At 39.7% G+C, this 126,672-nt stretch overlaps 1 protein-coding gene across 10 annotated transcripts; it reads right to left on the bottom strand.

The window, feature by feature from the left end:
- Nucleotides 1-7,695: 7,695 nt before the first annotated feature.
- On the bottom strand, nt 7,696-110,042 carry hecw1a (HECT, C2 and WW domain containing E3 ubiquitin protein ligase 1a). Of its 10 annotated transcripts, none has more exons than XM_005460461.4 (30): nt 108,352-110,041; nt 97,646-97,703; nt 93,705-94,026; nt 92,399-92,506; nt 81,987-82,081; nt 76,473-76,548; nt 73,927-74,096; nt 45,987-46,129; nt 45,562-45,662; nt 43,481-44,442; nt 41,925-42,495; nt 31,945-32,043; nt 27,582-27,735; nt 26,538-26,641; nt 25,856-25,962; nt 25,455-25,640; nt 24,270-24,404; nt 21,895-22,009; nt 21,692-21,788; nt 21,221-21,304; nt 21,024-21,130; nt 17,232-17,346; nt 16,524-16,637; nt 15,770-15,922; nt 14,375-14,473; nt 14,069-14,198; nt 13,662-13,808; nt 13,435-13,549; nt 12,706-12,904; nt 7,696-9,155 (listed from the first exon to the last, which is right to left on the bottom strand). In XM_005460461.4, exons 2-30 carry the CDS (start codon nt 97,670-97,672, stop codon nt 9,044-9,046), a joined length of 4,947 nt encoding a protein of 1,648 aa, XP_005460518.1. In that variant the 5' UTR covers nt 97,673-97,703; nt 108,352-110,041; the 3' UTR covers nt 7,696-9,043. The 10 variants fall into 10 exon arrangements, with proteins under 10 accessions (XP_005460518.1, XP_025766153.1, XP_025766154.1 ...); XM_025910368.1 differs by lacking the exon at nt 108,352-110,041 and adding an exon at nt 100,416-100,496; XM_025910369.1 differs by lacking the exon at nt 108,352-110,041 and adding an exon at nt 100,432-100,495.
- Nucleotides 110,043-126,672: the final 16,630 nt, after the last annotated feature.

Genomic DNA, 126,672 nt, shown 5'->3' with positions numbered 1-126,672 from the left:
CACAACGATATGTAAACTACAAAGAACAAAAGCAACAGAAAAGCTAACGTAACAAAAGAGAAATAAAGCGGCCGCAACGGCATGCAATTAACGACACAGAGAAACAAAACAAGTAGAAAGAGACGAAGATTAGAAAGAGAAACAAGGCCTCTACAGAGGCAGGCTCAGGAGGCAGAGCGGATGGTTGGCGGTTTGATCCTTGACTGATCCCTGAGTGTCCTTGGCTAAGATACTTAATGATACACTCATCAGAGTGTGAATGTGTGTGAAGGTTATAAAGAAAGCACTTAGATATAGAAAACTGTTTATGTTGTATAAAATGCTTTGAGTATTCAAGTAGAAAAGTACTTTATAACAACCAGTCCAGTTTTTATGTAGAGTGGGGAACTTCCAGGTGGGTTTTAGGCCTGTCTCATATCCAATACCTTCTTACCTGTATTCAGGGCACACATGAATTTGAGGACTAGCTGTACTTAATATTTAATATAAGACTTATAAAAAAGAAAAAAACTTTTATCGAAGATCAACAATGAACCTTTTCACTTTTCACCCCTTTGTCTGTACAATGAATATACACAGCAGTAACAAAGTGACCATTTTATTAAGATCCATATGGTAAGGTGGGGCAATAGAACAGCCTGAGTATTTAGAAACCTGTTCTCAGTCAAATATGAACTGTACCCTTTAACATTATGTACATACATGTATAGTACACACACATGAAACTGGAAACAAAAGAAAATATCTATGTTTTAGTGTCACCACCTGGTCTTCTCCTGTCTACTTTTGACTAATTCAAACACACACACACACACACACACACACACACACACACACACACAAACAAACAAAACAGCAGCAACAATTTTCCACCACCTTCCCTTTCAGTAGACAGTCCATCATCATTTACTTTTCCTGTTCTGTTTAAACTTGTATAGCTTCTATCAGCACATTTACAGATAAGTGTTACTGGAACATTTGTAATCACTCCTTTCCCACAATAAATATCAGTGTTATGATGTATGCATTCATCATATCAACCCAACAAAAACAACAAATCGGTAAGATCTCTTTACATGTTCACCAAAGCACATACAAAAATCTCTTAACTGTCATTAACTGCCCAAAGAATAGAGTACTTCCTGGATACATGTGGCTCTGACATTTCTAAAAGAGTGAGCCACAGCTTGCCCCTTGGGGATAAATAAAGTCTTCTGATTCTGACATTAACCTCAATAATGCCACCAGCAAAAGTGGTGAACAGAAAAGGAGGAGCCAAATGGGAACAGACATCACAGTTTCCCCGCAGAAAACCAAAAAATCAGCCAGCTTATTGTAGAATAGAAAAGACACACATAAGAACACAAAGGCTTCAAAATCGAAGGCAAAATCTTCCACTGATCCTCCTAATTACATGATTACAAAATAAAATAGAAAGAAAACATTCAAGGAAAGTTTCAGGACTTCCCCTTGCTTATAAATACAATACGGTATAAATAAGAGTACAAACGATTGTAGAAAAAGGATGAGGAGAGCAACAAAATCACAGCCTTGTCCTTGTGTGTGTTGGGGTGTGTGGACAAGATGTCGCAACACCAAACAATAACTGGAGTAATAATCGATCTGACTCACAGAAGCGTGGGTAATCTCCAAAAATCTCAAATTTGTTCTACCGGCTAAGTGTCAAGCAAAAGTTCTGTGGATTCCTCTTTAGTGGAACCTATCACTGCACTTTTTTTCCCTCTATAGGCAAGCGAATTCATGACAGTGCTGTATTTTAAATGAAAATAAAAAAAAGTGAAATTCTGGAGATATAGTCAGCTTTTCAAACATCACACCATGTTGGGAATAAAGAAGCCTAAAATTTGATAGGCTGCTGACGTAAGGGATCTTTGCTATGTGTCAAACTTTGACATGTAGTTGATTTGTGAGTAACCACAGAGTGTTGACCCTAGGGTGAGTTTGGGTACAAGTTCAGCATTCTGTGATATCTGGGCCGTATCTGGTTCACACAACATTTGCCGGCACCACAGCTGAACCTTAAACTCTTCCACCAAGTCACTGGTGACACTTCCGGGGTTAGGGTTAGGCTTGGGTTTTGTTTGAGCTGCATGCTAAATAGGCAAAACGTCAGACACTTGCAGATGACACGTTTTCAATGAAGTCACATATTTTTGGCATTACAATCATTCTGGGTGTTCTAAGCAAGCACAAACTGTACAAAAAGGGGCACGTGTTAACCAAACCCTAACTCTAACCCTAGATAGGCTGTCAGTGACCCGATAGCCCAAATTAGCCCCAGATGTGCTGCCTGGCAAGTGATTTCAGCCAACTCATCTCACACACCTCTACTTGAGTTGCTGATGGTTCATGACGGTGAAAAGTTCCGCTGTGGTGAAAATCTTTCACACTATAAGATGTGGACAATTGACACACACATCAATCCTACTCTGGACCAGAAGGTGGATTTTATCCCAGCATGCTTTGGGTGGAAGATAGAGAAGCACAGCATGACAATGTAGAGTGGCAACAATGAAAGAAAAAAAAAAGTCTTGCTTTAAATACCTACATCTGCACACGGCAGAACACAGACCAGTGCGGGCCAGGTTAGGGAAAGATTGTCATTGGGTTAGGGTAGGGATTAGGCAATTAAGTAACGAAAGATTGCATTTTATTAACCCTAAACACAAACATTAAACAGAAATTCTTATTTCCTATGTCAAAGTTTGATGCTCTGTACCTCTACCCATAAACCCAGTCTAGACATAAACCAACTTCTGCTGCTTACACTGCAAATCTGACTAAACTGACAATGTGATTGAATATATTTTTATGTATGCTTTACCACCACCCTCTGGTGGCTATCCACCTAAAGCTTTTTGGAAACCGGCTGGACTGAGTTGGACCAACTCTTCATTTAGTTAGGTAAACTGGTTTTGAACAATGACAGATTTAGGTCAAAAAAATTCCAGTGGATAATGACAGAAATATTTTCTTGGTTAAGAAAAACTTAAAGTCAAGTCAAGAACACTCTCACGGAGGTAGCCGTACCATTGTCAAAAGCTGCAAGTAAGTGATGACTTAATGTCTTTACACGGACACTGTGTACAATTTAAAAAAATATTCTGAGAAGTGAAGATAGGCAGAGGTTCACCAATCTGCAAACAAAAAGCACATTTACAAACTGTGGAACAGTTTAAGACCAGCGTTCCTCAGCGTAAAATTATGAAGACACTCAATATCTCCTCATCAACAGTACACAATATCATCAAAAGATTCTGAGCACCTAGAGAAATCTCTGTTTGCAAGGGACAAGGTCAAAATCAATATTGGATGCCTGTGTTCATGAGTTAAAAACAATCCTTATGTTTGAAATTATTTTAGTTTGTCCAGTTATTTGGGGAATTCATATAAGGCGTTCAGGTGGACTAATAGGGACTGTATTCCTAAACAGTCTGTTGCTCCATTTTCTCTGTATCCATGCAATTTAAGTATGTGCTGCCTTCTCATTTATTTATTTTTGCATATTTGTCACACAACAGGTTCCAGATCATCAAGCAAATGTTAGACAAAGATAGCCTGAGTAAATACAAGTTGCACTCTTTAAATGATGATTTGATTTGTTAAGGTAAGAAAGCTATCCAAACCTACCTGCTCACATAGGAACAGGCATTACTTTTTAGCTAACATTTATCGACATGCTCACACGGATGCATCAGGGACAACTTGGGGTTCAGTATCTTCACTTCCACATGCAGACCGGAGGAGCACAGGATCGAACTTCTAACTGCTAGATGACCCGCTCTACTTCTTGAGCCATAGCCAGCCCTAAATCTGCCAAGTATTAGTATTATGTTTGTGCTTTGAAAACTGTTGCGTACCTTCTATGCTTAAAATAAAAATAATGGCTTTTAAACCTTATTTTGGGGCAAGGTTGTCAGGTTGACTTTTTAAACTTTTTTTGCATTCACAGCTCTTTACCCAATCATTTTAAACGGTGCCTAGCCTTGGATGATTCCAAATAACTCCCAGGAGAATTCCCAAAATGCCTGCCAGGTAGTAGGAAGTGAATTTAAACACTTTCATATTAGCTTTTTTTTTTATGCTGTTGGTTTTGTTGCTTTGTTCAAATAGCTGTATGCCAGTTACACATGGTGGTTAGTGGTATAAATATCTCTGTGCACAAACTGTCATTGTGGTGCAACCAGTTGTAGTTTCATCTTGCATAAAGTGCCACTTAGCAAACACGGGGCTAAGTCTGAATTTGTGAACAGCTGGTGCAACTGGCTTCAGTAGATTATCAACTATAGATTCACAAAAACCTGAACAATTAATCCCAACACTTAGAAGCAGAACAAGAGATCTCATCCTTCTCATTGCACACAGTTGTCTTCCCTGCAAACACCTAGCATTTATTATGTATGTAACAATTCTTTAAAAGCACAGTTTGGTTCAAAACTTGAATTGTCCTTAGAGGGGAGCAATAATAAAAATCAGTGACACACATTCCTTTTACCACAGGCAGGGCTCTAGAGTGCAACCAATTTTTCAATGGTGCGACTAAAAAAAATCGTGTTCGGGTAACAGAAAAAAAGAAATCTCTGCAACTCTCCGTGTGGTCAACAACAGACACACATTACGCCCCTATCGTGGACTAAACCAATCAGAGATAGTCAGGGCAGGGCCTCTCTGATTGGCCGTGGTCCAGTTGAAAGTGCAGTTGGAAGAGGGAGGTGAGTAGCTTGAATAAAGCAACATCGATTCATTAAATCTTGAATCGAGTTTTAAATATAACTGTGTTTTGCCAGAATTGCCAGATTCTCATATTAAAGCTCACAAAACTATTTCAACAACCACCAAACAGCAAATGAGAGCAGGTACACGGATTCCACACAAAGACGTAAACACAGACCCGACACAACAGAATCAGCCTTGTCTTTCTCGTCTTTCTCATCTGACGGCCCGAACACGGACACGCCGTCGGAGCTCACCGATTCTGATGCGTCGGGTCCGCGCTGTGTTTCCGTCTTTTTTGCGCTGATTCTGAGCTGCAGGTTTTGTCTCTCCAACCAAAATTCACCGAGCCAGCAGCAAAAGAAGCAGCAAACTGCGCTTCACATTTGATCGATGTCGTCATGAATTCCCTCTGTTTTGCTGTTTTGCTTCCACCACAATAGAAATCACACTTCATGCACAGCTCTCTCTCCCTCTCTCTCTCTCTGTACTTCAAGATCAGTTTCCCGTCTCAAATCTCTGTTTTCTGCATTATTCATTCGCTTATTACCCACCAGTCTACCGTTGTTTACAGCGCTGTCGGCCGCTGTCTTTTTCTTTTTTTCACTTAAATGACCTCGGACAAGAAAGCCTAATTTCTGCTGTTCAATATTGAAGAAATTTAAACTCCTTAAAATTATGCAAAATTGCAGAATATTTTTAAGGTTATCTGCTATAAAAATCCAGGCCAGGAAAATCTCCTTCATGTTTTTCTGTGTTTTATTCTCAGTTACTTTGACACAAAGGCATTTGCTGTGATGTTCACAATTCTGATGAAGTCTCACATGTATCAGTGCTAATAAATGATCAGAATGATAAAATTTCTGACTGTCTGAGTCAAAATTGAATCGAATCAGGACTTTAAGAACTGAAATCGAATGGATTATAGAAATCAGTGATGATACCCAGCCCTAGTGAGCAGCCTAGGCCTGACAGAAGTGGATGTAGCTGTGGGTAATAAGAAAAGATGAAAAGAACTATTGATAACTTTTTTGTTAAGTTAAGGCCTGATCCGTCTGAAATTCATAGCCAGCTCTGACACGGTGCCATCAATCTTTGAATGCTGAAAAAGCAGCAGTGTATCCAGAAAACACATTATATGCTGCAATAAATGCACTGCCCACGTGTCCCCTCTCCCCACTGCCTTTCAGCAGCAGGCAGCAGCAAACAGGTCGTCAGAGGAGGCCGATGTGATGATTAAGTTTAACATTTTCTACAATATTGACAAAGCACTTTAAGCACAAGATTGTTAGTTAATAATTTAGAAATGAATATTGTCTGTATGGACTTCCCCCCCAAAGAAAGTGCACATGTAAAACTGCGGTGTTAAGTGACGCGGTTGAAAAATTTGAGTGCGCCTAACTTTTGTGCCGGTGCACCTAAGTTAGGCGCACTCAAATTTTTCAACCGCATCGCCACCGGTGCAACTGTGGCAAAAAGTTAGTCTAGAGCCCTGACAGGCCTAGTCACTTAATCAGAACTGGATCATGAACAAAAACTACACTCCATTATTCAGAAGTGTTTCCAGTTCATTCGTTATCTGAACTCTTCTGTTATTGGAGTAGTCTGCCTTAACTGGGTATTAATAAAGTTTTAAAAAAGTTAGGGTGAGATGTAAATGGACTACAATATTGTGTATGTCATGATTTCAGTCATGGGTTTCAGAAACATTCAGAAACCTGGTGCCTTGACCGCTGACAGCAAGGTTGGAGACTTGTGCCTAGCCTGCGACAAAGATACGCAACTCCACAAGAAAGCATTTTTGCCAACTTTTGTCAAGTTTTATGAACATTGCAGCTGTACTTGAAATGGTGAAACACACTTTGATGTGTAAGCCATTAGTTCTCTGTTAGCCTTACAGCTTATTCAACAGTTAGGCTGACAAAAGCCTACAGCTTGGGGAGGGTAGCTACAAGTGTATCTGTCAAATCCGGCTAAAATGTGTCAGATTTCCAGCCAGCTTTAATGCCTCCTGGTTCCGTTAATATTTGGCATTGCTTATATCAGGCTAGTTATCTGCCCGCAAAGCTACATCCATTGTGAATACAATAATCAGTGACTATTATCAATTAACCTGACTTAAAATAAAACAAGGCAAATGACTTTCCTTTTGTCAGTACTACCCCCACAGGGCATGTATGAGGCAGCAAGTAACTGAGGCACAGCTTTATCACTCAGCTAGAGACGCAGGCAAGGGGCTGGAGATGTCAAGGGTGCACTGCAGTCAGTCAGTGTCTAAAACAATATGGCAGACTGTGGAACAGATTGGAGTAAAGGTCTCAACTATTGCATATGTTACACTGGTTTGTCCCTTTACACATCGCACCTTTGTACCAGTAGGGCCACATCAGTTCAGGGATCTGTTACATTGGTCTGAGGCCATTGGAGATTCCACACGCTGCTCTTGCACTGGTCACTGTGTTTGAGACAGTAAAGAGTTACATACTGGAGTACCGGCTCCATACAAAGAGCAACACCAATGGTGCATGGTCAGAAATGACAAGTTCGTTTGTGGAAGACTCGAACAAGAGTGTGAGAACCTCCCATTCAAACAGCCAGACCACAGGCTGAAAGCAGAATCCCACTTTAAGTCCTCCTTACCCATCTGGAGAGCGTCCAAGTATAAATTCTGTCATGAAGTGTCACGAGTCATGGCGCTCACGTTTGCTAGGTTTGACATAATCGCCCTTAGTCTCCACAAAAGGAATCCCAGAAGCCCTTGTGCTGGAATTGATGGCTACTTTTGCATTCGCAATACTTGACATCATTGCCTCATCACTGAGCTGTATGCAACATCAGTGTCCAGTCAGACAGGACTGAGGAATCTCTGTGTCCAGTTGTTGTCATCACTTTAAAGGGAGGCACAGTACCGGAAGCTGTGGGCCCAGATGCAACCCTTCCAGGATGAGTATCAGAAGCATGTTAGTACTGCGGAGTCTTTAATTGCAGAGAGGGCCCTGTCTTTTTATGTGAGTACAACCTTTACCTGGATGCTGTGAATGTATATTTCCTCATTTCCAGTGTACCAGACTACACGTCACATTGCTTGAAACAGAAACTTCACTGCTTTGTGGCTTGCCCATTATTGACATTAATGTATCATTTCATTTCCAGATGTTCAGTAGTTTCTGAGCATGTGTTATTCACCTTGTCTTCAGTGCAGTTTTCTTTACCTGTTGGGAGTTTTTTGAGTTCAGTGATAGTCAGTCTTTCTCTCTTAATTGTCTGCAGCTCTTCATATATTTGCCTTAATTTCTTATTTTCCATTGTGTTGCAGTTCTGTTCTTAAGTCCTCAGGCAAGTTCCTTTTGGGCTGCTGCAGTCCAGACAGATACATATTGGTATTTGTAGTATCTCCACTTTAAAAAAAACAACAACAACAAAAAACCCAGACAATTGTTCCTTTGGCTTCAGGGCTACTAAACTTTGTATTAAACTGATTGAGGTTTTTTTTTCTTTTTAATTTAAACTTGCATTAGACATTCTACAGTCTACAGCAGGAAACCACCTGAGGATTTGTGTAACAATCTTTGCATACATCTTTTGATTTAAAAAAAAGATTTCTGAATCAAAGTTTGCAATGACTGTAACATTTTTTAGAGTAACTAATAGTATTTAATTCTATTAATGGTTTTAACCCATTACTTTCATTTCTCTTTCCGATTTTCTTTCTAAACTAGGTTTTGATGGTTATTAAATTATTTTAATATTTTCTGTCTATTAAAGATAAATTCCAGCATGTCCCCAAGCACATTACTGTTGTTGTCATATGGAAAATTACTGTTTTCAGTGTTATTGTCTTACTAATATTGTTCTTATTTGTGTACATTACTTTTCACTTGTTGCTGTACTGAGTATAAATACTTTGCTTTTGCTTCTATTAGCCAAAGCATTTTCATTGTCGGATGAATTGTGGTACATGCAACAAAAGGTCTTGATTCGATTTGACATACTCATTCTTCAGGTACACATAAACTAATCAATATTAATTATAAAAAAGCCTTTGTAATTGTTTCTTATTTTCTAATGATTTATAGAAAAATAAGTGCTGTGACGCCGTGAGTGTTGCGTGCAATCGTAAAGATCCTCATAGCTAAGTGACAGACTCTGACGCACAGAACCATAACAGTGACAAACATACTGTATATCCAAAATGATCAGAAATATTTCCAGTACAATTCCGGGATCTTTAAGGTTAGGCTGCGCTCCTTTCACATTTTGGCGCAGCCAGTGTTGGACACAGAGGCGTGCAGTGTTTGATTTGTCCGTCTCACTCCAGACCAAATGTGCTGGTTTCTTCCACAGCGATGAGCAGTTTCTCATACAGCATGGTGTATGAAGGGTAGGGAGGCAGGTCGAGGCGGTTAAAGCAGGTGTGAGCCCTGAGAAATGAGAGCGAGAAAGAGACGGACATTTTAAACAGAATGGAGCTTGTCTTTTATCCACTTTAAAAATTACATTCCATAAATAGAACTGAGAGCCAGACTATATAAGAGGTAGACAAGTAGACGAGCATGCTCATTAGCCTCCTTTTCAGCTGGGCTGGTCCCAACAGCCTCTAAATTAAACTCACTTTATTAGACAAGATGATGAACAAATATTATGTGTGAATAAAGGAGTTATTTGAAACTGTTCAGATTAAATATTGGTGTGGCACTTTGCATTGTGCATAACACTGCACTCACATACAGGTGTTAGCTAGCAGACTAGCTTTGTTAGCGATGCTAGCAGCAGCCCGTTTTCCTTGCAGGTTAAAATCCATAAACCCATGCAGAATGTGGTTACTGCAGTCAAGAGCTTACATGTCAGGTTCACCTGACATGGCTGACACATTTTTTCTACATCAAAGTCCCACAGAGATGTGGCGCTATCTGCATAGTAAAAATCTCTGGCTAGCCGGGATTGGCCATGTAAAATTACAGAACAAACAGTTAATGTTAAAATATTTAAATGTCTGAATCTGAAATCTGAATGTGTCAGCTTCATGTCTGATCAGTTTTCTATAAAAGATGGATGAGGCAGTCCTAAAAGATCAGCCCTAGTAATACTTATATATATAAAGTGCCTTGAGGCAACTCTTCTTGTGTTTTGATGCCATATAAATTCAGTAGAACTGAACTGAATTATCAGCACAGTGCAGGCAGTACCATGAACATTGATAGCAACATACAAGATATGAGTCTTTTAGAGTTACACAGCTGATTTAAAAACAGGACTGTTTTGAAGAATATCTTCTACATTACTGCCACCTACTGGATTACTCAAAGTTGGAATGCCCAGATTAATGTAACAATAAGCCAATGACGGCCCTGTTGACTGATATATTAACTCGTCTGGAGCAGTGAGATGTGTAGCTGCACACAAAAATAACACGTAAAAACACTTTTTTACATGACAAGATTGACTGTCTAATAGTTAAAGCTACTTAGATGTAGTAGAAAGACTGACAACTAATGGTGCAGAGGAATCTTTTAGTTCCTTGAAAGAAAGTTCCTGTGTCCTTTCAGTGCAAATACTACTAAGGTGACCTATGTCGGAAGTGATTTTGAAAAAATGAGGAGGCTGTCAATTTGAAGTATCCCACGTCTGAAAAAGGCTGGACACAGTCCCATACACGCCATTTCCACACTTCCTATTATTAGCTGAACAACAAAATGGTGAGAGCGCTCCAGGCAAGTGTCAAACACTGGCACCTTTTCCCTCCTTTGGAGTAAAACCTGACTCTTGCATACTTTCTGCTGAGCACTGCTTGTTTATCAAATTAACATCTGACTCCAAGGTCGGAGAACAATTTCTCATCTAGCTGCACTGCAGAAGTGGGATAGCCAAACAGCCTCTCTGCTGATCAATGTCAACACATTTGAACTGTATATCCTGTATACAGTGCTTCAATAAAATAATACGCTGCTGCAGCCAATCAAAGTCCAGGTACTTTGAGATGGCAGACAGTTTTAGTGTTGCAGTTTTGATGTCAAGGGAACAACCTTCATGATCTCAGGTGTCGTTATTACTCCCAAAATCATGAAAGGCAATCAGTATTTACAGATACTGACATCAATTAAAAACATGTCATTTACATGTGTTCCCGGCCAATATTGGATCAGCAATATGTTCATAATGAAAAAACAAGACACTGGACAAATGTTACGGTAATATAAAAGATGCACACTGTGTTGAGATGTAACCACCTCTTTGTAATTCGCACCATCTAGCTCATCCCCCACTCACAGATCTGCATTGAAACGTAGTAAACCTCAGAGATGGTCAGGCTCTGGCATGATAATTACATGAAGGAGTTAAATGACTGTTTTCCATCTACAGACTGGGATGTCTTTCAACAAGATGATGACATGGTAGAGGCGTTTACAGGGTATATTCACTTGTGTGCTGACACTGTGTGTCAAAAATATCCATTACTATCCAACTATATCCAAACAACAACCAGCACAACTCCCGAATTAAAACAATACATTAGAATAAGCTTTCCAAAAGAATGGGAAATGGAGCTGAGAGCAGTTTAAAAAGACGTCAAAGGAAAATTACAAAAAAGCACGAGCAAAGCAAAAAAGCACTGACGAATCAGAAAAGACTTCTCAAGAAAAAAAGTCAGAAATACTGCATGTCATAAATGAACTGTAAAAAGCTGATTTTCTTAACAGTTTTAAAAATTGTTTTGATTTTGGAGATTGCGCTGATGCTTTGAATATAGTTTTTAAAAAGCTGAATACCAAGAAGGCCTGCGTGCCTGATGGTATTTCAGCTTTTCTCCTAAAACCTATGACTGAGCTGATTCCAGCTTCAACTTCAGTATTACAACTCTCAGTTGATATGAAAGAAAACAAACAAACCCTGTCCGCAAGGAAAGTATGATTACAGCTCTGTAGTGAAAAGATCAGTAGTAATGAAATCATTTTACTGTAGAGAACCTATGGAGTGAAGTACAACATACTTTATTTTCATGCATAAATGTGTTCATAAGTGCGCATGGCACCAGGACAGCTTAGATCACAGGCCTTATGAGATCTGTGGCCGCATGTCTCTAAAGAGGTGCTGAACTGTAAACTGATCCCTGCCTGGTGGTGACTTGGATCAGGTGGCGGGGGAAGATGCTGGACAGACCTGGTGTACCTAAATGTATAGTGAGGGTGTGCTGAGATCTGCAGTTCTCACCTCTGAAAGAGCTGTGATTGTATTTAGAAGGGGACTGGCTGCAAGGAGCTGTGGCTGCAAAGTTGTTGCTACCTGTGGCGGTGTTCTTCCCACAACCACATGGTGGACACTGAAGGTGAGGGAGCCTGGTGGGGCTGCTGCCTCTGGATTGGCACACTGGAGGTTGTGCTCTAACTATAGGAGGAATCACAGTCCTCTGCCTCCCACGGGGTCTATGCCAGCGTATTGGAGAAATGTGTCTGTCTGTTAGTAGAACCTCAGATTCAAGAGGAACAACGCCGTTCCTTATCCTGGTCGTGGAACAACAGATCAGCTTTTAATCCTCTTGAGGACAATTGAGAGTACGTGGGGGTTCGTACAATCTGTCTACGTGTGTTTTTTGGACTTTTGTGGATTTCTGGTGGGTGTTGGACTCTGCCAGGATTCCCCTTTGTCACTGATTCTGTTCATGGTAGAACAGGTATAGTCAGGTGGATTGTCATAAAGGTTCAGATTTAAAGCTAAATAGGTTTTTAGTAATTTTCTTACAGAGCTACGAGTTCCATCATTTGGGAACTATTTCTACCAGCTGATAAATCTACATTCTGGTGCTGAAGTGCCATCCTCCTGATTGCTTGTTTTAAAAATACACACAAAATACTGCAGGCTATGTAGAAAACTGTGCTGTGTTGTTCCTGGTGGCCAGGATGAGCTCACTCTACTTGAATTATGTTCCTTACTGATTGCAAAGAACAGTTAGGAGTGCAGAAGAGGACTAGATACCTGGGTAGCGATGTCACTTTGCCCCACTTCTCAATGCAGAAGCGCCGGAGGCCATTCGAACCTCGCAAGGCAGCAAAGCCTTCGTAGGGAACGCTGGATGTCCCTGTGACGAACTGCAGCAGACGGAGGCGTTGCTCATTGTTGAAGCGCTCCACTGCAGCCCAAAACCAGCGCATCACTATGTGGCCGTCATGGTAACCTAGCGTGTGCGACATCACATGTAACTAAGGTTACACACATTGACCAACACAAAACACACAATGCATTTTACTATGCCATTTTCTTTTATTCATTTGCAGTTAAATTAGTGGCAACCCACATTTAACTTAGTCCAAGTTTCAACTGAGTATATGACAAAATGTCAGGCTTCAAACTGCTCTAAAAATTCGGTTTCACACAGGATTTTCTACAGTTGTACAGCTAATATACTCATTTGTGTGCTCACTGTGAAAGCACAGAAATCCTACACACCTGCTGTTCAAGTATTTTGTTTACGAGGAGCATCCATTCTGCAGAAAGTTGGCTTAATGTGACCTAATCTAATGTGAAGACTGGAGCTAAACCATCTCGATTCAGACAGAAGACAAACTCATAATAATCCTTAAAAGGGATTATTTTGGGAAGAGCACCAGCGTAAAGGTAGTAGTGCTAAAAAACAAAAATAAAGAGCTGCAAATATGCAAATATCAAAGAGTCAATATTTCTTTCTAATTTCTTTGTCTAACACACCTCCTCTATACTCGGTGTTGTTTCTCCAGTCACCGAGGTCAATCTCCACTGTCCCAGCAATGACCAGCTCCAGCTCCCGCGCATCGAATACCGACACGAGCCTGGAGTCCACCACCTGGAAAGGAAGAAACAAAAGGTTCAGTTCTTTGTGCTAACATTTATATCCATGTGTGTATTATGATGCTTTGAGGTTGCAGGCACTAGGAAGTAAACTGTGTGTTGTTTACCTCGTAGAAGCCTCTGACCAGCGCCTCCGTCTGTTGCACCACTCCTCTCTCCACCCTCCACTTGGCCATTCGCTCTATATAATCCTTCTTGTTCTTCTCGGTTACTTGGAGGTTGGCGCCACCGGACTTTAGCTCACGCTCCGTTACCTGGCATCACAGTTATTAGAGTAAAGAGGTAAATAACAGCAGTGTGGAACGTCAGTGACATTATAGCCTCGACAGGTGAAAAACAAAAAGGAAGTGAGCGGGTGTTAAGCTTCACTGCTCAAAAAAATGTAAAACAAATCACATTTCAATGGGAAAGTTTAATTGACTTGATGCTCTGATTAAAAAGTGTTCATCCATCTGCCACGACTGGTGGTGGGTCAGTGACACACTCAGATGGACACACACACACACACACTGACCTGGCCAAACACCTCCTCGTTGACAGTGAAGGTTAGGTCGAGGATGTCGGTGATGTCGTTGTCTTTCATCCACTGTAGAGACTGATGAAACTCCTCATCCAGATACTCCAGATCAGACAGGTCCGTCGCCCTGAGACAGACGCAAAAGTCAAAGGTACAGATATATCCTGACACACGACTGCCACGCTTCACTTGTTCCTCAAATGTTCCTCACTAACAGACATTAGCTGTAACTGTTTCAACTGAATATAAACCTGTGAAAACACATGAACAATGCTGCAGGTGTGTACGTGTGTGTGTACTGACAGTCTGAGCAGGGCCTTGTAGAAGGGTCTGGTAAAGAAAGCGTCCAGCAGATACTGATGGATCAGAGCCAGGCCCAGAATGCGACCACTGAAACGGAACCTGGAGACACACAAACCCAACATTTGCTTCAGAATCACACAAACAAACCTGGGTGGCCCACTGGTTTAGTGGTGTACTGTCACATTATGGAAAGAAGGGTCTAGATTGTAATCTCATGATCACAAGGGACCTTTCTATATGGAGTCTGCAGGTTCTCCCTTTGCCTGATGGGTTTTCACCAACAGTGCAGAGCTTAGCTTAATTAGTGATTTTAAGTTGGCTGACACCAACTTTCTTTCACTGTTGTACTTAACTGATCACAATTTCAAGGAAGCTGAAGTCTCTTAGGAGCACAAAGACAACCTTTGCTAATTGGACAGTACCTAATTATTTGGGAACAAAGTGATTTCTGCAACCCTCACCAGATTTAGAGTAATGTCCAAAACACCAGGCCTTGAATATATTTGTATGGTTCCTCCTACTTTTATTCCCATGTGCATGACGCTTATTTTTTGTCTCAGCATCCTGATTATCATGCACGACGCTCAGAGCAAGGATAAGCAAATAGAAAGATGCTGATGATGCCTGTGTTTTCATAAAAAAGTGCACGTTAAACAAGACAACTATGGAAGGCGTTCACTATTGAACGACCACAGGGAACGACAGGAACACAAAAGAATGAATGCTTCTCCTAAAGTTTATGTTAGGAGAAATCCTGCATCACATGTGAGGGAAATACTGAAAAATAGTGTCCTTAGGTAACATATAGCAGTGAGCCGAGGGTAGTCATGTCTTGGACTGAGACTTTCTTATTCTCTTCATTATGACAGAGGACAGCCCACTTGCCACTGCACTTTTAAATGCTTCTGTTGTGGACAGACAACTGTTTCTGAAGCATGCTTTAGGAACTTTCTGTCTCATGTCAGTGACAGCTTTCCACATATTTCATTTCATGCTTGTTTATTCACATTGTAAAATGTGTAAGGAACTGAAAGGTTATGGCATTAATTGTGTGTTCCAAGTCACAACACTCATCTGTAGTCTGAATATATTTATAAAGGAGGCTTTTTATTATTTTTCTATTCAATTCAGTTTTATTTATACAGCACCAAATAACAACAACAGTCGCCTCAAGGTGCTTTATATTATAAGGTAGACCCTAAAATAATACATACAGAGAAAAACCAACCAATCATATGACTGCCTATGAGCAAGCACTTTGGTGACAGTGGGAAGGAAAAACTCCCTTTTAACAAGCAGAAACCTCCGGCAGAACCAGGCTCAGGGAGGGGCGGGGCCATCTGCCACGACTGGTTAGGGTGAGAGAAGCACGTGAGTATGCATCACACAGCTTACCATTCCAGATGGTTCTCAACAAACGCTGACATGGGGCTGATCTGCACGGTGTAGGTGTCATTGGCTGAGTATTCAAACAGTCCGTAGTATGGATTGAATAGCTCCTGAGACAAGAGGAAGAAGAACTCTCTGGAAGGACCGCTGTAATCTAACCTGAAGAGAGAAGATGCAACTTCAACTGACAATACAGGCTAATTCTGGACTACTAAACGGTGTTTAAGTAGTCGACTGTGAACTAAATGGTAATACGAGTATTGATCGGATTTGTGCTGCACCTGAGTACAGGAGTGAATGTAAGCATTTCCGAAGACCCCAGTGCTGCCAGAGCTAAGCTGCCAGAAACTGAGAGGTCACTGAGCATGTACCGCTGGCTCTTAATACCGCCATCACACAGGGCCTCTACCTTCATGCATGAAAACTCATTTTCTGCACTGAGGAAGATTCTAACTGTGGTGCGTGCAGTCACAGTGTGAGCTTGTGGAGCATGTGCTTGGTACACTTTGTGGTCATGTTTCTGGATGACAGCACATATAGTATGGCCGCATTATGCATTCTAGTGTTCAGTGGATTCATCTAGTGGTGCATTGTAGTTGTATGTGTGTAGTTGGCATGGGTGAGCACACGTCCGCTGTTCAGTTAGTATTTACACCACTCAGCTTCTTTCTCACACAGTTTGAGGCTTCTAAAGCGTGTGACAGCAGTATTGTAGGCACTGCAGTGTGGTACATCCACAGTCACCTGTTATTTGTCTTACCCCTCCTCCCCAAGGAACGTGACATAGAGTTTATTCCTCTGCAGCTCTTTGCGTGAATATGCCATCACTTGGTTGAAGGTTCCTTCCAGTAGATGTTCTCTCCTGATGAGCAACCTACAACAAGCAGAACAACTGAAACGCACCGATATACCCCAATCCACCCTATCTACACAACAAAACAATAAAAAATATGACTTCAGGTGGTCTTGAAAAAGTAATTATGTTTAAACTGACTATTTGATTACTGAACACATAAAAAACCCTCACCACTGTTTAAGCAATGCTGACACATTCATACAACATGAGTATCATTTCTAAAGGGGCGCTCTGTTTGATTACTGAAAAACACATTTAAAAAAAGAGGACTTCACCACTCTCCTTTATAGCTAAGACCATGTCTCCACGGAGTAGACACAGTGAACAAACATGTCTTTGGACATATGTTAAAGTTGCATCAGGACCTATGCTGACACATGTGCAGTGTAAATAAATACATATTATGTCTAATGGGCATCACACTCTGCCATGATAAAATGAGTTGCTCCATTTGGGTCTTACTTCGATTCAGTTTTATTCATATAATGCCAAAAGTTGCCTCAAGGGTCTCAAACCTCGAGGTAAAGAACCCCAATAATAGATAGAAAACCCCAACAATCAAAGGGCCCCCTATGAGCAAGCACTTGGCAACAGTGGGAAGGAAAAACTCACTTGATCTTTCCTGGCCCCTGGGCGTATCCTTTGGCTTCTAATTTCCTGTAGAAGTTTCGCAGTTTGGCTTCAAAGTCTCTGCGGTAAGGAGCTGGAGCCCTGGCCCTCTGCAAGCCTGCACACAGAACACAAGTTGCAATACTCTGCCAGTCAGTAAAACTGCAGTTACATGTACACTCAGCCAGTTATGTGAAGGGAATCACCATCTAGTCCACCAGTCTAACAACAGATTATGAAACCCTCTGAGGCAAAACCTTTTTCAAAGGAATCCCAAATAAAATTGACTTGAATGAAATGAACTGGTTTCTGCATACAAACACTTTTTCTATGTAAGTGTTTTCTATGTAACACTCACTCACATTCATACTCCAGTGGATGTAGGTCTCCCAGATGGACAGCAACTTGGGGTTAATATCTTGCCCGAGGATATCTGGCACACAGACTGGAGCAGACCGAAATCTAAACCATCAGCCATTCAATTAGTAGATTACCAGCTCTTCCTCCTGAGCTACAGCCACCACTGTTCTGCCACCCAGTTCTTCTGCATTTGTCACACTGAAAATATGTGCTTCTTGCATAAGTTGGGAAGTTATTCTACCAAGTTTGTTTTGTTCAAAGTGGGAGGCAGGGTACAACCTAGGCAGGTGGCCAGGCTGTCACGGGCCTATTGACTTTATTTCATATCTCACTGCTAAGAAAAAGCAGTCACTAGTCTTATCAAGCTGTCAATCACTAGAATCTACTTTACAGTAATAACTGCAGCCCAGTAAATAGTCAGCTCTATTAGATATCATCCAGCCTGAGATTTGCAAAAAAAAACCAACCCACACTTGTTCCTGATCTTGTACACACTGTGTGATAACATATGCTATTCACCTGGTCTTACTTGTAACACAGAAAAATTAAGCACACGTTTTTCTTGCTGAGGTTTTGGGTATTACTCTCCTGGTGGCCACTGGCTAACACCTGGCATTTATGGTGATATAGTGTTTCCCAGATTTTTCACTCTTCTTCTCTTTGCCTGTGTGAGTTTATTCCTAATCGGTTCTCGTTTTACTTCCTGTCTTGTTCTGAAGGATCGTTTCTGTGCTCACCTCCTTTTGTTCTTTTCATGCCTGCATTAGTATCTGACTGAATTTACCTGTTCTCTTTGTTCTTTATTATTTAGTCCATATATGACTCTCCCTCATTTTCTTCTGCTGACTCACATTTTTTAAAAATAATTTAGTGTAAGTAAGTTCATTGGCTCTTCCTGTCACAGTGTGACGTGGTGTTTAATTAACTGTGAGGCTAATTATAGTTCCTTGTTTTTCTACCCATCTGCCGGCTCCTGTTGTCTGCACATTAGTTGCTCTCATCTGTGACAGTCGAGGCCTTTTCCTTCATGTCACTCCACATTAATTTCCCTCCTACTCCAATCTTGGTGCTAAAGTTATCAAATGATAGCAAAAAAATCCTTTACAGCATGCAAAACGATCCTAATCAACAGAGCAGACACAGTTCTTCAACAGTGTCATGACTTTACAGTAGCAATGATCTCCATTAAAGGATCAAACATGTTTCAAGGGTCAGTAAGAAGTAAGAGTAGGCAGCGACGGATAGTTCTAACAGTGAATGAGTGATATGAAACGGTTCAGCATTATATTACTGGCTTTCCAGGTCGTGTTTCAACAAAGACAATAGCACAACTAATGAATGAAACACATTTACAGACCAGGCTTCCCTGCTGTGACCTAGTTTCCTTTTATAGAATCTCCCATCAAGAACATGCACACCCCAAAAGACACTCACAAAAACACTGTTGAGGCCTGTTAGAAGTCTGCTGGAGCTCATTAAGATAAGATTAGAGCAGCATCGCATAGCACAGCAGGTTCTGTCATACAGCGTGTCTATTATGAGTTATCACTGTGTGTGAGTGTCTATTGTGTGCACTGTGATGGGCTCCAGATTTCATCACCTGCATATGTGACCAGCTTTTTTGTGTTTTTTGCACACATGGTTGCTTCAAACAGCAGGTACACACAAGCACACATCCATTAAAATATCCAACAGCAAACACCTCCTGCTGTGTGATACAGTCCAAGAATTCAGTTTTGTTGAATGAAATTCTACTCTTTAATTAGAATTTTTACTTAACACCACTTAGCGTGCATGCATGTCTGCTAGCATTAGCTAACAACTTAGCACTCCTACTTCTTATCCCAAAAAAAGTGAAAGAAAGAAAAAGAAAAAGTTCTGATAAACAAAGATTAATGTCGAGGCTTCAAATGAGTCTAAAAGCAATAACGTCACAGTGGTTATGTCCATCTTTTATATACAGTCTACTGTATTATGGTCACCTGTTATTGGTGAATGCCACATTCATCCTGTTTCTCCATTTCTAGGCTGGAATGCTTAACCAGTAGCATATCACAGATCATACCAATGTAGGGAAATAAATAGGTAGTTTCATGGTTACATGTTATATGTCACAGTGACTATAATGTCAAGTGCTTCTTTTTCTTTCAGCTGCTTCCTTTAGGGGGCGCCATCTCACCATATCCCCAGCACCCTTCTCTGTTACACTAACCACTGCATTCATGAATCTTATCTGTGTTCTTCCTCTTTTCCTCCTGCCTCACAGCTCCACATTGAACAACATTCAATGTTTTGTACTATATATATCTACTATCCCTCCTCTGCACATGTCTAAAGCATCCCAGGCTTGCTTCTTTGATGTTGTCTCCAAACCGCACAACTTGTGCAGTCACCTCCAGCTTAGTGTCACTAAACCACACCATATAACACAGCAGCTCTCACTATCATCTTGGAAATCTTGCTTTTCAACTTTGCTGCTATCCTTCTGTCACAAATCACCCCAGACACCTCTGCCCTTTGCACCTTCACCTTTTCACCTGTCCCTCTCATATACACACATATTCAGTCCTCTGCTGACTTGCAACTTGTCTTCGGTGCATACCTCCACCTGTGCCCTACTCTCACTCCAGATCACAGTCTCATCTGCAAACATCATAGTCCATAGAGATTTACACCTAGCCTCATTTGTTAACCTTTTCTATCACCACTGCAAACAAAAAGAAGCTCAGAGTCGCTCCCTGATATAATACTACCCCCACCTTGAACCCATCTGTCCCTCCTACCTCACATGTCATTGTTGTCCTCATGTTACATACTTCTCTGTCACTCCTTACTTCTTCATGCAGCACCTCAGTTTCTCTCTTTATCTCAATTCAGTTTTATTTATACAGCGCCAAATCACAACAACAGTTGCCCTAAGGAGCTCTCTTGACATCCGTAAGTATATTTCATCATCAACACTGTCAAAGCAAACTTTAAATCTGTGGAGCTCTTTCTCAGCATGAAGCCATACTGCTGCTCACTCATCATCACCCCTCTTCTTAACTTAGCTTCAACAACTCTTTCCCACAGCTTCATGGTATGGCTGATCAGCTTTATCCCTCTCTAGTTAGTACAGAGGGAAAGAACAGCTGTCTTAATTCTTGTTTCCTCTTCTTCCACCCTCCACCCTCTTTCAAATTTCACCTTCTGTGTAAGTAAAAGCCCATCACCTGTACTTCTTTTTCTCACTTTTTTGGGGGTTATAAATTAGAAATGAAATAAATTTCAAAAAAATATATTAAAACAAAACAAAACAACGACAATAGCGCATGCTAGCATAATTGTGACAGAACCACTGTAAAAGTTGCAGCTAGGAATTAATTAGTGAGAATTTGAAAGAGGAACTCATTATAAAGAATGGAGCATCGTTAAAGGAACGGTAACAAGTCCTACCGGGAGAGTTCTGTGGCGACGAGGCGGGGGAACAGCGAGGAGAGAAGCTGAGGTTGTGATGGATGGGGTGAGTTGGAACACAAGACATGATTTCCTCTTCAAATAAACTGCGAGAAACAGAGCACAGAAGCAAAACTTTGATTAGTGGTGGGAAAGTAGACACTGGGTTTGAAGCTGAATCCACCAAAGTTCTTCACCTTAACAGGATGACCAGGTCAGCATCACACGACAGCTTCTCCACTCCCTGATTTCCTTCAGTCCTGACGTAGTGGATCTTCTCCCTGAACAATCAAGAGGGAAACTAATTGGTTTGTAATTTGTCTCTTTAAAGACATCTCATCCCTCCCTTAGGTACAACCAGTCTTTCTGCTCCTCCTGCTGAGAGACAGCGTGATGCTTCCTACGCCTTACTTTGCAGAGGCCTGCCACCTCCAACATCTCAGCAGCAGTCATCAGTCAGGCAGAGGGACTTATGAAGCATCGTTAGAAACACCAAAACAGAGAGACCAATACAGTGTGCTGGTTATCTACTAATTTTAAGCTTTCTCTGGTTCAAAGTTATCACTGCCTCTACTTGTCTTTTAATCGTATAAAACAAACCCTAACATGATTGTGAACGACGTTGGCATCAGGTGGGTGTTTTACATGAGAAGTGGGAAAAAGCGTACCTCAGTGCATGGTTCCTAGTCAGGCTGGGCTGTCGCTCCTGTAACAAGTCAAATATGTTTGGCTGTCGAAGAAATGCCACTATCTTGTCATTGTAAGCTGGTGAGAGAAGCAGTCAGACAATAAAACGACTCATCCGTAAAAATACAAACAACGTACCGGTGATGGGCTTAAAACAACATGAAATTAAGGTGACAGGGCTTACATGGAGCACTCAGCTGCTGTGAGTCAGCATAATGCTGACTTCGTATAGCAGCTACCAAGCTGTTTCCTGGTCTGCCCATCAGAGAAGCCCCTCGACTCCTGGACACATCAGAGGCCTGAAACAAAAACAACACAAGACTGCTGTCCAAAAATAATGAAAACTTTAGTCATGGACATTTTTTATCTCCTGATTAGACTAGACAAGGGGAGAAGGGAGGATATATATCCTACACTGAACTTGAGCAGTGTGGCTAACCATGAGAAAAAAAACCTTAATTGACCTTTTTTGCTGCAGTGGTTTGTCATCCATGTTTCTGCTCCTGCACTCTTGACAGGGGTACCCACGCGGTTGTTATACTGATATATTAAGTGTACCAAAATATGTTTTTCCCAGTTTTATATGTGAAAAAGTTTCTGGTTTTTAAGTTAAATATGCACATATGTTAATTACCATTTTATTACAGTCCAAATTTAAATTTGTCACAGACAAATTGAAAATAAACTGTATTAAAGTATTTTGAGGTGAATGTGCATCCAAATCTCAATAATACTGTATCAATGAATTCTGAACCTTTGACTTCAAAGATTAAATTCCTGTTTAGGAATGTGTCACGGTCCTGAGTCTTTGACTTAGTATTTCATGTTTTTGGCTGCATTTAAAGTCTCAGTTTGTCTCAGTACTCTGCTGCGACATGCTGCTGTTCTGCCCTGATTTCCCTGAGAAACAGTGCCTTGGCCAAACACTTCAGCACTAATCCATGGATGGAGACCCCACTTAAAATTTGGTTTGATGTGGTCAGAGAAAACCAAAACAAGGAACACTAATAGTTATAAGCAGAGCATTGATACAGTGCACTACTTAATGATTTCTTATTCAAACTTTATTCCCAACAAAACAGATTGCTAGTCCTTCAGTAAAAACTAAAGGACTTTGGTATGGTAAAATATCGTGATGTCCTTAACAGACTGACTTTAAGAAGCTTTGAAGACTTAAAAGAACGTGCCGTAAAAAATGAAGACTTTAATAGGTTTTTATAAATTAGATAAGGTCAAGTCAGGTGTTCTGAAGGTCATAGCTGATAAAACAGTCCCAGGGGTTAATGACAAAACTTACATGGGGAAAAAAGATATATAAAGGAAAAACTGGAAAAGGACGTGAATTTCTTCTTATGACTGGAAACATGAGGAAAATTCACTAAACGGTGGAAAAGCCCACCCACTCTGTCATGGAGGCAGTTTGGATGGAGGAGCTTCACGGGGATTCTTCAGAACACAGTTATTAACACAAGTTATTTAAATAACCATAGCGTTGGACGTCTTTTTGTGGAATAAAATGTTTCAGTACATGCCCACTACTCCAGCAATTCTTTTTTAATTTAAAAACAGACATGAAAAATATTTAAGATAATCCCTTTGTCTTTTCAGACGCTTGTGGCGGGGCAAGGTCTGCGGTGACGCTGCAGGGAAGGCGGACGCACCTGAGCGGCATCCGCAATCACACCTCGCCAGGTTAAAAGTCTGTGTCTGTTCAATCTGGTTGTTGTTGATGTGTTCGGCAGCTGAGCTGAAAACCTGATTGTGGACTGCAACCGTGTGCAGAATGACTAAATAAAGATGCTAAAAAGCGAAAAGTGTGGTCCGTCATCTGCGCCACATGGTGCCGAACCCCAGGAGGCGACCAGGCTAGCCAGGTGAGGAGCTGGCCCAAATGGTGGATGAGCTGGCCGCCTGTGAGCCCTGTCTCACGACCATGCTCCGCCACAACTCTATCTTTTGGTTTGATACCAGACTTATTCAATGACGGCAAGTAAGTGAGCTCCCACAAGAAAATGGTGGTTAAGAGTTTTCTTCAGTTGAGGAATGGATCAACATCGTTCATAATATTCATGAGATGGAGAAGCTGACATTTACTTTAACAACAGGAAAAGGACACGTTTAGAAACTGTTGGGAATTTTGGACTGACTGTATCACCACTGAGGGCAAATTTAAAGTAAGCCAATAAACATTAGTGATATTTCCACTCCTTAAATGATAAGCTGCTCAGGTTTCTGTTAGCATTACTTTGTTAACTCTAATTCCCGTACAGTTGTACCATTTCGTATTATGTACATTTCTAGATCCTAATAAAAGTTTTAATTAAAAAAAAAATGTCTAGTCTTACTTCACTTTCTCCAACCATTTATTACATGAAACAGTAAAAGTGCAGAAGGTCCTCTCTACACTGTCTTAGCTCTAGTGACTTTAGAAGGGTGTAACCTTTACAAACTTCTCACACACCACGTGTGCAGAGTTGTTTTCAAGAAGGCAACTGCATGTGATTTAAAAGTAACTTTCTGAGTATTTCTAAACCGACAGATGCAGATGGGTTAGAGTACCTCCCCAGCGCTGTAGCTGCGTAGTCTCTGCAGGTGCTGTTTGTGGGCGAGGTGGCCAGGCAGCCGGCCATTCTGCAGAGGTATCCGAGGGTCGATGAAGGTCGTGGCTCGGCTGTTGTGATCTACAAAGAAAGACTAAGAGACAGACAAAAAAGGACTGAAGCAAACATGTTGATTGATTTGCAGGTCACAGTCCCAAAAACAGAAAACACACTCATATTCTTTTCCTGAACTCTGCTTAGTTACAGCCTAACGTGCTGCTAGCATGCCTCACTCAAATTTATCACAGACCGTTAGATGCAAAGTGTCACAACCTCCAAATACATTTCACAGTAACATTTTCATAGAAGAGCAGACGCTTGCTTGCTAAAGAACATTTTGTTAATCATTCAAAATTAGAGGTTCCAACTCTGGATGGCAGCAGTAGCAAAAAATAAATAAATAAAACTTGATAATTTGCATTAAATTCACAAAGGTAATCTGGAGAGCACTGAGCTGGTTCAGTGTAATCACATAAGGGAATGTGTGCAATGGACATGTGATCTTGTCTTATCAAATAGTTGTATCAAAGAAGAGGACCAGGTCGGCGATCACTCAATCAGCTGATGTCTTCAAAGCTATATATACTATATTGAATTTATATGGGATCATGCTGGCAGTTATATGCAGTCTGAAAACTGCAAACCAGTTTCTGTCCAAATACACAGAAATTCCCATTAGCCCTTACATACTGTTCAGACTTCATGCCTGCGGTCCAGGTCAACTTTGACCAGGACCAAGAGTTTTCTCAAATTAAGTGTCTACATCGAATTTTCAACTATTGAAATATTTAGAAAGTGTACATTTCTTATTTGGCAATAATAAATGGATCAATAATAATCATTGATTATCATAAAAACAGCCATAATGTGTTTAATATATTTACTGAAAGTGAAAAGAACACCCTAGAACTGTTGGGATTCATTATATAACCATGTAAGTATAACAGCTGTTAAATTTCATCCTCTGTGCTATATCGTAAAAAAATTCACAGAAATACCATGTGGTGGAAACAGACAGTACTTATGAAGGTCCTTCTCAGCTCCATGACATATCGCTTCACTAACATTTCAGTGCACAAGGACTTGCTGACTATCAGGCACTGACATTTGCTGAAAGGGCACTTATGTGTGCGAGTTGTCCTACCTTGCCCTGGGGGTCTGTTTTGATTTCCCAACCCCTTGGCAGCTCCAGCTGACTATCTGCAAACTTGTTGAGGAAGACCACAAGGTCCCTGTTATGTTGGTAGCGCTCAAAGTTTCTGGCATCACGGCGCACCTTCAGGATCATGTGCTTTACACAGCTGCTGCTGGTGAACATCCGGTACGCTGCCTATGGTCACAAATGATGGTCACAAAAAAGTATGAACCCATTATATTACTTAATAAATACAACAGTATTTCAACCTGAAAAATAACAGTATTATGATAAACTGCAGGAACACGTGATACAGCAAGATGTCCGTATCAGCCCAACAAAGGGCTCCTGGTTCAATAAACATATAGTATGTGCTTGTATGTATCTTTGTGTGTGTGTTTTATACTCACATAGTTGCTGTGCAACACAGTAAAAAATTCTGGGTGTGTGATGAACTTGACAGCAGGAGACTGGAGGAGATGGCTGATCTTCTGTTGATTGACAGGGGAGGCGGGGCCTGCAAACAGGCAACAGGCCAATTAGAAAGCTTATATAATGAAATTATAAGAAATTTTTACTATTTATAACCGTTTATTTATAATTGTTTCAATCCATGCCGTTTAATGTACATTTAAGTGCAACTGCTACAGAATTTTCTTTTCATCATTTAAGACAATCAGGTAACTTCAGCATCCCAACTATACAGGAGCAAATTATAAACCATGTCAATGTTCATGTAAAATATTAGTGGGTTTACAGCAATTTAACATTATATTTAATGTTAAATTGCTAGTGTGTCAGATGGAGATGGAGGACAAGCTGAATAGGTAGTATTTTCAAACTGTTGCTAACACAACATGATTTTTGACTGTGATGTCATGTGCTCTGTGCCAATGCATACAGATAGCATCACTCCACAACATTTAAAGCATTGCTTTAAACAGAACCTGAAATAACACTTTGGCAGGACCTTCAAAATTACACAACATAATCCAGCACACATTAGGACACTTTCCTTTGATCTGTACTGAAGCTTGTATGAAAAGGCGCAGGTCGTGTGAGTGTAAAGTATGAGGGGGCTCAGTGCTGTACCTGTCTGAGTGGAGTCAGGATCAGTTTCAGTACTGCTGCTCCGCTCAGTCCTCTGACTCCCTCCACTCTCTTCTGTGGCCATAGTCCTCTGTATGTTCTGGTACCTGCATAACAAACGGCAGCCAGGAATCTGAGAACCTTTCAAAAGTACATATTTCTGTCTCATGTCACATCATATTTACTACTTCATGTTTTCAGTCCCTTTTCCAGACACCAGATGTCACCCTGACTCCACATTAGTTTATCTTACTGTCTCAGCCTATACTCGACTACTGACTGCTACCTCACCTTTCTGTTCAAACTGGTGGTTTGGTTGCAATTTGTACTTTACATAGATAGTTTCAGCTACACTATATTTCCACTTCAAATTTGTACATTACTATATCTTTATTACAAATAGTTTAGACACATCTGACTAATTTAGTTACGAAACAAAGATCTGACACAGAAAAACACATTTACTTCTGTCAAAAATTTTATAAACTATGTTTATGAACGATGACATGGATAAAGACTAAAAATCCAATTGATTAAGGAATGTATTAATCTAATTGCTAAACTATATAGTACATTTCATTCAGAAGATACAAAGTCTCCTTTCTCTTCCATATTTCAATCATAATCCTTCCATGTTTTATGGAAGAAAAGCAAACATAGTTACTGGCAGGACGAAGGTCCATTATAAACTGAAACCCAGATTCACTGATCTCTATGCTAGCCCACACCAGCTGATGACTCAACTTATCCACTTCCCTCCCTTTTCTCTTCATACACTAAATGTGCATCTGCAAGCCTCTTTGCAAGCTGCCTGGACTCCAGATCCCCCATCCATGCTAACTTAATAAATAAGATGTACACTGTCATTAATGCCATTTCAGTTCCATGAGGTATTCTTACTGCTTACTGCAAAGCAGGTGGAGGTACTAGAGCAATACCACCAAATATAAATCACTGCAGTTAAGAAATTTCTCTTATTTTGACTGGTCTTGAGATGACTGCTGCAGTCTTACACTTGGAGTTTTCTCTGTGTGTTCCTATTCTGACCTTCTGTTGAGCTGCTCCATCTGATGTGTGGACCCTGAGCGAGGTATGCCGTGGTTACATTTGGTAGCTTGACTCGGCCTCTGCCAGGTTGTGGTCCGGTTGACATGGTCCACGTAGAAAACTCTGCCATGGCTGTCAATCCGAGCTTCCCAGTCTGTGGTGACAGAGGGCAGATTATTACATAAAGTTATTGGTGACAGTACAGCTCTAACGGAGTGTCCACACATGAAGCAATTCACAGTGACGTGGCGACCAGGCACCATAGAAAGCCAATGACATTCTGTGACTTCAAGCAACGACAGGCAAAATAACTGCTGGCAACACAAAGAGGGCAGATCTCGGGCTGAATTTCAACACAAGCGATTGAAGTGATTGCCAGAGAGAGCAAAGGATACTGTTGATTGACATATGATATGGTGATAAATATGTCAGAGTGTTACCTAGGCAACCAGATTGGAAATGTCTTCTAGAGACAAAAAAAACAAAGAAGTAACAGAAATCCAGCTGGCATGTTTACTTATCTTTGCAGGTTTAGTTTAATAAACTACAGTCACAGTTTAAAATTTACATTCATTCATGGATGCCAAACTTTGGCTGCTAATTGGGCTTTTAATTGTTAGTGTGACCTGCTCTTGTTTCAAAGCTCAATAATTGTACAAAGCAAATTCTTTAGAATTTGTTACACAAAGACAAATTTATTGTTGATATTTTGAGATAAACACTGGGTCAAAATGAAGGTTCCAGAATGGCATTATCAAAGCCAAGGTCATAAAACGTAATCATTAGTTAGCAACAATTACCATGTTTGTGACCATAATTGACAGCAGCTGGTACCTTCTACTCTATAACAGCTAAAAGGTGTGTTTGAGGGCCCTCGTAGAACTGACAAGTACACAGTAAAATAAAACACACCAGAAGCTCTGTGCAGTTCTGAGATTGAGTGCTGGAGATTTAAACAAGCCAGCAGTGTCCCTCAAAGAAATTTTAAGAACTGCATATTCCAAAATCATCCGAGTTAACAGGTATACAAGTTACTGGGAGGTGCAGCAACTTCGGAGAACCAAATTGTCTCACATATGATGAGGTTGGTTCAAACGGTCAGAAACAACCAGGAAACTGCCATGACACAGGAACGAAAGCTGCCTGAACAATCAGTGTCATGTAAACAAAGTTTTACATCATTATTGACGAAGATAATGCCGTCCAACAAAGAAACCTTACATCCAAATACAGCACACCGACAATTGGAATAAAACCTCCAGCTGGCCACATAGACAAAGGAAAATCATAGAAATTTTTAATCTATGATGAGATTCAAAGTATCTCAGGGTCTTGTTCCCGAGTGACTGGAGAAGGGAGCGGGAGATCGACAGACGGATTGGTGCTGCGGCTGCAGTGATGCGGACGCTGCACCGGTCTGTTGTGGTGAAGAGACAGCTGAGTGTAAAAGCGAAGCTCTCAATTTACTGGTCAATCTACATCCCTACCCTCACCTATGGTCACGAGCTGTGAGTAATGAGTGAAAGAACGAGATTGCAGATTCGGCAGAAATGAGCTTCCTCCAAAGGGTGGCTCGCAGCTCCCTTGTGAGAAGTTCAGCCATACAGGAGGGGCTCAGAGTAGAGCCGCCTCTCCATTACATCGAATGGAGCCAGTTGAGGTGGTTCGGGCATCTGACAAGGATGCCTCCTGGGTGCGTGTTCCGGGCATGTCTCACCAGGAGGAGGCCCCTGGGCAGACCCAGGACACGCTGGAGAGATTATATCTCTCGGCTGGCCTGGGAACACCTTGGTGTTTGACCCGACACGCTGGAGGAGGTGGCTAGGGAAAGGGAGGTCCGGGCTTCTCTCCTTAGGCTGCTGCCCCCGCAACCCGGCCCCATATAAGCGGAAGAAGATGGATGGATGGATGGATGAGGCAAATGTTGAGTCGTTTATCCATAGTTGCCAGAGGTTTGTTTGGAGGAGGAAAGGTAAGGCTTTCAATCCCAAGAAAACTACCTGCTGGTACCATAAATATAAAATAATCAAACAAAAGAACCATTCAAAGTAATAAGTCAAACCCTGTTACTGCCTTGACAGTCATGCCCAAGATGAGTAAGGTGTGATGGTGTGAGGTCCTTTCTGACATGACGAATGACAGATGATGAGATGGCAAATTTCTTCAGTTTGTTAAATATAAATATTAAATGCTATTTCCCCATAGTTCTTACTAAATCGAAAGCATACTTTATTAAGCACTCAGTAGCACTTTTAGGACTACAAGAAACTACTACTTGGACTACGCGACTTCTAGTCCATATTACTTGAAAGATGATTCCATTAAAACTGAACACATGTAGAGAAGATGTTCAGTTCTGAGTGAGGCTCAGCAGTAAACACCAGCTATTCGAATCAACCTGTCAATCAAAGCCGCCAGAAAGTCTTAACAACATTCAAATGAATGAGAAAAAAACACAGCTTTTAGGAAGAGGAACACTCGAAATATAGATTTTCATATTTTGTAAGAACCATGTTTATTTTTCCTTTAAAAGTGGGCATTTTAACATGGAGGTTTATGTGGACTCACTTGCCTTTGAAGCCAACATTAAGTGGCAATTACAGGAACTGCATCTTTGGGCAGTTCTAGGTTTGCTTCATTTTTCTGGCCTGGAGGTTGCTGCTTGTTGTTAAATGTAGCTATAGACAGCAGTATCAGAGTCTTGTAGTGCCACATCCGGGATTCGTTTAGCCCTTTAATAGCGATAATGTGAACGTGTCGGACTAGTACCACTGCAGCTTTCCTCAGCTCTGTCTAACTGCTTTGGGAGTAGGAGGAAGATGAAGACTGCTCCCAAAGGACAAAAAACCCCCGTGTTGTTTTTCATGACTGCTCTGCCTGATCACGAGCACAAACACTCTTGAGCAGCCTTTATTAGCTGTCCTGACTGTGTTTAGGGAGTTAGTATCTCTAATCTAGTTTAACAGTCCTGTTCTATTCTGGGCTCTAGGTGGTCTGGATCAGATTTTAGTGATCTAATAAGGTCACTCACCTGTTCTCTTCAAAAGAAAAGATGTATTATAAACATAGTACTTGACTATATGTGTTGTAAGACCACTACATCCAGCCTGTCTGCAGAAAGCTTCTTGACTCTACATACTAAACATCAAGAAGGAATTACTTTTGAGACTAGAGTGCGGCTTATGAATTACAAAATAAAATACTTTTAACTCACTGTCATGTCTGATTTTCAAAGATAAAAGATTCTGTGAGCTCTGTGCACAGATGAGCAGGACTTTATGACAACTGATTAGAAGTCGACTGTGGTCCAAAACCAACATATGAAAGGAAAAGAGTCTACAGCACTGGACGTTTCTATGTGTCTGGGAAGAACAGTGTTACTGATATAATACTGAATGAAAAAAACAAAAAAAAAAACAACAACCAGTGGCGCAAATTGCAAATTTGGCATTATTATAGTCCTCAGGAAAACCAAAACATCCTTATTACTAATTACTCCTCACATCTTTATGTAGACTTTCAGTTCACTCCTTATTTACATACTGCTTTTCTCTGGTTTTAGGGATATTTATCAGACCAAGCAGAATGGATGGATGAATGAAACAAAAAAGTTTTGTGATGCTGCAAGCACAAAAACATTACAAGTGGAAAAAACTCAGCAGCAGTTTCTCTTTTACAAATACAGTACTTTTACAGTACTGTGTGAGAAAAATGGGTTAATAATAATGGATTGCATTTATATAGTGCTTTTCTAGGGACCCAAAGCGCTTTACAATTCCACTAGTCATTCACACAGTGGTGGAGGCAAGCTACAGTTGTAGCCACAGCTGCCCTGGGGCAGACTGACAGAAACGAGGCTGCCATATCGCGCCATCGGCCCCTCTGGCCAACACCAGTAGGCGGTAGGGTAAAGTGTCTTGCCCAAGGACACAACAACCAGGACAGAGAGAGCAGGGGGATCGAACCAGCAACCTTCCAGTTACAGATGAGCTTCCCAATCCCCTGAGCCACGGGTTAACAAAGTGCATGCAGGGGAAACAGTGATTGGGGACTCTCAGTGATGATGTAATGGCTCGGTTGAGTTTAGGCTTTCTGACAGCCTATCAGTATAAGACCAGTGAGCCATCCAACAATAATACTCAGAGTAAATCTCCAACCATGTACCATGAAGCAGAGAGCAGTATGAAGCTGTACGTTCAAAGCTCGATGAGTACGTAAGGAGAGACGAGACAATGATAAGAAACACAGAGGAGAAGGAATGTATTTGGAAAGCAAATAAATGTGGCGGCATGCACACACAGCACAAACACTCAGAGTGTTAGCATGAGACTCCAGAGTAAGACTGGGAGCTGTTGGTTCTTACTTGGAGGTAAGGCTTGGTCAGTGGCAGCAGGAAAATGGTTTAGGTCATGGCTGGGTCGCAGGACTGGAAGATAGCCAACAGGAGGGGAGAAGCCTGAGCCTACAGGACATTAGAGAAACAGCACGGGGTGAATTACCATAGTGCCAAGGATATTCTGTACCAACTATAAGACTAGGAATAAACTGGACTTTGCACACATAGATGTGGAATCCCCATGCGTTGTTAGTTAGATATGTGAACACTGAGGCTGTAGACAGACATGCCCAATGTTTCATATAGCAGAGGTCATAGAGTTAATGACACGTAATGTTAGCATATATTTGGCTAATGTTACTGTAACTGTTTATCAAATCAATAAGGTTAAAGAAAAATCAGTGAGAGCTGAAATACCAATGTGTCAATTTACCAATGAAAGGTTAAAAAAGAATATTTATTCTCAACAATTTTAATAACAAATTAATTTTGTTTTCGAATCAGAACATTTCCTGTTGTTAAATTTGAGAACCTGATACTTGTCTTTATCTTGCAAGTTTTACATTAGCTTAATATACAGTTGGGGTCATAAAGGTGCTTATACCGATGAGCATGAATGTCATGCTAATTTTGGGTTTTAATAATAGGAAGGTGGAATGATTGTACAGCATAGGTCTTTAGCAACGCAAGAATTGGGTGTAAATAAATCTGTAAAAGTTGCATCTCAAAACAAGCTCCTGGCATAACTCTCACTGGATATTTGACCATTCGTCTTGGCAGAATTGGTACTGTTTATTTAAATTGGTTTCTTGGCTGGCATGAACTGAGCACAAATTTTCAAATGTTATGAGTATTGGTCAGTAAATGCTGTCAAATAAATCCATTTGCTGGCAAAGAGAGACTACCAACTGTAGTCTGTCACTAAGGAGATCTAGGAGGTCTAGTTAAAAGACATTTTAGAACCTTCAGCCACACTTATTAAAAGATTTGAGTGTGTCTACATATTTGAGCCTTTGTGTTAACCATTGGCCTTGTGTGGACTGAAGAAAATCCTAAATAAATGTAAACTTTCATACCCAATTTTTCTTTTTTAAAGTTATTAAAGGTGTATGCTGTACAGTCATTACACCCTAGAAAAAGTTCCAAGACATCAGTGTCCCAAATTACCATTCATGTTGCGTTTATGCCAACTTCTGAGATTATAATCTAAATAATTTTTATTTATAATGAAATTGGTAGACAAGAGTATCTAAAAAATGAAAATATTTCTTGGAACATTTTTCATGCCCTGCAGACACATAAACAAATCATGCCCATCTGCCAACCACATTCCTTTAATCTCTTTTTGAACTACTCTACCACCAGCACCAATAACAAGAGCTAGAAGTTAGTCTTTCTGCTAATTGCCCCAACAACAATAAACGCTGTCTCCGTTTGCATGTATATACAGTTACTGTTACTTGCAGACTATTTTGAAATAGTCTCTAACAGCTTTTCCATCAGCTAGTAAAATGGTAAAATGGTGACTGAGTATGTGGTCCGGATGAAGGAAAATGTGTGTTAATGCAAAGTGCAAACAGACATAGCATGCTTTGAGATGGGATTGTGATAGGATTAGCTGGAGTCAGCCTGAGTGAAATGTAATCCATAAAATGATATCACATTAATGAGGAAGCTTTCCTTCCACTAAAAAAGAAACATTTATCACCTAGGCAGAAGCACTGATGCAGCAGGCATCAAATGTCTTTAACATGAGTACACACAGGCTGTACATACATTGCAAAAGACAGAAACATCACTGTTGTGGTAGGACTGTGATGAAGGCCATAATATGTAGAACTGCATCACTGTGATTAAAAAACATTTAAAAGAACTAGTAAAGTTAAAAAAAAAGAAAATATTGTTAATATTTATATATGCTCACCAGCCAAAGTAACAACATTGCATGATAATAAGTATGTAGTACTGATTATGTTATTGGAAATTAGAAGCATTTTTGTTACAAATGGAATACCAAACTAGCAGAGCTGGGCGATATATCGAGTTTTTTAAAAATATCGATATATTTTTATACGAGATACAAGATGTGACAATATCCTTTATATCGATACAGTCTATGTTACGTTATAATTATAGTTGCGGAGCCGCAAGTTTGCCTCTCTTTCGTCCACTTTTGTCTTTACGCAACGTTACTTGACCTCGCCTCTCCTTCACTGAACACAACTCCCCCTCCTCCCCCATCGCTTCACCTGCAGGCAACGACAAGATGGACACGGCAAATCTCCGTTAATGAGTTACTGCGCATCGCCCCGTGCGTGGGGCTGGACGGCGTCAACGTGTTAACGAGCTAACCACGCTAACGAGCTAGCCACGCTAACGCCATGCACGGCCTGAAATCCTTTCATTTTCTCAAAAGTTGACTGCGCGCCTTTTGTATGAATTCTGGTTGTGCTTGATGACTGCGAACCGATTTTATGTGATACACAGCGCTCAGCAATCTGTCAAAAACTGTTTTAGTTTGACTTTGGTAAGCTACGGAGCTGCACCGCTTGATGGATTGTCGGAGCATTACGGCTACCGAGGAGCCTCGCGGAGTAATACGTACTGTGCTTCAACGTAATATTACCGTATTGTGTGTGTATAAGGACCATAAATGGCACCTGTTCAGAGACATGGTTACGAAGCGGATTTCAAACTCCAGGCCGTCAGTCACGCAGTAGAAGTTGGGAACAGAGCAGCTGTGAAATCTGTCAATGTTATTATGCTCAGCGTCTTTTAGTTTACATTTTGACTGCACAATTGTGAGCTCTTTGTTATGCACAAAACAACATAGTTTTATTTTATTTGCATGTTAATCTGTTATTAGACTCAATTGGCTTCTCTCAAAATGTAAAAGAACCCACCCACCACTTTAATCACACTCTAGATCTTGTTTTAACATATGGCATAGAAACTGAACATTTAACAGTGTTTCCTGAAAACCCTCTGCTGTCTGATCGTTTCCTGATAACATTTACATTTACAATAATTGATTACACGGCAGTGGAGAGTAGACTTTATCAAAGTAGATGTCTTTCTGAAAGTGCTGTAACTAAGTTTAAGAATATAATCCACCCACTGTTATCATCTTCAATGCCCTGTACCAACATAGAGCAGAGCAGCTATCTGAACGCTACTCCAACAGAGGTCGATTATCTTGTTAATAATGTTACCTCCTCACTACGTACGACTCTGGATACTGTAGCTCCTGTGAAAACTAAGGTCTCAAACCAGAAGTACCTGACTCCGTGGTATAATTCTCAAACACGTAGCCTAAAGCAGATAACTCGTAAGCTAGAGAGGAAATGGCGTGTCACAAATTTAGAGGATCATCATTTAGCCTGGAGAAATAGTTTGCTGCTTTATAAGAAAGCCCTCCGCAAAGCCAGAACATCTTACTATTCGTCACTGATTGAAGAAAATAAGAACAACCCCAGGTTTCTCTTCAGCACTGTAGCCAGGCTGACAAAAAGTCAGAGCTCTACTGAGCCAACAATCCCTTTAACGTTAACTAGTAATGACTTCATGAACTTCTTCACTAATAAAATTCTTATCATTAGAGAAAAAATTACCAATAATCATCCCACAGATGTAATATTATCCACAGCTACTTTTAGTACCATTGATGTTAAGTTAGACTCTTTTTCTCCAATTGATCTTTCTGAGTTAACTTCAATAATTATTTCCTCCAAACCATCAACGTGTCTTTTAGACCCCATTCCTACAAAACTGCTCAAAGAAGTCCTGCCATTAATTAATTCTTCAATCTTAAATATGATCAACCTATCTCTAATAATCGGCTATGTACCACAGGCCTTCAAGGTGGCTGTAGTTAAACCCTTACTTAAAAAGCCATCGCTAGACCCAGCTGTCTTAGCTAATTATAGGCCAATCTCCAACCTTCCTTTCATATCAAAAATCCTTGAAAGAGTAGTTGTCAAACAGCTAACAGATCATCTGCAGAAGAATGGCTTATTTGAAGAGTTTCAGTCAGGTTTCAGAGCTCATCACAGCACAGAAACAACTTTAGTGAAGGTTACAAATGATCTTCTTATGGCCTCTGACAGTGGACTCATCTCTGTGCTTGTCCTGCTAGACCTCAGTGCTGCGTTCGATATTGTTGACCATAATATCCTATTAGAGCGATTAGAACATGCTGTAGGTATTACAGGTACTGCACTGCAGTGGTTTGTATCATATCTATCTAATAGACTCCAATTTGTTCATATAAATGGAGAGTCCTCTTCACACACTAAGGTCAATTATGGTGTTCCACAGGGTTCAGTGCTAGGACCAATTCTATTTACATTATACATGCTTCCCTTAGGCAGCATCATTAGAAGACATAGCATAAATTTTCACTGCTATGCAGATGACACGCAGCTCTATCTATCCATGAAGCCAGGTATCACAGACCAATTAGTTAAACTGCAGGAATGTCTTAAAGACATAAAGACCTGGATGGCCGTTAACTTTCTGCTTCTTAATTCAGATAAAACTGAGGTTATTGTACTCAGCCCTGAAAATCTTAGAAATATGGTATCTAAGCAGATTCTTACTCTGGATGGCATTACCTTGGCCTCCAGTAATGCTGTGAGGAACCTTGGAGTCATTTTTGACCAGGACATGTCCTTCAATGCACATATTAAACAAATATGTAAGACTGCTTTCTTCCATTTGCGCAACATCTCTAAAATTAGAAATATCCTGTCTCAGAGTGACGCTGAAAAACTAGTTCATGCATTTATTACTTCCAGGCTGGACTACTGTAATTCTTTATTATCAGGATGTCCTAAAAACTCCCTGAAAAGCCTTCAGCTGATCCAAAATGCTGCAGCAAGAGTCCTGACAGGGACTAGAAAGAGAGAGCAGATTTCTCCTGTTTTGGCTTCCCTTCATTGGCTTCCTGTTAAATCCAGAATTGAATTCAAAATCCTGCTCCTCACATACAAGGTCTTAAATAATCAGACCCCATCTTATCTTAATGACCTTGTAGTACCATATCACCCTATTAGAGCACTTCGCTCTTGCACTGCAGGCTTACTTGTTGTTCCTAGAGTATTTAAAAGTAGAATGGGAGGCAGAGCCTTCAGTTTTCAGGCCCCTCTTCTGTGGAACCAGCTTCCAGTTTGGATTCGGGAGACAGACACTATCTCTACTTTCAAGATTAGGCTTAAAACTTTCCTTTTTGCTAAAGCATATAGTTAGGGCTGTACCAGGTGACCCTGAATCCTCCCTTAGTTATGCTGCAATAGACGTAGGCTGCCGGGGATTCCCATGATGCATTGAGTTTTTCCTTTCCAGTCACCTTTCTCACTCACTATGTGTTAATAGACCTCTCTGCATCGAATCATATCTGTTATTAACCTCTGTCTCTCTTCCACAGCATGTCTTTATCCTGTTTTCCTTCTCTCACCCCAACCGGTCGCAGCAGATGGCCCCGCCCCTCCCTGAGCCTGGTTCTGCCGGAGGTTTCTTCCTGTTAAAAGGGAGTTTTTCCTTCCCACTGTCGCCAAAGTGCTTGCTCATAGGGGGTCATATGATTGTTGGGTTTTTCTCTGTATTTATTATTGTGCGATCTATTGTACAATATAAAGCGCCTTGAGGCGACATTTGTTGTGATTTGGCGCTATATAAATAAAATTGAATTGAATTGAATATTTATAGAGCATCATTATTTAATAAATGCTCATAATTTATTTTTGAGTAGTTTTTTTTCATGTACATCTATGCTGTATGTTAATAAAAGTGCCTGTGTGACATCTGGGACACAGCTTTGACTAAGAACTCTCTTTTTGTTCTTACTTTATGGCTTTAAAAAAATATCGAGATATATATCTTATATCGCCATCCAGCTAAAAAATATCGAGATATGAATTTTGGGTCATATCGCCCAGCTCTACAAACTAGGTACCATCGAGCCATAATTCTCAACCCGCCATCCCAATCCTGTTCATACCATTTCATAGCCCTAACACCATAACTGCACGGCGTCAACGCGTTAGCGCGGTTAGCTCGTCCAGCCCCACGCAGAGGGAGATCTGCGGTAACTCGTTAAGTGAGATTTGCTGCGTTAATGCAGTTATAGCGTCAACGTCACTTTAACGAGATTAACGCTGACAGCACTAATATATATACATAAAAAAAGAGAGGTGAGATGATTTAAGGCTTAAGTCCTTGGGCTTTAGGGTGGAGATGGCCAATGTCTATCATTACCTCTTGTAAAATATAGTTGGAAGGCAAAGCTGGACCAATCACCTTTGCCATAAAGGTTCTCATAGGCTGAGATTATAGAAAGCTCCAGTTATAGGCTATAAGGTTTCTATAGTGGAAAAGCAGATTTTAATAGTGAAGCTAGTCTAAAGTTCCAAAAGCACACGAGTTAAAGTAACCCAGAACAATCCGAAACAACATTCTGGCACCTTCAATTAATGAGTAATCAAATCGAGCAGTTCAATAAAGACAGAGGTCTGGCATTTCTTCCTGCTGATGTTCATGCTGGTAGACGCCAGCAAAGTTTTAATCATGGAAATTCACCACAGAGGTGAGTAGCATTACAGAAGTGAGTGAGCACATATGAAGTAATGTTTATAATTGCTTCAAAAATCTCAACAAATACCACAAAACACAAACTTTTTGTGCAGTTTGGAACACAATATGCTTGGGAGTTAAAGGTACAGAGGCTGTATATCCCAGAAGTTAAAGTGTGCCAAGGATAGGGGCTCAAATTGTGGTCATAAATATTTTGTACTTGTAAATCAGGATTTGTATGTGTAAAAAGAATTTGTGTGTGCGTAAAAAAGATTTGTGTGTGGACTTAGCCAAAAAATATGTGTGAAACTCTGCACTCAAGCTTCAAGTTACAAGTACAAATTTTGACCCTATTTTTCTTCCTTTCATCTGATTGGTCAATGTCATGTCAATCACAAATTTAAGTATCCAATCAGAGAACAGATGGGTTTGGCTGTCGGAGGGGTGCTTTTTTTGAACTGCAGGTCCTTGAAGGGTAATACGGTTTGAAGCTGGAGGATCTCTATATAAATATCAGATAGAAGCTAGGTCCCCTAACTTTAAGTAGCTGTTGAAAGGATAAAATTGTGGTATGTCAGTGGTTAGAAATACCATTATTACTTTAGGATTAGTTTAACACCAAGTCAGGGCTGACCCGGGACCATTGCTGTGAGTCACAGTGCGCAGCATAAAGGTACTTTCACATCGGACGCAACATGTGCTGCTAATGCTAACTGCTAACTAAAAACCAAGGATCCAGAATTTGTTGCGCTGGCTGCTGAGCTCTGTGGCTTTTTGCGGCAGCTCTACCTGTACTAGATGCACCTGCTCCTTGTCGTTTCTATCTCTGACTTTATGTCCTCTACAAGAGTTTCTGTTTTTTTTATCTTCAAATGTTCAATAAAACCATGTATCGCTAATTCAGAACGAAGAAGGCTTTGTAACTATCCCCACTAGTGAAGACTGTGTCATTTCCACAACACTCTACAAATCCACAAAGACCAGTAAACCTAAGAGCAGCAGCAGCACAGTTCAGCTTATCCCCATATGTAAGGAAAATAAACTTGCTGGAGCTTACAATGCAGGGTTTTTTTGTCTTATTTCAAAGTTGTTGTTTTTCCCCCATTCTGTACTGCTACACTGGATATTAGTGTTCCCCCCACCTGCCACATTCCATTTTAACCCCTGTATAGGCTTGCAGTGTTCCTCTCCATCACATCCAGTTTCAAAATATCAACATGGCCTTACAATAACATGGCATCACAAACTACCAGGGGATACTACAGTGGCTACTTCAATCTTTTATATGGTCCTATGGTTCAATGACCCAACAATCCATGATGGGGAGCTTGCAGGTAAAACTACCATTGGCCATGCATGGGCTAAACCACAGAGGATTCCCTCGCAGGAATCCAAAAGGGTAAAACTGCTGTGGGAGCCACATGGGATAGCTTACAAGGGGTCCACGTGGTTTTTGAAGCTGCACTGCCTCCAACTGGGGCCAAAACGGGATGCCCGTGGGTTTGCTTTGCCCACACAGCCCCACAGTTCACCCACAGATAGCTGCTGTGTATGCGCAGGGGCATGTTTGTTGTGGATGTGGTTATTCTAAAAGTGTGATAGAAAGTAAGAGCCTGTGAATGACACATGGTTCATTTACTCACCTGCCTGTCCTTTTCCAAAGAGTTACCAAGGACAACTGTCCAGATGGTTCGGGGTAACAAACCATCTGTTATAACAGGTAAGCAGTCCAACATCCACAAGGCCAACGCAAACTCCACAACTTGGTCCAAGAATAAATGGCAAATGCACTTATGTTTAAATATTGCTTGTCTGCTCAAATTAAGCACTCAAATCACAAATACCACATGCCTCATTCATCCAGTCACACACTCACACACATTCATACCAATGAATGCTCTATCCTAAGCTGCCCGAGGACATTTTGGCATGCAGACCGAAGGAGCTAGGGATCAAACCTTATGATTAGCTAGTTACACTCACTCTAATAGAGGCAACCGAGGAAACTCCACTCTCGTCACAGCACTACTCATTCACTTTCTTGTTTATTTGGTCTTCTGCTAAGTTTCCGTCATGCTAGCAGAGGCTGAACACCCCCACACAAATCTTTCCATTTATGTTTTTGTAGATCACTCACACACGCCCGACACAGCACCCACAGTTCAAAGAAATTATTTGGATTTGTGTTCAGTATCAGATCTGGATGGAGAAACTCATGGTTTCATCAAGCTCTCAAAATTGAATAAATAACCAATTACTGGCCCAAACACGCTTAAAGGTTTCCCATAATCACACAACCAAATTTAATATCAGAGAAGTGATAAAAGCAGATTCAAGCCGAGAGCATTAAAATCCAAAATGGGGGAGAAAAAAAACAATTTTTGTGTGCAAGAATATAATCGTGACAGCAGAAAGAAGAAAACTATACAGCTACCAAACCCTGCAGAGGGTTTGAAAACATTCTACATTTTAGTAAAAGGAAGTCTTACAGGGTTCTGCAAAACTGTGTGTGTATCCACCTTTCACTGTCTATAGGCAACTTCATGAAAAAAATACAATTATACAAAAATTACAAACATAGTAAAAAAAATCCAGTCAAACAAGGTCAGTCAGTTTATACTTAAATATATAAGTTTACCAGCTTATACTTAAATAATTTGTCAATTCAGCTGTTTTTTTAAAGAATTTTCTTTTCATCCGAGAAAGTAAAGTGAGGGCCATTAACAAGCAGAACCTGAATCTTCCAGAAGGTAAAGAGGAACATTCTGTGAAAACCTGGTAGGTAAAAGTTACATTAAATTGGCTAAAACGAATATTGAACAGGAACGTGTATTCATTTGGGCTTCACTTGAACACTGAGGCACCCCTCCAATAAAACAACTCCCCCCAATGAGAGCCATGACCCCCAGAAGAACAATGCTTCATGGACATGACACCGCTAACTCTAAGCTGCTGAGCTGATTGAACCTCTGCACACAAGCCTGAGCAAGCACAATCCACAGAGACCCATCTCAACACTCACAGATCTCAAATGATTCTCTCCATCATTCCACACACTCAACAGGACATCCCCTGGAGTTCCACTTCCCCATATGTCAGAGCTGTTTTGGAGCCCTGGGAGGGACTCACATACCAGTGTTGGAACAGCTAAAAGTCATCGTGCTGATTAAAGAAGGAGAAGAAAAAAACATCTAGTTGAGTGTCTCGGAAATTAATCATTGTGGGTTCAATTTCATTCTAGAAATGGCCAAAAAACAAAAAAGAAAGTTAATTTGCCCCTAATGCCCTCAGGCCAACATAGTAGGCTATGGGGGAAAAGCTTCACTTTATATATGGTAGGTAAGGTAACTTCCTGCAAAGCTGAATATGTTGCTTGCTTAGTGTTCTAGTCTAATTTGAAAGCTGGCAGTGATAGAATTATTCTGAGACAATCTCACCGATGCTGTTCTGATCACTGGGCCCCGCCACAGCTGGATCCCCCTGCTCTCCGCTCCTGGTCTCCTTCCATCTCCCCGTCCTCCTCTCTGCCCCGCCTTGCTCCTGTCTGTCAGGGCCATGATTGCCCTCAGGTACTGACTCAAAGGCGCTCTCCTCATCTTCCTCTTCTTGGGAGGAGAACACGGTGCTGCTGGAGAGCCGGTTACTCTCCACTGAAGACAGGCGGGTGTGGCTGCAAAAGCGCCCCCTCCCCTCATAGCCTGAGTTGCTGTAGCATGATGTGCTGTAACAGGAGGTGCTGTAGCACGAGGTGCTATAGCAGGAGGTGTCACAAAACTCGCACTCGCTTTCACCTGGAGCTCTGTGGGCGCTGCCGCCAGCCCTCCTTCCTCCTCCATTGCTGGAATCCCCCTCCTCGCTTTCTGGACAGGAGGGAGAGATCCTCCTGACTGCTGGGTGGCCTCCTCCAAACCCTTCACCTTCCAGAAGTTGATTCAGCTCAGAGAGGCGCTCAATGGAGAGGCTGCGGGGCAGGGAGCGCCGACAGCAGGGGCCCGGACACCCCAGAACCTGCAGGAGTTTAAAGACACATTACATATTAGTGTTCAGCAGAGGTGAATCAGAGTGAATGAGTGGGTTAGCCCTTCAGTATGTTAAAGTGCAGAATGAGAACAGGATTTATGTTGCCACAGCTTTCTAAAATAGATCTACTCATGCATCGTGTGAGCAATCCCAGCACATCAGCTGATCTCAATGCCAACAGGCAATTCACTGTCTCATAAACGGCACACTATTCAAATTCAGTTTGAACAATTCAATTCAATTTTATTTATACAGCGCCAAATCACAACAACAGTCGCCTCAAGGCGCTTTATATTTTAAGATAGACCCTACAATAATACATACAGAGAAAAACCTAACAATCACATGACCCCCTATGAGCAAGCACTTTGGCAACAGTGGAAAGGAAAAACTCCCTTTTAACAGGAAGAAACCTCCGGCAGAACCAGAAGAGAGACGTCCTATCAAAACAAAATGACCGCAGATGGAAATATTAATCTTCTTTTGACAAAACTAAAATTATACAGACATTTTTTTGAGTCATTGTAATTGTTTTAAGAAAATTACAGCTGTTGATAAAAACAGTACATGAACAATCTGACTATTAATTAAGCAGTTCTAGACATCTACATCAAAAACAATATAATTATCACATTGTTAAACAGTTTTATTTTTAATTTTTTAAACTTTCCTATATTCTTTGTTGATTACACGTAATGTAAAATAATTCAAGAATTTTTTTATTTTAATTTGGATTATTTTGGTTTATAGCTAACACACCTCGAAAACTAAACTAAACAGACAGTATGAGCACAGAAGATGAAGAAAAGCTAGCTTACATGCTATATATGCTAAACAGGTATATTGCCAAAACTTCTTGGGTGAACTGCAGCATCAGAAGCTCTATTGCATACACCACATAGTAAGAATGACTCCACAACATCTTCTGTTTGTTAGCTAGTGTCTATTCTAACCAGCCCATTACTGGCCCTACCTGAGAGGGTGACTGTGATGTATCCTCTTCTTCATCATCCTCCTGCCCCTCCTGCTCTTTGGAGGTTTTAAGTGTTGGTGATGTGGCATTTGTCTCCAGAGTGCTGTCTGTATTCTCTCCTTCCCCGCTTTGCTCTTCCTCCTGGCTTGGTGGTCTGTGCTGGGCTGAGGGTAGGCTGTGAAGGAGGTGGTGAATCCGGATGTAGTGGGATCGTGGCGTCTCAGGCTCGCCACAGGCCGAGGCAATCACCGTCTCCAGCTCTGACACCGGGAGGGAGCAGGGGCGGGTTTTACGGCGTGAATGAGCATTGGAGTTGTAGTTCGACAAGAGAGACTGGCAGGAGCAGGGGGCACAGCTTCTTTCCCCTCCCTCGCCAGCCTCCTGTGGGGCCTCTTCAGCTGGGTCTACAGGAGCCTCCTGGGATGCAGTGTTTTCCTCGGGGGGAGCCTCCACAGCAGTGGCCTCATCGTGAGTCATTTCTGCTACGGCACAGTCAGAGTGTGGCTCTGACTGTGCTTCATCCACAGCTTCTTTTCCTTCTGCTGTAACCTCCTCCTCAGCTTGTGCTGCAGTCCCCTCTCCCTGCTCCACCTCTCCTTTCTCCTGCTGCCCCTCCACTCCTCCCTCCTGCTGCTGCTCAGCAGATTCTCCCTCCGCCTGCTCCACCTGAGGCTCAGGAGCCAAGGGTTCTTCTCTCACTGTGGTCTCCTCTTCCACACTTCCTTGCTCCTCCTGTGATGTTGCCTCAGCCTGCTCCTTCTCAGCAGGCTGTACCTCTTTGGGTGCGGAGGCTGCATCAGGTAAGGTCTCAGGGTCAGGAGGAGCATCCAAGGGAAGATCGGGCATGTCGGGGCCCACACTCAGTGTGTCATCATCGGGAGCATCAGCAGCATGGTTGACATCTGCTGCGTGTCCACCCTCAGGACAGGCCGCCTCTATGACTAAGGAAACCTCCTCATCATCTAAGAACGAAAGAAAGGTACACGCTTTCATCATTGTTTCATAAGTTTCGTTTTCAAGTTGCTGCCTTCAAACTGGGCTTTGTCTTCAGTTCCGGTGTGCAGTGACTTAAGTGAAATCACTAATTTTTCAGAGAAATATTAGATGTGTGGCCTCTGATACAGAGCAAAGATTTACCTGCTAATTAGAGACTGAACTTTGAGCTGCTGGTGCCTTTTGCAGTATTTTTTACTAAATCATCTCACAAATAACATGACCGACTGCCCGGTACAGCTCCTACATGACCTGTGTGCATCTGCTCAGGTGAATGAAAATCTAATATTTGTTATTTAGCACTAATTAGCAGATGCGTGTCTGTGTGATTCAGCCATATGGTGTGTGGACGTCCATGGATGCATTATGTTAACCAAGCTTGCTATCATTAACTTTAATTTAGCACTCAACCTTCTCCAAATGTAGTGGTCAAAAGACTAAAAAAGGCAGTGGGTAACATGATGTGAGCTATTCTCTTTAACAGTCAGTTTATGGAACTAACACAGCTCACTCTACAGTAATGGCAACGACACGATAAGTGCCATTCCCTTGAAAGGAGGGAGAGTTGATTTTTTTCAGATGACAGTGGGTTCAAAAAACTAAACACATACATACGTTAAAGATAATTACTGTTCTATACTTGCATGTAAAATCATTGCTTGCACAGAAAGTTTGAAGCAATAGAGTGTCTTGTGCTTTTTTCTTTCCCAAAGTGTCCAGCTTCCCTGATCGATTATTATGCTTAATGTTTTTTAAAGTAACTAAAGAGTCACCACACATAGTACAAAAGTTGCCAAGGTTGCTACAGTAGGGTTAAACAATCATTTAGTTAGCCAACAACCGCCTGAGCTGAACATTTGATGGATGTTACTTTAACATTAACCGTCTGTATAAGTTCCATTTGAAGGCAGCAACTGGGTACAATGGTTGCCATTACATTAGTAGCAGTTGAAAATCTTATATTATAAAATGTATTGAAAAGGACTTGCAGCATATTCAAGTCCTTTTCAGTCTCTTACAGAATCTACAGCTACTAATTCAAGGTAAACTGTCCATACTACTACTACATAGCATTAAGCCTGGTGTACCTGGGTGAATGGAGGAGGTCAGCTCAAAGCGGAACTGCAGCTGGCCACAGACATGATCTGTAGGCAACCTGCGGCCTAAGGAATAACTTACTACTCGATCCCTGGGGACAACACATGCACAGAGACAGATGACAGTTAGAAAGGGTATGTAAATGAGAGAGAAGGGAGAAACTCGATAAAAACATACAATAAAAAAAATCAAAAGTAAAAATAGCATAGTAGCTAAAATCAGACTATTACATGGCTTTTAAAGCAGCTATAACCACCCACATCATTCATCTTACGGACAGCCTGTGTGGGCCAGTTTATGTAGGAGAACTTCTACAGCTCTACAGTTTGAATCATTGAGCCAGGCAGACCCCTGAGCTGATGACAGTCCTGCTGCATTTATTTAAACAGGGAAAATCCTCATGAATGTGTTTTACCCAATGGCATGTTTTTCCAGCAGTCTCTGGACGGGGACTGAGAGCTTCCCCAGGAAACGCTTGATGATTGGCCTGCTCTTGGCAAACTTATCCTTTACCTCAATCTCCAGGACATCAGTGGGTAGGGACACAAAGTTAAACCTCTGGAGAAACAACAGAGGAGAGAACAATTTCTTTAGTAAGTGTGTTTTGTTGGATGTGTGATATGTAACACAGGTAATCATTTACAGCAATCAGCATTTAAAGCACTAACAGGCAATGTGAATTGTGTTGCCTTTTGCTGAATCTCAGGCGTTGCCTGAGTGCTGAATCTAAACCAGCAACGTTTTTTTGCTTAAATGTGCCAATTCTTTGCTCGCACTCAAACTGCCCTAATCCATACACCTAAAACTTACACATATCTGGCAACCCTTGAACAGACCAGACCAGAGTCAGTGACAGCACATCAATCCTCATGATTCAAGATAACTGTGAAAACGTGTTGGTTTTTTATATCTGCTACTCAAATATAGCATGAGGCAAAGTAAAGTAACTGGAGTGCCTGCAGAATGAAGGGTATGAGCAGAACACCAACAGACACAAAGAGATCAGGTAAAAATACACTACAGATGAATGTCACATTAGCTTTTCAGATTCTGAGCTATAATGTAAAGCTCTTTTTCCTATTGAAATGACGTTAGCCATTGTCATGGCAACTCACCATTACTAGTATCTTGGCAGAAATCCTCAAGCTTTGAAAGTGCCAAGTACTCTGCACTTAATGCAGACCCGTCTGTCTGAGGATATTAATAAGAATCACTCTCAGCTTTTGCATTTGTAATTAAATATTATAGTTATTGGAAGTAAGCAATACAATCATCTTTATGGTTCCACAACGACTATACTAAGAAACTATGATTACATTTTGATATTGTTATAATAAACTAATGAATGAAATGAACTAACGGTGGTATTAATGTGTTTCTACTTGTATGCTATTTTAAGTTCTCCCCAGGTTACTAAAAACAACTTATCTCAAATAAATGCTGGAGACGTGATTGTTAGAGTTCAAATTTCTGCAAATATGTGGGAGGGTTAAAGTGCTCCCTCTTCAGCAGATAATCATTAAAAGAAACTCTGCACATACAGTAAGGTTCATGAATCACAACCATGTAACTCTTCCTTTACTCATCTGCCAGTTGGATCGTCTGTTTTTTATTGAAGTTTTATGATGAATTAAAACATTTCCTGGTAGCTTAGCGTGCCTAATTTGGGGTTTATTTTTCTTCCTCAGTGTTATTTGTACTTTATTTATTTGATAGAATCCAATTCCCTGTCTCCCATCTTTCTCTTTTGGGGTTCTGATGACTGTCCAAGCTTCTTATACAGTGCTTCAGAGCTTGGAACTGTCCAAATCCTCCAAAGCTTTTTATTCACTCTTACGAAGATAATAACAGTACTGAGTGCAGTTTAAAGCTCTTTCAGACAAGCTTCAGAATTTCTGGCACCAAAAACGTTAAATGCTTAAATTAGTACTGGCACAAACCTGTTAGTTGGTTTCAAAAAACAAAACAACAACAACAACAACAACAACAAAAAAAACCATGATGGGACTTCCCTTCTGGATTTATACATTTTATTCAAATGTCAATACAAAGACCTCTTTTCCTTGTCTCTGTATTCACCTGCATTTCAGAGTTGTTGTAAATCCTGTCTTATGTCCGCGTCTTCATTTAAGGTTAACACTCCTTGAAATTATTATGGTGGGGAAGTAATGGGCATCAACAGGCACATTAAAACCACCAGCTTAATATTGTCCTGAGGTTTTACCTTATTGGGTAATGGACATAGGACCTCTGGGTGATCACAGAGGTGTCTGGCACTGGGGCTTTATCATTTGGATGCTGTGGAATGGGGCATCCATGGATCAGCCTTCTTCTGAAGATATACTTCATCGGGATCTGGGTGTTTTGAAGATGAGGCAGATGCTCTTTGTTGAGTCCCTCAAGCAATTGATAAGCAGTTATTGCAGTGTGGAAAGTGCATTGTGTACCTAGGGCCTGTCATTGCAATGAGAATGGTCTCAGTCTAATGCTAAGGTGGGTTGCAAATGTTAAAATGAATGGTAGGAACCAAGGATTCCCCCCAAAAAACCTGCATTATGACGAGATAATCAGTGTTCTTCATCTCATCTGTTAGTGGTCTTAATGTTGTAGCTGATGTACGTTATTCTACATTTACTGTTTGATGCTTCAGACAGTATTCGGACTAACTTCAGCCTCCTCATTCTTTAATATAGGATTATTTGCAGCTGAGGCTCTGATGCAAGGAGCTCCAAAAACACCCAAAAAACAAGGTTGTTTGAAGCCTATTTCCATAGTTTATTCTCAGAGTATTTCTAATGTTTACTTCATGATGGTCATGATGAAGTATAAAGAAACTGCAGCTCTGATAACTCTTTATATACTAGTGAGTAGAAACATTTTGTCTTTATATGCTTTTGGCCTTGCTCATGCCAGAATAACAACTCTGACTCTTTGAAGCGTGGACTCAGGCATCAGTGCATTAGCAGCACTTCTGTTCTGGAAGCTGAGACGTGCAGCCGTCATGGAACCCATTTGTTCCAGTAAGTACTTCTCCACTGATGGTCTCAAGTGTCTTTATACTGCAGTTATGAGCTAATCAACATTGTTTTCTTCATCTGTAAGTGGTCGAAATGTTTCTTCTTTAGTGTCAGATTAGTCTACAAACTCATTAATATGTTGTTTAAAATTGAATTCCTAAGACTCCACTGTGTAAAGCTAAATGCCTAATTTCCTATACCAGGGGTCAGCAACCTTTTACACCCAAAGAGCCATTTGGACCCGGTTTCCATGCAAAAGAAAACACTGGGAGCCGCAAATACTTTTTGACATCTAAAATGAAGATAACACTGTATATATTGTTTTTTATCTTTATGCTTTGTGTGAACAACTAAGGTGTGCTGCTTATGAAATCCATGAAGTGCTACAGAGAAAATTAAATTATATTTATGTAATCAACACATTTTGAACTCTTAAAGAAATATAACAAAAGGAAAGACACCCAGCTGAACTAAAATGATCCATGTAGCAAACAAAAACTGTTGTCAGCTGCCACCCTTATATCGCCTTTGGGCTGTTGGAGCCTTGACCTGACTCTTAAAAGATAATTGGAAAAAAGCACTATGCTGCAGAAAAATGAAAAATAGATATTTGCAAAATTCTGCCTAAATATGTATTTTACCTGGTTAATGCGTGTGGCGGGGCGTGGTTTGCAGCGCCGCTGCAGGGGAGGCGGACGCACCTGAGCGACACCCGCAATCACGCCTCACTGCCTTTACGTCTGCGCTATCTGTGCTGTTGTGTTGTTGGTGGTGTATGTCGGGCTGTGAGCTGAAAAACTACAGCCGGCTGTATGCGTACAGCAACCGTGTGTGAAAAGTGGTCAATAAAGAGATGCTCAAAAGCATGCTCATGGAAACATTGTTGGGTCTGCCGTGATTTGTTTACAATGGGACTTCTGCTCCTGAACCTCTGCGCACAGAGTCCGCAAATCGGGGCTATACAAAGTCAGTTTACGCAGGACTGTAAGCTGTCATCTGTCAGGCGTGAGCGGTGTTTGTCTTTAACATAGTTCATGGTGGAGAACAGCTGCTGACATAATGTGGATCCAAAGATCCATAATTGGCCTACCTGGGGTTGAAAGTCTCGATAAATGCACGGCGTTTCGGCGGGTATATCGGCTTCCACGAGTGTGACTCTTATTTTGAGCGATGAAAAAATAATAGAATATAATTTTATTTTTATATTTCAATATCACAATAATCTTCCAATTTAGAACTACGAGTTAAAAAGAACTAACATAAATAAAATACACTTCAGCTAAATACTTCTAATTTATTTGCCCAAACCACGCGGAGCCGCACTATAAGGACTAAAGAGCCGCATGCGGCTCCGGAGCCGCGGGTTGCCGACCCCTGTCCTATACAATACATGCCCACATGAATAATTCATGTGAAAACCTTGTAGAACAGGTTTTTCTGCAACCATACTATTAATACAAAGGACCCTGCTGCAGTGAGGGATTCTGAATTAGGAAAACCTTCTTTTTTGCCAACAGCCCAATTCCATAGGTTCTTAATGTCAGTCTAAAGTATGGGTTGCCCTGAAGCCGCCTCATCAAAGGGTATCAGAACATCTGTTACGTCCCTCTGCATCCCCTAATCTCCTCAATGTTTTCAGCAGGTGCTAATTGGCCACACCTAGTCAGGTGTGGATAAAAGCATACCTGAGGCAAGCTTTCCAGAGAGCTCACTTGTTTTTGCCTTGGTGGCACTAGCCATTTTAGCTAACCTGGTATTCCATTTTAAGATAAAACCTCTTCTCGCCTACACTCTGGTATTCATCTCCTTTTTTATGTTGCGGCTTTTGAGTCGGGTCGTAACAACATCAAAAGAAGATTCTGGTGATATACACAGCAACTAAACCTGTCATTAAAAGTAGCATCTACTGTCCCTACAGGTACTATTTCGACGAAATGTAATTTTTTTTTTCTTCTCTCGACAGGTGTTTGCTTTTCTTTTTTTTCTCTCTCCCCTCTATTTTGTCTTTCTCTCCCTCTCTTTCTTTCATTCTTTCTTTCTCCCTGTCCTATCCCTCAGTCATGTCTGTCCCGTCTGTAACAACTGAAAATAAAATAAATACATAATTATAATAAAGGCCAATCAAATGGACCAATACGACAAGGCCATGATGACTTGGTGAAGTAAATCTGCGAGGCATCTTTTTTGGCTTTCAGACAACAATTCTGATGGCTAAAGATCCAAACGGGACAGGCAGAAAAAAAAATGTGTTCAATGTGCTGCCCATTGTGTTATCTGTAGTTTCAGGTGCTGCACATCTCATGTCTTCACACCATAGACAATTGCCTTCAGATGAACCCAAAGATGAAAGTCTAAGGGGGTCAGATCGGGAGACCTTGGGGGCCATTCAACTGGCCCACGACGACCAATCCACTTTCCAGGAAACTGTTCATCTAGGAATGCTCGGACCTGGCACCCATAATGTGGTGGTGCACCATCTTGCTGGAAAAACTCAGGGAACGTGCCAGCTTCAGTGCATAAAGAGGGAAACACATCATCATGTAGCAATTTCAAATATCCAGTGGCCTTGAGGTTTCCATTGATGAAGAATGGACCCACTATCGTTGTACCCCATATACCACATCAAACCATCACTTTTGTTGTTCCAACAGTCTTGGAGGGATCCATCCAATGTGGGTTAGTGTCAGACCAATAGCGGTGGTTTTGTTTGTTAACTTCACCATTCACATAAAAGTTTGCCTCATCACTGAACAAAATCTTCTGCGTGAACTGAGGGTCCTGTTCCAATTTTTGTTTTGCCCATTCTGCAAATTCTGTGCCCCAATCTGGGTCATCCTCGTTGAGATGCTGCAGTAGCTGGAGTTTGTAAGGGTGCCATTTGTGAGTAGCTAATATCCACCGAAGGGATGTTCGACTAATGCCACTCTCCAGTGACATGCGGCGAGTGCTACGCTGTGGGCTCTTGCTGAATGACGCTAGGACAGCCGCTGATGTTTCTTCATTAGTGACAGTTTTTCTTGCGTCCATATTTTGGCAAATCCAACACTGAACCAGTTTCATGAAACTTAGCAAGCAGTTTGCTAACTGTAGCATGGGAGATGGGTGGTCTTGTAGGGTGTCTTGCATTGAAATCTGCTGCAATGACCCGGTTACTGTGTTCACCAGATATCAACACAATTTCGATCTGCTCCTCACGTGTTAACCTCTTCGACATGTCAATGGCTGTGAACAAAGAGAAACTTGCAAATAACTCATGAAAGAATAAAGTTACGTTGAAACCAAGCACACCATTGTTTTTCTTGTGACATTACCAATAAGTTTGATGTGTCACATGGCCCTCTTCCTATTGAAAAAACAAAAGGTGTATCCAAGATGGCCGACTTCTAAATGGCCACCATGGTCACCACCCATCTTGAGGAGTTTGCCCCCTCACATATACTAATGTGCCACAAACAGGACTTTAATATCACCAACCATTCCCATTTTATTACGGTGTATCCATATAAATGGCCCACCCTGTATAATCAAGTGATGCTTTCATGAAACACAGAGGCTTTACAACATATGAGAAACCACTATTTATGCTCAAGAGGAGGAAGGGTAAATTAGACTTTGCTTTGGTTTGCTGGATTTCATTTGCAAACTTTGCATTTCTGATCAGTTTTGGAGCATCCAGAAAAGGGCAGGCTTTTTTTAGGTATATATTAGCAAAGAAATGCTCTCTTTAATGGCCTTTAAGCCATTCACATGATCTTAACAACCACAGCATGCTTTTACGTCACTGAAGTCAAAACTAGCAGCAAAGAAAAACACTAACAAGGGTTTGTTTCTTTGGAGCATGCGGCAGTTAAGGCCTGGCAGAATATCTCAAGAAAGGAAATAACACTTGCTGATGTCCTTGGAATCTACACGTTAGCCAGTCCTCGACGCCAAAAGATTTTCATACAAGTATTAAAACCAGTCCTTATGTAAGTTCATCCAATTACTTTTGAGTTAAATTAAAATGAGAAATAATAAAACTATTAACTACAAAAAAAGTTAATTTCACTGTTTAAATAGCACAAATAAACATTTTACTTTTTAATTTACTGTTTAACATTTATTTACAAGGTCATTTGCGTTCGGAGACTACAGGATACGATGTAGGAACAGTAGTTTTTGCTTGGTGCTGTGTTCTTGTAAAGTACCATCCATATACACTTATTCTTCCTCTTCTCTCTCAGCAGCAGATTTTACACTGGGGTTTTCCTTCTCTTAATATCTTAGCCAAGTCTCTGTATATCCATGTCTGTTTATGTGATTGGAAGCTCCAGGCTTGAACTTCCTTTTTCCTGCAAGTACAGTTGGACATGATGAAATGAAACCTGAAGGGGTGACACTAAAGTTTGATTGGATTAGTGTGTGTGTGTGTGTGTGTGTGTGTGTGTGTGTGTGTGTTGTGGCTGCTACATTACATTCTATCTGCTTTACTCTGCTACCCTTGCCAGTGTCTCAGACAATGACTAAAGTTCTGATCATGTTGGCTGCTGTTTTTCCGATCTGTTTCACTGACTGTGTTCTTGTGTGTCCCTGATAGTTCTTTTGTGGGAAGGACAGAAGGAAAAACATATTCACTGAAGAAATGAGAGCAGAACAATGTAAAAAGAGGATCTGATTGCATGGGATAAAATGAAGTGGCAAATGCAGGAAAATGAAAACCAGGAAAAAAAAGAGTTGGCTGTGGAAATCTGTGTGCAGAGAGATAAATGAGGAGGATTAAATGGAGAACAAGTGAATCATTTACAACAGCAGGCACAGGCAGAGGAAAGGTGCCAGTGGGATTGCACAGGATGGACGGGAGGTGGATGTGGGGTAATGTGGGTATCATGTAAATAATTACATGTTTTATCACAGCAGCAATAGCTCATAGAAACTAGGTTCAAAGGGAAACAACGCCCTCGAGGTATATATAGAGTACTGTATATATTGAATGTACTGTATTTTAGGGTAGAGAGTAAAGTTGCTCTGGGTCATTCATCCATCCATTCTCATAGGCTTATACTTATCAGCGCCACGGGGGCTGCGGTTCATGTATTTTTAAATAAGAATCCCACAAATCCTTGACTCTAAATTTCACATAATTCAGCCCTCCTTGTCTGTCAACATCTTTCAGAGTTATATGTTAAAGATTTAGGCTGAGCTCACAGCTGCCTTCTACATTTCATCAACTACCTAGGCCAGAGTCCCCCCAACTCTGACAGACTGTCCACCCCCCTCCCTTGACCCCATGGACCTCAGTTTGCTCACAGAGCAAATCGGTCCACGGAAGATGCCATCACCATCACCCTTCATAGAGCGCTGAGCCATCTGGAGAACAGGAAGAGCTAAATGTGGATGCTCTTCGTGGACTACAGCTCAGTGTTCAACACTGTAAACCCAGACATCCTCACCACCAAACTGGACCACCTTCAGATCCCCCTGCCACCTGCTCCTGGATCAAAGACTTCCTAACCAACCGGCCTCACTCAGTCAGCCCCCATCTTACTCCCCCACTCTCACTCAGCACCAGATCCCCGCAGGGAGGCGTTCTCAGCCCCCTACTGTACACCCTGTACACTTATGACTGTAAACCAACCCACCCAACCAACGTCATCGTCAAGTCTACCAATAACACCACCATGGTTGGGTTCATCTCTGATGGACAGTGTACAGAAATGTTATGATTTAATGTTGTCAGTGTTTTGTTTTATGTCATGTTTAAGGATTTGTTCTCGTTTCCTGTTTTATTGTGAAGGTCTGCGTCTCATGTGAGTGTGTTCAGTTTTACCTCTGTCTCGTCTTGTTGATTATTCCCAGCTGTGTTCCCCACCTGTGTGTAATCTCCCTGTGTTTCCCTGTGTGTATTTAAGTCGCGTCCTCTGTCTTTGTGTTTTGGCTGGTCCGTCTGTGTATCTCCCATGTCTCATTCGTGTGTTCTCCCTGCCATCACCATCATGTACCGTTGTCTACCCTGCTTCATGTTTGAGTTCTGGTTCGTATTCTGTAGTTTAGTTGTTTCCAGTATAGTTTAGTGTGATCTCTTTTTGCCGTTTTTTTTCCTCTTGTGCTTTGTGTTCAATAAATCACCTTCACACCTTTACAAGTGCCTGCAATTGGATCCTCCTTTATCATCTCCACACGGCTCATCTCACTCGCCGTGACAGTACGGACCAGCCAGCTATGGATCCAGCGGCATTCACCCCACCCACAATCTGGTATGCATCTTCTTTTATGTTGCGGCCTTGAGCCGGGTCGTAACAAGAAAGAAAGGTTAAGTCTCGCAAAAGGCAATTCTATTCTATTTTACTTATACAGCTCCAAATCACAACAACATTCAACTCAAGCCAAAAAAAATGCTCTTTTCATTTCAGCACCACAAATCCACACAACAGGAGGAGCTGAAGCACCAAATGACACAAAGGATCAAATTACATGCGTCTCGACATGAGGCCATTGATCCCTACAAGGTCATACAGAGAAGTTTCACTGGGCTATCCACTGTATTTAAAGTAAGTGCTTATAAAACAGTAAATGTTAAGGAGCTGGCAAATAGACAGCAGCCAGATTAATCGCCTTAGTCTCAGCTTTTTGTTAATTGGTTAGAATCTAAAGGATAAGCGGAAGCGAATGGATGGATGGATGGATGGATGATTAGAATCTAACCAAAGTTAGCAATCTTGCCTGGTCAGGCAGGCTAATCGTCCCACTTTAATGTGACTGATGAACTGAGCTCCTGTCCTGAGGCCTGTATTGTCTTATCCAGGTAACTTTGGTTTCTGTACTACAAAGTTGGTTTATTTATCACAGGTGTAAACTGCCATGTGATAGATCTACAGATCTATAGGTATGAAATCACTGCCTACTGACAAATCAATTGTCCAAAAACTAGTGCCACCATTCATGGACAATTTCTTGAACCTCTGCGGGGAGAGTAGAAGGGTCCAAAGTTTTCCAGTAGTATCTAAAGTCTTTGTGTTTCCCCTGATGAACATCTGCAATAAGTAGATTCTTACAAACACCTTAATTCCATTTTTTTTTTCTTTTTCTGTTGCCAGGAAATAATTTTACATCAGTTTTATAGACATGAACAGTGTCACTGTTAAAGCGCTAGGCAACAGAACATTAGACACCAGGTTAGGTGTGAAATTCAAGTGAATGTAGGGGTATGTTTCTACTTCCTCACACAGTACTTACAACATTCGCTCTTGTGCTGGTGCCATTAGCTAACAATCCTGACCCTCATCTTGATGAACAAGAACAGTTCATCAAGCAGATTGGTTATTCTGTAGCAATGTCCGTCTAGTGGTAGATAATCACAGTGGCAGATGTTCCAGTGTCATTGTGCTAACTTGCCAGTGTTTGTTATAGCCCTCAGTTCTTTTAAGTGTTTTTAACTGTGTATTACATGCTCTTTGCTCTTGGGTCCTCCACCTGTTTTTCATCTTGACTTCCATCCCTGTTTACTACTTCTTCAGTTCCTCCACAGTTAGTTGGATCTGTTTAAAAGCATTATTCATGGAAGCTGTGGATTTTTGTGAGCAGCTAGCCATGGTCTGGAAGTTACTGTTAGTTACATGTGTTCCCTCATGTCATTTGCTTCTATCCTTCTTCTATTGTTTGCTGTTTTGTTTACATCCCTAGTTTATTACTTGCCATTGTATATGTTCTGTAGCCTGTTTTGTTGATTGACTTGGATGTTAAAACTGTCACATTCAGGTCAACCTCTGTTCGCCTGACTTTTTAGCCGTTAGTTCAACCTTTAATTGTTACTAATGGTTTCTTACTCTGCTTCTGCTCTAGTTTAATCAGGCTTCATTTTAAAACACAATTATCTGTTACCAGAGAATTGCACACCTTTATATAAACAACAGAGTCTGCTTCTACAGACAGGAAGCCATATTAAACATTCAGTTTTGATTCAAAATTGTGTCTCATACAGCGCAGTGCTGGACTGCAGTATGGAAAGTCTGCTGGATGAGCCAGCATGTTCCATTAGAGTTGACACAGTACATCACTGCCAAGCAAGCTGAGCAGCTTGCTCAAAATGGGATCAGTTTGGAAAAAGGAAAGTGACTTAGAGCTGAGTGGATGCTGTCAACTGGGACACCACATTAAATCACTGCATGAGTCTCCTGAGGGACATAATAAAGATAGAGACTGTGCCACAGGACATCCTGAGACATGTACTGCGATCAGTGGAGCTTGTGCACAAATCACAGGGTCACTTCCAGCATAGTTATGCCTGTTCTATTCCAGATCATGTAGAAGCTTAAGGACAGAACAGTGCTGATTGACATCACCTCATTTATAATCTCCTATTGAAACAATGGTTACTGCTTATTGACATTTTGTATTGTTCACAATGCAGTCCCAAAACCATGTCAAATATCTGGCTACCTCATTTCAAATGTAATTGAATTCTAAAGTTACTTTTAGTTACTTAAGGTCACTTTGTGTAATACTTCTGCTGGAATCCTGCTCTGAGGATCTAACTATGTGCTCTGACACATTTCTATATAAACATGAATCAGAATTACATGTATTTTTTTTTTGACACTGTAGTTTTTAGTGATAGTTTTGTCACAGTTTAAACAACAGACATGTATTACATTACAGGAGAAATAACCATACAAGCACACAGTCAAAACAAACAGAACTAAAGCGAACAAAAGGTGTGGGTGCCAATTCTAATCAACTATCATATGCATACCTGCCTTTACTCCGCAGCATACATACTCCATCTTATATACATACTTTTATACATGCATGCATATATGGATATACAAAGTTATAGACCTTAAATGTTTTGTTAGTTCATTAATTTTCCTTGGTGCCATATAATGTCCACTTCTCCCACTTAGTAACGAAAATATCTTCCTTTAATCTGAGAATGTAAGTCATTTTTTCCATTGCATAGATTTCTCCAACAACATTTAACCAGTCTTTTGAAGGTGGATCCAGTTTGTACCGGTTTCTTGTTATAGCTTTCTTTGCAGCTATCAATAGGATTTTTGTCAAATACAAGTCGTCGTACATAACATGCTCTCTAATATTCCCAATATATACAGTTTTAAAATTGTGTGGTAATTGATAGCCCAAGATATTGCCTATTACAAGAGTCACGTTCAAAAATTATGCAGTTTCAGGCACTCCCAAAACACGTGCGTATGATGTGCTTCCATGTTACCACATCTTCTCTAGCATGGCAAACTGTCTTGAGTCTGCTTACTTTTGATTTTTGGTGTAATAAAGAATCGAGTAAGATGTTTCCATCCAAATTCTCTCCAGCATCTTGAGTTAGTCGTTGTGTTCTGGGTTTCACACATATCTAACCATTCCTCAGTTGAGATATCAGTTTTTATTTCCTGCTCCCATTTCTTTTTTATGTATTCAGTTGATGTTGCCGTGTTCTCTCTTAGGTTTTTATATAGTACAGAAATTTCCTTGAATTGGAGGCCCCTGTATGATTTAATTACGCAATCCAGCATGCCATAAGACGTACGCGAACTTCGTACTTCCTTTGAAAAGTAATCTCTGAGTTGCAGGTACGGGTAAAAATCGGTTTTCTCTAGACTATACCGATCTTTTAAATCTTGGAAACTCATCGAATGGCCATCTTTCATTATTGTACAAATCGCTGTTATTGCTTTTTGTTCCCACTTCCTGAATCCTGAGTCGTGAGCACTTGGTATAACACTAACATCATAGGCAGCCCAGTTTAACATCTTAACCTCCCTTTCCAACTTACTTTGTTTAACTAGGCCAAACCATATCTCTAGAGTGTGGGATGTTATAGGATCAAGGAAATGCTGTAAAGTTTTCTTAAGTTGCTCATTTCCAAGAAAAGTCTGAACTGGGACATCCTGTACTTTTATTTCAATATCTTTCCATTTAGCATTAAAGTTCTGATCACACCACTTTATCACTGGTCTGGTTTGGGCCGCATGGTAATAATCTTTTAGATTAGGGAGTCCCACACCACCTTGCTTCCTAGATAGTTGTAATGTTGTGTAATTTATTCTAGGCCTTTTACCATTCCATACAAATCTAGAAATGAGCCTATCCCAGTCCTTGAATTTTTCCACTGGGATCTTAACTGGCAAAGATTGGAAAAGGTACAATAGCCGTGGGAGGATACTCATTTTTATTGTTGTGATTCTTGCACTAAAGTCTAGTGTAAGAGATGACCATCGGTTTAGATCGTGTTTAATCTGAGTGGTCAGTCCATCATAATTTGTTTTAAAAAGGTCACTCAATTGTTTAGTCACAGTTACACCGAGGTATTTCATTTTTTTTTGCAGTCCAGTTCAGTTTAAACTTATTTTTAACCTCTTCGGATGGCAAATAGTTGAAAGCCAGTATCTGAGTTTTGGTCACATTAATTTTGTACCCCGAATGTTCAGCAAAGATATTAATTACATTAAACATCGGAATTAAAGTTTGGTTTGGATTTTCTAGGTAGAGTATGATATCATCTGCAAATAAGCTGATGATGCGGTCTTCCCCTTTAATATTTATTCCTCTCACTTCCTCACTTTGTCGGATGGCCTGTGCCAGGGGTTCAATATATAGAGCGAAGAGAAGAGGTGAGAGGCAACAACCCTGGCGGGTACCCCTCTCGAGAGAGATTTGTTCCGTTAGGCTACCATTGATTCTAATTTGAGCCGTAGGAGATTGGTAAATAGATTTGATGCACATCACAGCACCGTCATTAAAGCCAAACCTTTCAAGCACGGCATATGGGAAGTTCCAATCTACACTGTTGAAAGCCTTCTCTGCATCCAGGCTTACTAGGGCCGCACTACCCTTTTTTGTTTGTATCGAATTAACTATCTGGAGGGTCCTTCTTATACTATCTTGAGTTCTACGTTCTGAGATAAAGCCAGTTTGGTCTTCATTAATTAAATCTGTCATAATTGCTCCATATCGCTTAGCAATTATAGATGTGTATATTTTGTAGTCCACATTAAGTACCGATATGGGTCTGTAATTGTTACAATATTCGGTGTCTTTTCCCTATTTAGGGATTGCTGAGATAATCGCCTCTCTCCATGAGGGAAGGGTTTAAGTCTTGAAATTCCTCTAGATACTTCTTCATGACTGATGGGGGCAGTTAGTTTGCTGTTTTGCTGCGTACCAATACGTGGTAAGTCTAGGGAGTTAAGAAAAGCAGTTTTTTCGTCTTTATTTGAGGAACATGGTGGTTTATACAAGTTTTCGTAATATTTCCTAAATGTTTCTTCTATTGCTTCCTGGCTATACTGCAAGTTATTTGTAGATGGGTCCCTAATCTTGTGAACTGTATTAGCAGCTTGCTGCTGTCTAAGATCCCGTGCTAACAGTCTAGCTGCCTTTGGGCCGTTCTCATAATAATCCTGTTTCAAAAATCTAAGGTTTTTTTCCATTTCTTCAGTCAATATATTGTCAATTTCCTTTTTTAGTGTTTTGATTCTGTCTTGGAGCTGAACATTCCGAGTTGTTCGGTATAATATTTCTGTGTTTTTCAATTCCTCCACCCGGCTTAGGTACAGGGCCTTCCTCATTTGGTGTTGTTTTGAAGTTATGGCAATAAGCTTCCCTCTGAGTACAGCTTTGAATGCATCCCAAAACACAGTTGGGCTAATTTCTTCTGTGGAATTTTCCTCTATGTATTGCTTTATATCTTTCTTGATTTGGTCTTTTGTTTCTTTTTTATTCAGACAGCTCAGATTTAACCTCCAACAGGTGTTTCTACACCTACTATTTAGATTTAGCTTTAAATGAATGGCACAATGATCAGAAATATCTGCTACTCCAATTGTGCATTCAATCACTCTGTGTAGATCCCATCTGTTCATTAAACATAGTGAATTCTTGAGTAAGTGTTGTGAGTCTTTGAGTAGTGTGTATACTCCTTATCCAGCGGGTGATGTTCCCTCCATACATCTACCATTCCCTGCTCTTTCATAAAGGTATTAACCATTCTCGCCAGGCTGTTTTTGCTTCTATTTGTGCTTGCTGTATCAATTCTATGATCGAATACCACATTAAAGTCTCCTGCACACAGCACTGTCCCTTCAGATTCTGACATGACTGTAGTAAGAGTCTTCACATTTTGTTGGTTGCTCTCAGGGGGAATATAGAGATTGATTAGTGTCACCGCCTCCCCTTCTAGTTTACCTCTTACAATAATGTATCTCCCCCCACTGTCCCGAATTTCTTTAGAACATTCAAAATTAACTGAATTTTTAATAAGTATTGCTACCCCCCTTTTGCGACTTTTCTTGCAACTACTATAGTAAGAATTTTTTTTTATTTTTTTTTTTATTTAGACAAATGAAGAACAAGTATACATAGTGATGTAGGATATAGAAAGGGTATAAAAAAATTCCACAGCTTGCAGTATCTTGAACAAGTTATGTATACGAATACAAGTACGTAAACAAAAAGGTATACTTTAAGAGAAAACAGATAAACAAAGTAACTGAAAGAAAATAAATAAATAAATAAAAATAAAATAAAATAATTTGTGCTCAAGGTATAAATAAACAACATGTAAGTCAAGTGAAACTATACATTCGACACAGCTCTTGTGTTTTACACGCTTTGGAGTTAGTACTGTTCTTAAGATTCTCCAGATAATTGGAAAACAGGGCTTTAAAAGCAAATATGTTTGGATGCTGTTGAGAAAATTTTGTACAGTGTATGTGAAATTTGGCAAAAATAATCAAAAGATTAATAATATATTTTTTCCCTGGAATTATTTTATCGGTATGTGAGAGGCCAAATAGAATATGTTGAAACTTCAGTTTACATGAGGGATCAATTTTGGTGTTTATAAAATTATTTAGATCAATCCAAAATACATGTGTATAAGTGCATTCCCAAAATAAATGACATATTGTTTCCTCTGCATTGCTGCAAAAAGTACAAAGAGTATCAATATTTTTTTTAAATTTAACCAGATATGTCTTTACCGGATAACATCTGTGGATCAACTTCTCTTATCTTATTAGTAATAATAAATTTCCTTGATAGAATCCAAGTGTTTTTCCAGTCTATATCATTGTAAATATTGTTCCAGTAAAATACAGCTGCAGGTTTGGAAACAATATCTCTTTGAATAATTTGTCTAATACATTGATTTGTGGCTTTATCACTCAATAAAGGACAGATGTTACCGATGTATATGCTAGCGGGATTTAGTTCTGGAATAATACAATTTTTACCTTTAGGAGCAGACACCAATAACCTTCTCACCCCATCTGGTATTGCATCAAAAACTACAGCATATTCTCTTGGAGTGACAGGAAAATCATAAACAGACAAAAATTCCTTATAAGAAAATAATTGACCATTATCATTCAGTAATTGACTCACAAGTAAAATATTTCTATCAACCCATTTTTGAAAATATAATGATTTGTTCTTAAATTTAATATCCTGATTGTTCCAAATAAGATATTTATGGGGAGAAGTTGTGAGAGTATATCATTAACCAAGATGATAAAAGTTGACTATGAAAGTTGGAGAGTTTAATCGGTAATTTAGAGATATTGTAATTACATCTTAGCAGAAAGTGCATTCCTCCAAGTGAGTTAAAGATATGGTTGGTAATAAAATTCCAAATTGAATTGGGATTTTTTTAAAAAGAGTTTGATCCATTTGATTTTAAAAGACGCATTTAAGGAAGTGAAATCTAAAGAATTTAGGCCACCAGAACACAACTTGTTTATCATTACATTTTTTTTTAATATAATGTATTCTCTTTTTCCAAATAAAGTTAAATAATATTTTATCAATTTTTGTGCATAATTCTTTCAAAACATCAAGTGCCATAGCTGCATAAATAAGTCTGGAGAGGCCTTCAACTTTGGCTACCAAGGATCTCCCAGTAATGGATAAATCTCTTTGAAGCCAAAGATTAAATCTATGTTGTATTGCAGTTATAAGAGGGTCAAAATTTTCAGATAATCTGGCATCTTGGTCTTTTTGAATGATAATACCAAGATATTTAACCTTATCTTTAACAGGAACACCTGATATAATAGTATCTGTGCAGAATTTAACAGGGAGAAGTTCACATTTTGGAATGTTGAGTTTAAGACCAGAGGCTATTGAGAAATTATTGACAACTTTGAGAGCTTCATCAACTTGATATTTATCCTTTAAAAAAAGTGTTGTGTCATCCGCTAGTTGAGTAATAGATAATGTTCTGCCAGCAACAGAGAGACCCACTACACTGCTGTTTTTAAAATGAATAGAGAGTAACTGCATAGGAAGAAGGAAAAGATATGCAGAAATTGGACAACCTTGCTGGATCCCACGGTTGATATCAAATCTTTTTGTTGTACCAAATGGGAGTTTGATTGAGCTATTTGCATCTGCATATAAAGTTTGAATTGATTTTTTAAACATATTTCCAAAACCAAAAATATCAAGAGCTCTGAACATGAATTCATGTTCAATGGAGTCGAAAGCTTTATAAAAATCCAAAAAAAGAATGAAACTATTATCTGTGATTAGATCTGAATGATCCAAAATATCAATTACCAGTCTTATGTTGTTAGTTATGTGTCTGCCAGTCATAAAACCAGACTGTGTTTCATCAATGATATCATTAAGTGCACATTTTAACTTTTTAGCCAAACACATGCAATTATTTTATAATCGTTATTCAGCAGTGAAATAGGTCTCCAATTTTCTATCAAAAGGGTGTCTTTTTGAGGTTTCGGAATCAAAGTAATTAGCCCCTGAGTCAAAGAAGGAGGGAACTTTTCATTATCAATGCTTTCAATATATACTTTATGTAAAAAGCGTGATAAGTCCTTTGAAAATAATTTGTAAAATTCAGATGTCAAACCGTCATTCCCTGGACTTTTATTAAGTTTCATTTTATTAATAGCACCTTCAATGTCTAGTATTGTGATGGGGGCATCACACATAGTTTTATTATTGTCACTAATTGTCTTAATATTACCTAAGGAATTATAGAATTTTTCCATGGCTTCTGTAGAAAAATTAGATTTATATAAATTTTTATAGAAAAGTTCACAAGTCTTGGAAATCACTTGAGGGTCTTGTGTGATGACCCCACCTGAACAAAGTTTAGTCATGCTGGCAAGAGCATTATGATGTTTTTCTAATTTGAAAAAATAGCTAGAGTTTTGTTCTCCCTCTTCAAGCAATTTCCTTCTTGACTGCACAAAGGCACCTTTTCCCTTGTAAATATATATATATTATCTAATTTTAATTGTAAAATTTGAAGTCTGTTTAGTCTATCTTCAGATAAATTATCAGGTGATCTAGACAAAGTGATAATTTCAGAAATTATTTCTGACTCTTCTTTTTTTCTATTTTTAACTATTTCAGCTCCCCTTTTCATTAAAAGGGACCTCAATTCAAATTTCATAAGCTCCCAATTTTTACAAAAAGCATTTTCAACACATGCCTTGTTCCAATACTCATCTATTTTTGTTTTAATTTCCTTTACATTTAGTAGAAGAGAATTATTTAATTTCCAATATGAATTCACTCTTTTAGACGGTTTACTGGCAAACAAACATATCTCCAAAAAAATAGTTTTATGATCTGTCAAGGGTGTTGGCAACATTTTTGATGTAGAAACATATTCGGATAAAGGATCAGAAATTAGCCAATAATCAATACGAGACTGTGATGAGCCAGATCTATTTTTCCACGAAAATTCCTTAATTGTTGGATTTTTGAGTCTCCAGATATTGATTAGGTCTCTTTCATTCATAAAATCCAACATATAATTACTACTTTCCTGACTTTTACTTGGCCATCTATCTATCATGTTATTGAGTGAATAGTTCCAGTCTCCTCCTAATAAAATCTTAAGATTAGCAAATTTACTTATTAAAGACTCAATTTTTTCATTCACAACAAGTATTAGGTCAATATTCTCCTGTTTGTTATTATAGCCGTAAATGTTACTCAGTAAGAGGGTCTGATCATTAAAAAAAACAACCAGCAAAATAAAATGTCCTTTTGGATCGGTTTCTGAAGATATAATTTTTCCATTAAATTTATGCTTTAAAATCAGAGTTCCCGCTGAATGGTTTGTGCCATGAGACATCCATAAATCTTCGCCCCATTGGGATTTCCAGAAGTTAGCGTCCTTAGGTTCAGAATGGGATTCTTGTAAGAAACAAAAGTCAGTATTCAAACTTTTAGCATATAAAAACAGAGCTTTCCTTTTGGTATTGTCTCTTAGTCCTCGAGCATTAAAAGAAATAAAAGATAAAGATGAAATTTTGAAAAGTAAATTAACTTTTTACCCTGAGAAGAGTGTGTAAGCTTCAGAGAGAGCAGAACTACTCTGTCTAAAAAAAAATGCTTCACAAAACATTTTAGCAGCAACAGCATACTATAAGTCTTCAGAACAGTAGGGAAACGAGACCTTGAGGTATATCCACAACAGGACTGGAAGAGATTTCAGTGAATTTCTTTTCTGTTCACGAAAGCACGGGCTCCCACGAAGTAGGCAATTTTACGTGCTTTCTCCACCTGTGGCCATAGCTGGTTGCATCTCTCGGTCCTCGGGAGAGAGATTTTCTTTGAAATGGAGCTTCCTTGTCTTCAGGTAGTCAGATCGCTTCGCCGCCTTCCAGATGATGTCTCGAAAGTGTCTCATGGTAAATTGCAGGATTATGGCGCGATGCAGTGGCGCAGAAGAGGACTCACATCGTTGACCGATCCTGTGGACTGAATCAAGTACCTCCGGGAACTTATCACGGTGGTCAGGATCCATGTTTTGGCAGATTTCAATAACCTTACTATGTACGTTTTCACCTTCTTCAGGTAGCCCGTGAAGTCGCAGGTTCCATCTTCGTTTATACCGAGACAACTCCAGCACTTTGTTTTCCAGTGTTTGAATTTTCTCTTCTGCTTTATCCACCCTTACTTCAGTACGAGACACTTTTCCTTTTAGCTCCCTGAGATCTTCTGAGATAAAGTTAATAGTAACCTTCAGGTCGCTAATACTTTTCTCGATGTTAGCTCCTTGCTCTTCGATAGCCATCTTGAGCGTCGTAATAATGCTTTCTGCCGTGTCAGTTTCCATCACTCTTTTCTTACCAGAAGGTTTTGACGGGGAGGAAGTAGGAGTGATAAGAGCTCTCTTATTTGAGCCCAGGTTTTTTGCCATCACATACAGCTAGAAGTGTGCACCTTAAAGTTCGCTTTGCTGCTTTTAAAGGAATTTTAAGACAGAGCGAGTTCTGTAACAGACCGTTCACAGCGCTGCCATCTTGGCCCCCCTATAGTAAGAATTTCTGTACCCAAATTTCTTTAATTTATCATGCTCTTCCTGTGACAGATGTGTTTCCTGTAGATATATTACATTGGCATTAAGCTTTCTCATTTTAAGTATCACTTTACTTCTTTTAATTGGGTTATTCATCCCATTGACATTCATTGACACCAGCGTTATATTCCTCATCTTTTCACTGTTAAGTTTTGTTTTATTTTTGGCTTATCACTATCATAGCATCCCACACTAACTCTAAGAACTTGGAACAAGATAACAAGAAAATTTCCACCGGATTCAAATGTTTGTATCCTCACTTATAAGTTCTCGGTGTTAGATCGCTGCCATCCTAATGCTTTTTGCAGTCGCTCCTCCAGCATCACGCTTTCCCCGCTCCGCTGCGGCACCTCCACCTGTATTCCTCTCCTCCTTAGCTCCTCCGCCGCCGCCCGGCCGCTGTCGTATGTCCTGACGCCGCTCTCCCAGTGGATCCTGATTCTGGTCAGAGGCGTCTGGAAGCGAATTCCTCTCTCTTTTAAGGCTTTCTTAATTCCAGCGTATTGACTATGTGCACGTTAGCATATGCTACTTCCGGTGCAAAAACTCCTGTGTGGAGCTTTGTTTCCGGTGTCCTATTCGCGCCTTGTTTACGGTCCAAAACAAGTTAAGCAAATGAATGAATCAAGCAGCGATTTACATTTCTATAGATGTCTTGGGCATTTACGCAATATATCTGTAAATGATGTTCATGGACTTGTCGATATTTTTCCCCCACGCCTCAGAGCAAAAGAGAAAAGGGATTCAAATGTTATATTTCTCAGCTGTCCCTCATTTATTGCGGGTGTTATGTTCTAAAAATAACCAGCGATTGGCTACTTGATTTCACCTATCTTATTTTTTGATGCGTGGACATCGTGGACATCCAGTACTGCACTTCAGAGTCACACTGCTAGCAATCGATGCAGCGATTCTGTACTGTACAGGAGAGACGTCACGGAGGAGATCGTCTGCAGCGATCAGGACGCAGGACACAATGTGACGTAAAAATAAGCATGAAAACTTGCACTAAAAAATCCGCAAAACAGCGAGGTGAAAGGTGAACCACGTTATAATGAGGGACCACTGTAATTTTGAAGGTAAGTCACAATATACCCTTCATACATACTAATGTATAGAAACCCTCACCAGCAATCGTTCATTTTTTGTGTGGCTTTTTTCACGGTTTGTTAACATGCTGTGTAGGTGTGGACATAACATCTGTTGTTTGAATGCTGAACATTTGCCTGTTTAAAGAATAAGACCAGTCACTATACAGATGTGCTTCTGAATGTGGACGATGTGTCTTATGCTGCAGTGATGCAGTTCTGCTTGTGTTGAGTGATGCAAACAACCGATCGATCTAAACTCTTTAAACGTCAATCACGTGGTTACCGGCTACCGGCGAAAATAATGGAGGAAATCGGGACGGTAAGCCAATTTCTGTCTTAGGGCATTTGCGCCGCTGTGTGTTTTTGTGGTCTTCTTTTGCGGCTAATTCAGTGAATTTTGGTCTGATCGTGGTGAAACTTGGTGTGTGGAGTCAGTGATAGCTCTGGGAGCTAACCAGCCTATCTTTAACCGGTTACATGAAGTCTGAAGAATTTCTGGTTCGGTTTTGTTTGTTTAGCGGACTTCTGCGCATTTACGTAACTGCTCGTTTAATCGCGGCTTATTTTCGGTGTGTTTGGTGGTTGTAGAAATGGTTTATGTGACATTTTAGCTGAGATTCTGAGGTTTCTGTGGATACCACACATGTCTGGACTTATATATAATCGTTATAACCGATTAAACGTGATCTCCTCCTTTTTGGCCCCAGTATCGGGGGCGTGGGGCTTAAGTGGTTAAACGTCAAAATCTATCATTAGATCATCTATCATTAGATTTGTGACACAACAGTGGTGAGTGTTCCCACCTTCTGCTCTTTGGAACTTAACGCAATCTTTCCGTTTTCGAGTTTTGGACATGATTTTGGAGTATATCTTCGCAGTAGCGATTTACCGCAAAGTAAAGCTACCGGAAATGTACAACCCCACATCCGGCCTCAAACGAGGAAGTTAGCATTTTCTCGTGCACATAGTCAATTCCTTCTTCTTTTGAATCACGTCGGTAGCGTAGTCATGATCAAAGAAAAGCTGCTTATCCTGATGTACAACTTTTTTCTTCCATGCTGCCTTCAGCACCTTGGTTGAGAACTGAAGAAAATTAACCACCACCGATCGCGGAGGTTTTTCTGGTCCGGGTTTTGGCACCAGAGCTCTGTGCGCCCGCTGAATATTTAGAGCAGAATCCGGCGGGAGCGAAAGCTCAGCTCTCAACAACAAGTCTTCCACAAACTGCAGCACAGAGTTTCCTTCAGAACCCTCTTTTAGGCCAAAAATGCGAATGTTGTTCTGTCGGCTACGGCCTTCCAAGTCAGCCAGTTTCATCGGAATATTCCGTTGTTGCTGGAGCGACTGGATTAGAGCGTCTTTTGCGGCCAAATTCCACCTTTCCATCTCTTCCAGTCTTTTCTCAGCTTCTTCAAGTCTGGTCTCATGGCTAGCTAGCTCATTCGCCGTTTCTGCCAGTTTTATATTAATGTCTTTCTTGAAGCTGTCGAATTCGTCCTTCATTTCTTGTTTAATGTCTTTCTTAAACGTGGCAAACTCAGTTTTAAACTCGGCTTTAAGTGAGTGAATTTCCTTAATAATGTCCTGAAAGCCTACGCGGGGGTGGCTAGCTACATCTCCTTCCATCTGCTCACCTTGCACGCTGTTCTCGGACATGTCTGCGTTGCCTCCTCTTGCCAGCTCCACTTGTTTCACAAAATCCTTAATGTTGCCTTGTCTTTTTGACCTTCTTCCACCTTTCATGGCATTTATTACACGGTTTAGCGGTGGAAATATTCGAATCCTGGTTTTCTTTCGAGTTTTGACCGGGAGCTGCAAGCTTATGCTGCCATCTTCCTTACGTCCCCCTAGTGGTCAGGATTACATGTATTTGTGTGCAGACCTTTGTCTCAATAGACATATATTTCAGAAGGTTTGGCTCCCTGAACAATATGACAGCCATGTTGACACCTGACTCCAATGAAAAGGGAGCAATCCATGATATATCAATACTTTGATGCATTGCTTAAAAATGAAGCCAATCCTGCTCTCTGATTTAAGACCTCAGTAAACACCATTCCTGATGAATTTACATCCTCCACTTCAACACAGCATGATGCTCATTTTGTAAAGCTTTTTTTAAATGCACATAGTAAAGCAGGGTATGCTTAAGGGCATTTAATCACTTCCTCTGTTAGAGCTACTCCCTGCTTGTGATGTCTGGCTACAAAAACAAAGGAATAAATCTAAAAATAAAAAACACAGCTTTAACGCTAAAACTGAGCTGAGGGACAAATGCCTTCAAATTGAGGCTTCATCTTTGTCTTAACTGTGTTGGGCAAGATTCACTCTACCATGCAAAAGATCCTTCTTACTGTGTTTAAAAGATTCTCTGTATATGTAATACCAGTGTAGAAAAGGCTTCATGCATAGTGTAGGAGCCATATAGACTTTATGATGATAAGGTAGTGTGTGTGTGTGTGTGTATGGTGTTGCATGTCTATTCCAGTGATTACAGTTGGCACGCATGCCACGTTTGAGGTGTTTTTGAGGAATGAGTAGGAAATATATTCACCTGGTTACCGGTCTGGCGACACGGAGAATGGGTGCATGTCACTTGCCTTGCCTTTCCTAGAGTACCTTAAAGTAGCTTGCTTGTGCTCATGCAATAAAATGATCAATAGAAAATGTTTGGAAACTGGATCATTTGTTGATTTATTTAAGAGTGAGTCAAGCAAAGTACTCCCTACTTCAGCTCAGTGGTTTAATTGGTATCAAGTCACTTCACACTAGTTCAACTTCTTTCTTCAGGTGAGAGTCAAAATGAAGATATATTGCCATTTGTCTGTCTGCAAGAGTACTAATGAGCTACCATTAGTGATTTTGGTGTGGATGCAAATCACTTTCTGTGAAATTGTGATACAAGACACTAAACTGGGAGGATGATGCGCACTAGGATGGGCTGTCTGGTAAATGTCTGGGTGGTTATTGGAATGTGTCCTACACACGATCCTTTTTCTCTTGCAGTGGAAAACATAATATATTTTGCACAAGTGGGGAAATTAAATGTAGCAGACTCTTTTAACATCATATTTTGTTTTTTGTTACATATTTTGTGTTCTGTTTTCCTACTATGCCACTCATTTGCTTTGTCAACAACAGATTGTAGAGTAATTTCCAGCAAGTCCACAATAATTAGGTGCTTTTGCTTTTCACAAAGCAAACACGATTTTTATGGATTACAGATTTTCACCATAACTATACTTACTGGTGCTATATGGGGCGCAGCAGGACATTTTCCTTTGTAAATACTTCTGTTGTTTCAATAATAAGAGAAATTATATAATAAGAGAATTTGGGGAATTAAGAGAATTAAGAGAATTTTGATTCTATTCAGCTGTGTTCCCCAGTTGTCTCCACTCTGGCTTAATTTTTATTTAAACCCTCAGTTTGCTTCTGTTTTTGTTTTGTTGTGTCGTCCTGCTTGCTGTGCGCCCCATGTGAGCTGTATAACTGTAGCTGTTTCCAACGTATTAGTCACTCAGTCAGTTCCTGGTTTCTGTGTAGTCAGAGTTAAACTCTCGTCTTGAGAGTCCTGTATTGGGTTTCACCTTCTGCATGCCAAACAGTATCATATGACAGTTGGAGCCAGCTGGTATTGTCCATGCTTCACCTTTGCTAATTCAGGTGCTGGACTTCACCATGTTTTTGTTTTTGGGCCTTTTGGATGATTTTCAGAGAACTAAAATATTTATTATTAACATTGGTACTTTCAACTGCTTCTTTAAGAGGTCATCGCATTGGATGTATCCACATCTTTGATTTGGTGCAGATTCTAGACCAGACGCCCTTCCTGATGCTAACCTTGAGACTGACACTAGAAGTACATTAGCCTCACTTGACCCAATGACACTGGGATTGTCTCCTTACTTAGGATCTTCTATGTATAAGGTGGATGTGTTAACCACTGCACCACATAGCCACAAGTCATTAATAATATTAATGATTAATAGAATTTATTTTCCTGGCTTTTTTGTGGTACACCATCCAGACAGTGAATTTGCTTGATTAACTTGCTCATTATAATATTATTCACCACCCATCATGATTCAACCAAAACTAACAGATTTTTAGGCTAAATTTCTTCAAATTTCACTGAAAATAACACCAGAAGCATTTAGTTATCTGAAAATAGCAGATTGACTAAACTTAGTACATGTTTGGACCAGAAATAGTTTCTCCCACAAAAAAAGAAATGATTATCTAAATTCATGGAAAGATTCAGAGTCAGTGTGATTCAAACATTAAAATCTAGTGAAAACCTTTGAGCCTTTTCATAATCATTTTGCCTCTGTACAGATTTGACTCTTCTCATACTGGTTTTCTGTTTCTTTTCACTGTTTTTTTAAAATGATTTTATTGTCTTTCCTGTTATATGCCATCCAGTAATGATGATTTTGTGTCTTTCTGCAGACATTTTGAGCATCCCATTTGCATCTATTTGTGTTCATTTAAAATCTATTTTTAGTTCCATCTAGTTCCTGTTTTTTTTTTTTTTTTTTTTTTTGTTGTTGTTTTGTTTTTTGCTTATTTGCATTCGTTCTGCATTTAACTGCATACATTTTTCTTCACTGCCTTCTGCGGTTTCTGGTCATATTTTCCTTGTATGTTTGTCTGTTTTTACAATTGCACAATCCTTTTTTGCAGTTAATTTGGGTGCCTTTGTATCTGTTCTTGAGGCACTTTGTGTCTCCTTGTGGTCAAACAGCTTCTCTGTAGCTGTAATACTCCTCTGGGGTTAGCCTTGTTCATAAATCCATTAATAACAACTTAAAGCAAAAAATAACATTTGAAAACATCATGTGGAAACGGTATAACATTTTGACATTTTGTCACTGGAAGGAATGTGTAAGCTTCACAGTTCCTATTATCACTACATTAATGGTAAATTTTCACTAAATAAATAAGTAAAGTAAAAAAGTAAGTAAAATTGTATTTATGTAACACCTTTCAAGATAAAATCACAGTGCTTCACAGAAGCTAGAACATACAAAAAAAACATCAACCAAAGGAAAGTTTAAAAAGATGAGTTTTTAACTGTTTTTTAAAAGAACTGACAGAGTCTGCAGATCTCAAACTCAACAGGAGAGAGTTCCAGAGTCTGGGAGCCACAGAAACAAAGGCTCTGTCACGTTTTGTTTTTAATCTAGTGTGCTGGCCTGCAAGCCCTGGTCACAAGACCTCAGGCACCTGCTGGGAATATAAATACACCGATATGATAGGGCTGTGCGATATGACCAAAATCTCATATCCCAATATAAAACATTTCTCAGCCCAATAACGATATAATTCACAAAATAGTCCCTTTTTTTTTGTAAATTCTGTGAATCTCTGGCAACTTGACTTGTGTGAAGTGTTTTCCGCTGAGCGTCATGTACCTGGAGTTGAGTGTTTTGACCGATCCATGAAAGTATATATTTTTAGATATGTTTTCTTTGTGAGTATTTATTACACGGTGTGTTGCGAAAAAGCCTGTTCTAACATTTAAGTCTAAGGTTTATTTTGAGCACCTGACAGCTCTTTTTTGCTTCACATCCGTAAACTATCTCTATATTCTTTCACTTGACTCTTGCATAGGTGGTATTAGAGGTTTGTCATGTTTGAGTATGTGGTGGGGACCGGTTTCCTGCATAATTTGTACAGTAGTGCAGTTTTCTGGTCCGTGTTTAGGAATAAGGTCCTCAATTTGTTTTGAATGGTCCTTCTCTTTAGAGCTGCCTGGTTCTGCCTCATCTTCACTGGCCATGCTGGTATTCTCTGTGCCTGCATCCACGTGGTGGCCATCAAAACGATGAAAATGTATTGCTGTAAACGGTGTATTTTGCGACACCACGAAAGAAATGATAGTGTACAATATGAAACGATAGATGTCATCCGATATATTTCGTCATATCACACAGCCCTACGATAAAGTTGAAGACAGATGTGTGTTAGAGTGAATCTGCAAGTGAATCCTGTCACAGTTTTTCAACTGATAGTAGCTGCAGTAAATCTATTGGTAAGTCTATTCCTTTCATGAGCTGGAAAGAAAGAGATCGGCTCTGGTTAAACAGAGTTTGGAAATCCTAACTGGATTTACTGAAGAGTCTGTTGTGTTACGGTTGTAGCTTCAGCTCAGCTAAAATGTATCTAGTTTTATTTACTAAAACTAACAAAAATCCAGTAAAACAAGGAAGCTACCATCCAGCCATCCATCCATTCAACTGCATCCATTTTAAGACAGCGAGAAGGCTGGAGCCTATCCCAGCTGTCATAAAGCAAGTGGCAGGCTATATCCTGATCAGACCACCAATCTATAGCAGTACAAATGAACAATGATGATATATTGTTACATTACTTTAATGAAAGCTATTTCTATCTTTCACCGAATGTCACTAGAAAACACTACGTTGTTGTTATCCAGTGTACTGGCGGCTAAGCTTAAATTTAACCCAGACATTCTCTGAGGAGAGTTGGTCTGTATCACGAACACAAACAGCATGTACTTGTGCATGAACCACCACAATCTGGTCTAAATAGGAAACAATGCCTTTATGCCAGCATTCGTTAGATGAGAATAACATCAAACATGGAGACATGGTTTCCATCTTTGAAATGCTCCCAACAAAACTTATCTACAAATATGCTGTTTTAATGCTGCTTTTAAAGACAGAGATGATAGAAGTAGTGTACTGTTTAAAGAATGCACATACATTTCCTCCTGGTTACTAAGTCAAACTTACTAAAAACATGTGATTGACTTTAGGTTTCCAGCTTTAAGCCTGTATTTTGCAGGCATGGCCAAGGACAGCGATGGATACTGATACTGTCATTTAAACACTTCAAGAGTTTAAAGACGGCATGTAAGCAACACATAGGAGAGAAATTGAGACAGCTTGCCTCTGTGCTCCACTTAGGGTTGACAGTGTTGCAGACCACTCTGGAACGTTTCTCCTGGCCGTGGTGTGGCAGAGACGGGAAGATGCTGTGCTTTCCGGGCTGAATGGACAGCTTCAGGTATGGGTCTGGATTGAAGAACATCCCCTTTTTCAGTCCCACTGCCTGGAGGTCTAAAGATTAACACAGACGGTTTTGTGAAATCGGGAAGACACATGTGTCTGGTTTCTATTAGTCTATGATTCCGATGTTCATTTAGTTAAAGCTACAGTTTGTTTAGACTAAGTATTTTTAGAGGTAATACGTTTAGAAAGATTCTCACCAGACAAAACCAAAGATATACAAACTACTCTGAATAAAGAGATCATTTGCAGTTTCTGATCCCTGCTGTGCTCCTGGAAACACTCACAGCTTTAGCCTACCCTCAGCCTTACTGATCTACACCTCAGCACAATTACATCACAGCAGTCCACAGTGTTATATTTTTTTCACATTTATTCTTTAGATAAATCCCAACAGTGCTCTTACACGCGATGTATGACAGAGCATAAAACACATTGTTTAAAAATATTCTAAGAATTAAAAATCAGCACAAATGGACAGCTGGGAGACTTCCCCTCTATAGAACCAGCACAAATACAGGTTTTACTCTGGAAAAAATCAAGGTATTTTTTGACAGAAAAACTAAGACAGAAGGCTGCCCAGTGCGGTCTTAAACTACAAAGGGGGAAAAAAACATGAATTACATAACCACAGAAAGGAGTGAGGGCTGACACACCTGAGTTACCCCAAATTAAAATAACATCAAATAGGCAGCAGAGAAATCACTACAACAAGTCTAGAGACCATTAACACATCAAAGTAAGGTCAAAGTAAGGTCACGTGCCCACCTGGGGGTTTGCACAGATTCACAAATGTAACCGTGGTGGAAAACTGGAATATCTGGGCTTTCTCTGTATTCCATTTTTTTTCCTTCTAATAAAACAGACATTCCGGTTACAGACACTGCACAGTAGCCTTTGAAGGTAATATATGATTTACATAACCTGGAGCACTTCCCCTCTGCAGGGGCAGAGGGGAAGTGCTCAGCTGCAGATGGAGAGCACAGAGACTACACATCGCTGTGGCTCATCCTCTGAAGTGAGTATATGCTAAGAAATGTGTATTTTTGAATATAGATATAATCTAGATAATGTGGAAGAACATTTTGAAGTTAATCTTACCATTTTCTGATAACAACAGGCTAACATTCGTGTTAGCTTAATGATTCATCCTGAACACCAAGTAAACAGCTTTCTGCTCTCAGCCAACTTCGGCTTACAGAAATCCTGGAGATGGCAATAAGTGTTTAGAAACATCAGGTCTAAAACAAGTGTGGGAGTACTGAGGACCCAAAGACAAACGAGTGCAGTGAAAATGCAGCTTTTATTAGGCTGATGCAGTGTCCAATAATTCTAGTTCAACTCATCCTAGAAACTAGTGCTGAGATGCTAAAAGACGTCATATAGTGTGCTGACCACTGTAACAGCTACACAGACAGACTTCCTACGACTGTCTTATTGACATCTTTTAATCATTTAATGTATCATTGCAAGTACTTTGAATCCCCTTTCTGGAAAATACTGAAATACTGTACTGGCTCCAGGGGCTGAAGACTGAAGTAATGCATCCGTTGTATACTGCACAATGACTGTCACTTACTGTTAGAAACTGTACAACTTTTGTTTACAGAGAATAATGGAAAATATGGAACAGGCTGTAGTTATGTTTCATATTCACAACATCGTGTGACACTTGGAAATACTGTGACGGAGCTGAAAACCCTTTCTTCACTACATACAAATACATGACAGCAAATATACAGTAGTGTGTGCAAAACACAAACGCAGCGTCTTTATAATGTGCTTCAATACAACCTGTGAATGAGTAAGTATGATTAAGTTTCACCCACACGCAAACAATCTTTTTATAAAATTGATATTTTGGTATGTTTTATAGAGACTGAGAGCCTGAATGAAGCACAGTTAAAGGTTTAGAGTGGTACGAACCCCTGAGCCTCCATAAAAACATTGTTCCTAATGTACTGCATGAGCCACTGTCAGAACTGTCACAAGAACATAATGGCGTTAGCTGAGAAAGCTGTTAACTTGGTGATGAATTTGGATGACAAAATGCTTCGGATTAACATAACAAAGTTATTCCAAATTGCCTGGATTATATCGATATTACTTTGCATATACTCACTCCAGAGGATGAGCCACAGGGATGTGTAACCATGCTGTTCTCTCTCTACAGCTGAGTACTGGCTGACTTTTCCCAGCAAAACATTCAGGGTGTAGCAGCAACTGCAGTTGGTAAAACTGTTTTCTCATGATGAGCTGTTCTGTTTATCTTCTGTTTTGTTAAATGGCACAGGAATGCAGAGGAAGCCCAGATGTCAGATTTGTGAAGCTGAACTTAAATTTTTACTATATATTCTGGTTTTGATATACACATTTGTAAAGTTACACACAAGTCACTGTACTGTAGCTGAAAGTAAAGTAGCCTACCTGACAGGTTAAAGTTAATAAGTCTTCTGTTGCCCAATCCATGGTTGACTTCAGGACTGACCACTGGCTTCAGTACCTGGACGCGCACACACAGATGTGAAGAGTTAATAGGTGTTCGTAAACAAAAAGAACATGGTAAGAGAAACGTAATGATGCATGCGCGTTTAGGCCTGCTTCATTTCAACAGTGTTTGCTAAAGCTCCACTTTCAGTGAGGCCTCCAGCGTGCTCAGATCAATACTCTGTCCTCATAATCCTGGCATTGATTCTTAAACCAGGATGAGCAGGAGGGAAAGAAAAGGAAATGGAGGGGAGTGTAAAGATTCCCATCGTTCATCTGCTGTAACATACAGCACCCATGTTTGACTTTCCCTATATACCAAAGCAATAGGAAAAGGATTGTAAGGATATCCAAGGCGTTTCCTACTAAATTATAAAGTTAAAAAGCTTATGTTAAATAAGTTTAGTTTTGTTGAGGATAGAAATGAAGGATTTACTACGTTGAGAGCATGTGGTTAAGAAAACATTGAATTAATTTACAAAATATCTGTATATCACAAGCACTTGATGCTACAACAGCTGAGAAATGACAAGAGTTAATAGCTGAGCAGCTGTGTGTGGCTGTAGATGGTAGTTCTAACCTCAGTCCTTATCAGTGCAAAAGTCTTGAGCCACCTCTCACTTCTCTATATAAATGCCCTCAAGTTTGTTCAGTGTTTTCTTTTCTTTATCACACTTTGAGACAGATAACAGTTTCAAATAAATAACCAGTAGTTTGAGGAGGCATCCTCGGTGGTAAAAAACTTTGGGCAAACAGATAATTCTTCATTGTATAGTATTGTATAGTATAGTACGATATGACCTAGTCTTGTTGCAGTAAACAAAAACTGATCAAATAGTTAGTCTGTGGAAACAAAATAATTTTTTGATGCTTATGGATTCAAAGGAAAAAGAATTTAGTAGTGCTGCCACTTTGGAGGAAAGACAAAGTTTAAAGCATTAGTTAGGAGGCAGCATTGTGCTTAAACTGGACACTTAAAGGGGTCTACTGAAACATAGGCTTACACAGATTTATGATTTTTGTATTTACAGTTACACTTCTGATGCATAAAAGCTTTTTTTGTCAGGCTGTCAGAATTTTCCACAACGATACACAAAATGCTGCATCACTCTCAGTGCTTATGCAACTGACTGGAAACAAAACAACAGAAAGAATTCCAACAGAGAAAACAACAAGATAAAGGGATAAAGGAAATGACAGATGTTTAGACCAATTCATTTTAATGAGATGCTAATCTGCCTTGCTGAGTACAGTTATGGAGAGAAGTGCCACCATGGGTCTCTGCAGTGGGTCTAATCTCACAATAAACCAAATGACAAATGCATCCATCTGTAGCACACTTTATATCATTTACCACCCACTTCAGAAAACAGAGAAAGACCAAACACTAAGACGCTTTAAAAGTATAAAAGAAAGGAAAAGTATGTATAATTCATGAGCATCCTTCAAGTGTTGCAAGAATCTTAAATGATGTAAGAGGAGACAGATTCTATGGAATAATAGTACCGCTCTCTCCAACCATTGCAACCCCGAAAGAGACAGCTTACATTTACAAAGTGCATCCCCATCTGATTGCAGGTCAGATACACCCTGGTATTAAGATATTTTAATACACCCCACTGCCTTTCTGCCTTTGAAGACAGAAAGGCTGAGTGATCTAAATCAGTTAGCGTGGATGAGCAGAGAGACAGGGAGAGGGAGGGTAATGTAAAGTAGGTTATGTCAGTTCAGCGTTGAGAGTAGGGCTGGTGGGGGTGGTTGGGGAACGCCATCATCTAATGCTGATCTGTTGGTTGCATTTTATGGGACTGGTGCTTTTTGCTCTTCATTGAAAATGACCCAGGAAGTTGCTCTGACAGTGCATTTCATCAATGGAGAAGCATTTAAGTAAATGTGTTTTATCTATTAGCTGAACTCTGCTCTTAAAAGAAAGTCATGAATTGTTATTTGGATGTGGTGGTGGGGGGGGTAGGGGGTGGAGGCAAAAGGAAAAAAGCAACACTTCATGTCGCGACCTAAAGAAACTCAAGAACATCTAAGAAACAAAGTCACTGGCATCAATATGGAAAGAGTTACAAAGCTATCTCTATGGGTTTGGGACTCCAGAGGACATAGACATAACCACTATATAGTCACCCACAGGTTTCTGAGGCTTCAAAATTATCACTCTTGCTTTCTTTATTGACACAAAATTAACCATATTTGGACATGTTTGGGGTTTTTTTCGTTTGTTTTTTTGGGGGGGTGATTTGGTTTTGTAGTTTATTCATCAATCGAGTATAATAAGTAGGTCTCTGATTAAGAATAGAAAGGTAGTAATCTCATTAAGCTGCCAAAGAAAACTTAGCTCATGTTCTATCAACAAAAGAGCACTACTATCTGTCCTAGGCAAGACATTTACTCAGATATTCTTTAACAGAAAGAGCTGACTGATTGTTGGTTCTGGGACCACTCTGCTAGTTTTTGCAAGACAGGGTCCTCCACCAACCACGCAGGAAAACTGTACCATGTGATGAAAGTTCCCTCTACACATCAGCATTATAACTGTGAGAAATCAGCCAGGTCTACAAAGGGATGACATACAGAGTACTCCATGGACATCGAATCAAAAGTTCTTTTCAGGAATGGAAAAGAGTGAGCCACACATGTTGTCTCCTTTCCTGTTCTGCTACCATGTCGAAGCTATGGCAGTAGGTACGAGGCTATACCTGGGGAATCTAAAGTTGTCTAAGACAGTGGTCCAAGGAGAGCTTTTGCTGATGACCTGTCTCAGGTCAGGCTAAATAAAACTATGCGATGCTAAAGCAAAGCATTACAGCATCATTAAATAAACTTCTAAAGAAATTTATGTTTGGTCAATTTCTTTGTTGTAACAGTGCTTCTTGGCAATAAATCTTATTCCAGTGGAAAGCCTGTTTATTTCCTCTTAAATAGTGCCAGGCTTGTAAGGAAAATGCATTTAATGAATAAGGTCCTCAGCAGCATGAGGAAGAATCATACATGGCTCCAACAGCCTGCCATGTCTTCCTCATGCTGTCATTAGCTTGGTTACACACCACTATCCCATTCTTCAACCAGCATTTTTCTCTTATGACAAATGCTCTGAAAGTACCAGTATTTCTTGTCTCTTCGAATCTCAGTCTTCCAATCAAATGAACAAGCATTTGATTTGAAGCATTTGACCAAGCAAGAGTCAATAGCTGAATGAGCTGTTTGGCACCGGAACGCAAGATTTGGGAGATTTTTCATGGGTATAACCCACATACTCAACTCTGCTGCTCAACGCATGAATGGAGTTTCCTTACAAACGCAGGACTATTTAAGTGGCAATAAACAGGCAAACAGCTTGGAGTGCTCAGAAAAAGTAGAAAACCACTATTTACCATTTAGGTATAACATTTATTCCCAAGAAGCATTGTTACAACAAAGAAAAAAATAACCAAAAGCAAACGTCCTACTTTCTGTAATACATTTTTTTTAACCACTGCCCAGGTTTTGTGCATAACATATCAGACATTCATCCAGATATCTTAGACAATGATAAACTGACTCTACATTTACTGCATCATAATCAATCTGACACGTCTATTAAGCTGTTCCAAGTAAACCAAAGAGATGAACGGAAAGGAAACACATGAACGGGTTGGAATAGATATTTACAGTTACCCATGCTATCCAGCTTAGCCTTGTCCTCCTACTGCTCCTGCTAGGGTGACTGGGAGACAGTAGCCCCAGCTGGAGACACATGCCATCCATCACACACGTGCACAAACAAACACAATGTCTTCTCTCTCTGCCGCATCTGACAGTTTCTGACTGGCTACAGTAAACAAGCTCAGACGATTCACTCTGTAATGCTACCCCGGCTCTCCATGTCCTTTCTTCTTGTCTCCAATTATTTTCCTCCTTCTTCTTGTGATGTGGGAGGCTCCAGCCGCATTAGCACTTGTCTCCAAATACCTGAATGACTTACCTGAACTGGACAGGATTTCTGCTCTCTCTACTTGTTCCCTCCCTTCCTGTCTTTTTTTCTGTGGTGGTTATTTTTATTCCTTTGTCCTCAGGAAGCAAGTACAGATCAGGTTCTAGGGCCATCAGCATTTCCAGGGTCCCACAGCAGCAGAATGGGAAGGGAAACATGGAAATCCAATCACCCTGTCGGGCACCCTCTTGATGACAGCAAATGACTGATACAGGCCTTAGGACAATGCTGTGTGATACACTGATGAATAATAGGACTGTTAAAAACACTGCATTTCTATATAATTACTGCTTATACAGTGGTCAGGCACTATTTGACAGCATGAGATTTACACCTTGAAAAGTCACTTAGTGCACAGATTTGAAGACGTTTGAACAGATGTGCCTTTCTTACAGCAGATATCAAATACGAGGTGAGGTACCTCTGCTAAAAAGGCAGTTTGTAAGAATTAGCAACATTAAGAGATGCATTTTAGCCAAAGGTTGGGTCAATTGGTCTGCTGTGGACTGCAAGTATTTTTTTCTTGCCTACAGTATTTCTGGAGCATCCTAAAGTGGATGTACGGACAGCAATCAACAAATAAATGAAGCTCAATAAAAGTTACAAACTGAAATAGTTTGAAGGACTCTCTTTTCACTATCATTTCAAACATTTTGTTCATAATGGGAAATTACTTTAGACTGTTATATGCGACTGTTATAACCTTCAAGTTGTAAAGTATGAGCTGTAAAAAAAAAAATGTCACTGTCGGCTTGCTTCCAGCCCTCGACAGTGACACTGTCTCCCCTCTCTCATTTAAGAGGCTTGGTTAGCATTAGCTGTTATTTTAGCTTCATGGTAAATAAGCATGGCTTCAGGAACTAGACAACGAAAGCTTTCAAATTAAGTCTCCTACGTGCATTTTAGCCACACTGTCAAACAATTTCCAGTTGGATAGGTGAAAACTTCATGTAAAGGAGTAGATTTGAGTTCAACCCTAGCCCTTGCCTTTAACCCTAAAAAGCTCAACTGGTGGACACTGCAAGGCTAAAATCCGTCTTTAATAATTATTGTGTTGCTTGTCTATAACACCCTTCTATCACCATGACCTTCCCATGACACTAAAGTCTGGGGACTGTGCTAAGGTCTATGCCAATAAGCATCTTTCTGTATTTGCTAAGTGTTCAAGGGATAAGCTCTGTGCTGTTTAACCTCTTTTTGGGGTTTAACTGTAAAAGCAGTCCGTTTTTTGACATGTCAGATGCAAGTATACTCGGTGGATCAAGTTCATTCAGCATAGGTGCAATTGCAGCTAACTTGTTTTAAGAGCAGCTTGTCTCTTCTCTTAAAACTTGAATGCCTGACTGACCTAACCGAAGGAAGTAAGCACTAATGAATAAACCAAACTGTCATTCCCAGCGAGCGACACTGAGTGAGAATCCCCACAAAGCTGCATGGGTCACAATAAGGAGATAAAGTGCTGAGAGACTCACAGGCGCTGAGCCCTTCTTGATGATTACACTGGGTGTGGTTGCCCTCAGTGCCCCAGTGACACCATGGTAGTACCTGAAGCAGACCTGGGTCTCAGCTGTGGAGAAAAAAATGGGATTAATGATGATGGGGAAAAAAAACACAATGCATAAAATACAATACAAGATATATGAATGGAATCTGGTAGTGATGGTTTCTGCAGAAGGATTTAAAAACATCTTTAATTCCAATCAGAGAGATGATCTAACAAGTGTTTTTGAATGATTCACACAATTACATTCAATTTCCAGTTGTACATGGTCATTTATTGGAGATAACTATAACATCCTGCAGCAGAGAGTTGTAGATTTTGGCTCAGCTTCAGGAGAAGAGATGGAGAGCACACGTGCTGCTAGTCTAATCAACCTCTTCCCTTTAAGGCAGGGGTGTCCAACTCCAGGCCTCATGTAAAACCGACAGGCTGGTGTCCTGTCGGTTTTAGATGTGTCCTTGATCCAGCACAGCTGATTTAAATGGCTAAATGACCTCCTCAACATGTCTTGAAGTTCTCCAGAGGCCTGGTAATGAACTAATCATCTGTTTCAGGTGTACTGACCCAGGGTGAGATCTAAAACCTACAGGACACCGGCCCTCGAGGCATGGAGTTAGACACCCCTGCTTTAAGGAGTAGTGAACTGGACCCAGCTGACACACGCAGTTTACAGCAAAGCATCAGCTATGGAATCTCTGAGTGAAGTTTTCCTGAACTGGTGTGAAAAAAGAGATTTGTTTTGGATGCAAGTGTATAAAACTAAACATTTATCAGTTTAAATTAGTTCATTTGTTAACTATTCAGTGACAGCAGTGACGAATCACTTGCTGGCTACTGAGAAAAAAGAGAAGGACAAGGCTTGGGTTGTATGTGTGTGTGTTTGGGGGGGGGGGGCGCAAGCAGATTAAGGTCATAGTAAAGCTCCATGTTTTTCTGCTCTGTCTCAAACATACTTGATGCTCTGACAAGGAAAGGGGAGCAGCAAGACCGCATGCAAGCTTAGTTCATGTTAACTATTCCAGTCGTTTGGCTTCTGAGTAACGTGTGGGAGAGAAAGTATTCGCAAGTGGCTAGAATCTGGAAAATGCACTTAAAATAATTAAACATATGCTGTGACTCTGTAATTGTCTATAACACATACTATCATTAGGTTCTTATGGCTCGTACATTAATAGAAAAGCAGGACTTTACTGTTGTTGATGTTGTTGCTTTTGAGCCAGTTGGTATCCAGCTGCAAACAGGGGATAATTTTCCACATGAATTATTCAGACTACCATCACCATTTCTCTAATGACTGCTTGTTTCTAAAAATACAGAACACGATGAAAAAAGCAGACTCCAAAGAAACCATTACTTACTGGTGTTCGTTTTGTCCAACCAACAATTCAAACCTCAGTTTTTTTTTAGAAATAATTAAAATTAAAATTACTGAGTGACAAAATCCTTAAATTCTCATTTACATTTTACCATTTCATGTAATTACCAAATCCCTGAATGCTTTTGCAACCTTTATATTATGAAACCAGCTAAAGTGGTCAGCATAAGTGGACATTGTAAGTCTCAGCTTCTGACTGGAGAAGATTTTCAGGGTGACTGGTACTGCTGCTTTTAGGACAGGAAGTAAAACCTGTTGTTGTCACCTGAAACAGGCATTCTGAAAATTCTGAAACTGGGAAAAAGTTGTGATACAAATGACTGCAATGTCTTATTCTCAGCCAATCTTTCTATAATGTAGTACCTATGTTAATGGCTAGTTAAAGCATGGTAGTTCTATGAAAGCTGAAATGTTGAAAAAAAACATTCAGGTAATGAATGAACTAATGAACACACTGGAACAATTTGAATAATGTTATTCATTCTAAAGATGCCTGAGATTATTATTTCATCCCACTCCACACTGTCAAAATTAAATATTTAGGTATCAATATTTCCCCCAGACTGTCACAGCTTGTTAACCCTAATTACACCCCTCTGGTAAAAATGCTATTCAATTCAAATCACTTTTACTTGTATCACATCAAAATCACAACAACAGTGGCCTCAAGACAAATATCTGTGGCTTAAGAGATGGAACACGTCGTCTACCAATCGAAAGGTCGGTGGTAGGCTTATAGTAAAAGTACTCTGAGTGCTCAGAGTAGGAACATACCAGTCCTTTTACCATAACAAATAACTGCAGAATACAGAAAACAATGAAAAACGGAAGACAACTTGATGATTGCATCCTTGCTTAAGAAAAACACTTCACAACATCCATCCAAAAACACTCTCAAAGAGGTCGTTTTGTGTAGGTTCTCAGTAATCCAAGTCATGGTAGTCTTAAGAGCTTGAAAAGAAGGTGACTGCACTTCTGTGTGTTTTTTAAACACATTTCAACTTTCATCCAAGCAGCTTCTTCAGGTCTAAAACCAAAAGAGTCCCAGGTATTTAAACCCTAGTGTGGGTTCTCCCTTAGGAGGTGGTCACTGACCCACATTCACAGCAAGAGTAAAAGATGGCCTCTTTCACTCCTATTGCAACCCACTTGTCTTCTGTGAACACTGGCAAGCGTTCGCCGAAATGTGAACACTGGCATCCTCGAAAGAGCGACCTTTATCTTTTACCTCAAGGAGGGTTAGTGTATCACTGTTAGGGCTGCCACGATTAGTCGACTAGTCACGATTACGTCGACTATCAAAATCGTCGACGACTAATTTAATAGTCGACACGTCGTTTGAAGCTTTGTAAGATCGCAAAAGACGCAGGAATAAGTAGTAGGATTTAAGAGTGTAATAACGGACTGAAACAGAAGATGGCAGCACTGCATGCACAAGGATGCCAGCTGCCGTTAAACCCCGAAGAAGAAGAAACTGTCCCAGAATTCATAGCGCGACCCATCGCGGCCCTGCTCAATTTCCAACAATGGCGGCAGCTAGTTAGTTTTAATGTTACTCTTATTATTCTTTCTGGGTCACAAAATAAACGTTTAACATATTTTCAGGCGGGAATGTAGCTGTGTAAACTTAAAATATCTGCTTAGTTTATCAAGACACCGCATACTTTCAAAAGCGCTCCGACGTTTTCGGAGATGTCTGTTACCCACTAGCTCGATAGCTAGCTGGGGTTGAAGGCTCACTAGAGCCGGTGAGAACACCAGACTCACGGCAAATCGTTGTCAAACCCACCGCCGTCTTTCGCTACTCAGGTTAAACATGATATATAAGTCACTTAGATAACTTAAAAATGATATTGTTTGGCTTTTTTCAGTATTTTATTTGTTCCTCGGTTTGGCTGAGATGAAAGTTAGTTTTTACACAGCTGAATAAACGTCAAGCAGACGACTGATTATCAGAAGTGTGAGATACTCGAGAATATACTCCAGTGTCCTGTTATATTTTAGATAGCAAGGAGCAGACGGCTGCGTTTATTAAACTCCTCCGAAACAATCTGCAAATTTCATTTAAATTCAATAAACTATCATCTTGTCTTTATTTTTAGTTAGCACATACCTTAAACACTTAAAGCTGTAAGATAATGATAGTTATATAAGAGCAGATGCATGCTGGTGCAATAAGCTGTATGTTTTACGTTCAATGGATGCATGATCTGATTAGTCGACTAATCGCAAAAATAATCGGTGACTAGTCGACTATCAAAATAATCGTTTGTGGCAGCCCTAATCACTGTCAAAATAAACATTGAGCGTTTAGAACAAGGTTACACTCAAGAGTAAGAATGCCAGATTAGAAAATACCTAAAAGAGTCAGCAGCAACTCAAAGCTGCTGATCAACAGCAAGCAAGGGCATATACTCTGACTTCCTAACTTTACTTTCTTACTTGATAAGGTGACGTTATTAGCAAAAACTAAATAACTGTACACAGCAGCCATAGCTGTGCTGTGGTTGATTCTGTTTATATTTACGTGTGAAATGATAACTCTGGGAAAAAGTTAAAGCAACAAAAGGTCTCTTACTGTTCAGTCAAACTGTGCACAGCTGCTCTCTGTCACTCTGATAAGCCTTGCTGCACATGAACACAACAGCGAGAGGGAGGGAGGGAAAGAAAGAGCTTTTCCTACGTTAGGAAAGCAGCACTTTGTTGCAAAGTGTAAAGATACTGTCTACAGACTTTCTCCATCGCCATCCACTACATGAAAAGGCTAAATTGTAAAAGCTGGCAACACTGAGCACCACAGTAATTAAATGTCTGAGTACAGCCCTAATATTAAATCAAAACATTTGTTTGTTTTGTTTTGGGGGGTTTTTATGTCTAAACTAAGCAGTTTTTATATGTGGAAAAATGGCTAACAGGAAGATAAACTACTGGTTATATCAGCTAACATGTTAGCTGTAGCTTAAGGGGCAAAAGCTTGGCTAATACTGTAGCACTTAAAACCCTAGTATACAAAGAAATGTGTTAGTACCAGCGGCACTGTATTTATCTATTTAGTATGGGTATAGCTACAAACATGTAAACTATGTAGTTTGTATTCAATTAGCTGTTTTGGAGGCTTCTCCACGCTGACGAGAATACATTTTGGAGTAAGATGAACAGATGTCTCAGTTTAACGTAGCATCTTCAGTCATATGAAGCTAAAGTCACCGGAAAAATTGACTTCTACTTCCTGTGTAATAGAGGTTAGTGGGAGTGGAAACACCTACATGACTTCATGGTGATATGGGTATTCTGTGTTATTTGTGTCTCTCTTACTCCTACGCACAATTCCCACATTCCTAGACAGAGTCACTGCACGCCATTTATGAATGTCTGCCTGCGTTTGCTCTCTTGCTGTCATGCTCGCTCTGTCTCTATCTCTCCCTCACTCTGATGATGGGCCTTGTGCCTCGTGTCTCTATAATACCATTACAGTACTAAGTGCCTCACAGGCTCAGTGCACTCTGTCCTTTGTTCATTTAGACTTTATATTTCAAAAGACCTCAATCCAATATCTCCACATTATTTTAAAAACACAATCACAATGCAGTCTAATCGAATGGGCCAGGTTGGTTCATGGCCTAAGGTTTTCAAACAAAAAAAACCCCCAAATAAACAAACAAGAACAATAAGATATTATTCAATACTAAAATCAATTCTGAATTATATATAGAAACTCATTTACAATAGGATCAATACCATTTCAATACCAACTGCACTGTCTTTGTCTCCTCCAGCTGACAGCTGAATATGGTAACTTTAATGTTCCCAACACTGAGCAACACTTTAGGAGGAATTTCAGAGGTCGGTAAATCTCTCCTTTCAAAAACAATGACGTATTAAACAGCTATTATAAATGTTAACCAGGCCAGCAAACGCAATAACATTAGCCATTCAACTATTAGCAATTACCCGATATTAGCCATCTGTTTTCATTAAGGTAGAGGCTAGTGGACTGTGGTTAGATAAAAGATAAATTATTCCTGGATGAATGGGTTGTGGATGGAGCAGATTATGGCCACATGGAGAACCAGGCTGGTTGCAGACTGTACAGCACAGCAGGTGAACTGAGTGTGGAGAACTAAACTGAGCAAGTAAAGAGTTAAATCCAGATTCAGTACTGGTGAGCAGAGCTGAGGATGTAAAGCGTTGGAGACTGATGGAGCAGGGTGAATGATGGATGAGAGATGGATGAGAGGCTACAGTTAGATGTGGACAGGATGATTGTGGTGGAGAGTGGTTGGTGGCTCAGCTGCAGGGCAGGGGGTGGAGGGGAGGGTTTAGGGTGTGGTTTCAGGGGAGGCTGGTCATCACGACTAGAAAGCATCACTAATCTGCCGGGGCCAGAGAAGAAGAGAGGTGGTAGTAGTGAGAGGAAGGAGCTGAAAAGCTGCTGGTGAAAGCACAACAGTACTGAAAAGCACACTGTAAACAAAGACTCCCCTCACACTGCCGAACGCGGGTCAGTCCTGCTACAATCATGAACTTTAACTTTTTTGTTGGAGCCAACACTGACGTCAGCTTTAAAATGCAGGCAGCGACCGGTGAGTGCATTTTTTTGTTAGCATAACTAATACCACATTGTTCCATAATGCTCTTCTTCTACATTCGATTATTTAGATGTGTTAGGATAGAGCAGCACAATAACTATTTTTATTAGTAGTTTCTTGAATATATTTTAACTTCTCAATCTGTAATCAAATGACCTAAACCATTTTCTAAAATGAATAATGATAATAATTTAATGTTAAATACTAATTTTGTATTTACTAGTTAGTTAACATATCAAGATATGACTTGTTACTTGTGCTGTTGCAGAATGGGGTCAAAATGAACTGAATCATTTCTTTAATAGGTTTGATTCAGCCATGAGGCAGTCTCCAACATCGGCTGCAGACTCACCCACCCCCACTGTTGCTGTTCCACCTCTGACACCTCAGACACTTCACACCTCCTCTATTCACCCTGCTCACTCCTCCCCACCCCCAACATCAGCATCCAATACACAATCAACACAAGGCTCTATCCGGTCTCTCTCAACCACCCAGGTTAGGAGGGAACTGAGGAGGATTAATGGCAAGAAGGCAGTGGGCCCAGATGGCATCAGCTCGAGGGTCGTCAGGTCCTGCGCGGACCAACTGTGTGAGGTGATGGAGCACCTCTTCAACCTGAGCCTGAGGCTGGGAAGAGTCCCACAGCTCTGGAAAACCTCCTGTGTTGTTCCAGTGCCAAAGACTTCACGCCCCAAGGACCTCAACAGCTACAGGCCGGTGGCTCTGACATCCCACCTGATGAAGACCCTGGAGCGGCTGGTCCTGGCTCAGCTTCGGCGCCTGGTGAGCTCATCACTGGACCCACTTCAGTTTGCGTACCAGCCTGGCATTGGAGCGGATGATGCCGTCATTCACCTCCTACATCGTTCCCTCGCGCACCTGGAGACCGCTGGGAGCACTGTGAGAATCATGTTCTTTGATTTCTCCAGTGCCTTCAACACCATTCTTCCCTCGGTTCTGAAGGACAAGCTGGAGAACTCTGGAGTGGACCATCACCTCACTACCTGGATTTTGGACTACCTCACCGACCGACCACAGTATGTGAGGACTCAGGGCTGTGTGTCGGACAGGGTCGTCTGCAGTACGGGGGCCCCACAGGGAACGGTTCTGGCTCCGTTCCTCTTCACCATCTACACTGCAGACTTCTCCCACAACTCCACCCAGTGCTTCCTGCAGAAGTTCTCTGATGACTCTGCAATAGTCGGCCTCATCACTGATGGGGACAACAAGGAGTACAGAGGACTGACTCAAGACTTTGTGGACTGGTGCCAGCTGAACTACCTCCAGATCAATGCCAGTAAAACCAAGGAGCTGGTGGTAGACTTCCGCAGGCACAAGCATCCTCCACTGCAACCACTGAACATCCAAGGTATGGACATCGAGGCTGTGGACAGCTACAGTACCTTGGTGTTCATCTGAACAGCAAACTGGACTGGACTCATAACTCAGACGCCCTCTACAGGAAAGGGCAGAGCAGGCTGTACCTGCTGCAGAGACTCAGGTCATTTGGAGTGGAGGGCCCACTCCTGAAGACCTTCTATGACTCTGTGGTGGCCTCAGCCATCTTCTATGGTGTGGTCTGCTGGGGCGGCAGCATCTCTGCTGGGGACAGGAAGAGACTGAACAGGCTGATCAGAAGGGCCAGCTCTGTTCTAGGATGCCCTCTGGACCCAGTGGAGGTGGTGAGTGACAGGAGAATGGCGGCTAAGCTGTCATCCCTGTTGGACAACATCTCCCACCCTATGCATGAGACTCTGACAGCACTGAGCAGCTCCTTCAGTGGGAGACTGCGGCACCCACGGTGTGGGACGGAGAGATTTCGCAGGTCTTTCCTCCCCACTGCTGTCAGACTCCACAATAAAGACTTGCAGCTGATCAAACACACAAACCCACACATGTGCAATAAGACTGCTATATGTGCAATTCTTCTTCTGACGAAGTTGTATTTTTGTATTTTCCTACTCAGTTGTATATAGTATTTGTATTTCCATTTTATTCAATTGTATATATTATTCTATTGTATTCTATTGTATATGGTATTTTATTTTATTTTATTTTATTGCTTTCCAGTGTTTTCTAATTTCTGCTACATAACTTTGCACTTTGCTGTAACAAAACAAATTTCCCACCTGTGGGACTAATAAAGGTCATCTTATCTTATCTTATCTTCCCCATGTTACTGAAAATGGTATTGAGTATTTAGTATTTTCCTTTGTATCTGTATTTACTTTAAAACTCGAGTATCATGACAACATTAACCAGTGCTCCTTTTTTGTTTGTGTTTCCTTTGTAATTAACTATATTTCATTATCATAAGGTGGAGTGGTAGCAACATTGGATTTCTCTGAGCTATAAAATTAGGAACCAGTTATTCTCCTCAGCTAGATACCAGATGTTACATTTAAGCTGCGACTTCTGAAAAAATAAAAAAAAAGAAGCTCTTCAGCACCTACATTATATAAATATATTATTAACTGTTCTTATTATTTCCAAAGAACAGCTCAGGCACAAATTCAATCTAATAGAAAATGATATATGGATATAAGAATATAAAGCCACTTAAAACAGTATTGGTCCAAACTGGCATAAACTACAGCACAGTGATCCTGCCACTGATTTTCAGGTATACTGTGCTGTGAGGTATTATCACCATATTACTCAGCATTTATGCTGAAACTATGGATGAGCAAAACAGGCTCAAAATTATATTATGATACTTCAAAGACATTTGTGATAATGATATTTATGAATGTAGAAAGAAAAAACACACACACAACATTTTACTGGTGACTGCAGCTTGCAGGCAAACAGACTGACGCGGTTTGAGGCTGGTAACGGCTCTGGTTGAGCCATAACTCAAGCTTGTAAAATCAAGTTAAAACTGGCAGTTAACTTCCAATTCACACACGGTATAGCTGTCACTTGAGAACGCACCATGTCAGAAACAAAAGAATTGTTCATCCTCAGAAAGCAGGGGATGGATATACAAAGTTATCACAGATTTCCAAGTGTCAAGAACTGGAGTGTGAAGTAAAAAAGGAATTCAAAGAGAGCCACACAGTAAAGAACAAGCCTGCCAGAGGTAGGAAACAAAAGATTTTAAAGACCCTGGATTTGGATTTCAGTACAGCAAACAAACATGATATTACTAAATATCATTAACAGGCTAAATGAACTTCTGTATATTGTTTAGATGAGTGAAATAAATTAGCAAACAAACCAACAAACTAAATAATTTTACTACAGAAATTTAAGCAATCTGTTGGTAATAATGGTGCCACTCTGCGTGGTTTGAATTATATATATCTAGACTCCAATTTGTCCATGTAAATGGTCTTCCTAACTCACTAAGGTTAATCATGGAGTTCCACAAGGTTCCATGCTAGAACCACTTCTATTTAGATTACACGCTGTTTTTCAGGCTTCCCTTCGAGCTGCGTATTATCTGCATAGCAATGAAAATGTGTGCTCTCCCTCCACATGACACATATTAAGAAATTCCTGCAGTTTAACAGCAGAAATGTCTTAAAAGCTTAAAGGCCAGATGACTTCGGCCTTCAGTGACACTGTGAGGACTCCTGAAATCATTTTTGACTAGGATACGTCCTTCAGTGTTCACATTAATGCACAAATAGGAGACACACCAATTAGTTAAACTGCAGAAATGTCTTTAAGACGTAAAGGCCTGACCTCCCATTTTCTGCTTCTAAATTCAGATAAAACTCAGGTTATTCTACTTGGCCCTTAAATTCTCAGAAATATGGCATCGAACCAGATGCTTACTCTGGATGGCATTACCTTGGCCTCCAGTAACACAGTGAGAAATCTTGGGGCCATTTTTGACCAAACTATGTCCTTCAGTGCACATATTAAACAAATATATGGGACTGCTTTCTTGCATTGGCACAATAGCTCTAAAATTAGAAACATTCTGTCTCAGAGTGATGGAGAAAAACTAGTTTATGCATTTATTACTTCTAGGCTTGACTACTCCAACTCATTATTATCAGGTTATCCTAACAACCCCTTGAAAAGTCCTTCAGCTGATCCAAATTGCTTAAAGGCCTCCTTTACCACCATGTAAACACATCACTACTTTCCATCCACTGTTTCCTCTTCCTGTCATATGGAGCAGGTGGTTGAGTCGTGCTTGTTTGAGATATTTGTTTTCATTTGGGTCACAAGTCACCAGCTGCTAATATCATCTTGATTGTAGTTTAACACTAAAGTTTTACGTTTTTGACATGACTGACTGCATATGTGCACAATTCCCCCCAAAAATCCAATATAACGTGAGTGACGTGGAATAGTTTGTTTTACTTTATATTATAAGCTGTTTGTGAAAGACATTCACATTTTTTTAGGGACAAAGTGTTCCCTATATTAATAAAAAAAAAAACATTTTTTATTACTCACGATCACTGAAGTGAGAGCTAGAATCAATTTTCCAGACTATTTGTCCTTTGTGAGATCCATTGATGCCTCGGTTCTTGTAGTCCAGAAAGTTCTCAGATAACGTCTCATCTGGAAAGAGAGATGAATGAGAGCTCAAACCATACTGCATGTCCAAGCTTCTAAATTTCTTTCTGTAATGTATTGGCAACAAAATAAAATGATAGCTGAAACTACTGGTACTGGACAAGTGGAAATTCTTTGCTTTGAGAGAAAGTAAACTCTGTCACTTCTATGGTTTTACATATCAGGACATGATTATTTGGCTCTTAGCACATCTGAAAATTAAATAAGTGCTTTATGTATGAATGTATCAGTCTGTTGTATCGTTGTGGAGAAATGTTAGCCCACTATTGATTTTAAACGATGCTTAAGTAGTTTTAGGTTTTTGATCGTTCGCTTACGTACGGCTCTCTCGTGGTCTTACCACGTCATTTTAATCACATCACCATGTCCACCATGAACTCTTCTGTGTACCAGAAGGTTTCCAAAAGTATTACTTTATTTAAGTTACAGCCCGCTAAAGGTGGTTATACAAGGTACTGAATCATAGGGTATAAATAATTTTTCACTCACTGCTTCTGCATTTGGCTTAGTGTTTGTTAAATGAATAATTTATGATATAATAATATAACAATTATTTCTTCTAACATAATAGCTCATGTGCTGTTGCTCATCTCAGGTTGTATTTACTTCATTTTAAAACCTGCTAAGGCCTGATATGTAAAACCTTAGAATTAACTGGGTGTACTTTGTTTTTAATGTGACTGTATGTTTGCAGATATTTCCTATCTAGAACAGACTACCTGATGCATGACATACCTGCTTGAATGAAAATCTATATCACAGACTTCAGAGCTATCAGCTTTTTCAGAGAAGAGCACTGAAGTTACATTGTTGCTTTGTGTCTTAAAGCTTCATTAGCAAGCCTACATGTTACCTTTAGTCAAACAATAACATAAATGCATACAGAAAAGTAAGTAAGGTAAATGACTACAAGTGGTTTGTGCATGCTGTAATATCCAATTTCTAACTAACCCCTTGTGCTGTCTATTTACACACATCTTTGATTTATTTTCCACCTCTGGAATTTATGCTGCCATTTTTAAACAAAGAAAAATGGCACTAAAATCATGATGTGATAACCATCACAGCAGAGGACAGCAAACCAGAGTAGCATACTGTACAAAAACAAATACGATTTTTTTAACACAACTTTCAGAGTCAATATATTTAAAACTCTAAAAACTCAAAGCATGTGACATCTTACCAACTAAATACATCCCAATCCAGTCTCCAGCATCCACTTCTTCCTTGATGTCCCATGTGATCACCAGGTCTTCGGACTGGCCTATGGTGTAGTGGGAAGAGCTGATGGTAAGAGTGGAACGTGCATCTGGAGAGACCAGATCAGTGTCGCTGGTGGAGCGTGACAGTCCCAACATAAAAGCATCCTGGTTCAGGCCATTGACAGCAAAGGACTCAGGGCCATAGCTGTGCCGAACCGCATCCTTACAGCGCTGGCGGGTCTGGCTGCTGCGAGTTGGGGATGCCATAGCCGCCAAGCCCAGGAACCGATTTTGGTACAAGTTCTGCAACGACATACACAGAAAGAAGCTTTTAGCAGAATCAAAGCTACAAAAACACAAAGTACCTACAGTGGTTGAAAATTTGTGGCTGCTTTAAAATGTAAAAGTGCATTTATTTGATACAAATTTATTTGATCGGCTTTTATAAAAACAAAAAAAAAAATAGAAATAGAAATCTGTCAAAAACTTGTTTAAAACAAAGTGACGTTTTTATACACATTTTGATCACTATGGTGGTCAGTGCTCTCTCTTATGCTGCTGTGTGTTGGGAGTGCAGCTTGGTGGACACCAAAACAAAAAATATCCTCAATATCAACTCGATCACACAGCTACAATGCAATGATAACGCGCTGATAACAGAAAACGGTCATGTATTTTAATGTTGTCTGATGACTGACGTCAAACACAGATCTTCTTCCAGCTAGAAGCAGAGCAGCTTGTGTTTGCTAACACAGCAATATTCTGTTAATCGTTTAGCAGATTGTTTTTTAACTGTGACCAACAGCTGAAATGCAAGCTACTAAATCAGTGTTAAATCAGCCTGCCAATCATCCTGTGCCACTGTAGGGACGCACCACTGCCTCTGTTCTTCTAATTTGACACTTCCAATCCAAAAAACAATCATGGAATTTACCTTATTATTATGTGTGTATAGTCTGTGCTTTATCTCTTAGTTTTAGTAAGTCTTTGTGCCCTAAGTTAATATGCAGATTTTTTAGTGCCCAAAGTTACCCCTTGTACATGATGTGTCTGCTTGTGGGTCCCATTTGAACACTGATACAGTGAGCCAGTTAGATGATGACACAGTTTTTGTAATTCTGTCTCTGTACTGAAAAGCATGGCATTCAATTCAATTCAATTCAATTTTATTTATATAGCGCAACAACAGTCATAATCACAACAACAGTCGCCTCAAGGCACTTTATATTGTACAGCAGATCCTACAATAATGGATACCATTATTGTAGGATCACAGTAGAAATTACAGCCATTCTGAGATATATAACCATATTTTCAGAGTCTCAACAGGAATTGGTCAACTGATGTACAAGCTGTTTCATGGTCAGTTCTGTTAGGTCTCTGCCTATTATTCCTTGGCAGCCACACAAATAAAATATATGTAGGGCACTCTGAATGTTCAACTTGGATGTGTCAGTTTTTCACTGAGGCCATCAATAGGCTGAAAAAACAAAAATAAACCTATCATAGAGAAAGCTCAAACTGGCCAGTGCTTTCTTTCTGTTATATCACTGACATCCAGCAACACCAAAAGGCCTGGAAGTCTCAGAACAGAACTTATGTGGACGATACCAGAATTCTTTTCTTGATTAAGAAAAATAACTTGATGTCCAAAGTGTACAATCAAGAGACAGAGAGGGTTACAAGAATGGCAAACCACTAGTTACCCTTGGCAACTGGAAGAGCCTGCAAAGTTCTACAAAAAACTAACTTGTGCCAGAATGATGGGAAGAAAACAGTATGGAGGAGGAAAGGCACAACTCATCTTAAGCATACCATGACATGATCTGAAACATTTAAGTTTGACAGACTGTACATTCACTTACAACTTTTAATAAGTGGTGCTGAAGGTTCTATGATGTCTTTTATATTTGTGAAAGCCAAGGCCTATTAACTTTTTGTTAGTATGATTAACTAGAACTTTGCCAGCATAAAAAGGATTTGTTTGACAGCACTTACTGTCAATACAACGGGAAAGTCCAAGGAACTCAGTGAAGAGCTACGAATGAGGATTGCAGATTTACACAAGTTGTGAATGTCTCTTAGAGCCATTTCTAAGCAACTCGAGATTCCAAGATCATCAGTTCAAACAACTGTATGAGAGTACAAGTTATTTGGATGTGTCGCTGCTTTGCCAAAGTCTGCAAGATGACCCTCAGATCAGTTAGGGTGTTCAGGAACAACTCAGGTCAACTGACATGAACTTAAAACTGCTGCAACACTAGTCTCACTGTTGACAGTGAAGCCAGTTTTACATTATTACGAACAGAGGGTGCCGACCAAAAAAACCACCTGCTCCAAAATGTTCAAATTGATCCAAATGTTTGTCCAATCCATTGTCTAATTTTTTGGAATGGACAAAGCAAGCAAACATTAAGCTTCTGGAATGGGCTTCTTCTCACCTCTACTAGGGGTGTTCGATATAACGATATATATCGGATGACGATATGAAAACGTCTATCGTTTTCCTATTACCCTATTGTTTGTTTCGTGGTGTCGCAAAATAAACTGTTTACGGCAATATTTTTTCATCGTTTTGATGGTCATTGTAGTTGCTATATTAATTTCTTAAAGTTCTCTCTTTGTCTTATATTTAAAATAACCACACTACGGACGGACAGGTGACTGTTTTCAGGCGTTGCCGTTAGCAACAACGGCGGTAAACCCAGCCGCCGTCCGCTTGTTTATTTTCCACATAAACCTTTCACAATAAAGCTGTAGATCCTGTTGAGATTTTTCAAAATAAACTGAAATGATGACAAACAGAAGGACCAGTCAAAACAATACGAGGACCTCATTTCTAAACGAGGGGCTAGCATGGACATGGTTTGGTTATGAAAAGTCTGACACGGCCCAGAAAACTGTACTATGCAAATTATGCAGGAAACCGGTCCCCACCCCAGACTCAAACACGACAAACCTCTTCTACCACCTACGCAAGGATCACGTGAACGAGTAATCAAAGAGAGTTTAGGGAGGAGAAGCAAAAAAAGAGGTGTGCTCAAAATAAACCTTAGACTCAAACATTAGAACCCCATGTTATAAATACTCACAAAGAAAATGACCATTACAAACTTATATCTAAAAATATATAGTTTCATGCATTGGTCAAAACACTCGACTTGCAGTACAGGTAAAAGCCAGAAAAATAAATCAAATGAACTCTACCAGTTTGAAAAACTGCCTTTACCGGACTCCAGGTGAGACCATAGGATGCTTTGACACTGCTAACGTCAGCGGATACAGCCCAAGGTTCAAAAGATGACAAAATTGTTGAGAAATTTGGGAATTGATTATTTAAAGTTCAGGAAAGAAGCAGAGCAGTATGTACTGACTAAAGTAACTGACCTTGATTACAACTCACTGCCCACTCTATCGAGACAGTATTGTACTTCATGTGAACAAAGGTGTACCGTTTAAAGAATAAGCGGACCAAAATTAGGTGTCAGTTTTGTTTATGTTCTCCTTTGTTTGCATTTGAATGTTTCTTCCCAATAACTGAAAACAGTTTGTTTGTATACAAAAAACTGATGCAATGTAGAGGTAGTTTTTTTTTCTTGTACTATGACTACTTTATTTCTTTGGAACTGACCAAAGTTTTAAGTTTTCAATTTGTGAGTGTTCTTCTGTAACACTTTAAGCTGTGTATCATATATAGCTATGGTATTTATTTAAAATACAGTTGTGGAGTTTTTACAGTTTACAAATAAGATTTTTTTTTTATCATCCACCCAATATGTGTGTGTGTGTGTGTGTGTGTGTGTGTGTGTGTAAAATTTGCAGCAGCTTTTAATATTCCTTTCATAAATGCACAACAGAAGCTGGGTGGAGGTACACATACAAAGAAGCTGGAGAGTGATTGGAGGAAGGAGGGGGCACTGACCTTGAAACTACAGAGCTGCATCAGCATAATGACCAGTCAACCCAAAGCAGACCAAAACCTGAAGGAAGTGGGAGGAGAACGGTGGGGTGTTACAAACCACAGAAAAAAAAGCAGAAGCAGTGAATGCAGAGGAGAAAGTGAAGTAGGGTGTTAGAGGGGGGGAAACATCATCATCATCTTTTCATACTTCATCTTTATCAGATAAAAATATGAATACTTCAAGAAAAGAAGCACAGATGGAGAAACAAGTGGAAACAGAGACATGGAGAACAAACAAATATAGCACAGATAGAACAGACATATAGACTCAACACAGTTACAACACATACAACAAAAATCACTTTTCATGTGCATCTGCAGATGTTCACATGGTCAGTGTTCCTGCAGTGGAGAAGCAAGCCTACAAATATTAACAAGAAGTCTCTGAATGTTGTTTTCTGTGAATTCACTGGAATGAAATCAGACGCTAGTAGATATCACAACCTGAAAATATGAAACTTCAATAAAAAATAAATATGAGTAAAAAAATAGATAAGATGAAGACTAATTATTATGGGATGACTGGGCAGTAAATTGAATTTTTAAAATGATATTACTAAACTTTATATAGGGTGAGACAGAGTTGTTTATACTGACATACTATGGAGCTGTGTCACTCTACGTAACCAAGGGTTAACGGACTAGCAAAAAAGTACCGCGGACCCTCGCTCTCCACACAGCCCCAGGCTTACTATCACTGTGTTATATAAGCAAACAGCCACCCTGGCTCATAAAATGTCCCGAGGCACTGAGGGAAACACAGCATTAGTGTTACAATATACACAATGTCTTGCAGTTTCAAGAAATACTTAGCATTACTTCCACATTTGGGGCAACAGCCGAAAAAGTGTTGATTTATAGAGGCTAAACACTAAGAAAATGCTCTCTTCAAGGCTGAACAAATGAGCATATATAAGTTTTCTGAGATGTGCTATATCGAAGCAAAGTCTCTGTCCTGGTCCAAGTTCTGGACTATTTTGTTAGGTTTTTTTTTACCTCTGCTATGGAAGTTACAATTTTGGTTGGGATTTTCCATAAATGTCTGTCTGTAAAGATGAAAACTCAGAAAGTTTAGAAAGAAAACATTGTAGATTGGGCTCAACAATCCATTAAAATGTAAACATAATTTCCTCTGGGATTAAAAAAGTATTCTGATTAAGAAATTTGGCTTACATCCACCGCAGTTTTCAAGGACTGCGGCCTACAACCAACCAAGTCTTAATGACTTGGTTGGTTGTAGGACTAGCCTTACTCAGGCCAGATACACATGGAGACACAACCAGGTCCTCAGGTGTCTAGCCGAGACAGTTGAGTGCAAAAGAAAATCCAGTCCATTCTAAATATCATGATATGTTATTCTGACTTTGTTATGTACATTAGAGTAACAGGTTCGAACCATTTAAAAACATAACAATTTGAATACATGCGCACTGTTCTGAATAAATATAAATTTTGAGGGTGAAATACTGTTTTTAAAATTTGATATTTATTATTAAACATTTTCACCTTAATAAAAAATGTATTTAAAAAAAATAATTGTACTGAAATTTATGTCAAATATATTAAAATTGGTTTCAACAGGGCAAATAACACCTTGCACTCATTTCCACTATGTGAGTGCTTCTTGTTGAGTTCAGCATTACTATTAATTACACTCTGCCTATGGTCAGTGTACAGTCCAGGTTTTCTTTATTTCTATAACCATTATTCTTATGATTTAAGGTCCATGTTTGCCTTTGACCTCAGCTGTTTTAAATTGAGGATCTTTGGGTATTATCTCTTTAAGATTATTAGTTTTTAGTTTCTTGTTACTTTATATTGTGGCATCTGTTAGTATTTGGTTATTTGTCCTTCCATATATTTGAGTCTATTTAAGCTTCCCCAGTATCCTTGTGTTTCTTGTCTAGTATTCGTCTTTGTTTTAAGTGTTTCTGTCATGTTACTCTTACACTCTTTTGCCTTATTTTTAGTTTACCCCCCAGTGTCTCCTTTTCAGATTTAGTTCAGGTGTGTGTAGGTCCCCAGGTGTCTCCACCTAAGGCCCACCCTAAACTGATGGCAATAATTTATGAAATAAACAATCAGATGTGACACCAGCTATGAAACCATAAACTAATCAGCAAAGTATTTGCGTAGGTGACAGGTTATTTTCCCATTGACTTATACACAACCAAACTTTATTTTGCAAGCACAAGAGCTGCCTCCCTGCAGGTTTGCAAAATGTCTGCATTCGCACAAGCACACCCAGCAGAGCCCCTTAAAAGGCGAATGAATCCAATTAAACCATGTCCTCTTCCTGCCCTACGATAGAACTTCGCCAATCAAGTACCACAGACTAAACCCCAACATGTAATTAGGAACAATTCAACCCTCACCCTAAAGTATTTCAGTGCTTCTGTGTCTATATTAGCCCAACAAAAGCTCAGAAGATAGCCATGCAATGGCATATCATTTTATGTTAATTAGTCTAATTTCAGTAACTCTCCAAAATCGGTCTTGAATTTTGCCTCTAAGTCTGAAGACAATGTCACGGTCATAAAGGCAGGACCATGCTTGTCATTTTTCAGCATTCACAGGATTTTTCACTGTGAGTTCAGCCCCTAGTTCCACGGTAACATTCTCACTTAGCTAGAGGAGGAAACTTACAGCAAATAATCAGAGCTGGTGTTGGCAAGCAGGAAAAACATCACATAGGCACTTTTTTTGGAACACCAACATAAACTTTGCTCACCAGCTGGACTACTTGCCAGATTTGCCTCCCTGCAACTTTGTCCACTTGCCAAAAATGAAAAGCAAGTTGAAGGATTACTGTCTGGCCAGACTGCAGAGTATCTATGAGAAGCACAAAACCAAGAGATGTAACAGGACTACTACAGACTGACCTACTACAGAAAAAGCAGCTATGCTAAAAACGGCCCAGAGGTTAAAGAATGGGAGACTGAAAAAAATTTGAATGAGACAGAATATGATTGAGCCCGCAGCAACAGTTTAATTTGCTTCCATTAATCAGGATAAACAACAAATCTTTAAATGCACTTTTTCTATTTCTGTGACTAAACACAATACAGTCAAAGTTTATGTACTCAAAGACAGTCTGACATCTGCGACTGGAGAGTCAGCTCATATCTGCACGTCAATGTGAATGAAAAAATGATCAATATTACATCCCAACACACTGATACCTTATGTTCATATTTTCTTACTCACCCTTCTATTTTCTAACAGACTGACTAACAGTTAAAGATACACAGAGTACACACTCACTGAGTACACATGCATCAAAAACAATGCTCATGTGTGACACACATATGCAAATAAGAGAGAAGACAAAAACTATACAGTCACATTCAAATCCCTACAGTGCTCATTAGTTTCATAGCTACACATTAGTACAGTGCCATAGCTCGCTACACTAAGGCAAAACTCTCCTAGGAAATGTCCCCACTTGTACTTCCTGCTTATTCGTACATTTGCACAATTAACTGGTATAATCACATTCAAAATGACTTTTATTCAGTCCAGTATGGGTGAGATTTGGAAGCCTCTACTGTGATAGCACTACAACAGAGATCTCCCTGACCAATATAAGCACATGAGAGTAACATGGACTTTACATAATGATTTTCATGAACAAGTTTCATGAGTTTCATGAACAAGGTATTGCAAAACACAGTGTACTAAAGAACTTAGTTCTTTTAATCTGAGTGACCTGACTATCATCAGGAATGCGGTCACTTAGTAGTCTTCGCTTCATCTCACAGCTGGCCATTGGCTATGGTTAGGATTGGATTTTGTTTTAGGCTCATAATAAATAGTCACTTTCGAATGAAGTTTCATTCATACAATCATTTATTCTGTCAGCACAGCTTGTGACACTAACTTAACCCAAACCCATTGATTTAGTAACAGCGCTAAGTTGACCCCCGCTGGTGCTTTTATTTTTTAAACTAAGACTGGAGCCATTTGCTAATGTACCCGTCGATCCTATTGGTCCCTGTAAATAATGTACTGTAGATCTAAAAACAGAATCAAAACAAATTGCTAAAACAACTTAATACAAAGTAACAATCCACTCAATTCTGAATCAGAAACATGACCTGAGCTCTTGGTAAAACCTAATAACAAACCGAATATCAATACTTCTATTTGTACTTTAAACAGATCCGGAGCAGATTGCTGATGCAGTGAAGTCTTGGGCTATACCATCAATGCAGAGCTCTAATGGTTTTCCCAGCAATCTCAAGCAGTTGCTGGGGAAAAGGACATTTTGAACTCTGTTTAAAAGGCTTAACCCTAGAACACTATCGCTATAAATAGTAACACAATCACTAATGCCGGGTGATTTTTACCCGATATAATATAACGAATAAAAAGTAATCAAATATATCAAAATATGACAACACATGACAAATTAGAGTGGTCTTCTTTTACTTTCAACTGTGCCATGTCTAACAACATGAAAAAACCCCCCTCCTAAAACAAAATAATGACTCTGGAAAGCTGGTCTTTGGTCCACCCATTCCTGGGACATTTGAGACTTCCCTAGTGAAGGCACAGGCTCCTCGACACGCAAACAGCTGCAGGAGAGAGAAATCATGTAAATGTATTTGCTCGGGTATAAATCACCCAGCGATAGTGTTCTAGGGTTAAATATAATGTAATGTTTTTATTTTTAAAAGTAAGTTGGAGTTACTCCATCAAATTACTCTATCATTTGACAGAAGTACACACAGTACAATACAGGAGAAAAGATCTGCAGATTGATTACAACATTGCAGTGTCAGTCTAGTGTGTTTGGTGTTGATGTATGTCTTTTGTTGGAGATCATTTTATGTACTGTAGTCAATAACAGTTGAGAATAGGAAAAAACCTAAAGTGTACTGAAATGATGCAAGAGTTCCTGCCTGGAGAAGATTAGACTCCTGTTGTTCTCCCATGTATTTAGGACACACAAACATTGAGTATATCTGCTACATTATACAGTACAAAAACTTTGAGAACTACTATAGAGTTCCCATAATGCTTAAAGGTGTACACAAACTCCAGTGAGTAAGTCCAAGCAACTTCAGTTCTGTTAAATAACTGTCAAGCTGTCTAGCAGTTTTAGCTGGAAATACAGCCATGGGTAGATGTGGATTGAATATTTTGACTGATACTGTTTGCATGTAGTGAAACTTGCAGATACTAGTTCTTCCTGTTAAGATCTGTTTGTGTCCCTACATTTCCATTCTGCAGAATAACGCCTTCCACATGAGTGTTTCTTGCACACAGACTTAAGCTGGCAAAGTAAATTTAGCTTTTGTTTTGTTTTGTTTTTTATTGTTCTTGAGTTTTTGTCTGTGGAATTAAAAATTCAATGGAAAGACAGCTTAGTGAAACTGAGGTCTACCACAATACTGACTAGGGGTGGGGGAAAAAATCGATACTGTGTAGTATCGTGATATTTTGTTTGCTAGTAATGTATCGATACAGGGACAGCAGAAATCGATATTTTGTTACAAAAAAAGTTTTTGTGGACTGGAACATGCTCTGACTTCAGAGCATGTTGATCAGCTCCTTTTTCTGAGCAAGAATCCTGACATTCCTTCACTGTCCAAATGTGTTTAACTTTTTTTATGGCAGCAATAAACATGAGTTTGCTTATTTTAATTTAAGACATGTTTTATTTTAATTAAGTTTAAAACTTTTTTATTTAATGTAAAAGAATATTTTATTTTAATTTACTTTCAAATTCTTCAGTCGCTGAAGGGGCTGCATAGTTTTCACAAATTGCATAGTTCAGAATAGCTATAATTATACCAGATGGTTGCATTCAGTTAAGTTGGACTAGACTGTAATACAAACCGTTCAGTTTGTCAACAATAAAACTGACTGAAATGAGAGAAAGACTGAGTGTGAGACTTTGTTATTAGATAAAAATGAATATTGATAAAGTTTACCTTTATGTACAGAATCTGAATATCGCAAAATATTTTAAAAAATTGCAATAATATCGTATCGTGCGTTAAGTATTGTGATAGTATCGTATCGTGGGATGTATGGTGATTCCCACCTCTAATACTGACCACAGATTAATTTCTTAAGGAAAAACACTTTTAGGCCGTGAATGGCATGCTATGTTTGCCCTGGTGCTGTGTGTGCAGTAGCGTTATCCAAAAAGTAAAAGAACAAAAAAAACGGGTCGTGAGATACTAAAAATCACAATCATAACAGCATGCTGATTTATAATAGTATTAATACCAACAATAGTCTTCTCAGGCTGTTCCATATCCCATCATCTGTGATAATACTGGTTTAAATTGTTGCATGGTATGAAAATGTCATACTGCAATCACTTCTATAACAATGCTATGCACTTTCTATAGTGCACGCAGCAACAACAAGACAAGCCGGGGTATATCTGAGAGCAAGAGCCACATGTCAGCCTCCGATGAGTTGAAAAAGACAGCTACTTCAAAAACATCCTATAAAGTGCATTAATTAGCAAGATATTGTTCCCATTGAAGGTGGAAACAACACACAACTGAGCTACAGACGAGGACACACTAGCAGCTGGTGATGTTCGATATAAATGTAAACAAATGACTCCACCAAGTGTGGCAGGAGCACTCGCTACCTGCACTCCAATAGACAGAAAAAGTCAAGAATGAATGGAATTTACTAACGTAGTTACATGTAAAAAAGGACATCTTTGGGCAGCTGCTTAAAAAGTTGGACCAAGACACAACATATTTGATATTATATTATATTGTGCAAATGACGCAACAAAGTGGTGGCAACAAAGTCAAGCAGCACAATGAACCAAAGCATTCCTCATAAAGGAGTTTGAGAGGTCAGTAAAGCTCCAGTTTCACAGTAAATTAAAGAGTTATCATAAATGCTAACGTGGTTGGCATGTTTTTTGCACTACGTCAGACATCTTAAATAGTGTTGTTACCGTGTGTTATTCTAATCTTTTCCCATTTTTTTAATAACAGCTCTGAAGTTTTTGCTCTGTTTTCCCCAGTGGCATTGGAAATGGTACTAAGTATCTTCTTTTTTTCCCCTTGGTTTCAGTACTGGCTTTAAAACTCTAGTGTGGAGGATCAGATTTAGGTCTGTTGTGCTAAAAGTGGTAAAGTAGCGTCATTTATTTAAGAGGATGAGTCTGGGGTTGACTCACTCACTTGGATATTTATCATTTTACTCACACCTCCCTCTGTAGACACTTAACACAGCCATTTTGATGCACAAAATCAAATTAACTTTCTTGGGAATAAAGAAGAATTAATTCCTTCCATATTTTATTTAGATGAGAAAAGTCATTAAAATCAAATTATCTCTCAGCATTATTTGAATCGTTCAATATTAAAATATCCACAATTTAGCCATGATAAAATTCTAAAAGGGATGTTAAAGGACTGAAACAAAAACTGCTATTATGCTAAATCATTAGGAATAAAGACCAATGACATACTCTGCTTCTTATAATGTCCCGGTAAAACTTGATAAACATGTTGTACAGTTGTCGCTACTGTCTAAATCAAACCAAGTGACACAAAGCAGTGACTGCTAACAAACACACACAAAACTGAAAACACCTATCTCTACCAGTCCCCAACTACACACATTTAAATTGCAGATGTTGTTTTTGTTTAAAGCTTGCAATACTAGGACAATCATATTAGAGACAGAAATAATCCATGATCAAACAATTTCCACTTTATTAATCAAGTTAGTCGGTTGCAGCAGCAGTTGCTGTCATCATGCAGTAAATGGCCACTTTATGATAGCTTGCACACTTTTTTCTGTCACTTGAAAGGTTAAACAGCTAGAAAACAGTGTAAGTGCTGCTTACGTTGAGTTTTTTTGTATTGTGAGCTTTGATACTCATCAAACTCTAATAAGTGCTTGCAGAGCTTCTGACTGCGTATAACTTTTCTCTGCAAAAATCACTAAAAAGAAACTGGTGACTCAAATGCCTACCTTTAAACTACCTTTAGTCCTTTAAACCCCTTGAATGAAAAAAGCTACAGGCTACACTTATCATGCAGTGATAGTCTTCTATCAAGTACACTTTTACTGTTACTGGAAATCTGCCTCTTCTGTTTCTTGCATATACATTTAAGCAGTGTCTTTTAACAGGCTAAAGTATGAAATGATTACATTACAGGTAAGTGGCAGAAGCTGCTGCACTTATCTTAAATTATTCCATTTTCATATTTCTTTTTAAACTGCAGTTTGGCTTATTTACAGTATTCCTGCTTGCTTAGATCAATTTTTATGTTGTCATTTATTCTGCTGAAAAACTGTCAGGTGGCAGGAAATAATGTTAGGCAGCCAGCTGTGGCAGGAACATCATGGTAGTTTTAATTATTATATATCATTACCTGATCACTTCGAGGAGTTATCCACTCGAAACAGGATTTTCCCATATTGGATGTTGTTTTGACTGTATCCTAGTTGCCATGACAGTTAGCATGAGCAGAAAAAAAAATGTTTAACCTGCTCTTGCTACAGTAACTGTCTTGCTCCTCTTTCTGTACATGTTGACCTGACTTGGCCTCTCTCCAGCCAAACAGAAAATGTTGCACTTCTATTTGGTTTGACAGAATTCTCTCGATAAAGCTGACTTTCTTCTTGCCAGTGTAACTAATATGTTTTTACATATGCAATCCACAATGATGCTGAATTATGTAAAGATAATTCAACATTCAGCTGATTTGATCAGAACTTGTTACATTTAATTATGAATAAATTTTTTTTATTTTCACTATGAGACTATTTTGTCTTGCGTTTTAAATCAAATGAGTGTATTTTCTTTCACCTTAGCCAAAACTCACTCATTGTTTAGTTCTGTTGGAACAAAACAACAAAGTTTTCATCTACCTGGTGTATCCAAATGTAATCTCACAAGTGAAGATCTATAAAGCCAAAATGCATGGAAGAGAATTCATTTGAAAGCTATTAATTTCAGGTTTCTGAAACTACGCTTGGTTAGCATGAAACCTAACCCTACCCCCAAGTAGTTCAACATCCACTTGGTGAATGTTAATGTTAACTATCAATCAAATTATATAAGTGAGAAATAATTATTATTATGCTTTTTTCAATATTCAGAGACCCCAATCAAACAGAAGAATGGATTGGTTAAGCAGGGATTTCCCTTAAAATAGCAAAGTGCTTTTCTGTTTTATCATGCTTTAAATTTAACAATGCATAAGAAAAATCCTTTTCACTTGGGTCTACTTGATTAACATTTCTTAGCATAAGAAGGTGAACCACTCAAAGAAAACAGTGCTTGTCAATTTCAAATTGCTTATCGTTTTCATTATTGCAACACCCACAGAAAGATAAACATAAAACGCTTATCTTCAGAGCTCAGGTCACAAAGATGTGCTCAAACCTCTTAGACTTTCTAGTAGAAACATTATTCAGCCCTGTGTGACTTACAGTGGAGTGGGTGATACATGAAAAGATCAGGGTCTGGATCTCATATTCATCATAAACTACCTGAGTTCGCCTTGGGAGATAGCCAACCACTGCAGACTTGCATGCAGTTAAAGGAACTATGAACATCATTGACATTAAACAACAGAAACATTGCATATATGGGAGAATATCCACCATTAAGTGGTACCAACCATACCTATGTGCATAATTATGAATATGTTAAAAATAGCTGGTGGCAAATCAGTGGCATCCATTCAGAAGCAGAACAGAAAACCCAGCAAAAATTAGTTTTGCCCTATTGATACTGGAAGATCTGAGTTCATAGTGAGAACCAAATGGTAGTGTGCAATACCTAGTAAACGTTGCCTTTTCCCCATTGTTACAGGGATTTATGTGGGTCACAATTTACTCAGCAGCTTGACAGCTAGACAACCACCATCACTGGTGATATGCATCCCTCAAACTTGGAAAAATGCTGTCTCTTCATGGCTATACCTTTTCTATTATTATTATTATTATTATTATTATTATCATCATGTCTCCAAAGAACAGAAGCAAACAAAAGGAAATACACAGATCATGTGTGGCTCCAGTATTTAAGAGGATTTTGTTGATGGGAATCCTCGTACAAAGACTGAAGGGGGTAAGCCTTTCTCTTATATAGCCTGCTCGTGGTACACTACAAATAAGGAGGAAGAACTCAGCGCGACGCTGTAGGGCCCCGACATCTTCAGTCCCAATACATTCACGCCAAACATCATTCAAGAAATTTATTAATTTAATGCAGCGCTGCTTACCAGAGGAGGGCAAGGTTTTCACTGAACCATGGCTTAATATCTTCATAGAGCAGTCGCCACCCTTCAATTCGGCACGCGTAATACAGCTGACACAATTTGAATTTAGATGTTTTATTACACAAAATAACAACTTTAAAGGATGTTACGCCCTTGCAGCAACAGAAAATTAAGCTACTGGGGAAACACGTTTGGCTTTAAAGTAAACCGCCTCTGAAAAGGCACTCTGCCTAAGTGCTGCTACTATATGTACTTGAATATTTTTGCTGACGTTATGTACTGTTACAATAAATCACTTACTGTTTAAACATTTCAGCGTAACGTTTCCTCCACACGGAAGAGAATGACATAAATGCGGGTTACCGAACGCTGGGCCCGCTGCTGGAGACTGGCAGGATATGAGACTACATCAACGTTAAGGCAACAATGGAGGCGACCTACCTGGGATAAAATAACCTGCCGGTGGATCATTCTCCAAAGGTAAGGGTGAGAATTCGAAGAGGTACACGCTTGCTAATTTCCATCGAGCTCCATTTCGTAGGCAAAGTGCAGTAGGAGTGTACACAAACGGCGTAGTGAGTCAGGGCCGATGAGGCATGCGAAAGAGGCTTCAGTCACATCCTTCACTCTTTCTCTGGACCAAAGTAAAGCTAGCAGCAACCGCGCACACGTGCCAGGATGCGGCCAAAACCTGCCGTTAGAAAACCGCATACCGCGAAGTTTTTGGTCAGTACTTTCGAAACTCAATTTATCTGATATAATGAAATGTGACGTAATACTTTGTGTGAAAACCTATTCTATCCCAAATATTATTTTAATACAGTTTGCGGGATTACAACGTAAGAATGCGATTTCCGGTGGAACTTCCGGTTGTTTGAGGCGAAATTCTCGAGCTTCACTGAGCTGGGTACCAGTGTCTCTCAGCCAATCCGAAAGCGGGTTTTCTGCCTAGCATCCGCTGCCTCCTCATCTCTACTCCCTCCGCTCATGTACCTAGTTACGCGCACGCGGTAGCACGGGCTCGCATTACTCCCTCCGCCAAAACAACAGCTAAAGACGGAAAGACGGAAGGAAAGCTGGAACTTAGTTCAAGCAGGAAATGCGACTCCATCCCAGGCAACCGTGTTCTCATTGTCGATGCTGTGCCTGCAGAACAGACATTTTCGTATGTATATGAATACAGGATGAGGATGAGTACAACTGAAAGCTGGAAACGTCGTATTTCCGAAAATGTTTTGGTGTAAAGCTGTGTCGCTTTCAAGCTGCCAGCTAGTGACTACAGCTCAGGTTGCCTAGGTGACCCATTAATGTATTTACTAGCAGGTAGTATGTCAGTCACCTGTATTTTTTTACTTTCATTTATGGTCATTTCAGTCTTTTCCGCGAACGTTTATCAAGTGTCACCCTTTGTAACTTAAATTTGCCAAATACAATTCTCTTTCTGTCTCCCTGAGCCACAAATAGCTTCCAGTGCTGAACTGGCAACCAGACACCATTGATAAAACCGCTGGTGAAGTGGGCAGGACGACATAAAATCTCAGGGGAGCCACCGAAGACACTACCAATGAGAGTGCAGTGCAGTGGAGTCTTCCTGTGCAGACAAATAGCCCCAAAGCATAATTTTTCCATCTCCATGCTTGGACTGTGGGGATGAAGTTTTTTTTGGTCACTCTGCATTTTTCTTCCTCCAAACATGGAGGGTTGAATCAATGTCAGAAAGCTAGATTTAGTTTTCATCAGACCACAGCACTCTCTTGAAACCTTCTCTAAATCAATTAGCTGTTCATTGGCAAACTTAAGGATGGGCTCGTACTCGTGAAACAAGATCTTGCAGGGAGCTCCAGACTGAGGTGATTAATGGTCCGTTTTTATTTCTTCCATTTCTGAATAATCGCACCAACAGTGGTCACCTTCTCATCAAGTGTTTTTTGCTGATGGTCTTGATCCCAGCCTTGTGAGGGTCTCCAGTCTTGTTCCTGACATCCTTTGACATCTCTTTGGTCTTGCCCATGGTGGTGGAGATGTTGGATTGGAAAAAACAGATTTGTTTTATAGACATAACAAATTGACATCAGGAGTATTTGTAACTGATTGACTGATCATAATCTGTGTGCCACGTGGGCTCACAGCAAGTCTGTGGGAGCCAGAATTCTCAATGGTTTGTAGAGGATCAAATACTTATTTCACACAGTGACGTGCAAATTAATTTAGAATTTCATGTATTTTCCTTTCTAGACTTTTTGGTTGTTTTTCTGTCTCTCTCTATTATAAAATGAAACTACTATAAAAACTAGAGACCGATCATTTCTTTGTAAGTGAGAAAATGTACAAATTCATCAGGGAACTTTTGCACCCACCCCCCCAACTGCGAGAATACAAAGAAATTACATTTTCAAATAAAACCAAGACGCATTCACATAATTAAAGCCTCACCAAGGCACCTCACTCTCTGAGGAGTATTTAGTTTTATGTATATTCATTTTGTTTTCCTTATTCTTTTTTTAAACATACTTTAAGAAGTTTGTAGTGCAGTAAAAATCAGAAAAGGGTAGCGTGACGGATGTTTACTCTGATTACACAAACATTATGTAGGAGCAGGAAATGGATAATAGGTATTGATTCATAAATAACTGAACACAAATAACTTGAGCTTCTTGTATAATATTATATTACAGTATATTTCTAACCTACTCGACAGCTCATTCTTTTGACAATACTACAAAACCTTATAGGTTCAACTTAAAGACAAGGCAGATGTGAAATGTAAACATGAGATCACAGGTCAAATGTGACATGATATTTGGATGCAAACTATTCATCCGTCTTCTTCGGCTTTTCCAGGCCAGGTCGCGTTGGCAGCAGCCTAGAGAAGCCCAGACCTCCCTCTAAACCACTAAATCAAGAGCTTTGTTTTCGTTCTCTCTTCACCATGACGGACCAGTACAGCGTCCACATCAGTTCAGCCACAACACCAATACGCCTGTGATCTTCCCTCACTCGTAAACAAGACCCCTGAGATACTTAAACTCTTCCACTTGGGGTAGGAACCCAAGGTGACAAAGGGCAGCCCTGGGGGAGTCCAGCACTCACTGCTATGAGGCCCAAGCTCTTGCAATGGTCATATAAGGATCAAACTATATAGTATGCAAACTACAATATGATATTTAGAATCCTAATATACACGTGTATCAGTCCCTAAATGTTGCCAATACAAACAAAAGCAGTAGAATTGATTGTAAGCATAGTTTTAAAGGTAAAAGTTATTTTCTGAAAGTTTGACCTTATTTGACCTTGAGGAAGATGTTGGAAGCCAAACGTAATGTGATATTTAGAATCCCGATAATTCTAATTTCCTATATGTCTTTATGTTGTCAACACAAACAATGGCAGAGATAAACATAGCATACTTGACAGAGGTCAGAGGTCAAATGTGACATGATCATACAGTGAGATTTGCTGGATGCAAATTTCCAAATCTTTTGTGTTTCTCACCACAGCTTTCCCAACATTATTTTGCATTCCTGAACATGACTTTTCATGAAGACAATCTCATGCTGTATCCAGTGTTTAAAAGGCAAAGAAAAAGTCTAAAAGGAGGTTGGTTGTTTAGAAGACATCTTGACTTTCACCACACTCAGGTTTAAGTCATATATGTCTCATAATCTTTTTTACACATTATTTGTATGATTTCTAAAAACCTCATTTATTACAAGCAGGTGATTTTGTTAAGTTTAGGCATTAAACTACTGGGTGACATTTAGGAAAATACCATGGTTTAAGTCAAAATGTAACAGCTGTCACATCTTTCAAGACTTTGTTGTCCTGGTTGCCACAGTGACACCTCACCTTTCACTAACATAAACACAGAAAATGTTACAATTTGCGCCCATGAACACAAAAATTATGTTACATTTTTGTGATTATTTCACAAGCTGCCATGAGGCAGAGCTGCAGTGAGAGGGGATATGCCTACTTTGGTCATTTCTTGCACTGTGCATTGCCTCTGGGCACACCTCAGGCTCAAGATATTGCTTTACCAGCATTAATTCACACACAATCTACCTTGGTGTCATAGTATAGACTGCTGGTACTATTGGTTTAATGGTGCACTGTTAATAAACAAGGTCCTTACCTAATTTAAATGAGTGTGTTTAACTTTGAATGTTTATTATACAGATATCTGTGATTTTTGCCCATATTACTACGTTTTTTTTATAGTTGTTCCACTGAACAATTTGCACGTGATTTTTTCCAAGTCAGGAACACTTCTACAACAACAAGCATAAAGATAGTGAATGCCTACCGTCATCTCTTTCATTTATCCATGCTGTTATCATTATTTCAGTTGTGTTTTGATATAAATTCATGAGGATATGTTTTGTGGTTTGTGGGTAGAGAACAGTGTCAAGGTTGGTCTATTAACATACCTCTATGACTTTAGGGTTCGTCTTCAGGGTTGTTCAAATTTCAGTAAAAGTGTTCCTACACATGTGCTTCATGTGCAGTATGTGGGGCACAGAAATGCACCAGAAAGTGAGATCACTGTCTCTTAGTATGTACCTGATATTAAGGAACAGAGTGGGGTGTCCCTTAAAAGCTAAGCCTGAATAAATGGGAAGGGTTGGACTAATTGAACAAGAATATCATAAAGAATGAGATTTCCATATTGAATCTGTCAGGGCCAGTGGTGTCAAAAGAGTGCTGATGAATGTTGTCATTGTGTTTTTATACCTCACAAGATTTTGGAAATGGCTGTGGTGCACATGTACTTTCAGAAGAAGAAGGAACATAATGTAATATATAAGAGTGAAGGAAGGTGCAAACAGGTGGACTAAAACTTAGAACACAGAAGCCTTTAAGGTGGTGATAGGGGAGAATGCAGTTAGACAGCATCAGACTATAGGATGACTTCAGAATTCAGGAAGAGGAAGTGAGTGAACGCAGAGCCAAGGTTAAATGGTGGAATTTGAAGAAGGAAGAATGTTGCACAGAGTTCAGGAAGGAGCTGAGACAGGCTCTGGGTGCTAGGGAAGAGTAATCAGATGGCTCGGAAAGTACAGTTGTGAGCAAAACTAAGAAGATTTGGTGTATAATCTGGACAGAGGAAAGAGGACTTGGAGAAACAATGGTGGAATGAGGAAGTACAGGAAAGGAAGTACAGGAAAGTATTCAAAGGAAGAAGTTAGAAAAAATAGCAGAAGAGTCAGGGAGATAGGCAGGAGTACTGTGAGAGAGAGAGACACAGCAAAGGCTTATACTGAACTGTAGGTGAGCTGAAAGAGGAAGATGTATGGAGCACAGTTACTGAGTCAGGAAGTGCAGAGGAGTAAGGGGGAAGTAAGCATAGATATGAAGAGGATAGAGAGTGGAAAGGCACTTGGTCCAAATGGCATACCAGCAGAGGTATACTGACGAGAGAGTGCAGTTTAACTCAGTCACACACAGTCATCTCAGCTGGTTTGAGAACATGACAGGGAGTTCTGTGGTTTTGAACAGGCATGTCCATATTCAAGTTTGGGAGCAAGACAAAAACATTGTCACACTGAAATTGTCCAAATTCTTTTAATCGTCCTTTGATGTCTTTTCCTTTGTTTTTGGGCAACATCAGTAAAATAATTAACATAAAATGAACTAAAAGTGGAAAAACCTTTTAGCTTCGACTGTAACATTGAAATGGTCTGAGTGCCACTCAGGCCAGAGCCTGGACTGTTACTCTGATGCCATCTGGTGGACAGAACCTGGTGATGCATCAGTATTACACTACTGATTGTTTTTGGTTCATGCAGCTCTTCATTATCTCTAAATATAAATGAGCAAACACGGCCAAATAACCTACATGTGAAGGACTGAATCTGCATTCAGCTTGTGCTGCTGTGTAGAAAGGAGAGGGAGAAAGTGAGAAAGAGGAATTGCTACAAAAAATGTAAATGGGTAACCAACACTAACACCTTCCTGGGTTGGCTTAACTTGCAGTCCTCTGATATCTCTCCATCTTTCTGTCATTCCACCCCCTCACATTATGTGTGGTTTAACCCATCCCCCTTCCTCAGGCTTATGTGTCACTTTCTCTTCCTCCCTCCAGTTCTTGGTTTCATATTCCCAGCCCCTCTGTCAGCTCATCTCTATTAAGGTTGATCTATTGAAGAACAAAGAGAAACAGCTGGCTATTCATCTTATCAGCGACTGAGGAGAGGAAGGAGAAGGAGGGAGAGATGTAAAGATTACTTCTTTCCTGAAGTCCAGTTGCAACATAGCAACAGGAGGCTGGACTTTGTCTTGAAAATCAGAAATGTGTTAGTAGAGAAAAACACAATGATTCATATCCCAGCAAACAAAACACACGTATAACCTGTAAAAAAGAAAAACACAGATTTGGTAGATTTAAAAAAAAATAAAAATATATAATTGTATTATAAATTGTATAATTATAAATGTATAAAAAATATAAATTCCCAACATGAAAGATAAAAAGATAACACTGCCAACTAAAACCCCAGACATCCCAAGAAGAAAAATATGGCAAGACAATAAGGCATTAAAACCCACAGATGACTCTTTAAAATACTCTGTAGCCACAGTGCAGGAATAAAATTAGGTATAATTTCTGTTAGGATTGAATTTATGCAGTTCTTCAAAGGATATCATAACATTAGAGCATAGACAATGCAGATCTTTAAAGCTTTTCAAGTCTTTTTAATAGTGCTTTTAAACTGTAATCTTCTCTTTCTCGGGTGAAAATCTGATTGTGGAGCAAACAAAACACCAGACATTAGAAAAGACAGCAACATAAAAAAATTACAGATTAAACAGGAGGAAAAACATTACTGTACGAGATATGAATAAATTCACAAATAGAAAAATCTTCAGCCCTGAGAGCTGGGCCAGACTTCAATTTTTATAGGAATTTGTTCCAAATATGTAGAGCATAAAAATGAAATACTGCTTCTCCATGTTTAATTCTGACCCAAGAGACAACAAGCAAAAACGTGCTATGGTACTAAACTATTCGGTACACACACACAGTCATTTTCATATCTCAGTGAGGGCATCTAACTGACATAATGCTTTCCCTAACCATCCAAAATGAATGCCTAAACCGAACCATAACCTAATCATAACCTCAGAAATGCCAATTTTATGTCCCCACAAAGATGTCTAAACATAGTGTAGTGTATATGGAAGTGGGCTTGCTGACATCTTCTATATTGTTGTAATTATAATTTCACACCATATGGCCGATTATCATTAATTTATCAGTTGACCACACGAGGCAATTACTTGTACAGGCAGCAGTCAATTAAAAAACAACACAGCCCAGCAGGTGTCATGGGGGTGATGATCTCGATGCTCTCAGTTTAATTATTTCATGCAGGGGAAAATTAAATGAACTTATACAGTTAATTAGACCTAGAATCTAAAATGTTTGAACTGTGCTTGTTATTATGTGCTCGTTTTCCAAATGCAGCCCCTGTAAAACAGATCAGACAGATCAGATTTAAAGCAAGTGTCAGGAGAAATGTTCCATGGTAGGCATTGCATTGTATGTGTTGTACATGTCATGGAACAGACCAGGTACAGGCACATTCAGACCCATTAATTACTGGTAATTACTGGTTATTGTGCATTTGTTGTTAATATCACATACTTTTAAAGAGGAGAGCTTGAATGGAAGAAATAAGCAAAATGTGTGTAGACTGCAGTGGTTAGACAGATAAGGTAAAATAGGATAAGATACATTATTGTAAAGAGGATTCCCATGATGCATTGAGTATTTCTTCTTCAGTCACTATGTGTTAATAGACCTCTCTGCACTGAATCATACTTGTTATTAATCTCTGGCTCTCTTCCACAGCATGTCTTTTATTCCTTCTCACAGCAGATGGCCCCGCCCCTCCCTGAGCGTGGTTCTGCCGGAAGTTTCTTCCTGTTAAAAGGGAGTTTTTCCTTCCCACTGTCGCCAAAGTGCTTGCTCACAGGGGGTCATATCATTGTTGGGTTTTTCTCTGTATGTATTATTGTAGGGTCTACCTTATAGTATAAAGCGCCTTGAGGCAACTGATGTTGTGATTTGGCGCTGTATAAATAATATTAAACTGAACTGAATTAAAGACTTCAGTATCAGAAACTACAGCCAAGTTACTATAAGCATCCACCACGGGAACAGTACACTGTATATATATGATGGAAAATAAAAAGCAGTATGGCTCCCTTTAAGGGAAAAAAGGTCCCAAACAGTGTGTATATCACAGAGGTAAGCAGGCACATTTGAATTTATTAAAATGCTTACCTTATATCTTTAGAGACATGTAAACTTATTACACAAATCTAATTCCTGCTCTTTAGTGCCTCTGCATCGCAGCCTCCTAGACAGGTGAATTTTCTTGTACTAACATGGAAACATGGATAGTGTGGGAGCGATGAGACTCGGAAGGGCTTGCATAACGTTAAAAACACACTAAGATGAATGTTTAAGAACCTGCATGCTACTATCCATCGTTAATTTGTGATGCTAAATGTATTCCAGGACTTGCTTTGTGGTAATGCCAGATAATGACTTTCCCCCTCAACCTTGACTCACACAACTACTCCAGCAGAAGTGTTTCCCAGAGTGCCTTTCAGCAGCCATTTAACATGATGCTTTAGATTAATAAAACATTGTCTGGTATCAGCCTCCACCGTGGCTCCAAGGGATGTCGATATTTTGGTTCACTACCCATTGGAAAAAATCAATCTAAGCATTCTAGTATACTGTACATAATAAAGTGAAAAACATTTCTTTGTTTTTGGTGAACAGCAGCCAGATCAGTGAGATGAAGATACAAAAGAACTACATTAATTACATTAATTTATTTTACATTAATTTAATTTACATTAATTTAAATCAGAAAAGCTTTTAACTGAAAAATTATCATGCCAACATTTAGGATTTGTAATTTCAAATATTCTAGTTTCTGAAAATATGCCCATTAAACATGTGGCTAAAACAGAACCCAAGCCAAACCCTAAGTGGGTATAAGTGACCAGTGACAAGAATGACATGCATAAATTCAAAGGACATTTGGAGAGCACAGCCCCAAAGACCATTTAAAGAAACGTGGATCACTAACAACACTTCACAGGTTCTTCCTTTGTCCAACAAGTTTAATCCAGATCAGCCTAATCATTTTTGCCCAACCTTGGCCGATAGACTGCACTTATAGCATTCCTCCTGCTCTGCTCTTGCCTTGGCCAAGGAATTAACCAAGCGGTCCATGACAGTTTTATGGTGTAGATACAGCTAGGCCATCCTAGGAAGTCTTTATCATCCATTCTGCCCAGATGCCACAGAGACAGACACGTAAAAGGCAGACAGAAAAAGAAAGAGAGAAGCCACTTGTTGTCTTGTTGGAGTAGGTGGGATGAAATCATCTGCAGTGTTCCCAATGTTATACGTTCTCCCGGCACTAGAGGGCAGTATTGTTGTTCTTCACAGGCAAAACAGTGCAGGGGTCTTTTTTTTTTCCAAACTGGTTTTGAAGTAAAGACTTGCTGTATGTCTCCATCTCCATCTCTCACACACCAGTGCACAATCTTGTATTTACATAGGAGGTGTGTGTAGGGGTGTGTGTGTGTGTGTGTGTGTCCGCATAACTAGTATAGTATCTGGGTGCCTTGTTTGCACTGGCCAGTGTCATTGAGGTACATCATTTGCTGAAAGGAACAGCAAACGACCACTTCTTGAAGCACCACGAGCCTTTGCTCGCCGTGTCCTTCCCTCTGCTTCGTCTTGTGTATTTCTCTTGTTCTTCCTCAAATTCTGCAGCACTGAGAAGGCAGCGTCCCATTGTTAGCAACAGAGATGGGCAGTAACGCGTTACTTTTTTCAAGTAACGAGTAATGTAAGGGATTACTATTGCAAAAACGGTAATTAGATTACCGTTACTTTCACGTAGGAACGCTGCGTTACTGCGTTACTAAAACCGTGATTTTTTGCGAGAACGTCTCATGACAGTGACGTAAGCGAGCGCGACGTTCGTGACAACAGCTGTCTGCGGATCATAATATATCGAGTGCGGGACAGAGTGTAGCATGCAGCGTTTAAAGCGTGGAAGTACTGACCTTATTTTGAGTTTGATTCCATAAAAAGTGACAAAAACATTAGTGTCCGTTGTGCGTGGGAAGAAAACTTCTTTTTACAGCGAAAAAACCCCTAAACTTCCAAGCAAGCACCGAGTGTACTACGACGTAATGTGAAATTCACAGAGAAACTCGCGGATTCTTCCACTGACCGCTGCAGCACACCTGCACCAGGGTAATCCTCCGCCTACCCCAGTCCTGCTTTACAGGTGAAAATAGAGCAACAGGACCGCTAGTCTTTGATTTTATTTATTTTCTGCTATGTTTTACTTGCATCTATTTGAAAGAGTGAGTGTAAACACAAAAAAATATTTTATTTTATGTGCTGGAATGTGCAGAAAATAGGTTTAAATGTTAAACAAATTTCTTCCAGTCAGAGAATGTTGCATATAATTAAATGTTTGCTTGATGCATAAAGTTAAAAGATTAAAACTAATAAAACAAGTTTTAAAAAGAGACTTTTCCATTTGATTACATTTTGTATGATGAATTATGCAGAAAAAGTAGAATTGTCCTGAAAGATCTATCGCTTTATTACCTATTCAGGTTGTAAATCGTGTTTTTAAAAAGTAACTAAGTAACTAAGTAATTAATTACTTTTGAAAATAAGTAATCAGTAAAGTAACGGGATTACTTTTTGGGGGAAGTAATCAGTAATTAGTAACTGATTACTTTTTTCAAGTAACTTGACCAACACTGGTTAGCAATCAAAACTCGAACCAATATTTCAAAAACCTTGAATAGCAGCCTAATAATTTTACTGCTGACACACACTGTTAATACAACTCCTGCTACTAATACAGCCATGTTACATCTATTATCATTACTCTAGTTCTGATGTCTCTGCTCTTGCTTATTGATAGTGTACTAAATACTAAACGCCTTACTACTGCTGTTACAATGTGTTTTCATTTCCAGAGAATCAAATTCTGCTGCATTGTAAAAGTTGTTGGTGTCTCACAGAAATCAATACTTCTTTTTGATTCGGCATGATGACACATGTTTAAGAAATCTCACATGGATGCTTGTAAAAGATCCCCTAATGTCCCAAGTAAACACACTTGGTAAGTGTCATTTTTCAGTGTTAGGAAGGGATGTTTTTTACTTCAAATTTTCTTAAAGCTAACCACGGAGCTCTCACTTTGTAAATCAAACCAAGTAGTTTTGCAGTATGTGAAGTGAAGGAAAAAGAAAAATATGAAGCAAATCAATGACTGAAAACAGACAAAACACAAAAGTCCAAACAGGGCACAAAACTTCAACTGACCATCAAAATGAGAAGTTTTTGCTTCTATAGAGATAAATCTTATCTTTTAGAATCTACTATTGCTGCAAAAGGTGCATGAAGGCACTGATACCAAAGGACACCTCACACCACTGAATTTTAAATTAATGGACCTTTACAATTTGCCAGTGCCTGATGCCACAGGATGAAACTGTGCTTTCCTGGCCAACAATAATACTGGTTATCCAATTTTATTGGTTATCTGTCCGTGTTGGTATTTATAATGGCTGAAAAATCACAATAAAAAAAAAGAAGAGATGGAAAAAAATGATCTTCAACCATTTCATGAGTAGGATAGAAGGAGCCGTGCAACATCCCTGTTAGCAACACAAGTTTGGAACACCAGAAACACAACAACCAACGCATCTGAGCATGTCGTGTTAAATGCCACGACAATCTGCTTATGTTTCAAATATTCCAGTGTAATGGAATATTGGCTTTTTAAATTACTAAATATCAGCATTGATATAAAAGTCCTATAGCAGTCATGTTATACTGTAAATATAATTGTTGTTAATGTTGATACTAAAATTAGTTCTGCTAATACGGGTATTATAATTGCTACACATGTTACTTCTGATTCTAAAGCTAACCCTAACTGTGCTTTACACTAGTGGCACTGTCGCTCATGCATTGTTCTCATTGCTGTCACAATAGTCCAAGGTATGGACATTGAGGCTGTGGACAGCTACAGGTACCTTGGTGTTCATCTGAATAGCAAATTGGACTGGACTCATAACTCAGACGCCCTCTACAGGAAAGGGCGGAGCAGACTGTACCTGCTGCGGAGACTCAGGTCGTTTGGAGTGGAGGGCCCACTCCTGAAGACCTTCTATGACTCTGTGGTGGCCTCAGCCATTTTCTATGGTGTGGTCTGCTGGGGCGGCAGCATCTCTGCTGGGGACAGGAAGAGACTGAACAGGCTGATCAGAAGGGCCAGCTCTGTTCTAGGATGCCCTCTGGACCCAGTGGAGGTGGTGAGTGACAGGAGAATGGTGGCTAAGCTGTCATCCCTGTTGGACAACATCTCCCACCCCATGCATGAGACTGTGACAGCACTGAGCAGCTCCTTCAGTGGGAGACTGCGGCACCCACGGTGTGGGACGGGGAGATTTCGCAGGTTTTTCCTCCTCACTGCTGTCAGACTCCACAACAAAGACTTTAACTGATCAAACACACACATCCACAAATGTGCAATAACACTAATGTGCAATAATCTTTTCTGGCATTGTTGTATTTTTACTCAATTGTATATAGCATTTGTATTCTATTTTTATCTTATTGTATATTTTATTCTATTTTATTCTACTGTATATAGTATTTTATTTTATTCTATTCTGTACAGTTGTGTACTGTATTTATTCTTATTTTATTTTATTCTAATTTTTCCTTCATAACTTTTGCACTGTCCACTTCCTGCTGTGACAAAACAAATTTCCCACGTGTGGGACTAATAAAGGTTATCTTATTCTTATTCTTATTCTTATTCTTAGTTACTCCAACCACCACCAAAACTGCCATAATTTCTATAAGCTACAACCAGCAGTTCTGCATTATTTCTTTTAGATCACTACAACAGCTGCTGTACATCCCACAATCAATACACATTGCCTTTCCCTTAGACAACTTCAAATGTTTCACTTCTGATACTAGCAGTGTTGTATTCCAATACTCCCACTGTCGTTTTTCCCTTTATAACAACTGTTAACTCATCCATCTAGATCCAGGAAAGGCTTAAAATTAGAGGCATGGCTGTTTTGACAGCTGTCTTGTAGCCCTCACCTATAACTGAAGTAAATGAATTGGACCTCTCTACCATGTTTGTGCTGTTGGTGCCTTTCGGGTCATTTTTAATAGAACTGTCTCAAAAAGTCTATGTCCTGCTGTCCGGTAAAGACCGTTCAGGAATTTTGTATCTCTTTTTTAATAGTGTCTTCCTTATACAAAGACCTTAGTATGGACACAAATACCTTATACAGGCATTTGGCCCTCTTATAAAATCTACTACTGCTGTTAAACTACTAAAAGCTGTAAACGTTAATGCTCAGATGTTGTGACTCCATCGTGCTGTCAGTGCAACTAATAGATCTACAGCACTATATTGCTCCAGTTTGTAGTGTTATAATTATTTCTCAATCACCAGCTGATATGTCGTGCTGTTTTTGGTCCAGCCATGACTGCGACAGTGAAGCCAAAGGGTGAATGCAGGGGTGTTTATATACCACTTTTAAAATCTAGACTAAGCGCTGCTTTTGCACTAACAGCTGTACATTTGGTGAGTCACATTTACAAACAGATGGTGCATGCACCACATGCATTGAACTACAGACTTTGTAATTAATATAGTCCTTGTGATCCACAGACACTTTACTAAGATAAGCAATAAAGCTAAGGCGAATGATGCTACCTGACCCTGTGTCACTGCTGCTCAGTGGGTTTGGGACATGTTGAAGGTGTTGTGAATTGTCAGCTTCTTGCACAGGCTTGTGTGTGCCCCGAAGCACCTAACAAGGTGTTGAGTAGTCTCGATTAGAGGTAGACTTCATCGCTTCATTCAAACAAAATCATTCAGAGGAATCAGAACGTTGAAGACTGACTGGCAGAGCAGCAGCGTGGCAGCATGCAGTCAGAAGTGCAGTCAGCTCTGCTGCTATAGGAAAATTTTACCTTTGAAGACAGCACAATTTGCAGATGGAAACTGTACATGTGTAGAGGTCTTTTCTGGCATGACCCAGTTTGGAGACTCCGTTGCAAAGCAGTTACATCATAACACTGATATATCAGCAGTTTGGAAAGCAGACTGATGAACTGCTGATGGTGATGGACGGATAAGGACGTGAAGATGAAGAGCACAACTAAAAGTGAAGACTTTCTGGTTGTCTGATGAGTTGAACACAGTATATTTTCACTTTACAAGTCATTTCTGACTTAAGAAAACTATTGCTGTTTGTTTGTATGTTTGTTTCTGTTGTCAGCTGTTAAGTCCATTAAGTCATATTTTATATCATTATTTAATATTGCACAGTTTTTTGTCTTTGTAATTGGCCATTTGTTCAAATTCATTCACATGTGGGACAAATAATAAAAACTGAACGCTCATCAATCTCCAGAAAGAGTGTGTCATAGTTTTTTATGTCTGTGTTTGTTTAATATTTATTTCACAAATTCTACACTTCTCTGTCTGTGCATACTTTTCTTTTTCGCTCAGGTAACTTCCTTATTTTATCTTATTTTGGGACTTTGAGAGCCTCTTTTCCTAACAGTCCATATAAAGGAACTGGTAAATCAGGAGTACCAATTAATCATGCACAAATACCATTTATCGAATATTTTCATGCCTAAATTTATTCGTACTTTAGATACAAACAAATGAAGGCCTGGCTGTCGTGACACATTTAAAAACTCAATGAATTTAAAAGCCTTTGAAATGAATTCTACTACCACTACTAGTGATGGTGGTGATTATTATTGCCTTTTGGTCATTTATATATCACAATTACAATAAGAAATAAATTGGATGTAAAGAAAAATCAATGCTAAAAATGATTTAACCCAGTTTAAACATATTCCATTTCTTTAGCTTTGATTAAAAATGATTTCTATCCTTGCTATATGTCATCACTTGCCCTCTTTCTTGGCACCATCTCATGTATGCTGATGAAGCTGCACCCGCCCCCAGCTTAAATGAGTTTCTCACATGCTGCTTCTCCTCCACCTCATTTTCTTTTTGTTTCTATTTTTTTTGTATTTTTAGTCTTTTTGTTATATCAACTTTCATTCCAAACTTCTTTTTTTCTCTGGGAAACATTATAAAGCACCTCTGTTGTTATATATAGAGAGTGTTGCTTTTTGTTTCTTTTTTAACTGGTCATTTTGTGGAAACACTTTGGAAATGTGCATCTTTTCTGGCTTTCTGCTTGGATTATTTAAGTCAGACTTTCTTCTTTCTTGCCTTAGTGGTGCAGGCATTCGTGTTTACAGCACAGTCACCACTCTGTTCACCATTTGTGTCTGCGTCATTCTGTCTGTTGATTCTTTGTGACGATAGATTGAAAAGGTTTGAATTAATTCTGATAAAACATTGACAGAGGTGTAGAGAGGGATCAGTGCTATTGGGTCAGTTTGCGCTGAACTGGTTATTGTGCACGTGTCATAAATCTGTCAACAATTTGTGTGCTAACTTTTTTTTGTTTATCTTTTTTCTGGACATACATTAATAACTGAGCCTGAATGACTTTTTTGGGGTTTCTGTTTAGTCTATCTGTAGTCCAAATACTATTTGACCAACCATATAGAGCATAGAGTGGTTTGCACATTTGCTTTGCTAGTGAAAGGTTGCTGGTGCAAGATACAAATCCCCCTTGGGGTTGCATCAGAACGGGCCTCTGATGTAAAACTTTGCCAAATTAAACATGCAGAGTAGCATAAGACCGAGTTTTATGTTCCATGCAATAAACACAAGAAGACCAAAAGTGAAATGCTTTGGCTGAAATCCACTTTAAAGCAACTTTCTGCGTTTTTTATTTTTATTTTTTCTGCATTAATATTGGACAGCAAACAATGAAAATGCAAGTTTTTTTTTTAGTAATTTGTGGTAATTATTGTCTAAATGTCTGGAAACATTGCATATAACTATATGTCGTGCCTCACCAACAGCATGCTGAGCCAGTGTCTACCTGTACTGTCTGGCATAGCTTCTACCTTTGACTCCCAAATCTGCTCGTGACATGCTCAAAGCATGTGGGCCACATGGCTCATAAGTTGAGCTTGATATAAAAGGTTGAAATACACATTATCTGGGCCAGATATGGCCTGAATGTTTATTTTAAAATGGCTGCTAAACAAAGTGCTGTGCAGATCAAACAACGAAAATACAGAAACTAGGCTAACTTAGTACACACTGCTAGTACATAGTAATAAAACACAGTTTTAAGTACATCAAAAGAACACCTTGATGTTGGAATAATAACTGGTGGTACATTTAAGTGTAACATCTTCCATTCAAACTGGCCTAATGAACTATGATAGCAGGAAGCAGAGAGTTGTCACACAACTTGATGGGTAAGACAATATAAGACTCTCCTTTGTGCACAGACCGTAATGGGCTCTTGTAGATTACCCATACCTTGTTATACTTCTATACATATCTATCACTTTAAAAAAAAAAAGACTTATAGATGTCTCTTTCTATAGGAATTCCTCCAAAAGTGAAGACGCAAAAATGGGCACACGTATCCTGCAGTAACAAAGAATGGATATCAAGCTGTAACATCCAATTAGTAGGATCAGTGCAGTACCCACAGCCCCAACTTTAATTAGAGAGGTGCCGATAATTTATCAGTAAATGAATGTGTGGAGGTGTTTTATTTGTAGATAGGTAAACAGAGACACTTGTTGCAGCTGATGAGTCTAGAGAGGAGCCTGCAGTCCCTTCACCTCCTGCACACTGAGCGAACATAATCCCTACTTACAGCCCCCATTTAGACAATGATTGTGCAATAATATAGAGTGATGCATTAATTTATTAGACCAACGCCCAATGTAAGGTTTATACCACAGCTGTCCTGAATTTACAGTACAGCTGCTTAGAAAAACAATGGATAATCCATCAATATGTAGAAGGAAATATGTATTTATAGCAGGGGAAATAATATTTGATCCCTGACTGAATTTGTAAGTTTTCTCACAAAGTAATGAAAAGTCTCCAATTTTCATGGTAGTTTCATTTCAATGCAGAGACACCAAATGTCAACCACAAATCTAGACAAAAACACATTACATAAACATTATAAACTGATTGGCTTGTAACTGAGTCACTAAGTTTTTGATCCCTAAGGAAACATGACTTGGTACTTGGTGGAGAAACCCTTGTTGACAAGCACAGCAGAAAGAACAGTTACTGTGTAGTTACCTGACATTACTTTCTAAAACAGAAATCATGGTGGAAATGCGGACCAATGCATTATGGGAAGGGAAACCCATGAATTTAGGGGAAAACTTTGGGTTTTCTGTTCCACAAAGAGCATTAATTTAAACAGTTACCAGGGTAACGGACTCTGTTAACTAACCCTGGTGACCAGCAGGTTTTCTTTAACAAACTGAGTTTTCCCTCTGACTGCTGTCCTCCTTCTGCACTTGAACAAGCTGACAGATTTGTTCCTTCTCTCTATCCAAAGTGCAATGTCTGTCACAGCTGGGATCCTGGAGATTAGTGAAGATGCGGCTGAAATGACCATAAGACTATAAAACAAACTAAACAGAGTCTGAACCCAAACATTTTTTCACCTTAAAATAACCTAAACTGGTCACAGTGGGTCTGCCCAGAACCGGATTCATCTGAAGGTTAGGTATGCTCTGTAAAGGCAAAGTCAAAATGGATAAGGGTCACAGATCGACAGTGGATTACCCCAGTATTAGTAACTCAGTAAAACATCTCTGTTATGGCTATAAGAGCGCTGTCATCTATCATGACGTGTGAGAAGAGATCAGCTTAGTAATGTTTAAGTTGGAGAACATTAAATAGTTTTTCTGTAAATCTCATTTTTATCCAGTAATGGCAGAAATGCTGAAAAAAAAGGGAAAAAAGAAGGTTCTTGCAAAAAAAAGGGTCATAAATAAAAAAAAGAAGCTTTTATTTAATAAAAAACAAAAGAAAACTGAACTGGGAATGGATCCATCACAGATTCTGTTGCTGTCTTGGTAACTAGTCCATCAGTAAACTGTCTGATCTGTTTTTCCACTTCCTCAGTTTCTGACACCTTAATTTTGTTACTGCTGAATAATCATGCAGAATTAGTATTCCAGATAAATCTAATGAAAGTTTGTTGTGTAAATGATAACTATAGAATGTACTGATTCATATACAGGTATGTGTCATGAAACTTTATACTGACTGGAAAACATGGTATCTAAGCAGATTCTTACTCTGGATGGCATTACCTTGGCCTCCAGTAACACTGTGAGGAACCTTGGAGTCATTTTTGACCAGGATATATCCTTCAACGCACATATTAAACAAATATGTAAGACTGCTTTCTTCCATTTGCGCAACATCTCTAAAATTAGAAATATCCTGTCTCAGAGTGATGCTGAAAAACTAGTTCATGCATTTATTACTTCCAGGCTGGACTACTGTAATTCTTTATTATCAGGATGTCCTAAAAACTCACTGAAAAGCCTTCAGTTAATCCAAAATGCTGCAGCAAGAGTCCTGACAGGGACTAGAAAGAGAGAGCATATTTCTCCTGTTTTGGCTTCCCTTCATTGGCTTCCTGTTAAATCCAGAATTGAATTCAAAATCCTGCTCCTCACATACAAGGTCTTAAATAATCAGGCCCCATCTTATCTTAATGACCTTGTAG

This window comes from Oreochromis niloticus, linkage group LG9 (assembly GCF_001858045.2).
Source record: "Oreochromis niloticus isolate F11D_XX linkage group LG9, O_niloticus_UMD_NMBU, whole genome shotgun sequence".
In the NCBI taxonomy this organism is placed as follows: Eukaryota; Metazoa; Chordata; class Actinopteri; order Cichliformes; family Cichlidae; genus Oreochromis; species Oreochromis niloticus.
Note: the sequence above shows the minus strand (reverse complement) of the source record. Positions and strands in the feature narration are given on the sequence as shown.

Bases quoted from the DNA above. Each gene is read 5' to 3' on its own strand.
- hecw1a (XM_005460460.4), bottom strand. From the start codon at position 108,381: ATGATCCACCGGCAGGTTATTTTATCCCAG. The intron at 76,549-81,986 runs GTGAGTCTCTCA...GTGCGCGTCCAG, and splicing joins TCAAGAAGGGCTCAGCGCCT to GTACTGAAGCCAGTGGTCAG. The intron at 12,905-13,434 runs GTGTGTTAGACA...CGCACACGCTAG, and splicing joins CAACACCGAGTATAGAGGAG to GTTACCATGACGGCCACATA.